The 144,179-nt window shown below is 38.8% G+C and overlaps 3 protein-coding genes and 1 pseudogene across 5 annotated transcripts; 3 read left to right on the top strand and 1 right to left on the bottom strand.

Annotated features, from left to right (window-relative positions):
* Positions 1–53,303: 53,303 nt before the first annotated feature.
* Positions 53,304–55,986, top strand: LOC124076333 (large ribosomal subunit protein eL20-like; annotated as a pseudogene).
* A 42,339-nt stretch (positions 55,987–98,325) lies between these two features.
* Positions 98,326–128,035, top strand: Krbox4 (KRAB box domain containing 4). Of its 3 annotated transcripts, none has more exons than XM_046420202.2 (7): positions 98,326–98,430; positions 99,152–99,261; positions 101,057–101,101; positions 103,819–103,945; positions 104,263–104,358; positions 111,671–111,714; positions 113,292–113,411. In XM_046420202.2, exons 3-6 carry the CDS (start codon positions 101,087–101,089, stop codon positions 111,712–111,714), a joined length of 282 nt encoding a protein of 93 aa, XP_046276158.1. In that variant the 5' UTR covers positions 98,326–98,430; positions 99,152–99,261; positions 101,057–101,086; the 3' UTR covers positions 113,292–113,411. The 3 variants fall into 3 exon arrangements, with proteins under 3 accessions (XP_046276158.1, XP_046276157.1, XP_046276159.1); XM_046420201.2 differs by having other exon boundaries at positions 104,263–104,373; XM_046420203.2 differs by lacking the exons at positions 111,671–111,714; positions 113,292–113,411 and adding an exon at positions 126,152–128,035.
* A 620-nt stretch (positions 128,036–128,655) lies between these two features.
* On the bottom strand, positions 128,656–132,414 carry Znf674 (zinc finger protein 674). Its single transcript, XM_058571465.1, is given in 6 exon segments — positions 128,656–128,980; positions 128,982–129,041; positions 129,043–129,229; positions 129,232–129,252; positions 129,255–129,673; positions 132,401–132,414. Coding segments are annotated over 6 exon segments (1,026 nt in total).
* A 4,759-nt stretch (positions 132,415–137,173) lies between these two features.
* On the top strand, positions 137,174–139,571 carry LOC124076330 (testis-expressed protein 13C-1-like). The gene is made up of 2 exons (XM_046420220.2): positions 137,174–137,250; positions 138,407–139,571. The coding sequence occupies exons 1-2, from the start codon at positions 137,174–137,176 to the stop codon at positions 138,894–138,896; spliced, it is 567 nt and encodes a 188-aa protein (XP_046276176.1). The 3' UTR covers positions 138,897–139,571.
* Positions 139,572–144,179: the final 4,608 nt, after the last annotated feature.

Raw genomic sequence — 144,179 nt, 5'->3', positions numbered from 1 at the left:
AGACCCTGTCTTAAAATAAAATAAAAAGGGCTGGGGACATAGCTCAGTGAGAGAGTGTTTGCCTAGCATGTGAGGCCCTGGGTTCAATCCCCAGTACAAAAAAAAAAAAAACAAAAAAAAAAAACAGCTTGGCAGCAAGTCTCAACAACCAGACACAAAAGGAAAGTGCAAAAGGGGCACAGCCAGCTTTTCTTTGGAGAGTGCCAAGATCCATCAATCTCCATCCCAGCCCAGGGAAAGCTGGAAAAAGTGCCTCAGGCACTCAGGAGGTGGGGGCAGGGGCAGTGGGTAATGAGTCAGAAAGGAATGTGTGCTAACCCAACCCACATACCTGCCGGCCAGTGTGAAGAGAGCCCAGTGAAAATTCCTTTACACATACCAGGGTCTCACATGCACTCTTAAGGGCAGTTTTTCCATGTAAAAATCTACCCTGGGGCTGGGGTTGTGGCTCAGTGGTAGAGCACTTGCCTAGCATATGGAAGGCACTGGGTCTGATCCTCAGCACCACATAGATAAATAAATAAAATAAAGGTATTGTGTCCATCTACAAAATATTAAGAAAAAAAAGAAAAAAGAATCTGCCCTGTACTTTTCAGAACAGTAGGTCACTTATTTGCTCTTGGATGGAACACTGCAGAAGTGTGCTATTGTTGCCGAAAGCTTCGTCCTTGTCCCTGATGCCAATCCAATAATGAGGACATAGTTTTGAGAAAAAGGAAAAAGAAGGTTTATTGCTTTGCTAGCAAAAGAGAAACACGGGACTCCTGTCCCAGAGGCTGTGATCCTGCCCATCAGCAGGAACAGGGGGCTTTTAAAGAGGTGACTCAAAGGCTACATTCCACCTGTTCTCTGTTGGAATTGTAATTCACTTGTTGATTTGGGAGACAGTCATTTCTGAGATCTTCTGGTGCCATCCCCAAAGTCTGGATTACTTCATTCCTATGGTGGGTATTTACAGGGGAAAGATAACTCTGCCTAGGATGGGAAAGAAAGGTAATCCTGTTTCCCCTGAGATTAGGTAGAGGGAGAGATTGGGGAGGATCAGGGAGAGAAGAAGAGAAAGAAATAGGTTCATTTTAAAAATCAGTCGCAGTAACAGAGCAGCAAGGGCTAATTCAAAGCATAAAGTGGGCCACTGCTACATTTCCCCACAGTCAATTTCTACATTCCATTTCTATGGAAAAATGGGTGACAACACCTCCAAACTGATTCCTGCTAAAAGGGGGCAAAGTCGTGGGAAGTAACCCAAAGTCCTTATTCTCTATCAAGTGGGGCATGAGCCTGACCTTATCATCAAAATGCCATCCACTTTTTTTTTTTAACATTTTAAAAAATATTTTTTAGATGTTGATGAACCTTTATTTTATTCATTTATTTATACGTGGTGCTGAGAATCGAACCCAGTGCCTCACACATGCGAGGCAAGCGCTCTGCCACTGAGCCCCAGCCCCGGAAATGCCATCCACTTTAAGTGAGTTCTCCACTGTCAATTGTACCCAGAGGCTCCTTTTGGGCCTTTTTCTTATACTAGGCATAGTTATATGCAACAGAGGAGGTCCTTTCCTTTCTTTTCTTTAGGCTTCCTTGAAGATCTCTTTGCAGAGGCTGCCTATGAAACACAGGTTGGCCTTAGTTTCTTTTCTGGGTGTGGTTATTTATTCTGCCAGTCTCCCCAGGCATTCAGTTTGATGGGACACTGTTATAGCAAGAACTGCTCTGCCCCAGTGATGAATATCCCCTGGCCAAATAGGGTGTCCTGTCAGATCTTAAAAGGGGAGACTATTCCTGTCCCCAGGTCATAAACTAACAACGCTAAAACCTGCTGCCACATCCTTTGTGGCCAGCAGACTCCACCCTCCTTGGGAAAAAGGGGCTGGGAGGTAGAATTCTGCCAAGTTCTCTTTGACCATTTTTTCTACAGCCCAGGCAGCTTTATTTGGGATTTTTTTTCCTTTAGGGTTAGTCCTTTGCCATAGTGAGATGATCTGTGGCTGCCTGGGGCCAGATGAGTAACAGTGCTGGGAGTGCCAGCACTCAACTTAAAAGACTTAAATCTTTTTAACCCTTTCTTCTGGTGCCCTGATATCCCCGGAACCCAGTGGTAGTGCATTTGGCACCTTCAACTTAGTGCCTGACTATTCAGACTCCTCATAATGCAACTGCATAAATGCCTGTACATACAGAATATCTTTCATATATTTTATCCCTGACAGACCAACTTCAATGTCAAGATTGTATGATAATCCAGAAAAACCATTCAAAGTCTAGATTGTGTTATAGTAAACCCTCTTTCTCTTAGACAGGCATATACCTATAGGTGCCCAATTCAGCCAAGATCTCTCTGTTCAAGAGACTACCAGAAAGGTCAACACATCATGGCCCATGTCTTAAATGGCCAGTAACAGATACAAAAAAAAAAATGCAGATGAAAGAGGATCACAAAACCCAAGGTTGACAGACAGGAAACTTTAAAACAGACCTGCATATACAAATTTCTTCCACTTACTTTACTTTTGACAGACCAATTCCAACTGCAAGATTGTGTAATAATTAAGAAAGCTATTCAAAAGTCAGATCATTAAAGTATAACATTATTTTAGACTTACATCATAGGTGGCCCTTTCTTCAACTCACTTTACCTCTGATGGACCAACTCCAATTGCAAGATTGTACAAAAAGAAACAGAGAGAGACAACTAGAGAGGAGCCCCCAAAACCATGGCCAACAGATGGAAACCTTTAAATTGACCAGCCAAGATCTTTCCCAAGAGACTACCTATAGAATCAATGCAATACTGGCCATGTCTTAAAAGGGGCAGCAACAGATACAAACAGACCACCAGAGGGAATTCACAAACCAAGGCTAACAAACGGATGAAAACCTAGAATACATCAGAAGGGAGTAAATATCCCTAGGTTCTCGAGTCCCACTTAACCTTAATGACTCCTACACCAGTAGTACCACAGATGATCCCAGAAACAGGGACCAGATGTGTGGAATTGAGGGCCTCAGTGTGCACACCGGGGTACTTACCCAATGGCCAAAGTTGTCAGAACTTTCCTGAGTTCAGTTTCCTTTTACTCAAAGTGGACCATGATGGAGCAACCTATACAGTTCAGGGAGAGAAGGTATGAGTTCCCTGAAGCAAAAAGGTTTGCAGCAGCTGCTGGAACAGTCCCTCAGTCCCTCCCTCTAATCACAAGAATAGCCTCTCTGGTTCAACAGGAGGCAAACTCACCCATCTCCTAACTCTCCTGCAGTTGGCTCTTAACAAGTTTGCCAGTACTGTGAATCCGCAGCATGGAAGTGGGGTTCCTTGGAGAGCCAGACCTGCCCAAAAAAACTGGAGCAGGGACTGCTCTCAGGTCCCATTGGGGTACCAAATTTGTTGCTGAGAGCTCAGTCCTTGTCCCTAATGCCAATCCAATAATGAGAACACAGTTTTGAGGAAAAAGGAGGTTTATTGCTTTACTAGTAAAGGAGAAACACAGGGGACTCCTGTCCCAAAGGCTGTGATTCTGCCCATCAGCAACAACAGGGGACATTTATTTATTTATTATTTATTATTATTTTTTTGTGTGGTGCTGGGGATTGAACCCAGGGCTTACCTGTGAGGCAAGCACTCTAGCAAATGAACTATATCCGCAGCCCAAGGGGGGGGGGAGCTTTTAAAGAGAAGATTCACAGGCTACATTCCACATGTTCTCTGTTGGAATTGTAATTCACTTGTTAATTTGAAATAGTTATTTCTGAGATCTTCTAGTGACATCCCCAAAGTGTGAATTAATTTCTTCCTATGGTGGGTGTGTACTCAGATAACTGTGTTACAGTAAACCCTCATTCTCACAGATAACTCTGCCTAGGATGGGGAAGAAAGGTAATTCTGTTTCCTCTGAGATTAGGGTGAGGGAGAGATTAGGGAGGAGCAGGGAGAGAGGAAGAGAAGGAAACATGTCCATTTTACAAATAAGTTGCAGTGGCAGAGCAGCAAGGGCTAATTCAAAGCATAAAGTGGGCCACTGTTACACTGTCACTGTGATATCTTTTGCTCTCAGGCTTTCTCAGCATCACCAGGCTTGGCTTTGTTCATGGGATAATAGACTAAAATTCCTGCAGTGGCCCCACAATCACTGCTCCAGAGGAAACTGGGGGAAGGGGGTAGAGGTATGAATAAAGGCCTGAGCTAGTGGGGCCAGCATTTTTGTTTGTCTGTCTTTGAATAAAGGCACCTACCTACAACAGGATTTTTTAAAGAGTAGATTTTTTATGGAACAATTATAAAAATAAGAAATCAAGTCCAGAGATGCAAATCAATCCTTCAACATGATTTTTGTTTTGAATCTCAACCTCTTCACTATGTGTAGGGGGAAGACCTCCATCTAAACAGACAAATTTCCATCTAGTATTATTAGAGTAGTAGTACCATGTATTGAACCCAGGGGCACATACCCACTGAGCCATATCCCCAGCCCTTTTTATTTTATTTTTTTTTATTTAGAGACAGGGTCTCACTGAGTTGCTTAGGGCCTCACTAAATTGCTGAGGCTGCCTTTGAACTCACAATCCTCCTGTGTCAGCCTCCCAAGCTGCTGGGATTACAGGTGTGCACCACCACACCTGGCTCCATCTCTTAATAAATATATTAGTTGTCAATGGACCTTGTTTTTTATTTATTTATATGTGGTGCTGAGAATTGAATCCAGTGCCTCACACCTGCCAGGCAAGTGCTCTGCCACTGAGCCATAACAGCAGCCTACCAGTACTTCAGAAAAGCTCAACAGACCCATTTGAAGCAACAGGAAAGAAAAACAGGCTCTCTAAGCAGAAAAGCTCACGACATCCCTGTTCTTTGTTTTATATGGTACAGCAGCTCACTTTGGGGACTCTCAGCAAAATGAGCCCATGGTGGCTACCCAATTAGAGCACATGCTAGCCAAAACAGAGAAGCAGAGCAAGTGGCTTCTCAATTTCTGGTTCCCATTCTTCTAGTGTTTTCTCTTTAGAGCAGGAGGTCTGCCAAATGTTGAGAGAGAGCACACAAGGTGAGCAAGGCAATGAAGCCTCTCTATAATCCTCTCACCCACCCATGATTATATACTTTATTTATTTATTTGTACTGGGGATTGAACCCAAGAGCACTCTATCACTGAAACCAGAGTTGAAATGAAACTAGATTCTCTGCTTCACCGATTTCTTCCTGGGTTCTTGTCTCACAAATTTGAAGAATAAAATCCACCAACAATAAATAACGGAAGGAAAGGGTAAACGGAGTAGGATTTATTTAAGTGAAAAGAGAAGAGCTATAACTCCCACAGTGCAGGAAGGGACCTGATAGCAGGAAAAGGCATTTTGTTGTGCTGGCCCAGGGGCTTATGTGTTTGGGGGGATGAGCATTGACCAAAATCTGTTTTAAACAGGCATTGAGAAAGTACCAAAGCCATTGTTCAAAAATCTATGTTAAACAGGTTTTGGAAAAGCATTAAGGCTATTGGGTTGGTCCTTTCTCCTTAGAGTTTTAATCCTTCCTGTAACTCCCATCTGGGTTCATCCCCAATTTCCATTTCCCCCACAGCTCTGAGACAAAAAGAGTTAGCTAGAATGTCTCCACAGGTAAATCTCAGGGTCTTTACATATGAAAAAAGGCCCTAATAGGAGTCCATTATCCTAATTGCTGACCATTGACTATTCTTATTCACCACTGGGCTACATCACCGGCCTTTTTATACTTTTTTTTTTTTTTAATTTAGAGTCAGTTTCTTACTAAATTACCCAAACTTGTGATTCTCCCGCCTCAGCTTCCCCAGTCACTGGAATTACAGCCAGGCCCTACCTCGCTTAGTGACTCAATGCATTTTTATATGACAGGGAAATAAAGTGAGGTTAGAACACTGTGGAGGTTTGGGAGTGAAATTTAACCAAAGATTCTCAACTCCACCTCATTCTGTTAAATGATATGAATGGTTATTTTTGCAGGGGTGGGAGATGAAGGGGGTGAACAGGACACTACTTTCCAGGTCATATTTCAAAAGCAAAATTTCTTGCCCCTAAGAGAAAATTTGTACAATAGTGGAAAACTCTTTATTGCCGATGGAACATGTTTCCTAGTGTTATCTGATTCTGATTTTACTGGAGCTGTTTTACCACTCTAAGTTATAGGTAACTGGTAGATATGCAAATTGTGCCCTGTCTGGCTCAAATGACTTCCTTCTTCCTGTGAGAAAAAAAAAAAGTTTGCCTCCATTTGCAATTCATCTCAGCATTCCCACATTCCTTATAATGTGGGCTAATTATTCTTTAAACCAGTTACAACATCTACATGGTTCCCTCAATTATAAGAGTCAAATAAAAATTTTAACACTTGTTCATTTTATATCTCTGAGGGCCATGATATTCCCTTTTCTGGAAATTAATGCCCTTGTAAGATTTCTTTCTTACAAGGTAGCAGGAATTTTTCAGTCTAGAGAAATCAGTACTGGGTCATGTGATCCACAGGGACAGATGTCTCCCATAGAACTGTGCTCCACGAAGGGAATAAAGTGGCCCTTGGAAGGGGACATGCCTCTTCTCCCACCTGCCTCCCTTCCAGCCTCCCAGGTTAACACCACCATCTAAAGCAAGAATTTGGTCACCCCTCAGGAGAAGTCATCTTTCTCATTTTAGAAGGTGTTGTTTCTGGGTCGTGCTCAACTTGCTAGTTTCCCACGCTCTCGATTTGCAGGTTGCTGCGTGGGAGAGCTGAGTTTCACCCAGTGGGCAGGGCTGGGTTTCTGTTAGCCTGACTGCACCCCCCTGCACCCTGCCAGCACACAATGATCAGTGGCATTCCTGGAATTCCTGACATAGCAGAGAAGCCAGGCTTGGCCCTGCAAATGCCCTTGAACCATGGTTCTGACCCCAGTGGGGCATTTTATCTTTTATTCACAGCCAGAGGTTAGGACCTATTTATGTAAATCCTCTGCCAAGGGTCAATTCATCTTGACCCTCTGGTTTTCATTTCTTTAATTGTCTCAGGTATTTTTTAGACCCCTTGGAAACTCTCTCCATTCAGTTAAAAACTTTGGGGTCAGTAAGAATTCAGTAACAAAGGAAAGGGGGTAGGGGGCTGGAAGAGTCGAGGAGGCTTCCTTTGAAGTGTTGTAAGAAGCTTTCAGAGGCCACCCAGTTTACAAAGTGAACCAAGCCATGACCTCATGCACCCCATTTTATTCACGGAAAATAGGCTTTCTTGAAATGGTATCTTCACCTAAGAAGTTTCTTAGAGCACACATTGTCCAGTTCCTAGAGCACATATTGTCCAACCTCGGTGGTAAAAGTTTGAGGAAGGAGCTGTCAGAATTGCAGACCTAGGGGCAGGTGCTGGCTCCTCAGACAATTAATTGTTCCCACTAAAGGGGCCCAGGCACCCTCCCAGATTTGCATGTTAAAAGGGGGCACCCTGCCCCGCTGGGAAGAGTGAGAAAAAGCTTGATTCCTAAGAACCCGCCCAGGTTACAGAAATTTCAGACCGCATGGGAAGCCAGCAGGGGGGGTATTTGGAGGTCAGCAGGGCCTTTGGAAACCCTCAAATCATTCTGGTGCTCTACACTCCAACTCACAGTCATAAAGCCTTTTATTTTAGGGAAGGAAACACTTGGGAACCAGCCCAACTGTGTAATAGCCCGGGCAGCTTTTTTTTCTGTTTTATTTTGTTTTGTTTTTCACCAATCTGAATCTTCATCCTAAGTCTGTTGCATTTTTTTTAATGCTCTATTTTCAACAGGCAAAATCTCCCTAAAAAACAATTTTTTTTCTGCTTGCTGTCAACTTTTTATGGTGGACAATGTGAAGCATACAGAAATACTGAAAGAATAGTACAATGAATGCCCCATATATCTACCATTTAAATTCAACATATGAGAATATTTGGGTATATGCTTTATTCCTGAACACAACTATGTACAAATTGAGCATCTATAATCCAAAATTCGAAATGCTTCAAAATCCAAAAATCTTTGAGGGCCTACATGATGTCACAACTGGAAAATTCCACACTGGCCCTCGGGTCATGGATCACAATCAAACACAGGTCCACTAGATATATTGTATAAAGTTGCTTTAGGCTATGTGTATAAGAGTATATGAAACATGAATGAATTTTATCTTTAGACTTTGGTACCATACCCAAGGTACCTCAACAGTAGGTATATGCAAATATTTCAAAATCCAAAAAAAACCTGAAATCATTAATACTTCTAGCCCCAAGCACTTCTTTCTTTCTTTCTTTCTCTCTTTTTTTGGCAGAACTGGGGATTGAACCCTCTACCAACTGAGCTATATCCCCAACCTCCTCCCCCCAAGCATTTCTGATAGGGATAGTCAACTTATAAGCAAGTTGCTTCTTATGTGTGTGGGAGGGGGTGTGTATTTTGCTGATCTATTTAAAAGTAAATTAGAGGGCTGGGGTGGTAGCTCAGTGGTAGAGCACTTCCTTAGCATGTGTGAGGCACTGGGTTTGATTCTCAGCACTGCATATGTATAAATAAATAAAGGTATGTTGACAACTAAAAAATTTTTTTCCAAAAAGTAAATTGGGGACATTATGACACTTTACCCCAAGTAATTCAGCCTATATCTCCTAATATAGGTTTAGCCCTAAGAAAATTTACCCCTAAGAAAATCACCAATAAATACCTAATATTATTAAATAGAATATCCAGTTCATATTCGACTTTCTGAAAGTTCCACTATGTCTTATAGCAATTTTCTATTTAAACCAGGATCCATTCATAATTCATACATTTGGTTTCTTCAGTGTTTTGAATCATCTATTTCTTTAACTATATTTCCTTTTTGAAGAAACTTTATAGATAGTTCCACATTCTGTATTTGTCTGAATAATTATTTGTGGTAGTGTTCCTCTATCCCCTAGATTTCACGTTATAAATGGAATTGTATCAATCCACCAAAACTCACATATTGAAATTCAAACATCCAATACCCCAGAATGTGGCCTTATTGGGAAAAAGGGCCATTTCATAATTAATTAAGATGACTCACAAGGTGAGTCCCTACTACAATATGTATAGTGTCCTTGTAAAAAGTGGAAATTTGGAGAAAGACATTAACACACACGGAAAATGTCCTGTGATTATGAAGGCAGAGTTCAGAGTAACGCCTCTGTGAGAAATAGAAAGCTTTTTTCTATGGTGATCCATTTTCAGAATATTGCCTTAATTGGATCCAATTGTAGCTCTTTTAATTATAGCCTTTCCTTTTGCCCACCCCAATTTTAAAATTAGCCAGTCATGTAGATGTACTCTAATCAGGTGAAGGATAGTGCTACAGTAGGGATAGGGATATAGGTAGGCAGACTGTTCTGCCCAGGTGCGCTTGCTAGCCAAGTTCCAGCATACCCTTCTGGAAGTAGTAAAAGTTTGGCTTGCCTACCTACCTTTGAGCATGTGTTTGATTTCTTGTGACACCTCTGTATTTCTTTTCTTTTTTTTCTTCTTCTTCTTCTTCTTTTTTTTTTTTTTTTGGTATCAGGGATTGAATCCACTGAGCAACATCCCCAGACCTTTTTATTTTTTTTTTTTTTATTTTGAGACAGGGTCTCTCTAAGTTGCTTAGGGCCTTGCTAAGTTGCTGAGGCTGGCCTTGAATTTGTGATCCTTCTATCTCAGCCTCCCAAATCGCTGGGATTACAGGCATGCATCACCACACCGGGTGCAATTCAATATTTCTAACACTTCTACATGTCAGGGAACATAAAAGATTGCTGATGAGCCATCAGAAAAAAGCTAGAAGCAGAAATAAATAAAAAAAAAGAAAAAAAGAGAAAGAAGCTAGGAGCAGAAATAAATTTTAAAAAAAGAAAAAAAATTAAAAAAAAAAAGAGAAAGAAGCTAGAAGCAAGTGAAGGAGACCAGAATATACCACTTCAAAATATGCCACTTTGACCAGATGAGGTGGCACACTCCTGTAATCCCAGCTATTCAGGAGGCTGAGGCAGGAGGATTAGGGTTAGGGTTAGCCCAGCCTCAGCAATTTAGTGAGACCTTGTTTCAAAATATTTTTTTAAAAGGTCTGGTGATGTAACTCAGAGATAAAGCACCCCTGGGTTCAATTTCCAGTATGACAAAAGAAGATAAAATGAGCTCTCTGTTGGCCCTCTTTCTGTCTAAAAGCAGGGTATACATTTGCCTTCATAAGGTGTCTCTCTCCTGTTCCAGGAAGACACTTAGCACCTGAGATGTCTCTTATGTGTATAACAAGACCACACTTATTTACCATATATTTCCTTCCCTCCTCTTCCCATAATATTATCCCCACAACATACCCCAAATACTTTTCCCTTGTCTAGCCTGAGATGCTAGACCACCTTCTTGGGTCACATTTCTTTGTGAACTCTCATGTGTAAGTATATGTGTAATTTTTTTTTTCCCACTTGGCCATCTGTTTTGGTTAGTTCAATTCACAGAACCCCCAGCCACTGGGGGACTCCCCTACTAGAGATCTGAAAGGAATCCTTCCCTTTCACCCTTTAGAAGGAATCACCCTGCCATCACCTTACTCCAGACTTCCAGCCTCCAGAACAGTGAGACAATCAATTTCTGTTGTTTATTCCACTTGCTTTGTAGTACCTAGTTTCAATAGCCCTATAAAACCAAGACAGTCATAAACAGGATTACAGGAGTAATTAGATTCATTTTTGGCAAGAACACAATATGGCTTATGTCAGGTTCTTTATTTTGCATCACTCAGGAGGCACATAACCCTTGGCTGTCACACTATAAGTGATACTAAGTATTATTATCACTGGGTTAAGGTCATGACAACCAAGCTAAGCTTTCCCTTTGCAATTAAAAAGTACCTTGAGAAGTGATACTTTGGCACCACATAAGAATGTTGCCTCCTTCAGTTGTCACCCACTTTTTAAATTTTTATTTATTTATTTATTTTTGTTGGGCTGGGTCTTGAACTCAGAGCCTCATGCATGCTCAGCAAGAGTTTTATCACTGAGCTACATTCCCAGCCACCCAATTTTTTTAGTAGTCATCGATGAGCCTTGACTTAATTGATTATTTTCTTAGAAGATGGCGAAATGATGATATTGTTAGCTGGCATTGTTAGCTGGCATTCCTCTATAAAAAATGGGGATGATTTCATGTGTTTTCCTCAAAAGTCAGGATAAATGTTAAATCTTTCTTTTAGTTACCAATTTCAGAATCAAATCTTGGTATAATTATCATCACAAATTGCTAATCAGTTTTTCTCTTTTCTGAGTCTAATGATGGACTCATGGTTTTAATTTTGGTGGGGGTAGAGGGGTTAAACCCAGGAGCACTTAATCACTGAGCCCCATCCCCAGCCCTTTTTTGTGTATTTAGAGTTACAGTCTTACTGAGTTGCTTAGGGCCTCACTAAGTTGCTGAAGCTGGCTTTGAACTCATGATCCTTCTGCCTCAGCCTCCAGAGCTGCTGAGACTATAGTCATGCGCCACCACACCCAACTCAGTTTTAATTTTACACAACGATTATAAGCAGTTACTGACATTTTTGTTGATGTTCAATTATCCCAAATTTGACAATGAGAATCCTTTTGAATTGTCACCTGTGTCCTTTTGACACACCTTTTGATGCTTTTATAGGAAGCCCCAGACTCATCTTGTAATTTGGCTATACCAAGCCAGGAATTATTAATTTCTTCAAGAAGCATTGTTTATTTTTACTAGGGAATGATATTTAGAAACCAAGATCTGACTGGGTGCAGTGGTACATACCTATAATCCCAGCAGCTCAGGAGGCTGAGGCAGAAGGATCATGAGTTCAAAGCCAGCCTCAACAAGGGGAGGACACTAAGCAACTCAGTGAGACCCTGCCTCTAAATAAAATACAAAATAAGGCTGGGCATGTGGCTCAGTGGTTGAGTGACCCTGGGTTCAATCCCCAGTACCAGGAAAAAAAACAAAAAACAAGATCTGGTTTCAAGGTATACTTATTGCTAGTAGGATTAGTAGGATGCCATTTCTTCTAAGCCAGAGCACTGCACCACACTAGGAACTATGAAGGGCCAACTTCACAGGCATGTTACCATTAGAGTCACACAGGTGCTTCCACTCAGAGGGGCTTGGGTTTGAGGTTTAATACTCTGTAATCACCGTCTTGAAACTGTTTGCAATTTTATCTTTATAGTTGTGTTTTGCAAGTGGGATCCAATAGGGTAAGGGAACATGTACCAGGCACTTGGAAACTTGGCTCATACATAGCTTTCTGATCTCTTCAGGTGGGCGCTTGCTCGCTATTTCCCCACCTCTTAGCACCTTTGAACCTACCCAGCCTCCCTGTCTCCAGACCTTCCAAACAACCACCATTGCCCCAACACCACTGGGAGCCTGAGTGTGAGTGTGGGGAAAGTAAGATTGCATGTTTGCCCTGTAGATTCTTGGGACAAGGCATGGTGGTAACAACGCCATGCTGAGTGCCATATCAAATTCAGCAAGTGACTAGGCAGGGATAGCCTAATATCCACTATCATTGAGTGCTGGGAGCCATTAGCCAAGTAGGTATGACAATTTCCTTGCCAGCGTACCCCATGTTGCAGTGACATTGAATGTAGGTGACCTTGCTCAAGGACCAAGGCGGATTAGGGCGTTCCCGGTTTAGGTTCCAGGTTTAAGGTTTGATGCAGTCTGGCTGGGCACAAATGCCGCAGTCTGGCTGGGCACACAATCACGAGCCACCACACAGCTTGTAGATTCAAACAGCAACTCTTTATTCCCGAACTCACACCAGCCGTCTACAATCATGTTCTGGGGAAATCCACGTTCTCTTCCCAAATCCACCTCCACTGGGCTTCTATCTCCAAAATATATTGTCTAAATCCCATGAGAACTCAAGGGGAACTCAGGCAGCAGGATACGCCCTATTCCCAGCAGGAATAATCTTAAACCTTAAACCTGGAACCTAAACCTGGAACGCCCTAAACACGATTATCTTAAAACCGGGAACACCCTAATCTGCCTTGGTCCTTGAGCAAGGTCACTTACATTCAATGTCACTGCAACATGTCAGCAACATGGGGTACGCTGGCAAGGAAATTGTCATACCTACTTGGCTAATGGCTCCCAGCAAAGGTTTAAGATTATTCCTGCTGGGAATAGGGTGTATCCTGCTGCCTGAGTTCCCCTTGAGTTCTCACGGGATTCAGACAATATATTTTTGGAGATAGAAGCCCAGTGGAGGTGGATTTGGGCAGAGAACGTGGATTTCCCCAGAACGTGATTGTAGACGGCTGGTGTGAGTTCGGGAATAAAGAGTTGCTGTTTGAATCTACAAGCTGTGTGGTGGCTCGTGATTGTGTGCCCAGCCAGACTGCGGCATTTGTGCCCAGCCAGACTGTGGCATTTGGCGGCCCGTGCGGGGAACTTCTGAAGCTTGGAGGTAAGTGAAATTGCTCGTCCCTGAGGAAGAGCAAAAGAATGGGTGACCATTTCAAAAAAAAACAGTGCGTTCTTGTTTTGATTTATCTTGTTTTTGTTTCAAGCTGCCTATCCCTAGAAATTTCTCAGGCAAACTGGAAAAAATGGTTGACTAAAGGTTTGAAGTTTGTCGGCCCTGAGGAAGAGAAAATTGATACAACGATTTTTTATTCCATTTTTGTTTCATTCAGTTTCGGCTTTGTTTTGTGTTATCTTATTGGGTTGCGTTATCTTTATAGTAGATTAGAAATTAGTAAAAAACAAACCGAAAAGATGTTAAGTAAATTGTTAGAGGTTCAGACCATGGAGAAAGACATTTTAGATCAAGCAAAAGAGAAGGTCTCTCGAGCTAGTCAGACGGAGGAAGAAAATTTAAAGGAAAAGGGGTTGTTAGGAAAAAGGCCACAACAGGAGGCTGTTACTAACTCCGTTTTATCACAAGAGGGCGTAATTCAACCAACAGCCCCACCGATGGAGACAGCTGAGTGGCCCTCAAACCCCGTAGTTGATAAATGGGATCCTGAGACAGGACCTCAAAGATTAGCATGCCCTGTACTTGAACAGGCAGGAGGGCAGCAAATTCACCGTGCTTTAGATTTTAAAACAGTGAAGCAGTTAAAGGAGGCTGTAACAACCTATGGTCCCCAAGCTCCCTTCACGGTAAGCATGGTCGAGTCCATTACTAACTTGGACATGACGCCAGCAGATTGGGCTAGCATGTGTAAATCTGTATTAAATGGAGGACAATATTTGTTATGGAAGGTTGCCAGTGAGGAATTTTGCACGGAGACAGCTAGGCGAAATGCAGCAGCCGGTTACCCTCAAAGAAATCTAGATATGTTGTTAGGAAAAGGACCTTATGAGGGTCAACGGCAACAAATTGAATATGATCCTGCTATATATGCACAAATTGCTGCAGACGCAGTTAGGGCATGGAAGACTTTACAAGGACATGGAGATTTACAAGGTCAGCTATCTAAGGTAATACAGAGAGCTAATGAAACTTACGCTGACTTTGTAGATAGGCTAATTCAAACGGCTGCCAAAATTTTTGGGGATACAGAACAAGCAATGCCATTAATAAAACAACTGGCTTATGACCAAGCAAATTGTTGCTGCAGAGAGGTTATTAGACCATAGAGACATGAAGATTTAAACACATATATTAAATTATGTAGAGATATTAATGAACAAGGGCAAGTCTTGGCAGCTGCAGTACAACAGACTTTAGATGCCAGGCCAAAAACATGCTATGATTGTGAACAAACAGGACATTTTAAAAGGAATTGCCCCATAGGAGGAGGGTTTAACAAAAGTAGGTATCAAAGGAATAGAATACCGGGTATTTGCCCACGATGCCATAGAGGGAGACATTGAGCTAATGAATGCCGTTCTCAAACCACCATAGAAGGTACTCCCTTATCAAAAAACGGACAAAGACCAGGTATTTATCCAAGATATCATGGAGAAAGGCATCAGGCTCCATTGCAAAAAAACGGACAGGGGGGCCCAATGCCCCAGGGCCCACAACCACAAATCTACGGGGCAGTGGAGGAACCCAGCAACACCATCAGGCTAGTGCCCAGGACACATTGTCCATTAAATCCCTCATCAGACAAACCCGAGGGAGCACAGGGTTGGACATCTGCGCCTCTGCCAGAGCAGTATTAACTCCAGAGATGGGAGTTCAAATCATTCCCACAGGAGTAAAAGGACCTCTTCCCCAAGGAACAGTAGGCTTATTACTGGGACGTAGTTCATCTACATTAAAAGGACTTATGATAAGTCCTGGGGTAATTGATCCCGATTATGTAGGTGAAATAAAAATTATAGCTAGTTCTCCAAGAGGTATATCAGTAATTTCACCTAGAGATAGAATAGCACAGTTGTTAATAATACCCAGCCTACATAATAAATTTCCTAGTCATCGTGTAGAAAGAGGTTCCAGGGAATTAGGCTCCACAGGTGTAGATTGGGCTATGTTGTCTTTAAATTTAGATTCTCGCCCAATGCTAAAACTAAATATTCAAGGTCATGAGTTTAATGGGCTACTGGACACAGGAGCTGACCTTAGCATCATATCTTGTCAAGAATGGCCAAAACATTGGCCATTACAACAAGCCACTCAAACGCTTCGAGGCCTAGGAGTGGCGACTAATCCCCATAGAAGTTCTATGATATTAGATTGGAAGGATCCTGAAGGATGTGAAGGAACTATACAGCCATATGTATTGGATCATCTTCCTATAAATTTATGGGGACGAGATGTCCTAGATCAATTAGGTTTGACGTTAACAAATAACATCAATCCTAATGCGCCCACTACTAGGGCTAGACAAGGCTTTAGGAAAGAAAAAAGATTAGGAAAACAAGGGCAAGGTATAGCAGCACCAATACAAATAGATCAAGGAACAGACAGACATGGGTTGGATTTTCAGAAAGGGCCACTGAGACAATCAAAATTACTTGGAAATCAGAAAGACCAGTGTGGGTTCCTCAGTGGCCCCTGACTAAAGAAAAGATACAAGTAGCCCATGATCTGGTCAAACAACAATTAGCGGAAGGACATATACAACCTTCCATATCTCCCCATAATACTCCCATTTTTGTCATCAAAAAGAAATCTGGTAAATGGAGATTATTGCAAGATTTAAGAGCCATTAATAATGAGATGGTTGTTATGGGACCTGCTCAATCAGGGATTCCTCAATTGTCTGCTTTGCCAAAAACCTGGCATGTTTTAGCTATAGATATTAAAGATTGTTTTTTTTTTCAATTCCAATTCATCCCGAGGATAGTCCACGTTTTGCATTTACTATCCCTGCATTAAATCATGAAGGTCCTGATCAGAGATATGAATGGAAAGTACTCCCTCAAGGGATGGCTAACAGTCCAACTATGTGTCAAATATATGTTAACAAAGCAATCCAGCCACTTAGAAATCAAAATCCTGAACTACAAATATTTCACTATATGGATGATGTATTATTGGCACATAAAGATAAAAGCACATTGCTGGAATGTTATGCCACACTTACAAACTTATTAAAAAATTATAATCTAGAGATAGCAATAGATAAAGTACAATTAAATTTTCCAATTAATTATTTAGGAGTTCTATTATCCTCAACCATGGTCCATCCACCAAAAATTCAAATACGAGTAGATCAACTCAAATCACTTAACGACTTTCAAAAGTTATTGGGAGACATAAATTGGATAAGGCCTTATCTAGGCATACCAACAGGAGAGTTGGGACCTTTATTTGATATTCTAAAAAGTCCATCAGATCCAAATTCACCCCGCATGTTAACTCCTAAAGCAAGAAAGGCATTAAAAATTATTGAAACATATATGGAAAATATGCATTTGGATAGAATTGATATAAGTTTGCCTTTATTATTTATTGTACTACCAACAAAAAAATATTCCTACAGGAGTATTTTGGCAAGAAGGTCCATTATTGTGGATACATTTATCTTATTCTCCTAACACTATTCTTACTAGGTATCCTGAGGCTGTAGGACAATTAATACTCAAAGGAATAAAAGCAGCGAAGGGAGTGTTTGGAATTTCTCCCAATAAAATTATTACTCCATATACTATGGATCAAATTGATGAGTTAGCTAATGAGTTAAATACTTGGGCAATAATCATGTGTAAATCTAATGTTACATTTGATAATCATTTACCATCTAATCCTTTGTTGTCTTTTTGGTCTAAACATCCTGTAGTTTTTCCTAAAATGACAAGAAAAACACCTATCATGAATGCTCCAAATATATTCACTGATGGGTCTAATAATGGTACAGCAGCAGTAGTTACCCCAGATTGAACTTTTACATTTTTAGTACCCAAACAATCAGCTCAAAAGGTAGAGCTTAATGCAGTTTTACAAGCTTTTTTGATGTTTAAAGATTCTGTATTTAATTTATTTTCTTATAGTCAGTATGTAGTTAATGCTATAGTATCTCTTGAAGATGCTGGTAGGATTTCCCCTTCTTCTACTGTTTTCTCTTTGCTTTCCACTATACAAAGTCTAATCTGGGACAGAAAAGATCCATTCTTTATAGGACATATTAGGGCACATACAGGATTGCCTGGAGCCCTTAGTTTAGGCAATGATTTAGCAGATAAAACTACACATGACATACATATTTTCTCTACATTTGAAGAAGCTACAAATTTTCATAAAAGGTTTCATGTTAATGCTAATACTTTACAAAAGCGTTTTAAAATAACTAAGGAACAAGCCAGACATATAATAAAACAATGTCAAAATTGTGTGACATTTTTACCACAAGTTAATCTTGGGGTCAATCCTAGAGGACTGATACCTAACCATATTTGGCAGATGGACGTCACACACTTGCCAGAATTTGGAAAATTAAAATATTTACACGTTACAGTTGATACTTCTTCCGGATTTTTGATGGGCTCCCTTCATGCCGGAGAAAAAACTAAAGATGTTATAGCTCATTGCTTACAAAATTTTGCCACTGTGGGCGTTCCTAAACAGTTAAAAACCGATAATGGTCCTGGCTATACCTCTACCTCTTTTAAACAATTTTGCTCATCATTTGGTATTACTCATATAACAGGAATCCCATACAATCCACAGGGACAAGGCATAGTTGAAAGAGCTCATCAAACTATTAAAACATACTTATTAAAGCAAAAAGAAGGAATTGGAAGGGGGTATATATCCCCCAAAGATAAACTTAAAATAACGCTTTTTACTCTAAACTTTTTAAATTTGGATTCATCAGGACTTAGTGCTGCGGAAAGACACATGTATCCAAAAAATGTACATAAGCCTAAAGTACTTTGGAAAGATATTCTAACAGGACAATGGAAAGGTCCTAACCCAGTGATTGTCTGGAGTCGGGGGTCTGTTTGTGTTTTTCCACAGGGAGAACAGCAGCCGATTTGGATTCCAGAGAGATTAACTAAAACAATTTCTGCAGATCGAAAAGAAGATGATTTGACTCAAATCCATAACAGCTGATATCCAGAGCTCCAGCTTGGCCATTCTTACATCTGCGACAGTGATTAACCAGTGATGCAATTTTTATTTCCTTGCCAGCGCACCCCATGTTAATTGTGGTAGTGCTGGCATATCTTTGCTGATGGTGTCACCAGTGATGCAGTTTTTCCCAAGGAGCCGTCAATTGGCTTGGTGTCGTGGCATTTCTGTATCCTCCTCCCTTCTGCTAGTGATGGTCTAAAATTTGGGGGCCAATGGCTTATGCTGGACTGGTAGTCAGTGACGGGTATGATCCAATTGCAGTGGTATCAACCTAAGACAGGAGGCTGACGCCTAAAGGTCAGTTTTCCAATGACTGGTAAGAACCATATGTTGAATTGGACAACCTACCAGGCACGGTCCTTAAGCCACATTGCTTGTTGTTTAATTAATCAGAAGGGGGGAGATGCTGGGAGCCATTAGCCAAGTAGGTATGACAATTTCCTTGCCAGCGTACCCCATGTTGCAGTGACATTGAATGTAGGTGACCTTGCTCAAGGACCAAGGCGGATTAGGGCATTCCCGGTTTAGGTTCCAGGTTTAAGGTTTAAGATTATTCCTGCTGGGAATAGGGCGTATCCTGCTGCCTGAGTTCCCCTTGAGTTCTCACGGGATTCAGACAATATATTTTTGGAGATAGAAGCCCAGTGGAGGTGGATTTGGGCAGAGAACGTGGATTTCCCCAGAACGTGATTGTAGATGGCTGGTGTGAGTTCGGGAATAAAGAGTTGCTGTTTGAATCTACAAGCTGTGTGGTGGCTCGTGATTGTGTGCCCAGCCAGACTGCGGCAATTGAGGAACCTAATCTAGTGTACAGAGGTTACAATCTGCTTAGAAGTCTTCCATTCAGAGTTAGGGTGGGACAGTGGGCGGTGAAAAGAGGAAATGCCTAGCTAACTTCCCTGCTCTCAGCAGGGGCACATCACATCAATCTATCTGCCAGGCAGAAGGGAAACCTGGCAACTATCAGGCTCAAATGAGAGTATGTATGCCATGTGTCACAGGACAGGGCCCCAAGGTGCCTGTGAGCATCTATACTTGTCTCAAAAGTATCTCATACGAAGGGAATGTCCTGTGTCTAGGAAGAAAACTTTTTCCTCCTTCTTTTTCCTGAATCTTCTTTTTGTTAGTCTCTTCTGGCCAACTCCATCCAGTCTCCAGGACAACTCACAAAATACAAATTGTGAAATTTCCATTATTCCACATAGGAATTAAATGCTCTCATATTTGCCTTTAAAACTAAAGTTATACAATATAAGGATGCAAGATAAATTTCATATTAATAAAAAGTTATATATATATATATATATATGTGTGTGTGTGTGTGTGTGTGTGTGTGTGTGTGTGTGTATCAGGGGTATTGGGAATGGAACCTGGGACACTTAACCACTGAGCTATATCCCCAGTTCTTTTCATTTTTTTTTTTTTTTTAATTTTGAGACAGGGTCATGACAAGTTGCTGAGTATCTTGCTAAATTGCTGATGCTGGTCTTGAATTAGCAATTCTCCTGCCTGAGCCTCCCAAGTGGCTGGGTATAGGCATGTGCATACACACACACACACACACACACACATATTTGATACTAGGGATTGAACCCAGGGGTGATTTACCACTGAGCTAAATCTCCAGGCTTTTAATTTGGGGACAGGGTCTTGCTAACTTGCTTAGAGCTGGAACTGGCCATCCTCCTACCTTAGCCTCACTAGTTGCTGTGATTACAGGCATGTACTATCATGCTGAGCATATTTCTTTTTTTTTTTTAACAATGAAAGTTTTGGTTCCTTGTATCATTATTATAGTTGCTTATTTGCTTTATCTCTAACATATACACACATGTCTATACGTTTCAATTTTCTGTGTGTTTGTTGCTGGAGTGGAACCCAGGGCCTCACACATATCAGGTGGGTGAGCACTTTACCACTGAGCCATATCCCCAGTCCAAGTTTTAAAATTTTAATACCAATGTTACCACTAACAATAGAACTACCAAATGGTGTTTAAGATTCATATTTACTTCTTTTTTTACTTAAGTGCAGTCTGACTACTGTGTTAATAAGTTATTTGAAATAATTCTTATCTCTATGTGACTCTGTTACCTTTGATATATAGTTATTTTCATTTGTTTTGGAATTAGGGTTTGGTTTGTCTTTTTAAATTTAGTTTTTTAGATGCTAAACATATTTCATAAATCAAAACTATATAACAACACTGGACATGGTGGCACATGCCTGAAATCTCAGTAGCTCGGGAGGCTAAGGCAGGAGGATCACAAGTTCAAAGCCAGCCTCAGCACTCTAGTGAGGCCCTAAGTAGCTTAGCAATGCCCTGTCTCTAAATAAAAAATTAAAAAGGGCTGGGAATGTAGCTCAGTAATTAAGTCCCATAGGTTCAATCCTCAGTACCAAACAAACAAACAAACAAATAAACAAATAAAACTATTATCAAAAGGCATAGTCAAAAAACTGTCTTATCCTCTCTTCCTTAGCCACCTTGACTCCAAGCCCTCTATAAATACCCATTTCTATTAGTTTCTGATTATTCTTTCAGTATTTGTTGGGTAGAGGAAATTAGCAAATACACACACATATATATATTCTTTTTTTTTTTTTTTTGTATCCAGGGATGCTCTACCACTTAGCAAAATCCCAACCCTTTTTAGTTTTTATTTTGACAAGGGTCTCATTTATTCAGGGCCCCACTCTGAGGCTGGCCTTGAACTCATGATTCTCTTCCTTCATTGTTCCGAATCACTGGGATTACAGGTATGTGCTACCATGCCCAGCCAACACATATATATTATTTTCCTCTTTTCATATACAAAAGATAAAACTATATACATGCTCTGTACCTTTTTCTAAAGGAAAAAAAAAGTAAAATAGCCTCTATGTCAGTACATAGACATCTTCTCATTCTTGTTATACATCTGCAAGAACTTCATTATGAGGCCATATAGGTTATTCAATAAGCCACTTGCAAGTGAACATTTCAGATACTCCAGTCTTCATTATTTCAAGAATGTCACAATAAATAATCTCATGCACTCATTATTTCACAAACATGAAAGCATACTTCTGGAGTGACAGGATTGACTCCATAGGGTTAAATATAGTTTTGGTAGATGTTGCCCACTTACCGTCTCTGAGAATTGTACCATGTTACCCTCCCACTAACAATGTATGAAAAGTACTTGTTTCTCCTCAGAACAGTCAATACAGTCATTTGTCAAATTTTAGGGTTTTGGCCAGTCTGATTTGTATAAAATGGTTAAATGAAGTTTATTAAAATATCTTTTAGTTGTTGATGGACCTTTATTTTATTTATTTGTATGTGGTGCTGAGAATTGAACCCAGTGCTTCACGCATGCTAGGCAAGCACGCTACTATTGAGCCACAACCCCAGCCCCAAAATGCAGTTTTAATTGATATTTATATTATTTAAGCATCTTTCAAACATTCATTTGCATTTATCTATGCGTTGGGACCATTTTTTCTATCATGGCCTTGGTCTTTTTCTCCCCTGCCCCCAGCCAGTGGGAATCAAACTCAGGAGCACTCTATCAATCACTAAGCTACATCCCCAGACCTTTTTGTTTTAGAGATTTTTTATTTGTTCTTTTTAGTTATACATGACAGTAGAATGTATTTTGATATATTATACATACATGGGGTATGACTTCCAATTCTTGTGGTTGTAGAGGAAGTGGAGTTTCACTGGTCGTGTATTCATATATGAACATAGGAAAGTTATGTCTGAGTCATTCTACTGTCTTTCCCATTCACATTCCCTGTTTCCCTTCATTCCCCTTTGTTTAATCCAGTGAATTTCTGTTCTTCCCTACCCCTGCCCTTGCTCTGTGATATGTGTTAGCATCCACATATCACAGAACATTCCTCCTTTGTTTTTTTGGAATTGGCTTATTTCACTTAGCATGATAGTCTCCAGTTCCATCCATTTGCCAGCAAATCCCAGCCCTTTATATTTTTCTTATTTTGAGACAGGATCTTGCTGAGTTGCTTAGGGCCTTGCTAAGTTACTGAGTCTGGCTTTGAACTTGTGATCCTCCTGCCTCAGCCTCCCCAGCCACTAGGATTACAGGTGTGCATCATTGTGCCCAGCCAGTCTTTTTTCCTATTTCTTAAGATCTCCTTATTGACTAGGGAGATTAACCTTTTATCTGTCAAACATTTTGTGCAGGCTTTTCATTTCACATTTGATTATTTTCATGTGTGTTTTTTTTTTGTATTTGTTTTGTTTTGTTTTTTGGTATCAGGAATTGAACCCAGGGGTGCTTTACCACTGAGCCACATCCCCAGCCTCCTTTTTTAAATTTTGAGACAGGATCTCACTAAGTTGTTTAGGGCCTCACTAAATTGCTGAAGCTAACCTTGAACTTAGAATGCTCCTGCCTCAGCCTCCCAAGTACCTGGAATTATGGGTATGTACCACCATGCCTGGCATGATTATGTGTTTTTAATGTAAATAAGCTTATTAATATTTTATTTATTAATTCTGAATTCTGAGACAGAGTTTGAAAAGTTTTCCCTATACTCATGTTAAAACGAAATATGGGGAATTTGGAGTTCAGGCCAAAATGAGGCACTCATTTTTTTCCCAGGGTTTTCCCCAATGAAACCCTGAACATAGCAGAGCAAATAATTATAAGAAGGCTCTGAAACATTGAAAGAAGAGGGCAGATTTCACAGGGACCTTGGATTTGAGGGAAAACACATCAGTGAATCCCTTTGGTTTCTTTGCTGCCTCTCTGATATCCCAGACTGGTCGCTAACTGAAGCCTCTAACTCAGAATGGTCAACAAGCATAGATTTAAAAAACGAAATTGCCAAGAAAAGTCTGACAGCTGTAGTCAAAGGACCAGGAAAACGACAGCAGCATAACAGGAAACTTTTTGGCAATACCCACCCTACTCCAAACAAGCACCAGTAGAAAATATGTACCCCTTCCCTCAACCCCATGGGATTTTCCAATGCTCACCCAGAGCAGATGGTTCTCTGATTTTCTTGCCAAAGTGCCAGTAAGGCTAAGCAGAGAGCTGATTTTCTATTCCTTCCCAAATGGGAGCAGACAGTTCTCTGATTCCCCCACAGAGTAGTGTCAGTGAGGTCCAATAGTGAGCTACATCCCCACCAGGCAGTAATGAGACTTAAATAGAGAGAAATGGGACTAGTCCACACTATTGCCTCCTCCTATTCCAAGGGTGAGCAGGCTTAGCAGTGGGGAGACCTTGTTTCAAAATAAAAATAAAATAAAATAAAAAGGGCTGGGAATATAGCTCAGTGGTAGAGGAAGGCAATATCCACTTCCAAAATCAAATATATAGGATGAACTATTGTATGGATACCAGTCAGTCTCCTTTCCCAACCACCCCCATATTTTATTTGTGCAGAGTGCATCAATAAGACTGAGCAAGGCCATGCCCATTAAATCTAGTTAGCATTTTACTACCAACTCTTCCCCAGCCCCTGTAGTTAACAGAGCGCTGTAGGGAGCTGAACCTCCATGCTGACCCAACAAGACTGAATAAGTTGATGTGAAATAAGAGACTCTTGTTCCCACTTTCCCCTGGTATTATCAGGTCCCAGTAGAGAGCTAAGCCACCACCTCCTGCCAACATTAAGGAGGCTGAATAAGCTGGTGTGAGGTAGGTTGATCCTTGCTTCTTCCCCTAGTATCAGTGGGGCCTAGTTGAGAGATGAACCTCCATCCCCACTAGGCATCAGCAGGGCAGAAAGAGCTGGCAAGAGATGGGGTTTTCCTTTCCTTGCTGTCTGCAAGACCCAGCACAAAGCTGAGCTATTGCCTCCCCTCTGTCCCAAAAAAGCAGAATGCATCAACCCTTGGCTTCCTTCCTCATTGGTCTCAGTGAAGACCAAGGGGGAGCTGAACTCACATTTCCACTAGAGGTAGCATGATGGCACTGCCTCATTTTTTAAATTTTTTAAAAAAATATTTATTTTTTTTTAGTTTTACTGCCTAATTTTTGTTGGAAAGATATTGATGGGGACAACATCTTGCACTCTGCACAAATAAAATATGGGGGTGGTTGGGAAAGGAGACTGACTGGTATCCATACAATAGTTCATCCTATATACTTGATTTGGGAAGTGGATATTGCCTTCCTCTACCACTGAGCTATATTCCCAGCCCTTTTTATTTTATTTTATTTTTATTTTGAAACAAGGTCTGGCTAAATTGCTCAGGCTGTCCTTGAACTTGCAATCATCCTGCCTCAGTCTCCCGAGTCACTGGGATTATAAGTGTGTATCACGGTTACCCCACTTTTGTTATTATTTTAGTAAAATATAGATAATGTTAATTTTAGAATCATGACCATTTTAAGGATACAGTTCAGTGGTGTTAAATATATTCACAATGCTAAGCATCACCACCTCCTATTTCTAAAACTTTTCTATGACTCAAAACAAAAATCCTACAATTAAGTAAAACTCCCCCAACCCCTAGTATCTCTATGAATTTGCCTATTTGTACAATAGTTTTGCAAGATGTTATAATTGGGTAAAACTACATGAAGTTTGGTACACAGGATCTCCCTATATTATTTATTTTCTTTTTTCTTTTTGGTACCGGGGATTGAACATGGGGCACTCTACCAGTGAGCCACATTCCCAGCCCTTTATATTTTTATTTTGAGATGACCTCATTAAGTTACTGAGGCTGGCTTTGAACTTGCACCTCCTGCCTGAGCTTCCTAAATCGCTGAGATTACAGGGATGTGCCACTATGCCCAGGTTCTGTGTTATTTCTTAAAGCTGCATGAGAACCTCCAATTATTTCAAAATTTAAAATAGAAAATTCATTCAGATTTTCTTTTATTTTTATTATTATTATTTTTATTATGATTCAAATTTCTAATGCATCTACTAATCAACCTCTTTATCTCTCTCTATATATAACTAAGGTTTGAACCCCGGGGGTGCTTAACCACTGAGCCATATCCCCAGCCCTTTTTATTTTTTTATTTTGAGACAGGGTCTCACTAAATTGCTTAGGGCCTCACTAAGTTGCTGAGGCTGGCTTTGAGCTTGAGATCCTCCTGCCTCAGCCTCCTGAAACACTGGGATTACAGGCATGTGTCACCATGCCCAGCTTGGCTCAAATAATTTTGGTTTTTCAGCTTCTCTCATTCATGCTTTCTACCCCTTAACCATTTTACTTGATGCTACCAGAAGATCATATACTTTAAAGGAAAGACAAAAATTATAACAGCTACGAAATAAATAAACATTACATTAATACGTATCAATAAAAATGACAACAGGAATTGCTATAATGATTTATTGCCTGCTAAGAGTTCTATGTGATTATGTCATTTATTCTTTACATCAGTATTGCAGGAAAGATGTTAGTCCAAATTTATAAATTAGGAAATTTAATCTTAGGTTAAATAAGTTAAAACCACACCTTTATTCAAATGATGGAGCAGCTCTAAGAATGCAGGTGCATTTGGCATACAAGTTTATATGCTTTCCTTCATGAAGATCTGAATTGAATCTAGGAACTCTCAGAAAGTGGCAGGATTATTCAATTAGTCCAGATCCTTTCTTGCTGTAGGTTCCAGAAATAGATCAGTAGATTTGACCTGTATTAGTCAGTTTGGGCTGCTATAACAAAATACCACAGACTGAATTAAAAGATGGAAATGATTGGCTTTATGACAGAAATTGTCTCACAGTTGTGGAAGCTGAAAGTTACAAGTCAAAGAGTCAGCAGGGTTGGTTTCTCCTGAGGCCCCCTCTCCTTGGCTTGCAGATGGCCACCTGATTACATAGTCCTTTCTCTATTACATACATCCCCAGTGTATATTTTTGTGTCTAAATGTCCTCTAATATCAGATTGGATTAAGGCCCAACCTAATGTCTTTCTTTGAATTCATCTCCTCTTTCAAGGTCCTCTCTCCAAATACAATCACATACCCAGGTACTAGGAGTAGAGCTTCAACATATGAATTTTTTAAATATTTTTTTAGTTGTAGCTGGACACAATACATTTATTTAATTAATCTATTTATTTTATGTGGTGCTGAGGATCAAACCCAGTGCCTCACACGTGCTAGGCAAGTGTTCTACCACTGAGCTACAGCCCCAGACCTCAACATATGAATTTTAAGAAGACAATTCAACTCCTAACAGGCCCTGAGACTGAAAAAGAAAGGAAAAAAAAGTTTATAACCAAGATAAACACCTCCAGAAAAATCAGGTACATGTGATTCAAGCATATGTGATCATTCTCATGCTTCTTACAGCCCAATGTCTTTCAAAACTTTTTTTTTACGATGTGGGTAAATTAAAGTTTAATTTTCCAAGCATTCATATTCTACCTATTTACATGTGTTATCAAATAATTACAAAAATACTTTGTCTAATAGTCTCACTTCTTTATTATTTTTTAAAACCTTGTTATTGCATATATGGGAAAGAAAACAAATTGTTAAGAGGGATGTGAATCTGGCTACAGAGCTCAGATAAAATAAATTTAGTTTTTGTTTCCCCATATCGCTTCTCGGCCTTTTGGCTAAGATCAAGTTTTTGTTTCCCCCACCCACTCCCTGTAAGTCCCCCCACCCCACTTCCTTGGGGTTGTTGGCTTGAGAGCACAGGTTGAGGAGAGAGAATGGGCTTGTGTTGCAAAACCTTTTTTTTTTAATCATGATAAAAAACTTTAGAACACATACATTTTGACTTGTGGCTCAATATATACATACATGTATTTTTTAAATATAGCCAAATAAATTTTACCAATTCATTCTTATCTGACAATTTTCTCTTCCATTCTATTCTATTTTATTCTATTGTCTTTTAACCAAAAGCTTGCTGTTGGTTGCTCCTCACCAAATTGATGTTAGGAACTACTCTTGTTTACCATCTGCAGTTTGGAAAAGCAACATTCTAATTTGCACTGTCAGCTGTGATTGTCAACTTTTTTTATGTGTTCTATCCCTTCATCATTTTCAGGGATATGTCCAAGCCTCTGTAGATGCCTGAAATCGCAGGCATGATACTGAACCTTATATATGCTATGCTGTTTCCTATACTTGCATACATCTCTATGATGAAGTTATGAATAATTATAATAAGAGATTAACAGCAATAACTTGCTATAGATTTTAGCAATCTCAGCATAGGTTTTATCTCCTTTCCTTCTTAAGTTGAGAACTTTCACCTTTTCACTTAATAGAAGTACTTTATGGCTTCTCTTGTGTATGTCTGAATTGCCAACATCATTAAGGGCCATTATTATGTAAAATAAGGGTTATTTGAACATAAGTATTATGATCCTAGGACAGTGGATATAGTCCATCTGATAACTGAGACTGGTACTGAGTGACTAGCAAGTGAGTAGTGGTTAAGGTATGGATGTGAATATGCTGGACAAAGGGGAGGAAACCCGACAGCTCAAGATTTTGTCACACTACTCAAAATGGCAGGCACTTTAAAAACTTATCAATTGTTTATTTCTGGAATTTTCCATGTAATATTGTCATATCAGAGTTGGCTTCAAGTAACTGAAACCACAGAAAATGAACACACTACTGTGGACTACAATATTCTCAAAGCCATGATTACCCTCTCCCACCACCCCACACAAGTATTGAATCTGCATTTTGTTATTTTCAAATCCTCGATCCACTCATTAGTTTTATGCATTTGTATTATCAACTGCCCAGGAAACCCTGGTGCCATTTCCTCTATAACAAATAGGAAATTGCCATCTCATGGTAGAAGGGAGACAATACAGGCCTACAGTTAGCATCTTCCCTTCCAACCAATTATTTCTCTCCACAGTTCTCCTTTCCTTCTTTCTTTTCTTTTTGCTTATTTTGGTACAAGGGATTGAACCCACAGTGTTTAACCAGTGAGCCACATCCCCAGCCCTTTTTAAAAAATATTTTATTTAGAGACAAGGTCTTGCTTAGGTCCTCACTACATTGCTAAAGCTGGCCTCAAATTTGCAATCTTCCTGCCTCAGCTTCCCTAGTTTCTGGGATTATAGGCATGCACCACCACACCTAGCACCAAGCCTCCCTTGTGATGCAATTTTATTTTTTTTTAATTTTTTTTACTTTTTTATTTATATATGAGAGCAGAATACATTACAATTCATATTACACGCATGGAGCACATTTTTTCATATCTCTAGTGTATACAAAGTATATTCACACCAATTTGTGTCCTCATACATACACTTTGAATAATAATGTCCATCACATTCCACTATCATTGCTAACCCCATGCCCCCTCTCTTCCCCTCCCACCCTTCTGCCCTATCTAGAGTACCTCTATTCCTCCCATGTTCCCCCTCCCTACCCGACTACGAATCAGCCTCCTTATATCAGAGAAAACATTTGGCATTTGGTTTTTTGGGATTGGCTAACTTCACTTAGCATTAGCTTCTCCAATGCCATCCATTTACCTGCAAATGCCATGATTTTATTCTCTTTTATTGCTGAGTAAAATTCCATTGTGTGTGTGTGTATATATATATATATATATATATATATATATATATATATACCACATTTTTTATCCATTCATCTATTGAAGGGCATCTAGGTTGGTTTTATAATTTAGCTATTGTGAATTGTGCTGCTATAAACATTGATATGGCTGTGTCCCTGTAGTATGCTGTTTTTACGTCATTTGGGTATCGAGTGAGGAGAGGGATAGCTGGGTCAAATGGGGGTTCCATTCCCAGATTTCCAAGGAATCTCCATACTGCTTTCCATATTGGCTGCACCAATTTGCAGTCCCACCAGCAATGTATGAGTGTACCTTTCTCCCCACATCCTCACCAACACTTATTGTTGTTTGTCTTCACAATAGCCACCATTCTGACAGGAGTGAGATGAAATCTTAGAGTAGTTTTGATTTGCATTTCTCTAATTGCTAACAATGATGAACATTTTTCATATATTTATTGATTGTTATTACATTGTGTAAATTGTGTAAATTTGGCTACTCCTTTCCTTTCAAAGAAGTTTGAAGATTTAGGTGTTAGATGCATGTTTTAGTTACCTTTTGTGATGCTGTAACCAAAATACCTGGCAGGAACAACTTAGAGGAGGAAAGTCTATTTGGGGCTCACAGTTTCAGAGACCTCAGTCTGTACAGGCCCAACTCCATTGCTCTGAGCCCAAGATAAAGCAGCATATTATGCGGGGAGTACCCACAGGAGGAAAGCTACTCAACTCATGGTGGGGACAGGAAGCAGAGAGAGGAAGAATAGAAGGGGCCAAAGGGAACATGCACCCTTCCAAGGCATGCCCCAAATGATCTATTGACTCCACTCATGCCCCACCTGCTTATAGTCACTACTCAGTCAGTCCATTTAAACAAAGACAGAAGGCCAGGCATGATAGCACACATCTGTAATCCCAGCAATTTGGAAGGATGAAGCAGGAGGATTGAAAGTTTGAGGTCAGGGCTGGGGTTGTGGCTCAGTGGTAGAGTGCTCACCTAGCATGTGTGAGGCACTGGGTTTGATCCTCAGCACCACATATAAATAAGTAAAATTAAAAAAATAACTCATAAATATTAAAAAAAGAAAGAAAGAAAAGAACGAAAGTTTGAGGCCAACCTCAGCAATTTAGGAGGCCCTAAGCAACTTAGTGAGACTCTGACTCAAATTTTTTTTAAAAAAAAAGGACTGGAGAGATATAATTCAGAAGTAAAGCATCCCTGTTCTCAATCCCCAGTGCCAAAAAACAAAAACCCCTGCAAACTAGCATTGACTGATTACAGTATGGGTCTCATTTTACATCCAATATTCCTGCATTAACAGGAGTTTTGGGAGGATGTCTCATATCCAAACCATAACAATGCAGTTCTGTCCTATACTGGCTGTGTGACCTTATACATCCTACTTGCCTTTCTGAGTCACAGTTGTTTTAACTACAGTGAACGTAATACAATATGTCCTGACAGCTTCTTTAGATTGCCTTGAGGTTCGACAAAGAAAACACAGCTTAGTTCTGTACCTTTCTCCTTCTGTCTGTTTTCAACTCATCAGCTGTTAAAATTAAATCAGACCAGTCAGGCACAGAGGCGTATGCCTGTAATCCCAGCAGTTTGGAGGCTAAGACAAGAGGATCGTAAGTTCAAAGCCAGCCTCAGCAACGGTGAGGCACTAAGCAACTTAGTGAGACCCTATTTCTAAATAAAATACAAAATAGGGCTGGGGATGTGGCTTAGTGGTTGAGTGCCCCTAAGTTCAATCAGCAGTACCCCTCAAAAAAATTAAGTCAGATCATGCCATTTCCTGCTCCAAATACTCCATTGGTTTCTTCAGAGTAACTGTTTGATTGCCTTGTTGGCCCCATCAGTAGTATCTCCTGCCTTGGCTCACTGTTGCAGATATCTGTTCTTGTTTATGTCTCAGTACCTTTGCACAAGCTATTGCTTCTGTTTGATATATATACTGAGGATTGAACCCAGGGGCACTTATCCACTGAGCCACATCCCCAGCCCTTTTAAAATATTTTATTTAATGACAGAGTCTTGCTAAGTTACTTAGGGCCTCACTAAGTTGCTGAGGCTGGCCTCAAACTTGCAATCCTCCTGCCTCAGCCTCCAAGCTGCTGGGATTACAGGTGTATGCTACCACACCTGGCTTATGTTTGGTATACTCTTGCCTCTAGATATCCAATGGCTCACTCTTTCTTCTTCAGGTCCTTATTCAAATATCATGTATCTCGGAGGCCTTTTCTGACACTATATTTCTAAGTACACCCCCAGGACTCCCTAGAGCATTTCTTGCTTTATTTATCTTCATAATATTTTTTGGCATCTCACATATGATCAGGACACATAATTGTGATCTGGTTTATTTGCTGTTGTATCCTTTAGCCTAGGATAGTGCCTGTCATGTATTTGCATACTTGACAAATATTTGTTGAATAAATGAATGATTGGGTGAATGAGTGCATTTGGTTCAATAAGCATGTTTTGAGTAGCAGCTAGGTACCAACACTCTGATCAGAACGCAAGAGATAGAGGTTACTAATAAAGATAGTTTTTGACAGACGAACCTTATGTTTTAATGAAGGGCAGCAAGACGAAAAGATACCATTGTCATATAATAGAAATAACTGGGGTCTGTGAGGCCCAATATGGTGTTAGTGCTTTGGAGGTATGAGGGGATTCAGGAATCCCTCTGAAGAAGATGAAAATGAGTCTTGAAAAGATGTGAAAAAGTTAGCCAGAGTGAGAAGGGAAATGTGCTGCAGGCAAATTAACATTAATGCTATGGTGATAGTGTTTAAGAATGAAAGGTTCCATAAAAATTGGGTGCTTGCAATTTAGAAACAATTGTAACTAGTACCTCTGGACAGTTGAAACAGGCTTTTAAGTTTTCATGTCTAGAGAATTTTAAGAGCTAAATGTTAGTTGAATTATATAAAAAAGACTCTATAACCATCTTTCCCAGATATGAGCAAGAAATCACTATATGTGATACTATAACTTACTCCTATATTCTTACAAAGCTTATGTCTCTATTTCAGTTAAATAGCCATTTGCAAGACATTTATGTGGAAAGTATTAATGTCACAAGACTGTCAACATACAGTTAGGCGAGTTGTGTGCTGTATAGTCACAGAGGGCACATTCACTGACTAGGACATACAACCTATACCACCATTAGATAGAGACCCTGTTATGGGACAAAATGAGGAATAAGAATCCTGAACACAGGGGACTGGGGTTGTGGCGCAACGGTAAAGTGTTTGCCTGGCATATGTGAGGCCCCACACTGCAAAAAAAAAAAAAAAAAAGAAAGAAAGAAAGAAAAGAAAAAGAAAATTCCCTGTGCAATCCATTTTTACTTAACCACTCCTTTACCCCAACCTCTGACAACTGCTAATTACTAATCAATTTTCCATTCTATAGTTTTACATTTTATAAAGTGTCATATAAATGGAATCTTTTAATTAGTAGCCTTCTGGATCTGGCTTCTTTTTTTAGTTGTAGGTGGATACAACACCTGTATTTTATTTATTTATATGTGGTGCTAAGGATCAAACCCAGGGCCTCACACATGCTAGGCAAGCCCTCTACCACTGAGCCACAACCCCAGCCCCTGGATCTGGCTTCTTTTATTTACCAAAATGCATTTATGATTCATTCATGTTGTTGCATGAGTCAAGTATGTTCCTTTTTTATTGCTGAATAGTATTCTATCATACAGATATACCATCCTCCCATCACCTGTTGACAGACACCTTAATTATTACCAGTATTGGGTGATTATGAACAAAGCTGCTCTAACATATAGGTTTTTAAAATTTTTTTAAGTTGTAGATGAACACAATACCTTTCTTTAAAATTTATTTTTATGTGATGCTGAGGATTGAACCCAGTGCCTCACACATGATAGGAAAGTGCTCTACCACTGAGCCACAATCCCAGCTCTAACATATAGATTTTTTACATGAACATAATCTTTCATTTCACTTGAGTAAATGCCTAGCGGCAGGATTGTTGAACCACATTATAAAACTGTTTCACTTTATAAGAAACTGCCAAATAATCTTCCAAAGTGGTTGTAGCATTTTGCTTTTGCACCAGCAATAAATAAGATTCCTATTACTTTGTATCCTTGACAGTGTTTGCTATTATTATTGGGAGAAGACTCCCAAGACTATCTCTAGGTTCAATAATTCATTATAAGGATTCATAGAAACTGAGAAAATCTGTTTAACTCATGGTTATAGTTTACTATAGCGAAGGGATACCCATTTAAAGTCAACTAAGGGTTCAGCAGAGTTCTAAGTTGAGAACATTCCAGTTGTTCACTCTCAGTGGAGGCACCAATGGTGTGCAACAATGCACACAGAATATTGCTAGCCAGGGAAGTTCATCTGAGTCTTGCGTTCAGAGTTTTTATTGGACTTGCTCATATAGACATAGTTGATGACTTGTGTGGTTGACCCGTTTCCAGCCAGCCCTCCAGAGGGGAGCTGATTTTACATGACCCAAAGTGTCCACATAAATTACCTTGTTAGCGTATCTGTAATGGGCAGCAGTACCCTAGTAGGAGAGTCAGAACAGTCACTGCTCTGCCAGCTGATGATGAAATTAATCAGGAAGCGAATTCTCTGTCCCTCCCCCCGTAGAATCAGGAAGTGCTCCCATTCCCCTGCTAGAAGATGAGTCTCTGCCCCCACTTAGGAGATACAAAATATAATGATGCTATGTCCCCACTATGCTTGATATTCATCCATTGTGTGAGCAGATTTGAGTCAAGAGCTGAGCCTCCAACCACAACCAGTATCAACAATGCAGAATAAAGTGATGGGAGATGGGGCCAGTTGGCACTCCACTCTCCCCTAGCTGAGCAGGTGAGGGATCTCTGAACAGTTGATCTACCTCACGCAGAGGCAATGAGGTAGCATCAGTCAGTGCCACACATTTGCAGGGCAGGTGTCAGTGAGCCTAAGAGGAGAAATGAACTTTCACACTACACATCTGCCATGAAGTCATATGAGTCAGTAACCCACATTTTTTGGGATGGGAGATCAACTTTCCAATAAATCCCACCTTCAAGGCACATCCCAACAGTGGAACTGCCCGCTGAAAAGAAAAACTAAATAGAATCTAGAGTATCACGATATAATATTACACATTGTTCAGGATACCATAGAAAACCACTCGTCATATCAAGAACCAAGAAACTGGGGTGGGGTGGCTCAGTGGTAGAGGGCTTGCCTAGCACTTGCGAGGCCCTGGGTTTGATCCTCAGCACCACATTAAAAATAAATAAAATAAATGTATTGTGTCTGACTACAACTAAAAAAAAAAAAAAAAAAAAAAAAAAAAACCAAGAAATTCACCACATGAACAAGAAAAGACAGTCAACAGCTGCCAACATCAATATGATACAGATGATGGAATTGTCTGACAAGGATTGTAAAGCAGTCATAATAACCATATTTCAATGAGAAATTTTAAAGTCTCTTGAAACAAATGAGAGAAATATACAAAATTTCAGCAAAAGTTGTGGAAAATATCAAAATGGAAATGATAAAACTAGAAATATCAACATCTGAAGTGAAAATCTTGTTGGATGGGTCTGATAGTTGACTGGAGATGAGTGGATAGAATCCGCGGAGTATAAATCAATGGAATTCATGCACTCTGAACAAAAGAGTGAAAAATCAGTGAAGAGTTGCAGGGACATCAGGACAAGAACAAAAATACCTCCTATTCACATCATCAGATATTGGGAAAAGAGGAGAAAGAGAGGGACTTAAAAAGTATTCAAAAAAGTCAGGTGTGGTGGCACACAATTAGGAGGCTTCGTCAGAAGGATCACAAATTCAAGGCCAATCTCAGCAGTTTAGAAAAACCCTATCTCAAACCAAAATACAAAAGTTGCGGATGTAGCTCAGCGGTAGAGTGCCCCTGGGCTCAATCCTCAGTACCACAGAAAAAAGTATTCAAAGAAATAAGGGCTGAATACTTCTCAAATAATCTTGAAAACATCTAGAGAGATGATGCATTATTGGCAGAAGCAAACCAATTCAATGATAACAGATTTTTCATTTGAATTCATTGAGGCCAGAAGATAGTGGCACAATAATTTTCAAATGTTAAAAGACAAAAATGCCAACCAAAACTTCCAAATTGATTAAAAAGTATCCTTAAGGAAGTGAAGAAGAAATAAAAGCAATCTTAGACAAAGAGCAAGTAAGAGAATTTGTCATGAACAAACCTAACTTCAAAGAATGGCTACAGGAAATTCTGTAAACATAACGAAAATGATCACAGAAGATAGTTCAGCAATTCAGAACAGATAGAATGTCAGGATGGGTAAAATAGGGGTAAATATAATAAACCACCTCCATGATAATTTTAAAACATAATTGATGGTTGAAGCTAAATTTATAATATCATCTGACATAGTGCTCAGTTTATGTGGAAGAAACACTAAATGCAACTGTTTTTAAAAGTGGAGAGGTGAAGCTGCATGCAGTGGTGATTCCTACAATCCCAGCTACTCGGGAGGCTGAGGAAAGAGGATTCCTTAAGCCCAGCAGTTCCAGGGATTGAAAAACAATAATAAATTCCCAAAAGTCAATACCATACTGGCCTAGTACTTCACAACATGCAGTGAAACTAGACATTTAACAACAAAAGCGGGCTAGGGATGTGTGAGAGATAGAAAATCTGTGGTCCATTTTTAGAATATAGTATTTAGCCTTCATTGGGATATAAGATCCAATTGTAGCCTTTGGAGCTCCTCAACCTGCATCCAATTGTAGCCATTTTAAATATAGCCCTTCCCTTTGCCCGCCCCAATTTTAAAATTAGCCAATCATGTACATGGTAACCCTGAGCTCCTCCTATCAGAGTAACAGACAGTGCTGTGCTCTGGATAAAAATAGGCGGGCTGCCCACCCAAGTGTACTACTTGCTTGTCAGACTTTGTTCTGTAGCACATCATTCTGCAGAAGTTAGTTTGCCTTGCCTCGCTACTTCCAAGCACGTTTTATTCCTTGTGGCACCTTGGTATTTCTAACAGGGTGTACCTCAGTTGTGGAGCATTCACTTAGCATGCAAGAAGACATGGGTTCCATCCTTAGTACCATAAAAAAGAAAAGAAAGAAAAACAACAAAAAAAGAAAAGAAAGAGTAACAAAAGAACAGCCAAAAAAAGAGCTATGCACTTAGAAACTATAAATAATTAAAAACAAATATAGGTGGCTGGGGTTGTGGCTCAGCAGTAGAGCGCTCCCCTAGCATGTGTGAGGCCCTGGGTTCCATCCTCAACAGCACATAAAAATAAATAAATAAACAAAATAAAGTTATGGTGTCTAACCAAAAAATAAATATTTAAGAAAAAACAAAAACAAATATAGGGCTGGGGTTGTAGCTCAGTGGCAGAGCGATTGCCTCGCATGTGTGAGGCACTGGGTTCAATCCTCAGCACCACATATAAATTAAAAAAAATAAGATATTATGTCCACATACAACTTAAAAATATTTTAAAAAAACCAAATGTACTTTTGGCATTTGTTTTAGGGGGATTGGCTTATTTCACTTAGCATGATAGTCTCCAGTTTTATCCATTTACCAGCAAATTCCATAATTTCACTCTTGTTTATGGCTGAGTAATATTCCACTCTGTACATATACCATATTTTCTTTATTCATTCATCTGTTGAAGGGCATCTAGGTTGATTCAATGTTGACACACAATGGGAGGAGGGGAGAATAAAAGTTCATTGGATTAGACAAAGGGGAGGGAAGGGAAGGGAGGGGAGATGAGAATAAGAAAGTAGAATGAATAAGACATATTTTCCTATGTGCATATATGAATACACAACCAGTGTAACCCCACATCATGTACAATCACATGAATGAGATCCTAATTAGAATAAGTTATATTCCATGTATGTATGATATGTCAAAATACACTGCACTGTCATGTAGATCTAAAAGGAACAAATAAAAAAATTAAAAAGAAAAACCAAAATGTATAATTTCACATTAAAGAGGAAATAAAAACTGACACCATAAAATATTTATAAATATCTTGGTATGGTGACACATGACTGTAATTCCAGTGGTTTGGGAGGTTGAATGAGGAGGATCACAAGTTTGAGGCCAGCCTCAGCAACTTAATGAGACCCTGTCTCAAAAGAAAAAAACAAAAAAGGGCTGGAGATGTCGCTCATTGGTAAAGTGCTCCTGGAATCAATCCTGTGCAAAAAAAAGAGAGTGATTTCAATCCTGAGCACCACCAAAAAAAAAAAAGAATAAATAAATAATTAAAAAGAATAATATAGTTGTCTCCCAAGAAACTCCAAGGCAGTCCTACTAAGACAGCTGAATAACTGCTTTATACAAGATAAATATACGAAAATCAATAGTCAATTATAATCAAACAAGAGGCTAGGGATATAGCTCAGTTGGTAGAGTGCTTGCCTTGCATGTACAAGGCCCTGGGTTCAATCCCCAGCACCACAAAAAAATTATAATCAAACAGAAACTATAAAGACTAAATATGCCATTTATAATGGAAGCAAGCTTATTTTGAAACCTAAGAATAATTTGACCAGATGTGAGAATAGTGCCTGGCCAGTAGTAAATACTCAGTAAATATTTGTTGGATGAGTGACTAAATAAAGGGCGACATATTACTTTCATGTAATTAGCTATATTAACAAAGTGTTGAGTAGGAAAAGTCTTTAGGGGATCTGCTTTGAGGAAAAGTTAAGGTACATTTGTAATTTGCACAATTCTAATGAGAGGCAATTGAAAGTATTTGATATTTTTATTTCTTTACTATTTCACATACCATTCTTAAGTATTATAAAACTATTACTGGTAGTGTCCAACTGAATATAATGGTACTGTACATGGATGAAATCCATAATTATTTGCTTTTGGATGTTTTCCAATTGAATGAATTCATAGCTCAATTCATGTTGCCAAATCTATGCCATAATTTCCTTAGTGGAAAACTATTGATTCACAGTTCCTTAATTTCTCAAATCCCATAATTTCTTCTAATCCTGCCTAACCTGATTGCCAACTCCCTATTCGAACAGCCTATAAGCTTTCTTCATTATGATGCTCAAAGCAAGGGGCAAGTAAAACATCATGTTCTTCTTTCACATTAATAAAACCCTCATCTCCCCAGTAGGAATGGATGTGAGAGCTTGTTTACTGGTCAATAACCATTTCTATGATCTGTATGCTTCCTTCAAGGGCTCAGTACCTCTTCTAGGAAATGTTAGTCAAAGGATGCTTTCATCTTATGAAAGGATCATTTCCAGTTGATTCTGTGATGAAATAAGAGACTTTTGAATCCCTTGCCTGATAGTTTAAGTAAATAATCCTTTAAGTCTGAGTGGAAAAAAAGAAGGGAAGATAAAGGAATATACTAGAAAAAGTATATACAGCAGAGTCTGTCTTATAGGATGAAAAGCAGCCAATAAGAAAAAAAAAAAAAAAAAAAAAAACGGGTGCTTGCCTTGCATGCACAAAGCCCTGGGTTCAATCCCCAGCACAGAAAGAAAGAAAGAAAGAAAGAAAGAAAGAAAGAAAGAAAGAAAGAAAGAAAGAACATGGAGCATCACTTGTTTTGTACCACTTTCTGAATCAAATGCTGAGGCCTAACACACCAGCCTTTCCCCATGAGCCGTCAATCTTCTTGGCAGGCTTTAAAAGCGAGAGAGTATTCATTTCTGTTTGATGCACTCAAAAATATGAGTCCTTTATCTCCTACTAGTCTTCCACTCAACCTCCCTTTGAAATACAATCTCTATCTTCTCTCCTTACCTAAATTGTACCTGTCCTTCTAGTTACAGATCAAGTCTCATCTCCTTGAACCCTTCTCTGACCTTACCCATGGCATCCCCCTGTCTTCTCTGAATTCCCAAATCACTCCTCAGAGTCAATGTACAGCAAGGAAGTCACTGTGAAGAATTCAAATAAATATACCATGCCTGCTCCTCACTGCCTGAGGGTTTTCCTACCTATTAGGCAAATAAAGCAAAAATATAACACAGTGAAAGAAATGTCTCTGGCAATTAATTGCATGAAAGTTTAGAGAAGGGAGAAATCACTGAATCCTAAAGTGCTTTAGAAAGGATTTGCCACAGAGACACTTGACCTAAGGGAATGAGTAGGGTTTAGGTAGAAAGAGAGGAAGCCATTACAGCTGAACAGAACAGAAACAAATGAAAAATTAAGATGTTTTTAAAAAAAGAAGAACAGAGCATGTTCCAGGAATAGGAAACAGGAAAAACTCAACCCTATATTTTTTGTTGTTGTTACTGAGGATTGAACCCAGGGGTACTAACCACTGAGCAACATTCCCAGCCCTTTTTATTTTTTTATTTTGAGACAGGATCCTTAGGTTGCCTTGAACTTGGAATCCTCCTGCCCCAGCCTCCCAACTCACTGAGATTATAGGTATGTGCTACCACACCCAGCTTCAACTGTATTTTTAAATGTTCCTGGTCCTGTACTTCACCATAGTAGGTGTTCAGAATCTATCATTGATTGTATGCATTGAGAAAGACAATGATTTTTTTTTCTGGTAATAATCTGTCATTCAGTTAATAGATGATCAGAAGTACCTTCATTTAAAAAAATTTTTTTTTAATTATAGGTGGACACAATGTCTTTATTTTACTTTATGTGGTACTGAGCATCAAACCCAGTGCCTCATGCATGCTAGGGGAGTGCTCTACTGCTGAGTCACAACCCAGCCCAAGGTACCTTCATTTTAAGGAAGCATAAGAGCATTAACATCCCACATAATATCAAAAAGGAGCTTGTTATCATATTTTATTTATAGACAGCATTAATAAGATAAACTGAAGTACCTCATCTTTTTAAATGATTTGAAATTAATAATAGAGAAATAAATATGATATCAATCAATATTATTGATAATGGTTGTTCTCTATTTATGTTTATATTCAGTGGTCCAAAAGGTCAGTATTTAAGTCAATTATCTACATAAATATATGCAGTGGATTTTAGCATAGTTCCCTTTTATTAAAAGTGTTGACAGGCAGGGGTTATGGCTCAGCGGTAGAGCTCTCGCCTAGCATATACTAGGCCCTGGGTTCGATTCTCAGCACCACATAAAAATAAATAAATAAACTAAGGTATCATGTCCAACTACAACTTAAAAAAATAAATATTTAAAGAAAAAAGTGTTGACTCTTTTTCTTTTTGAAAATGCCTCTTTTGAGATAATGCTTTACAATGCCTTCTATAAATAAAGACTTTTGCACCCAGTAAACCACTGTATATGCTGTTTCTATGAGAACAAGCAGTGATTACAAGAAGAACATTTCTCCTTTTGGTTCTCAGAACCACTGTTCCACAATTGCTTGAGGCAATATCACAGCATCCTTGAGTCAGGCTCTTCTGCCGAAATCTGCAACATGTACCAGCAGAAGTCAGGATAGCTGCTGTGGACTTGTGTGACCTGTTCCCTCATGCCTGCCTTGGATCACCAAACTGATCACGAATCAGCCTTTGTCCTCCTAAGGATCACACAACCTGTATCAACTTTGAGAAACCTAACTGTGCCGTTGCTTAATTTCATTAATCAAGTGAACTGGTTCATGTTATGTGGATGTGTTTGTACATGTGGCATGTATACATAAGCGGAGAGGGATATTTACAGACTGTAAAAACACAAACTTGAAAAGAAAACTAGGTCTCAGGGAATAGAAACCAACATGCCCAAACCATGAGTGACTGTGGGGAAGTTGTCACATTTTCCTCCATATAAGGCAGCTCTGACAAGATCAGTTTCTTTACTTCTGTGAATAACTCTTGGTGGGTCATTTAATTAGGCCTTTACAAAATAACAAAGAAATTAATAAGAAAGTTGGGTATTAAATTAAAGAGATGGAAAAAGAATTATCTCTCATTAAGAAAGAGCAAAGCTATTTTCATACTGCTAAACAAATGAACTGAAGTGTTTTGTTGAGTTAAATACAGGTTTAGTTAATTCACACAAAAGTACCTTGGAAAAATAAGGATTTTTTTTTAGTAGAAGTGTTATTCTCGAAGAATATTCACGAAGAAGAAAAAATGTAAATGAAATCAAATTGGAAGGGAAAATTAATACATACAATTGCTACAATAGGCCAGCTAATATTCATCTCAAAACTCAGTTATGAGAACTATATGAAAGCCAAACATACTTTTATTAATACAAGAGAGAGTGAACAGAGTCACTTTCTCTTCATACTTGGGCCAAGATCCCCTAGTGAAGAACATGCTCAAAATAGTACAGAAAAAAGAGATGGGCAGAGAAAAAAGGTTTGCCAATTTTCTACCCATTCTCGAACATACCAGCTTCTGAACCTAAGGTAGGAATGGGACATGAAAATCCTTCCAGATCATGTCTAGAGACACTTCTTTTTCCTTTTTTTCCCTCTTTTTTTTTTTTTTTTGGCATTGGGAATTGAGCCCAGAAGTGCTCTACCACATCCCTAGCCCTCTTCATTTTTTTTTTGTTTTTATACAGGGTCTTGCTAAGTTACCCAGGTTAGCCTTGAACTTACTATCCTCCTGCCTTAACCTTTTGAGGTGCTAGGATTACAGACGTGTGGCACTACACCTGGCCAGCCTCCTTGCCTTCTTCTATTTTTTTTTTGTCTCAGAGCAGAGTTAGCTAGTTTTCAAAATGACATGGCTTTCAGGTACACAGATCTTTCTCTGCCCTCCCACACTCCTCATAGCACAGTGTCAAGAGTATAATTACCTGCCCATGGCAGATAGCCCCAGCTTGCTTGCTTATGAATTCCCAAACCCCATGGAAACCAGGCCAAAAGGACCTAAAAAACTAGAAGGGAGTGCATTTCCAAAACAACCTAACCAAACAAGATTATCTTTGTATATATTTTGCAAGCACTATGTCTGTGCTCAGGAGATGATGAAAAGCCTTATTATCTGGGTTAGCTCTTACTTAAAGGAATTTCTTCCCCCATAAAACACACAATTGAAACTAAAAATCCTTCAACTAGGTGGCCATATTTTTGTAGAATGTGAAAAAAAAAATGTCATGTTATATCACCTGGTAGGTATACCCTCAAACTTCCAAGGTACAAAGTAACTATGGGAGAGGATGATTCATATTGTTCAAATACGCTTAGAGAAGATTTATAAACCCACCATAGACTTTGATAAAGCATCAGTCATTAGATACCTCATCCTGACCCCAGCCTCAGATTCATCTTCTGAATCCTAAGTTTCAGTAAGAGTGATCTTCAAGCCATACTTGGAGATATGGAACAGAACTCTACTGAGAAGTGAAAAATCAAATTTGTCAAGGAAAAAAAACCTTTTAGCTGGGTTTGGTGGAAAATACCTGTAATCCCAGTGACTTGGGAGGCTGAGATGGGATAATCTCAAATTTGAGGCTAGCTTCAGCAACTTACCAAAACCCTGTCTCAAATTTTAAAAAATAAAACAGAAACTAAGGCTGGGGATGTACCTCAATGGTAGAACGTGTCCCTGAGTTCAATTCCTGATACCACAAAGAAAAAAATCAAAACAAAAGAAGAAAGATCTCTTTCCTGTATTAAACAATTTCCCTCCAAAGAGACAAAAGAGCTAACACAGTATCCTTGAAGGAGAAAAATGAGGACCCAAAAGGTAACATCTTTAAAAAGAACTTCAGTTTTCACACCAAGATTCCGCATCACTACATTGATGACGTGCAGAAAACAATTTCCTGTGGGTTGACTGAGCAAAGGTACACAGTGCCTCACACGTGGAGGAAGAGCCTGCGTCAGCAACAGCCCTGCTCATGGAGCAATGGCTGAGCACACCAACAGAAATAAAACGATCACTGGTGTTGACTACACACCAGGCCCTATGCCAGCTACTTGACCTGCACTTTATCACTTAGCTCTCATAGCAACCATCTGAAATAGGCATTTTTATTTTCCAGCTTAAAGACAAGGGGACAGAAGCATCCAGAGGCTAAGTAACTTGTCAAGCTGATCATGTGGAGGCTAACACAACTAGCAATAGGCAGAGTCAGGAGCCTAGAGCTTTCTGCCTCTTCCCCTTAAGCAACATTGCCTCCCTGTGTTCAGAGATGACTGACAGTTCCCTCACAGGTCTTCACAGCCATTTCATACACAGACACCCAAAGAAGAAAGCCATGGTTAATTCAAACCACATGGAAAAACACCATTATAAGAATCTATCACACTGAAGGCAGAATATCAGTGTGAAAAATAAAGTCCATAGTAAATCGTGTGTCAATTCTTCATGTCTTAAGGATTGAGTGCTGGGTTTTTGTTGTTGTTGTTGTTTTCTTTGTTTTTTAGTCTGGGGATTGAACTCGGGGGCACTCAACCACTGAGCCACATCCCCAGCCCATTTTGTATTTTATTTAGAGACAGGGTCCCACTGAGTGGCTTAGAGCCTTGCTAAGTTGCTGAGGCTGGCCTTGAACTTGCAATCTTCCTGCCTCAGCCTCCCAAGCCACTGGGAATACAAGTGTGCACCACCGCACCCAGCAAGTACTGGTTTTTTGTTTGCCAATATATTTGTTATTCAGCTTTCTCAAAAACCTGAGATAATCAACATATAAAGAGAAAATGTTCAGGCTGGGGGTGTGGCTCAGGCGTAGAGTGTTTGCTTTAGCATGTGTGAGGCATTGGGTTCAATCCTCAGCACCACATAAAAATAAATAAATAAAATGAAGGTATTGTGTTCCTCTATAACTTAGAAAGTATTTTTTTTTTAATATTTATTTTTTAGTTTTCGGTGGACACAACATCTTTGTTTGTTTGTATGTGGTGCTGAGGATCGAACCCGGGCTGCATGCATACCAGGCGAGCACGCTACCGCTTGAGCCACATCCCCAGCCCTAGAAAGTATTTTTTAAAAAATAGAAAAGATATAGGCTTTAAAACTGTTAAGGATATCATGACAGGACTCAAATTTGTTTTTTGACAAAACCAGAGCTGAGAATAGCTTGTTTGAATCACTAAAAATAATTAGCCTTGTAAACTTATCCAGTTGAAGCTCACATCTTGGCACCATGAAGTTCTGAAGGACACTTTGACAGAAGGAAGGAGGGAGATATCTGTTATAATCCACACCTCAACTTTCTCCTCCCATCCTCTGATCTCTTCAATAGCAATAACTTTTCTCTTAGGCTTAAAACTTCTGAAACAGCTCTGTGCTCTGTCAATTGCTAACTACTTTAATTCTATCTCTGCAATTTTTTCTCTCTTCCTTTTGTTGCAACTGCCTACATCCCAATTCAGCTCCTTCTTAACTCTTGCCTCTGAAGTGGCTTCTTTCCCTGCCCCCAGTTCTTCCTGCTCTATCATATTAAGCCAGAGTTTATCTTCTAAAGCACATCAGTCTGTTAACATAAAGCACAGATCATCTTCAAAACCTCCAGTAGTTTCCTATCACCATGCCAGAAACAAGAAAAACAATACAAACCAAAATGAAAAGCAAAACACACTTGTCAGTTTGGCCTTAAAGGTCCTTCCCAATCTGACTTCTGTTTACTTTTCCAGACAACATGGTTTCCCAATATCCCAGCTCCCACCCCCACATTCTCTTCTGCAGCCACAGAAGACAATGTAGCATCTCCCTCAATGCCTTATGTTCTTATTCCCGACAATTCTCTGCTTCCAGGCCCTTATTGTAATCTGACATGTAAGTCCCACAAAGACAGAAACTTTGATGCACCAAAAGTATCCCCAGTATCTCAGCATGCCATAAACATTTGTTAAATGAATGAGTGAATAAATGATGTTCTTCCCGCAGAATGTCCTTTTCTCCTATTCTTACCTGTCTAGGGACTATCATTTCGTCTGTACATGGTTTTGTAAGGGTCCGGCGAATGACGGAGGAAGAGACCACCAAGAGACCGACTCATGCAACCGCAGAAGGGGGTTTATTGAGAATCCAGCGCGCTGGGGCTCCATGCTCACTCAACAAGGGAGAGCGGCCCAGAGCCCCGAGCAGGGGTTGAGCAGTGCTTAAGTACACTTTTTGGGGAGGGCGGGGACTTTACATACATCACAGTTTCCTTTAACAAATCACCATACACCGCGGGAAAATCAAACAACAACTCTCGAACATGATTAGTACATTCATTGGCGGGAACAGGTCGGGCGGGGGTGATAGGTCAGTTCTAAAGTGGGGTACACATTCAAACTGATTGGTTTAGGCCCTGAGATGCCTACGTGCCAAGCTGCACAGGGTCCTAGGTTATTAAACAACTAAATGGTCAGGGGGAATATCTACTGGGCAGTCCCAGGAATTGTCCTAACAGCTACAGGAATTTCAGGTTTTGGGTGTAGCATAGGAACTTAACAATACCTGGTCCTTTACATTTTGACTCAGGCTTTGCAGCTTAGAAACTTTACAATACCCGGTCTTTTACACTTTAACTTCAATTTCTTTTACTCTTACAGTTTAAACCATTCCTTCTCCACAGTGCTTCCCCGCTGATCCTTACCTGTCAGTTTCTTGCCTGTCTGCTGCTGTGTTCCAGCATATTTATTGGCTGTCTCACATCACACGCCCCCTCTGGTCCTCCAGATAGAAAAGCCTCTGGATGGGAGAGGGTGTGTCCAAAGCATGGACTCTGGCACTTAGTAGGATCTTATACAAAGCATCATGTATCTAATTGAGCTTTATTAACAATAGCCAGGCCATCCAATACATTCCTGTATACCAGGGTTTTATCTATATGAGATTTTATCTGAAGGGACAAAATGGGGAGAATATATATAATATATGTAATAAAATCAGGGATCAGTAAACATTTTTTCCAAAAAGGGCTAGATATTAAATTCTTTAGGCTTTGGGGGCCATAATGTTTCTGGAAGGCCTAAAAAATACGTAAACCAATTGGCATGGCTGTATTCCAATAAAACTTTATTTATAAATGCAGGCAGTGGGCCGGATTTGGCTCATGGGCCATAGTTTGTAGATGTTGTATTAAATCTTAACATCAAATTAACAAGAACAATGGCTGCTATGTTATTTAGCTTCTCCTTTCACTAAGGTAGGCAAAATGCTGTTTCCAATTAGGATCAGAACACAGTTGTTCATGAACTTCAATAAAGGGCTTCTCAATGTTCACATCTATATTCCTGTTGGGGGGATACAAAAATAAATATGTGAAAAGTCACTTGTGAGGGTCTAGTACATAAATATTTGGTATTTTCTAGTATCATTTCCTTCCTATTTCCCAACTGATATCTTGTTGAGTTTTAAACTTCATTTGCTAATTTTCTGGCATTAAAAATAGATCATTTCCAGAGCAATTATATATAAATTCATCACTTTCCCCTTCTATAGAATTCCTTTCTAATTGAGAGGGGAAAGCACACAAAAATTAGAATGCTGAATTGAATATTCATTATAGCCTTAAATATATGACAAATGTTTATAACTTGCTAAGTGAATATTCTTTTAGTATTGTAGAGAAAAAGTTTGTTTCAATAGAAAACTCTGGATCATTTTCTGGATTATCAGATTCCAGTCCTATTTATTATCTTTGAAGTATAATGCATCTCTGTAAATTTCAGGAAACTATAGATATGAAAACTCTGATATATGATGGAGATTTAATTGACTCCCACTTCCTCTGAGAAAACCAGTTAGGGTTCCTAACTGTAAAATTGGACTGATTCTGTGAACTTACTCAGAGTGTCAATTTGTACCAAATTTTCAGTCATTCTAGTTTTCTTCAATATCTCTGTACAATTCTCCAAACTAACATTCCCAATTTTTCTCCCTCATGTTTTACTCAGCACATCACCAAGAACTAAAACCTGACTGTCCTTATCCCTATTGTAACATTGGTCCTCTTTATACTTTTGAATGTAGCCCTTGCTACTCTGCGGTTGTGACTTCTTTCTTTAAATGGACATGTTTCTTTTTCTTCCTCTCTCCTTGCTCCTCCCCATTCTCCCCTCCCTAATCTTAGAAAACAGTATTACCTTTCTTCTCCATCCCAGGCAGAATTATCTGTCCTTGAGCACACACCCACCACAGTAACAAAGTAATTTAGACTTTGGGGATGGCGCCAGAAGATCTAAGAAATCTTGACTATCTCCCAAATTAACAAGTGAATTACAACCCTAGACAGGGAACACCTGGAATGTAGCCTTTGAATCACCTCTATAAAAACCCTGTTCCCCTTGATGGGGAGAATCACAGACGCTGCCACAGGAGTACCCTATGTTTCTCCTTTGCTGGCAAAGAAATAAAACTTCTTTTTCCTTTTCCACAAAATCTTGTCTTCATTATTGGATTGGCATCAGGGAAGAGGACTGGGCATTTGGTAACACTATGGAGACTCTAGGATCCCTTATAGCTGGCCTTTTCCCCAGAGCCCGAAAAAAAACCTTGAAAGTTAAATACTGAATGTGAGAAACATGCTCACCTGTCCAAACCCAAAGAATGGACTAAGAGACACAAAGTATAGCAAAAAAGCAAGGCTTTACTTTAATGATTGTCTTGGAAGACTGGATGTGTGGGAGAAGTGGGCTTACACAGATTGGGTACAGTCAGCACTTTATCCTCTAGAGTACAAGATCCCTCCTCATTGGCTGAGTACTATGGGGTGTACAGTCTTTCTAAAAAATACCTTGGCTTAACTGTCTCTATTGGGTTATTTAAAGGAATATAACTTTAGTCATTCCTACCTCCCTTTGTTCTTTAGTGGTGGGAAAGCTTTCTTGGGGTGAGTGCATTCTGACACAGACACAGCTCTTACTTCTTTTTGGGGGATGGATACCAGAAATTGTACTCAGGGGCACTCAACCAGGGGCACTCAACCACTGAGCCCCATCCCCAGCCCTATTTTGCATTTTATTTAGAGACAGGGTCTCACTGAGTTGCTTAGGGCCTCGCTTTTGCTGATGCTGGCTTTGAACTCGTGATCCTACTGCCTCATCCTCCAGAGCCACTGGAATTACAGGCATGCACCACTATACCCAGCTACACAGCTCTTACTTTTTTTTTACCTAAGTTACTACTTCTCTTTCTTAAAATATTTTTAGTTGTAGATAGACACAATACCTTTATTTTATTTATTTATTTTTAAATGTGGTGCTGAGGATCCAAACCACTGCCTCACATGTGCCTGGCAAGTGCTATAACACTGAGCTACAACCCCAGCCCTCCTAAATTACTGTTTCTTAACAGAGATATTTCTGTCTCTGTTGGTTAGGCCAACTCCTTCTCCCACCTTTTATTTATCAGGGAGCTATTCAGGTGCATGGACTTTGGATCTTCCACATCCATAGGCTATGGTGTTATTGTGTGAGTTAACTGCTTGCAACTTTTCATTATGCTCTATTTCCTCTCTAGCCGTCTTCCTTACATCCCAATTTTAGGTTTAAGGCTAAATATTGTATTCTGAAAATGGACCACTGGAATTTATATTTCTCACACTGAAGACTTGGTTAAAAAAAAAAAAAAAAAAACTTCAAAAGATTCAGTATCATGGCAAACCATGCATGAATGCATGGGCCAGAATCCTGACTTAACAAGACATTGTCTGGAACACTAATTAGTCTGAAGAAATACATGTCCAATAACCAAGACTGTAGACATCACTAAACATGGACAACCTAGCTGGAGAGCTTCAAGAAAGTCAACGAGCTGTGCTGCCTAACCAACCGGTGCTCACATAATTTTGGCCTCCAGAGGGGGTGCCTGCAACAGTATTCAAAAGTAACTGCTATGTATTTTATTTCTCCAAACTTCTCTGACATCTTAATTTCTTTCAAGATGCCAATGAAGAAACTTCCTGAATATCTACCATTCTCTTGATCCCTGAGCTAAATATTTTTCTCCATCCACTTCTTGGAATTCAGGGAACTAGTTACCGTTGGGGTTCACATCTTAGCTTTTTAGGTTAGTATAACGTTTATTTTTATATCAATGCTTTTCTCTTTTCACTTTAGGCAACACTCTTAAAAATATCTGATCACTAGAACCCTAAAACAACTTACCTTTACCACCACCTCTCAACAGATGGATCCACAGGTTTTACAGGGACAGGGCTGTAGAGGAAAACATAATTTTCTCTCTACCTTTCATTGTTCTTAAGTGGGACTCCCTGTAACAAAAGACGGATTAACGAAAGCAAAACAGGAGTTTATTATCATGTAAGTCTTTTGTGTAGAGGAGAGAAAACCCAGAGAAATGAGTAACTCTTTAGAGTGGAGCTCAGAATTTCGACTTCAGGCTTCAGTGCCATCATTTTCTGAAACAAAGAAAGGGTGTTAAGGAAAGGCCCTGCTAAGACGAAATAGCCAGCAAGTCTTGGCCTTAAACAAAGGTAAGGTTTGTTGTGCAGATTAAGTCATGCCTTCTCCATTGTTTAGGAGTCTGTGGTGATTTAATCATCACACAGCAAGGGAGAGACCCTTACAAATGGAGATCTCCTTTATAGATGTAAATTTCTCTCACAAAAGGGTCATTTTCCAGAGCTTCTCCTATGGCTGCACTTGCTCTAAATAACCAGCTCCAAACAATCAATATGCCAAAGAGGCATATTTTGAGGTGGAATATTCTGGTGTGCCACAGTCATACAAGGGAGGAGTGTGTCCTGAGCTACAATAATTCCAACAAGAGTCCTGGAAAGATTATTTCTTAGATCCAGCCTCCCCTACTCCATTGGTTTACGAGAACTGATTTGTGAAGCAATTTATGATGCTCATTCTGAACAAAAAGGTGAGGCTGACTGCACTGAATTTTGTCTGAGCTTCATGCTTCTAGATTGTAGCAACATTTAATCAATTCTCCACCTTTTTATATTTTAGGAAATAGTAAATGTGAAGGACCACACTGATATTGGTCTTGAGAGATTATACCCACCTCTACCTTTTCCCTGAGGTCCTCATGACTTCCATAAGACTCTCTGCCCATCTTTCGCATGATTCCTTTGCTTACTTGCCTCTGTAAAACCTCAGGTGTTCTCCTTCTCCATTGATGAAGAATTAATTAATGAACATTCTCCCTGTTGCAATAGCCTGAATAAAATCATCTCCTTGATTGTTCAGTGCACTTTGTCTTTGACAGTATTTTTTAAATTTCTACAGTGAGCATTTATTATTCTTATAGCAATAAAGAATTTAAATAGCACAAGAGATCTTTTTTTGTGTGAGTTCCTTTTAGAGGGTGTTTGGGGCTTTCTTTGATCAAATGATATTTTTCCAGTGGAAGAAAAAGAGCAAATAATTGTGGAGCTTTGTATCAGTTACAACTATGGTTTGTTTCCCAAAGGTTCATGGTCTTCAATGTACTCAATGTCACAGCATTGAGAGGTGGTAGGACCTTTAAGAGGTGGGGCCTAGTGGGAGGTGATTAGGTCATGGGGGCTCTGCACTAATGTCCTTTTCTACAGACTACGTTAGTTTTGTCAAGACTGAATTAGGGTTTAGAGGAGTGAGTTAGATCTCACTGAACTGGATTAGTTACTATAAATATGGGTTGTTATAAAGCAGGTCAGCTTCTCTTCTATCTCTGTCTCATACACATGCCTCTCTTCCATAGGCACTTGCTTGTTCTTTTGCTTTTCCACCATTCATGGAACGACATGAGGCCCTCGCCAGGAGCTGACCAGTTGCTGGTGCCATGCTCTTAGACTCTAAGACTGTGAACTACAACAAACCTCTTTTCTTTGTAAACTATCCAACCTATGGTCTTTTATTACAGCAATACAAAACAGATGAACATGTTAACTTTGCATACTTTGTTTTGGTGACAGCTATGGTTGTAGATATTATGATCTCTATTTTTCTGATGAGGACACAAGTTCAGGAACATAATGCTTTGCTGTGCTGGACATAAGCTGAATTGGTACTAGCATTATTTGTACCTCCTTCTATGTTCTCCTGCTTTTCAGGGATTAGATGTCTAGGAACCACATTTTCCAGACTTCCTCATCAGAAGGATTCTAGATTCTGGATTCATTTTGGATTCCCTAATGAAAAACATTTCACAAGATTTGGAAGATATCATCAGACAGACCTATATGCTTCCAGGCATTTCTCTGCTACTTATTCTCCCTGATATTGCTGCCAGTGGTGACCATTATCACCTGCAATTTTTCCTTTAGAAACAAATTTCTGAGTCTCTCAAAACTAGCAGTGAGTATAACAGCTAGCAACCTTCCCTGACCTTCACTCCTCTAGCCTTCCCAATAAGCGCATAAGCACCTAAATCTGTTATCACTTTTTTTGTACTGAGGCTTGAACCAGGAACTCTCAGAAGCTGGGCAAGCACTCTACCACTGAGCTACATTACCAGGTCTTTAAAAAAAATATTTTGAGAAAAGTTTTCACGAAATTACTGAGGCTGGTATGGAACTTGCAATCCTCCTGCCTCAGCCTCCTTAGTAGCTGGGGTATAGGCGTGTACCACCACTCTCAGCTGTCACCCCTTCTGATTGAAATACTGAGAATAATTTCTGTTTTGTTATCCTAACTCTTACTGGTATAAGGTACGTGATATTATACACTTTGTGAACACAGAGCTAAACTTGGTCCAACTCTGTTTAAGTCCATAGCCCAAGTTCTTTGTCTATGAAGGATACGAGAATATGCCACCCCAAAATATGCCTCTTTGGCACATGGATTATTTTGAGCTAAAGGGTACTGAGAATCAGCAGATGCAGGAATAGCTGTCTACCTCCCCCCACCTACCTAAAATAGAGTATAGATTTCCCCCTTTTAAAGGAAGTTTGCATTTTAAAGAAAAATTCCAATAAAAAATATCTTACACCAGGAAAAGAATCACTCAAGGAAGTAACTGTATCATCAGGACTTTATCTGCATAACAAAGAACCTTTATTTATCATGCATTTCCTCCTCACCCCTTTCCATAATTTGCTTCACCCTCTCCTCCTCCAGAAGCATAAAACCCCTTTTCTTTTGTTTAATCTAAAATAAGCCTCAACTAAGCAACTCTTTGGGTCTCATTGCTCTGTGAGACTCACTCTTTTATTTTTCAGTACTCCCATATGTATGTAATTAATTTTTTTTTCCTTCTGGTTAATCTAACTTTTACCAGTTTGATTTACAAGCCTCAGCCCATTAAACCTAGCAGGGTAGAAAGAAAAGGCTATTTCTTCCCCTTCGTCTACTACCTCTCTGGCTCACCTCCATTTACCTGCATTGCAGATTTTCCACCCTGGAATGACTTCATGAAGGTTCCTCAGTTCTAAGGGTCAGCTCAGTGAAGTCTTGAGAGCAGGAAGGAAGATGAGAGAAAGCAGGAGGAGAACTCAAAATGTAACCCAACAGAGTGAAAAAACACGTTCTGTAGCTATTGGAAACATGAGAAGTGTCAGAACAGAATTGGTAAATGGTTATTCTATGTGATATAAAACAAACATAAAAAGTTTCATCAAGTGATGCCACAATAGAGCCAGTATCTAGTTTATGTAACCTGAATCTTACCCAAACCCTCTTCCACCATCATGCAGGGCCTGCTGTGTCTGCAGGGAAGGAGAGGGCTCCAGGCCAATTTGGAAGTGGTCAAAGTCGGCCCTTTGGCTCCAGTCCACCAGTTCTGACATCAGCTCCCCCTTTTCCCTCCTCAGTTCCCACCCCACCCATTCTTGATGTCAATCTCATTAATCCCTGTTAACTGATCAGTATTTAAAATGTGACAGGCTCCCAGGATATTTGAATTTCAATACCCAAGCAAAGCCTTCTCCAGCTCACTCCCCCCACCCTGCTCTTCCATTTTATATATATATATCTCAAAACCCTGATTTAGCCCACACCCACAAAACTTAACATAGACACTATTCCTGTTAAGATAGGAATCTACTCTTTCCTTGGAAATCTTCAAAGAGAGTCCCTCTGCTATCAGGTTCTAGTTTGAAATATTTTAGACATAAAACATGGGAGTTACGACTAAGTTCTTATCACATCAAGGTAGAAAAGGATTTCCTAAATGCACAACTATAAGGTCGTTGGTCTCTCTGTTCCTGTAAATGCATAAGGACTGGTGTCAGGGAATTTAAGAAAGCAGAAATGCTTTAAATTCCCTCCCCTGTTTGCAACTTCTCCAAGATCAAGTAGGTTTCAGACTGGTATCAGACTGCAAAAGGGAGTATATTGTATACATGTGAAAACACACACACACACCCTCTTTTCCACCTCCAGTCTTTCTCAATTTTGTTATCTAAAATTACATAAATATTGAATCTTCCCATACACATATCACAATGCTCAAATATATTTAGGTTAAATTTCTAGCTGCTATCAGCATTAGGGGTGCAGTTAAAGATGGCCCCTAAGGTGAACCTCACCAAACCCTCTCCCCTGATGTATGAAATCTTTGGTAGTTTGAATCATTTCCACTTCAAAAGGGTTTTAAGAGATGCTTGCTGGTCTCCTCTGACAAAAGCCTTTTGAGCCTTTAACAGAGTGTTTTATTTCTTCAAAGATCAAAGTCACACAACCCCATGAATAAGTGAATTCAAGATTAAGGCATTCAAGTTCACTCTAAAAATCTAACCTCTGGCCCAAATTGGGCTCTCGATTTAACAATTTTTTTTTAACTTACACCGAATTTTTAAAAAAAAACATGCCTGCCTGCAACTCTCCCCGCCTCTTCTTTCTCCTTTGTTGTGTCTTTTACCACATCCCACAACTACATTTATGATTTCCTTTGTTTGCACCCCAGAAGTGTAATCTTTGTTAGCAATCGTAAGACTAAATTCTCCCAATTCTAGCCCATATATGAGATCATTTAACACCCTGTGAATTTTTTACATATGATGTTTAATATTCAAGTAGAAAATTGAAGCTCAGTGACATCAAAGGTTTCATTCAAAAAGTAGCAACATCACCAGGTGTGGTGGCATGTGGCTGTAATCCTAGCTACTCAGGAGGCTGAGGAAGGAGGATTGCAAGTTCAAGGCCAGCCTCAGCATCTTAGTGAGACTCTGTCTCAAAATGAATGATAAAAAGGGCTATGGATGTAGTTCAGTGTTAGAGCACACCTGGGTTCAATTCCCAGTATCCAGTACTGAAAGAGAAAAAATTTTCAAAGGAGGATAAGAATCAGTACATCTGATTCCAATATCAGCATTTATTTAAGGAGTTTTTCAACAAATATTAATAAATGACTCTAAGTCAGGTATTATACTAGACACTGGAAATACTATAAGGAAATTGGCAGTTAACTCATGGACTCACTACCAACATTTACTCTAGTTGTCCCCCACTCATTTCACATTTCCTTTATTTTAAGGCAAAGTAAATGTTCAATACATACTTGCTGAGTCAAATTGAAAATGCACTATTGCACACATGAAAGATGAATCAGATGGCCAGTGGTTAGATTCTTGACTGAGTAGACTGGATTTTTGTAGGGTATATCTATTGAGGGATGAGTTTAAAGCTTAGGGTTTATTTATCAAGCAGAGAGTGACAGAGTCTTTCCTTGACCAAAGCTTAGTCAGGCTCCTCTGAATCTTCTTCCAAACTAAGCCTCAACCTTTGGGCTTCAATGTGCTTCTCTGTGTCACCCAACCTTAGCAAGGATACTGTTAAGTCAGCTTATCCAGAACTCTCATTCCTCATGTGAATCCCTCAATATCTGATGGGGTTCCTCATCTCTCAGTATTCCCCAATTGGTATCTGATAATTCTGGCCTGTTTTCAATAAGAATGTTGGTTTAGACAGAGTCCTCCTGATGGTTCCTCTTAGTAATTTGCCATCCACTGGCCCTACCCTACTGCTTAACCATAAATTCTCACTATTCTTTGTTATATTTGGAATTGAGTCCAGTCCTATACTGAGGTTTCTTTTCTGCTAAGAGCCATAGCTGAGTAGGAATGACGCATGGCATTTTTGGTTGAAAGGTGACACCAGCAAGGCATTGAGATGATAATGATTATGTTAAGATGTGCATTCAATTGGATATTAGACCCCTGCTGTCCGATTAGGCCTGCTACTTTGGAGCTCTCTCGGGACTCCTGGAGAGTTCCCATTGGTTGGGGAAGTGCGGGAGGAGGGATTTCCGGAGGAGGGATTTCCTGGTTGGGGTGGTGTGGCTGGAGAGAAGGCCGCGTGTGTAGCATTCGAGGAAGTTTTGGAAATAAAGTTTTCTTCTATTGCAATAGTGGTTGCCACTTTAACTATGACCAGTTCTGGTTTGTCTTTAACAATAACAGAAAGAAATCTTACATTCATTCCCAGAAGTTCATCCTAGACTAAAGATTATGGTCTCTGCTGTCTTTACTACTAGAAGTCTGGTTTCCAAACAGAAACCAAAGGAACCTTGTAATCATACAAACTGTGATAGTCCATTTTCCATTGCTATAACAAAATACCAGAAGCTAAATACCCTTTTTCATTTCATTTTGCTTTCTTCCCTAAGCTAAATACTTCATAAAGAAAAGATTGGTTGTCTTTTGTGGGTGTCAGAAGGCACAGAGAGAGTACCATGCAGGCTTTAGGATTCTTCATGAGCACAAATTAGTGGAGCACTGCCTGCCCACCTCCAAATGCTCACCACCTCCCTACCAAATGCAAATTTTGCACCCAATTACACTGTTGCTAATTTCTGCTTCTAGTATTTTGTATCTCAGCTAAAGAAGATGAAGAAGTCTACTGTCTACTGTGGGCAGGTGTTGGAGAAGTCCTCACTATAGGAGAGAAATTTTGGCATCTGGCTGGGCTACAACTCCCACAGCAGCACCCACAACATGTCCTGGGAGTACTGTGACCTGACTACCACAGAAGCCATCATCACTGCTACTGAGATATGGGTGCATGGCACTGGTCCCCGGGCCACTCCATCCAGATCACAAAGGTAGAGGAGATTGTGGCCAGAAAGTGCCATCAGCCAACAATCAAGTAATTCCACAACTCCAAGATCAAGTTCCCACTGTCCCATCAGGTCCTCTATCACCAGCACAAGCCACACTTCAGCACCAAGAGGCCCAACCCCTTCTTCTAGGTGCAGAGCCTCTCCCCAGGTCTGCCCAAATAAACTCCATGGGAATGCCCTGGTTAAAAAAGAGATTTATTTAATAGCTTTATTTAGATTAGGTGGCACCACTGATTTGATTCTGGTGAGGGCCTCCTTGGCTACATTACATCATGGTAGATGCCATCATGGTTGGCAAGCAGGCGGGCATGCCAGAGGGAACAATCACAGAGCAGGAAGACAGGAAGCCAGGGAGTGGGGAAGGGTCAGGCTCACTCTTTTATAATAAGCCCTCTTGTAGGAACTAGCAGGTGTCTCACAAGAACTAATTAATCAGACTCAAGAGCAGCACCCCCAATGACCTAATTACCTTGATGTATGCTTCACCTCCTAAAGGTTTTGTCAGCTCTCACATTGCCACACTGGAGATAAAGATTTTAACATATGAACCCTTGACCCACACTTAAATCATATCCAAGCTAAAGCACAAACTGAAGGCAAAAAATAATGCTTTCCTTCTAGCCTTCTGGGTTCTTTGACTAGTCTACAAGTTAAATTGAATAAAACAGATGAACAGGAGAAAAACTATTTTTGTTATATAAGTTTACATGGGATTCCCACCAAAATATAAGACTTGAGTAAGTGGTCAGATTATTAAGGCTTATATGTCATCCCAAACTATAGAAAGAAATAGAGATTTAGGGGTTCTAGGGTGCTGCAGTATGGATATGGTTTGAATGTGTCCTCCAAAGGCTCATATGTCAGAAGCTTTGTCTCCAGGGTGATGACTTTGAAAGGTGGTACACCCTTTAATAGGTGAGGCCTAGTGGAAGGTAATGAAGTCATGGGGCCACACCCTTAGAAGGGATTAACACAGGTCTCATGGAACTGGATTGTTTCCAGAGAAAATGGGTTTTTATAAAGCCAGTGAGCTGTCTCAATTCACTCTCTGTTTTCCTGTCTCACCATGTGATTTTTTTTCATGCTTTCTCCCACCACTGTGATACCATTTGCCATGACTCTACCAGCATCAAGTAAATGCCAGCATCATGTTATTGAATTTCCCAAACTATGAGCTAAATAGAACTCTTTTCTTTATACATTACCCAGCATCAGGCATTTTGTTATAGCTACAGAAAAATGGACTAAGCCATGGGGGATGTTACAAATGGATTTCAGAAAGGGGTTTAGAGGAAATATATGGTGAATAAAAATCACCTTGTTATACAGATAAAAGTCCCACAGGTGATAAAAATTGTCTCAGCAGTAGATCTCTTCTAGAACAGATACATTTACTAATGAAGATTTCTCTTGTTTTTAATATTTATTCTTAAGTTTTAGGTGGACACAATATCTTTATTTTACATTTATGTGGTGCTGAGAATCGAACCCAGTGCCTCATGCATGCTAGGTGAGCACTCTACCACTGAGCCACAACCCCAGCCCCATGAAGATTTCTTTTATAAACGTAAATTTCCTTTACAAAAGAGAAAATTGTACTTTATTTTAGGCAGTTGAGAAAAGACATATAGAACTTTTCCTGCATTAGCTGGTTATCTTTTTTTAACCTCAAAATAATCAATATGATAAAATGGCATATTTTGGGATGACATGTTCCAAACCCCTTTAAAATCAAGTATTAAACCTGCTTAAAATCCTGCTTGAAATATCTTCAATAGTTTCCCATTATTATTGAAATAAAATCAAAACACCTTCCTTTGACCTAGCAATAATTGTTATAAAAAGCAGTCCTTGAACCACTAGCAGTAGCAACATCACTAGCAAACTTGCTAGAAATGCAAATTCTCAGACTCACCCAAGGTTACCAGAATAAGAATCTCTAGGGATGAGGCCCCAAAACATGTGCTTTAACAAACCCTCCAGGTGATTCACTTGCTTTCTCAAATTTGGGAACCATTGGCCTACAGGCTACACAGTCTAGTTCTTAACAACATTTCTGACCTCATCTGGTTCAACTCCATCCTTGGCCCACTCCATTCAAGCCACTCTGGCCTTCTTTCAAGCCTTTTGAATACTCCAGGTACAGGAGTTCCTGAGATCTTGGTATGACCTATGTCTTTTCACTTACTATGAAGTAAGCTGTCATCTCATCAGAGGAGCCTTCTATAACTACCTTATCTAAAGCCACTGCTATAATTTGGATCTGGAATGTCTCCTCAAGATTAAAAGAAGAGGGGCTGGGGTTGTGGCTCAGAGGTAGAGCACTCGCCTAGCCTGTGTGAGGCACTGGGTTTGATCCTCAGCACCACATAAAAATAAAATAAAGATATTATGTCCACCTATAACTAAAAAATAAAAGATAAAAAAAAAAGATTGAAAGGAGAGTTGGTCCCCTGGGCAGCAATGTTCAGAGATGGGGCTTTTGAGAAGTGATTGGATCATGAGGTCTTTGAGTTCATCAATGGGTCAATCCACTGATGGGTTCACAGCTGAATGGAATATTGGGAGGGGGTGGAAAATATAGGAGGTTGGACCAATTAAAAGGAGTGGGTCCTTGGGGTTGTGTCCTTTGGCTGTGTCCTTTTATCTTGAACCCATTCCTCCTACTTCCCAGCTACCATGAGGTAAGCACTATCCTCACACCATGCCCTCTCCACCATGATGTTCTGCCTCACCACAGACCCATAGCCATGGAGCCAGACAGCCATGAACTGACACCTCTGGAACCATGAGTCAAAATAAATCTTTCCTCCTTTATTTTGCTCAAGTGTTTTGTCATGGCAGAGAAAACCTGACTGATACAGACACCTTCTTCAATCCACTATCTCATTACTTCCTTTTATTTTTGTCATAAGTTATCACCACCACAAAGGAGGGAAAAAAATTTCCTGTACCTTCATATGTTCAGTAGCTGGAGCCTGTGAATTAAACTGACAAAAGACAATACCATGTGAAAAGGCATACACGCTTAATTGATGATTGAATTTTTTTATGCATGGGTGGGGCTACACAGGAAACATGTGAAAGCCCAAAGAGGTTGTTAGATCCAGGGCCTTATATACCAGTTTGACATAAGTGTGATAAATTAAGGGAAGTGATTACACAAAGGAAAGGGGATTTGGGGGCAGTAAATTGTGGAAAGGTAAATTATGAGGAAACTAATGGTAAAGAAGGGATGTTTAATAGGTTTGTCATGTAGACTCAAGTTAGTGTTGTCTCCAGTGTGAACAGTTGTTCTCTTCTTGGTTCAAGAGAAGGGGAAAAAAAAAACTTTACAAATGGAAATTTATTCGCTGCTTTTAGCAGAAGGAGGAGAGCAAATAGTTCCTCTTGTGTCTGCTGTTTCTTAATTGCTTTCAGCTCAAAATAATCCTTATGCCTATGTGGCATATTTGGAGATGGCATTTTCTGATCACCTTCACCACCCTAAATTCTTATTTAATTAAGCTTTACTTCTTTTTTTGTTGTGGGGAGGGTGGCCCTGGGGGTTAAACTTAGGGGCACTTGGCCACTGAGCCACATCCTTAGCCCTATTTTGTGTTTTATTTAGAGACAGGATCTCACTGAGTTGCTTAGGGCCTCGCTATTGCTGAGGCTGGCTTTGAACTCTCAATCCTCCTGCCTCAGCCTCTGGAGCCACTGGATTACAGGAGTGCACCACCATGCCTGGTTTAAGATTTACTTCTTAAATCTCTATCTACCACTCTCTCCCACCACACACACACTAGAATATAAACTCCTTCAAGACAGGGAACTTATCTGTACAGCTGACTCAGTAATTTGTCAAATGAACTGACCTGGATCACCTCTGTCCCTGCCTAAGTATTCCTCTAGGTGTGTTTCACCTCAAGTAATGCATAAAGGAATATTGCCTGAAATCATTTGGAGGGGATTTTCCTTAAACTTAAAAAGGCAAAAATATGTGCAAAAACTGCAAAATCGATGACGTTGACAAAGCTACTTTTCAAGAGAAATTGATAAAAATATTTTTGTAAGGAATACTTTGAATTAATAATACTTATTTCCCTCTTTGAATTTATCAATCTGGAGAAAACCTTTCTTCTCAGCCCACACTAGAAGTTGCTCAAAATGAAAAACACAAACTTCTAAATCAAGATCCATATTACATATCCAGCAAGGTCTTTCTCATTCCAACCCTCTTCCAAAATCATCATCATGCCCCTCCTTGTCACTGTTACCCTGTGCTCTTCTGGATTTCTCCTCTTATTCACATATTGAGTTTTGGATATTTGACCAGGTCTATTTTTTTCTCAATGGGAAGTTATTGATCTGCACTGTTTGTGCGAAATGGGGATAATAACTCCTTTCAATTCATCCATGCACATGCTGTTTCAAAGAGCGACAGTGCTATATAAATGAAAGGTATTATCATCATATTATTTCAAGGACATCTGCGTGGGAGAAGGAGCAGATGCTTCTATTCCTTTAAAGATTTGGTACAAGTCATTCCCCCATCATCTATATCACCCAAATGCATTGATTTTACATACAATCAAGTAAGATTGATTTCTTTTGTAGAGGTTCAACCTTAACTAAAAGATAGAAGCTAGGTGGCACAAAATCCAAGTCAGAAGTCTTCTTTATGAGGGATCTGAAGGAAATGGACATCCAAGAATGAACTCCAAGTGCAACTATGAGCCACCCATCATCAGAGCAGGCTTTGTAGTCATTACATCAATACCTAAAAAGTAAAGAAAGACACATTAGAAATTCTCTCTCTCTCTCTCTCTCTCTCTCTCTCTCTCTCTCTCTCTCTCTCTCTCTCTCTCTCTTTATCTATCTATTTCAGCACTAGATATTGAACCCAGGGACTATCTATCACTGAAATACATCCCCAACCCTTTTTGTTTTTTATTTTAAGACAGTCAGTTACCAAGGCTGGCCTTGAACTTGGAATCCGCCTTCCTCAGCCTCCCAAGTAGCTGGGATTATAGCGTATGCCACCCACTTGGCTTTACAAATTCTTTTTAAAAATATTTTCACACAAAGGCCACACTACTTCCATTTCACAGATAAGAAACCTCTAAAAAACATGGCAATTCTTTTCGTCACTAGGATTCTGTTGTGCAAGCTGCTGCTTAGGTGTAGCAAGAAGTCTGAATCTTATCCAAGGCCCCACATCCTCCACAGCATGTATCGAACCTGCAAAGAGAGAACAGCTATGTTTCAAGGGAGTATCTTGGATTCTGAAAGAACACAGTGCAGTGTCTCATGTGGTTTCCTTCTCCATGGTAAGGATTTGCACTGGTGACTGCAAGGCCCACAGTACTTTGCCTCTACCTCAGAGCAAAGCCTGTCCAAGGAAGGGGGCGTGACCCTTGTCCTTGGAAAGACCCACAGAGCACTCCTAGGCACATACCCACCCTGCTGAGTTGTTTATCTACAAATAACAGGAGAGATCTGCTGTGCCAGGTGTCCCTGACTCAGTCAGGCTACAGGACCCATAGCAACCCCCTAGCAGCCACCAATCAGCATGAGACAGAGAAATACCTGGGATGTCAGATGACCCTCCCAGTAGTTTATGGTGGTTAATAACATGTTGGGAAACCATGTAGTTCAGCACATACACCCCTCATGGCTTAAACCAATCAGTTCAAACGAATCTCCCTCTTGTACTGACCAATCACCCCTACCCAACTTGTTCCCGCCAGTGACTATGCTAATCAATGCTAAGAGTTGTTGTTTGATTTCCCCGCAGTATGTGATGATTTGCTAAGAGATGCTATGATGTATGTGAATTCCCTGCCTTCCACACATGGCTGTGCAGAGGGGCCTGAGCCTGTACCAAATGGAATCATTTTCCTCAGACCACTTCCTGGGAGGTCACATTACAAAGCAAGTGCAACAATTTACTTTCAGACTTCAGCAAAGATCAGAAGTACCTCAGTTACTGTTGAGAAGTATAGCTTCCTGGCTTCCAACCCATGAGTTTGATTCAGTGGGTCAGAATAAGGCTTGGAAATCTCTTTAACAAGACCCTCCCTCATCCCTTAGTATCCTGATGCAGGTAGGTGGCCTGAGGGAAAAATATTACCATGTAAGCAAGGCCTAGATGTCAGATCTCTGGTGAACTCAGTCCCTGGACATCCACCGGCCTCTCTGGAGGTCAGAGTATGCAGTGCATCCCTAACGGTGCCAAACTCAGAGTGAGGAGCCAGTGGTGAGTGGCCTCTCCTGTGCTTACCTATCCCCCATGTGTGGGTGAGGGCAATTACAGGAAGCTCCTTCAGGAGAGTAGATGCAAGTTCCACCTTCCAGGCAGGGTGTAGAAGTGCAGTTCTCCCTTCCACGTTCACAGTTCTTTCCAGAGAATGGCGGGGGGCACTTGCAGATGTAGTCTGGAAGAAAAGAAAGGCAAGAGAGTGACTGACTTAGCACTTAGGGGAGACAGTGGCATGTTTGCAGACCCATGTGCTCATGCTACCGTTCAATAACCATTAGTGATGTCATTGAGTTCCCTCCTCTATGCAAAACACCACACTGGGCATTGGTGTCCTGCTGACTAAGAACACTTAGGCCCTGCCCTCAAACTACTTAACAGTCCAGGAGAGAGAGCAGACATCTAAAGAACAGCAATGAACGTCGTCGTTGTCATCATCATCATCATCATCATCATCGTCATCATCAATTTATTCTGAACCAGTACCTTGCTGTTTTGGTTACCATAGCTCTATAGTATAATTTAAGTTCTGATATTGTGATGCCTCCTGCTTCATTTTTCTCACAAAGGATTGCTTTGGCTATTCTGGGCCTCTTATTTTTCCAAATGAATTTCAGGACTGCTTTTTTCTATTTCTATGAAGAACTTCATTGGAATTTAAATAAGAATTGCATGAAGTCTATACAGCACGTTTGGTAGGATGGCCATTTTGACAATATTAATTCTGCCTGTATAAGAACATGGGAGATCTTCCCGTCTTCTAAGGTGGTCTTCAATTTCTTTAGTGGGTGGCAACACACAACAAGGGGGAGAGAGAATAGAAGCTTAGTAGATTAGACAAAAGGGAATGGAGTGAAGGGAATGAAGACAGGAATAGAAAAGACAGTGGAATGTTCTGACGTAATTTTCCTGTGTACATATATGAATACGCCACAGGGAATCCACATCACATACCACCACAGGGCTGGGATCCTAATTAGAATCAGTTGTACTCCTTATTTGTATAAATGTCAAAATAGACTCCACTGTCATGTAAAACTTAAAAAGAGCAAATAAAAAAATTACTCAGAAAAAAAAAAAAGTCCCTGCCTTCCCCAAAAAGTGTATAAAACTGCTACAAACCCTGGGCTGGGGGCCTCTCAGCGTCACCAGTTGCTAACACCTCTTTGCTGCTTACATTGATCTTGGTCTCTGGTGGTCTTTTGGGTGTCCCAAATTCGAGCATAACACATGCTCCTTATATATCATATAGCACCACCACAGAAGAATTGGCCCAGAAAGCCATCAATGTGATAGTAACTCACAGGACAGAGGTAAAGTCATAATCATAGGTAATATTGTGGCTCCTGCCACCAAAGGTGCCTCTGGTGCTTCACAGGCATCTCTTTGTGCTCACCTCCTGCTCTGCTAACCAGCACAGAGATCGCTTCACCTCACCTCAGCAGAGAAAGCAAAAGAAATCATGTCCTTACTGTTCCTGAGCTGGCTCTTCAGAACAGAGGCCCCTGCATTCGTTTTTTATTGTTGGACAAGAGATTGTCACAAATGCAGCAGCTTAAAACAACTGTAATTTATTGGCTCACAGTGTCTGGAGGTCAGAAGTCGACCACAGCACAGCTGATTCTCTGCTTCGGGTATAACATGGTTGAAATCAAGGAGTTGACCTGCTTGTGTTCCTTACTAGAGACTTGGGAAAAATCCACCTCTGGTTTTATTCTGATTGTCAGCAGAATTCAGTTTCCTGCAGCTGTAGGACCAAGCCCCCATTTCCTTGCTGGTTCTCAACTGGGAGCTATGCTTTACTCTTAGAAATGCACCCACACTCTTTTTCACACTGCCCCCTTCATTGTCATGCCAGCTAGGGTGCATGGAATCCTTTTTTGTACTGTAAATCTTTGACTTCCTCTTCTGCAACTCACCAGAGGACATTCTTTGCCTAATTAGGCAAGCCCACCCAGGGTAATCTTCCTTTTGCTATCAAACATAAATAACATCAGCCAAAGAATACTATCACATTGACAGGTTCCAACCACACTCACAGGAGAAAGGATTATACAACATCCAGGCTCACTGGGAGCCACCTTAGAATTCTGCCTACCACAGCCTAAAGAGATAAAGGTGATAGAAACAGTGAATGAGGCAGACATGATTATATAACAAGCTTCTAAGGTCATTTCAAAGGAGCCCATCATTCCTCCAAGCCTGCTTACCACTCCTTGTAGACAGTGATATTGAACTTGGAGCACAGTACCAGGGAGCAATACTATCTCCAAAATGTATGATTCCTGGGGTACTTTCCCAACCCCTCCTAATTCAAGAGGCCCTCTGGTGTTTACTTTGTCATATAGTTTATCACAAGGGACACTGACAGGCCTTTGTGTTTTCTCCACCAGAGCCCATCTTAAGGGTAAGATTTTGTCTTTGTTGCTGTATCCCCACAGTGCCTGTAAACAGTTAGTTTGAAGTACATATGTGTTAAAACAATAGCATATGATAATGATAGAAATGTCTTCAGCTTCACCAGGTATGAAGGTACACACCTATGATTACAGCAACTTGGGAAGCTGAGGCAGGAAGATCGCAAGTTCAAAGCCAGCTTGGGAAACATAATGTGAACCTGTCTCAAAATAAAAAATATAAAATGCTGGGGGTGTAGCTCAGTGGTAGAGTGTCCCAAAATAAAAAATAAAAAGTTCTGGGGATGTAGCTCAGTGGTAGAGTGTCCCTGACTCCAATTTCCAGTACCGAAAAAAAAGTAAAGAAAGAAATGTCTTATGATTTCTCCACGACATATTCTGTTTTAATCATATTTGATGGTTTATTAACCATTGTTTTGAAAAATGTACATGGTATTTTTTGGAGGGGGTACTAGGAATTGAACTCAAGGACACTCAACCACTGAGCCACATCCTCAGCCCTATTTTGTATTTTATTTAGACACAGGGCCTCACTGAGTTGCTTAGCATCTTGCCATTGCTGAAGCTGGTTTGAACTCATGATCCTCCTGCCTCAGCCTCCGGAGCCAGGAGGGATTACAGGTATGTGCCACCATGCCCCACTGTGCATGGTATTCACAAAGCCTCATGTAAGTCAACCAGCATTTATTAAATCCCTATTATGTGCAAAATTTCATGGAGGATACAAAGAATGATAAAGATGAAATCCCTCTCAAGGATTTCCTGCCTATTCTCTGGTAGGAAAAAAACTGGTGTATAAATGACTAGAACAATGGCATAACTCTGGCTCTGCCACACTCCTGATTAAAACTTTCATATAGTCCCCAGTTACACATGGGTTAAAATCCAAAATCCTTATTCTGGTCTCCCTCCTGCCACAGTTCTCTAGGATCCAGCCTTTTTGTGTACTCAAGACCTTCGACTTGGCAAATGCTGGTAAATGTTTAACAACTGACTCTTCAAAAGAAAAATACATAAAAATTCAAGGAATATGTCAGTTTCTATGGTGCAAATACTCCTTCCATGATCAATTTCAAATCATCAAAATAAAGTCAACCAGAAAACCAAACTGTTGAAAATGTAGCAATTGGGTCTGCTGTTGTTTTTGTTTGTTCGTTTCATTTTTCTTTTGGAGGGGAGTGAAACATGGTCTCATTATATGACCCACGCTGGCCTCAAACTTCTGGAGTCAAGCAATCCTTCTACCTCAGCCTCCCAAGTAGCTGGGGTTACAGGTGCATGCCATTTTTCTGGGCTTAACAATTGACTTTTTTTTTCCTAGTCCTGAGGAGCAGTTGGCTCTCGAGAATAGGTATGAGTCAGCTGCAGCACACCACTGCTTCAAACTTAAGTATTTCTTTTGTTTATCCTCTTTGGTGAGTTGAGTGGTGTCCCTCCTCCAAACTGATTCCATTCAGAGCTTTAGAATGTGACCTCATTTGGAAATAGCCTTTGCAGATGTAATTAGTTAAGGATCTTGAGAGGAAATCATCCTACACTTAGGGTGGGTCCTAAATCCAATCACTGTGGTCTCCTTATAAGAAGAGAGGACACAGAGATTCACACAGAGTCAGAGTCTGAAATTACACAGTCACAAGGCAAGGAACACCTGAGGCTGCTAGAAACTAGAAGGGGCAAGAAAAGGACTCTTCTCTAGAGCCTTCAGTGAGAGCATGGTTGTGCTGTACCTTAATGTCTCACTTCTAGCTGCCAGAGCTGGGAGAGAATTAATATCTTGTGTAAAGCCACTCAGCTTGTGGAATTTTGTTACAGCAGCTCTAGGAAACTAATACACACCTCAAGTTTGATCTTGGAAGATCCTTTTCTTCCTTTAAGCTACAATTTAAATATTACTTCCTCTGAGAAGCCTTTCCCAACTAAATCAGATCCCCTATAACTTTTTTCATTGTTTCCTTCAAATATTGTACTTCATAATAAGATGTGTGTGAATGTGCATGTGGGTACACATGTATGATTCATTTACACATCTGTCTACTTCACTTGTCATAAGCTCCCTGAGGGCTGGGAGCTAGTTGATCTTTTTCACTGCTGTATTGGTATTCCCAATACCAAGCAGATTTCTTTGTAGGTATCTTTCTTTGTTCTCATTCTTTCCTGGGACTCTTCCTACTTCATCATCTGCTCTTCCTCAATCTCCTCGCTATTTCCTCTTCATTTCTCTAACCATTAAATGTTAAAAGGCCCCACAACTTAGTCCTCAGATGACTTCTCTTTCCACACTCACTTTTTTTTTTTTTGGTACTGGGAATTAAACCCAGGAGTGCTCTACCACTGAGCAACATACTCAGCCCTTTTTATTTTTTATTCTGAGACAGGGTCTTGCTAAATTGTTGAGAGCCTCACTAAGTTGCTGATCTGGCCTCAAACTTGCTATACTCCTGCCTCAGCCTCCTGAGTTGCTGGGATTACAGGCATATGCCACCAAGTCCAGCTTCCACACTCAATTTTGAGGTAATTTCATCTCATTTCATGGCTTTAACTGTTACCTATATGCTGACAAAACTCAGCTTTCTATCTTTCCTAACTATAAACTTGTATGTCCAAAGACCTACTTGAAATCTCTACCTCATTGTTTGTTAGAGTGTCCTGATCTGTTTTCTATTGGTATAACTGGACACCACAAATTGGGAAATTTATAAAGAATAAAGTTTTATTCAGATAACAGTCCTAGAGTCTGGGAGGTCCATGATCAAGAGGCTGTATCTGCTGAAGACCGTCTTTCTGGTGGGGACTCTGCAGAGTCCCAAGGCAGCACAGGACATCGCACCGTTAGAGAGCACACACAAGAGACAAAGCCCAACTGAATTTTATAATAAACCCACTTTAGAGATAATCAATTAATCCACTAGTTCATTAATCCCTGAATGGATTAAGGAGGGCTCTGCCCTCATGACCTAATCTCCTCTTAAACATCCTACCTGGTCATACTTTTAAAAAATTTTTTCTTTTTAGTTGTAGATGGACACAATAACTTTATTTTATTTGTTTATTTTTATGTGGTGCTGAGGATAGAACCCAGTGCTTCATATATGCTAGGCAAGCACTCTGCCCCTGAGCCCTGGTTCCACTTTTTAATACTTCATAATGGAGATTGAATTTCAACATGGATTTTGGTGAGCACATTCAAATCAGAACAGTGTTTTATTTCTGTCTAGATAGGTAATAGGCACAGCCACTTTGTGAACTTTTAATGAGCACTTGTCTGTTAGAATGCTATAGTTTAATTAAGAATGGTTTTTAGAACAAAGCATTTGTGTGTGTGTCTGTGTGTGTGTGTGTGTGTTGCTGGGGATTGAACCCAGGGCCTTGTGCATGCAAGGCAAGCTCTCTACCAACTGAGCTATATCCCCAGCAAGAATCATTTTTAAAGTAAAAAGAAATTAATAAGTCCAAAAAACAAAACTCTTCACCTGCTCTTGGCACCATCTTCTCCACCTTGGTACCCAGCAACTCCATTCTTCCAGCTTCACAGGGTAGAAACATTGGAGTCATACTTGACTTCTGATACATAAACCTATGTCCAATTCTGCTTTACCTTCAAATTATATCCAGAATATAACCACTTCTTCCCACTTCCCAGTGTAAACCACCATTTTCTCCTCCCTTCACCTACTCATAGACTATTCTGCATCCCTGTCACTCCTCTGCTCAACATCTTTCAGTGACTTCACATCCCACTCAGAATAAAAATCCAAGTCCTTTCCATCGCCCAATCTTATCCCCTCTGCTTTCTCCCTCACTTGTTCCACATCACTGTCCTCCTTGCTCAAGCATGCCAAGTATTGGGACTGGGATTTTAGCTCAATGGTTGAGCGCTTACCTTGCATGCGTGAGACACTGGGTTTGATCCTCAGCATCACATAAAAAAATAAATAAAATAAAGATACTGTGTCCATCTACAACTAAAAAAAATATTTATAAAAAAGCATGCCAAGTATCATCCTGCTCTGGGCCTTTGTACTTGTTATTGTCTCTACTTGGAATGTTTTTCCCCCAAATACCTGCCAAGCTCAGTCCCTCTGTTCCTTAAGATTTCTTCTCAAATGTCACTTTTCCGGGGAGGCATTTTTCAACCACATAATATAAAAAAAAATAGCAACTTAGCCAGGTGCAGTGGTGCATGCCTGTAATCTCAGAAGCTCTGGAGGCTGAAGCACGAGGATCACAACTTCAAAACCAGCTTCAGCAACTTAGTGAGACACTGTCTCAAATAAGAAATAAAAAGGGCTGGGGATGTGGCTTAGTGATTAAACATCCCTGGATTCAATCCTTAGTACCAAAAAATGAAATTTACAAAAACAGTAATTTACCTTTTCCTGGTACCCTATAACTCCTTTACCTTGCTTTGCCCCCTCCCAATATTTATTTGTTGTCTGATATACATCCACTTCAGTCCACAAGACTGAAGACTTTGTCTATTTTTTTTTGGGGGGGTGGGTATCAGGGATTGAATTCAGGGGCACTCAACCACTGAACCCTATCCCCAGCCCTATTTTGTCTTTTATTTAGAGACAGGGTCTCACTGAGTTGCTTAGTGCCTCGCTGTTGCTGAGGCTGGCTTTGAACTCTGGATCTTCCTGCCTCAACCTCCCCAGCTGCTGGGGTTACAGGCGTGTGCCACCAGCTGACTTTGTCTATTTTGTTTACTGTTCTATCCCAAGGCCTAGACAATGCCTGGCACATAGTAGGTGAACAACAAAGAAATTAACATAGAAGGCACATTTAACCAGTTGCTAGGAAAGCTGTATAACAAAATAACTTTCAGAATACTGTAAAAGAAGGAATTTATTCTGGTATCTATGGAGAGATCAAAATCAATAATACAGTAAAAAAGAACTAGTAGGGCTGGGGCTGTAGCTCAGTGGCAAAGCACTTGCCTAGCATGCATGAGGCACTGGGTTTGATCCTTAGCACCATATGAAAATTAACAAATAAAGGCATTCTGTCCATCTACAACTACAAAATTTTTTTTTAAAAAGGAACTAGTATTTGAAAATAGTCATAGAAAATGAGTAGGATTTCTATTCTATAAGAAAGGATAGAAGCTATTCCATAATTTCTATATAAGCAAAAATATCACATTATGACTAGAAATTAAAATATGAAAGTAAATGAAATGACTAAAAGGAATTGTCACATATTATAAAACAGGATCTTTCCCTATCAATTGTGAGACTAAGGTAGTTTAGGGGCATCAAGATGGCAAAGGCAGGGTACAAATAAAATGCTGACTGGAGAACAAGATGGATGAGTCATCATGTTCCTGTTTACAATAAGTCCTATTACCATGACAACTTCTGCCACTGAGTGCTTATCATCCATGGCAACTCCTGCCACAGGTTCTGTATTCTAATTAGACAGAAATAAAGTACCTAATGGGAATAAATGAAGCAAGATATTCAATCAGGTCCATGCAGAGAGGGGACAAGTGGCTCAGCTCAGCATGTAAGACCAGACTCACCCAGACAGCAGGGCCTGGAGCCACTCCTTCGCTCAGCCCACTCTGCTCTACTTTACAGAATGTTATTCTCACTTTCATTTTCAATAAATCTATGCTCTGCCGGCTTCTTCTTTGTGTCTTGCTCAATTCTTTGTTCAGGAAAATCTGGACCCCAGCTGGATACCCCACTAGTATTAGGACTAGTTGAAGATAAAGGGCAAAAATTATGCTGGATTAAACAGTCTTAAGAAATGATTTTTTTTACTACTGGAGATTGAACCCAGGGGCGTGTTTTATCACAGAGATATAGCCATTATTCTTTTTATTTTTTATTTTGAGATAGGTTTTGGTGCTAGGGATTGAACCCAGGGCCTTGTGCATGCAAGGTAAGCACTCTACCAAGTAAGCTATACCCCAATCCCCAATTGAGATAGGTTTTGGTAAGTTGTTAAGGGTCTCCCTAAATTGATAGGCTGGCCTCAAACTTGTGATTCTCCTGCTTCAGTCTCCCATGTCACTGGGATTACAGGCATGTGTCACCAGGCTGGGAAGTATCATTCTTGTTTCTCCTTTTCTTTCTTTCTTTCTTTTTTTTTTTCTGTATCAGGAATTGAACCCAGAGGTGTTTAACCACTGAGCCACATCCCAGCCCTATTTTGTATTTTATTAGAGACAGGGTCTCACTGAGTTGCTTAGCACTTCACCATTGCTTAGGCTGGCTTTGAATTTGTGATCCTCCTGTCTCAGCCTCCTCAGCCACTGGGATTATAGGCATTTTGCCATTATGCCCAACGGAAATGTGTCATTCTTAATGGAATCTGTTTAAAGGTAAATGATTCACTAACTTAACTGTTCTTCAGAACAGAAATGTGTTAAGATTACATCATCAATGCCTCTTGAACTTGAGTTCATAAGTATGCCTCAATCTGGTTTCAGTTTATTCTAAGACCATGCTATAGGAAAGCAAGCTTTTTTGACTACTGGCTTGAATAGTAGTTTCTTATAATAAAACTAGATTAACTAAAAAAAAACATGAACATTTATAAACATGTCTATTCTTCTAAGATTTCTAAACCTACCAATGTAAAAGCCACATAAAAGCAACTTCTTTAATTTCATATGTGCTTCATGTAAATAACAGGGCAGAAAATGGAATTGCAACATTTCTTTGTTATACCAGTGTTGGGAAGAAAAGGAGAAAAACATAAAACCAAATGACTCTAACATAGAACTCATTTGATAAATATATCACCTCAAAATTTAACACTGTTTGTGTGGCCAAAGTGGGTAAAACTTGCTCAGAAGACAAAGACCCACATTCCAATAGTCTAGTCTTGGGTTTGCCACTTATTCGTTTGGACAAGTCTCTGGGCCTCATTTGACCGACACTATTTACAAAGTCAATTCCTGCTCTTGCGTTTTATCTGTAGGAGGTAATGCATTTGGAATTAAATCAAGCAGTCATTACAGAAGCTTAAATGTTTTGAAATGCTGGTGCAGAAAATCATATACTTTCCCAAGGTAATCTGAGATTCAAGAGGAAGTTATTTTAATTGGTACAGATTCTGATGTTGACGTGCCTATGGCCTTACACCATGGGTCATTGTTTTCACTTCTATATTCTTCCCACAATGAACCATGGAATGTTTCCATCCATCACTGAAGTCTTAAAATAATCAATTCATATACCTGGTAACTGGATTGTGAATCTGAGAACCCCTATATGATCAAGATAAATTAAAAGATGCCAGGCTACATTCAGTGAAGTTAAAGTAAAATCACATGCTTTCTGTTTCCCCTCTAATTCATTTTCATGTGACAGCAGGTGTGTGGGGGGGCACCTCTTCTTTATGTTATGTCCCTACAGATCCGCTTCCTAACTGGTGTGGAAACAAGCGTAAGGGCATTGTTCAAGTTGACACTTACTGCTTCTCTTGCCTTCTGCTTAGAAGACAGTACATGCAACAGCCTGAAACCCGACCTCAGACATGGTCTCTATGTGACCCATGAGCCTACCCTGGGATGGTTTAGTTACACACATTTATGAATCATGCAGCTATCAGTTTCCCCTGTCACAGCTAGTTAACCTCAGGGAATTACCATGGGAATGCTCTTGCCCCATCAAACACTCCCAAGATCTAGTGTAGATACTGTGTACCTGCCCCAGTTGAGCTCCTGGGAAAATGCTGCTCTTCTCCAAGCCTGTGTCTCAATAAGAGGAGAGCTTTGGGGCTGGGGCTATGGCTCAGTGGTAGAGCTCTTGCCTCATACGTGTGAGGCACTGAGTTCAATCCTCTAAAAATAAATAAGTAAATAAATCGTGTCCTTCTACAACTAAAAAGTATTTTTAGAAAAAGAAGGCAGGCTGGGATTGTGGCTCAGTGGTAGAGCATTTGCCTAGCACATGCAAGGCCCTGGGTTTGATCCTCAGCAACATATAAAAATAAATCAAATAAAGGTATTGTGTCCAACTGCAACTAAAAAATAAATATTAAAAAAGAAGAGAGCTTTGTGAGCCACCTATGCTCCCCAAGACTTGCACATCTGTAATGAATTCTGAATCCCCAAGACTTACTTCCAAGTTTTCCTACTGTTTAGATTTGAACTGGGATCTTTGAAACCTAGAAGTTTTCTCATTATTATATTAGCTTAGGAATTTCAAATATATTTTGAAAGATTTTTAATATATATTAGTTGTCGATGGACCTTTATTGTATTTATTTTTTATATGTCATGCTGAGTATCGAATCCAGTGCCTCACACATGCCAGGCAAGTGCTCTACCACTGAGCCTCATCTCCAGCCCAGGAATTTCAAATATTTTAATCCAGGTGCATCACAGGGATAACTTCAATCCAGAGAGAGGGTCCTTCCTGGGTACTGAAGCCAGGATCATGCCAGTGGCTTCAGCATGCTGAGAACTTACCATAGAATTTCCAATGGCGCATCTACAGGGGTACAGTGCAAAAGAAGATCCTGAAGACCTATAGTCCCCTGATATTGCCTGGGTCTGGAAATAACTTGAAGTCTTTTGTTGCTTGAGTTAAGAATATGCTTAGAAAAGTGTATCATTCAGCTCTCAAACAGAATGATGTAGGTGCTAAATAGCTCCCATGACAATCTGTCTCAGAAAAGAATGCATTTCACAGAAATATTCAGGGATTCCATTTTAAAGAGTTCTTATAAGCCAGCAAGAACTGCACAATAAGATATTAGGAAAAAAACCATGGAGAAAACTCCTTTAAAAGGCATTTCTGGGGCTGTGGTTGTGGCTCAGTGATAGAGCACTTGCCTAGCATGTGTGAGGCCCTGGGTTCAATTCTCAGCACCGCACATAAATAAATAAAGGTCTATTGATAACTAAAAAATTTAAAAAGTGGAGGAAACTTCTGAGAAATTCAATTTAGAATCTTTAAAAAATTACCACCATTCACCACAACCAGAGATTTTTTAGAGAAGAGAAGGTCCAGTTTGGGGAGAATTTCAATTCACTTTAGGAATATAACGCAAAAATCAATATTGGTGGCATAGGTATTTACTTAAGATCATGGCCATCAATTGTTATAACCTTTACTGAGTATTAAGTGCCCACAACAAATACTTAATGGCAACTTTCTCAGCAAGTGGGACCAAATAGCTCCTCAAGTCATCAAGGCGGTTCTGGAAGGCTCTGCCAAAGAACACATTGTCAAGCCACTTCTAAATTCATAGACTTTCACTACTACCTGGTTCAACAAGGCTTTTTGGAGATCAGAGACACAAATCCAAGTTAGAAGGAGAGTTCTTTGTCTACAGATAAGCATCCAACAACTGTGAGTCACCAAGGATGAAGGATGATGGACTGTGAACTTTTATGTTTACAGAGAAGACAGCAAACAAAATAATTTTCTTTCCCCATGATGCAGACTTTAAACACTCTGTTGCCACTCATTCTTAAAAACGTCAGAGAAGATGTGATGAAGATAGTTCATGGGTAAACATAGGTTTGAGGGCAGAAAGAAAATATATTGGTAGAGATAGAAAAAAATGACTAAATAAAAAAAGCATTATTCATTCCAGAAACCATCTTCACTTATGTCAGGTTTCTTTATTCCAAAATCAGGCATGTGAGAATTCATTTAAAAGTAGAAAACCACCTATTCCCCACTAGATCATAAATTCCAGGAAATGCCAGGTGCTTTGATTATTATGGACCATATGCCATGAATTCATTAAAACACAGACCTGTTTAAGTTACAGGAAGTACAACTTTGTGGAATGAGCACCAGGCTGATTCCTGGCTTGACTGTTCTTTTTAAGTGATACAAGGCAATTCACTTAAACTTTCTCTGTGTTCTGTCTCTCCAACTGTAAGAAGAATAGTGGGAGGGGGAGAAAAAGTGAGAGGGGAAGAAGGAAGGAGGGATAAGAGAGGAGAAAGAAGAGAAGGTAAGGAAAGAAATTCTCCATTTCTCCTCCTTGTCATTCAGGGATCCTGTGGGAATTGAATAGCATCCTTACCACACTGAGAAGCTTCTGGAAGCTATTCACCTTTATGCCACAACATTGGCTGTTGATGATGTAGGGTCTCTCAGAGCTGCATGCCTGGAGCTGGACCATATCCCCATTGGACCCCACAGTGCCTAAAATTTTGACAGAGATTCACACTACAAACTTCCTCCCTCAGCAAGTCTCACTTGTAAATGATGGTTCATTGGTATTCTATGATGTTCCTTGTGTAGGAGGTAGAAGCTGACTGCTTATTTTTAAAATAATTTCCTAAGAAGAGTTTGAAAAAATATATCAAAGCGTTTTAACTGGGGAAAGAAAGGGAAGGGAAATATCTCATTCAGTGATAAATGGATTAATCCATTTACTCATTCCACAAACATTTATGCTACAGCTCTAATGTACCAGAAACTCCTAGACTCTAGGGATGCAAAATCAAGTGAGGCAGGGCTCTGACCTCAGGGAGTTTATGATCTCAAAGGAGAAAATGAACAAGACTCTGATCCTAGTACTGTGTTGAGGATTAAGACTGGCTGCTATAGGAGTCCATTGGAGCTTTGTCTACATTGTACTGGGGCTTCCAGAACAGGTCATGTTTTTTTTTTTTCATTCGTTCTGTTTAGATATATATGACTCTAGAGTCATGTATATGACATATTATACATACATGGAATATAACTTATTCTAATTAGGATCCCATTCTTGTGGTTGTATATGATGTAGAGATTTACTGTGGTATATTCAAAGGCCATGTCTTGAGCTGGATTGTAAAGACAAATAGGAACTATATTAGGGGGAATTAGATGGAAAAGAATAAAAGAGTATTTCAGGCAGAGGGACAAGCATATGAAAACAAATGAAGGAAACAGCTTTGCTACACAGCAAAACATTAAATGAGATCATGTATGGGGTACACCCAAGGAAGAGTAGGTATTTAAAATACATTGAGGGGCTGTGGCTGGGGCTCAGTGGTAGCGCACTTGCTTATCATGTGTAAGGCACTGGGTTCGATTCTCAGCACCACATATAAATAAAAAATAAATAAATAAAGGTCTATCAACAACTAAAAAATTAAAATAAAGAAATAAAAATACATTGAGACAGAGTTGCGAGTGTTACCACAGAGTTCAGTGGTAGTGTGCTTCTTTGCAGGCTTTGGGTTCCATTCCCAGTACAACACCAAAACAAAGCAAAACAAAACCCCACTGAAAGAAATGGGGGATGTTAATTAAAGGGCCAGGCAGCAGCCAGTGCTGACACAAGTGTCTCATCTCATCCCTGAGGCCCTGAACTTGGACTACTGGGGAGTGTTATCCATAGGATGCCAACCCTGCCCCTGACACCTCATCTTTCACTCCCAACCATCCAACTGGAGTCCTGCCCCAGCATCATGTAGGGGGGAAAATGACTGTGAGCCAGGCTCAGCGCTGCACATCTATAATCCCAGCTACTGGGGAGGCTGAGGCAGGAATATCATGATTTTGAGGCCAACCTGGGAATCTTAGAGAGACCCTATCTCAAAATAAAAAATAAAAAGGGCTGGGGATGTGGCTCAGTGGAAGAGCACCCTGGATTCAATCTCCAGTACCATCCACCCCCGCCACCCGTCACACACAGTGTGTATCAAATATGCTTTTTCCAGAATTATCAAATCACAAGGCACTGTGAAATGCTGGGTACTGAATCATATTTAGATTCATGAGGGTAGAACTGTAGAAAATGTGCAGTTCTGCTGGACAGTGTGAGCACCCTTAGTTAAAGAGATGCAGCCCCCACTGGATGAGGTGATCTATATAAGAGATTGTGCTTTAGTGATTTGGAGCAGCTGCGTTTTGAGAACACCAAGGACAATTCACATTTATTGAGCTTTCACTAAATGAGGTGTGATAACTAAGAAACAGTTCTGGACCCTCAATGACCTCTGAGAAGCTAGCCATCAGAAGGGTAAAAAGCAAGGATTTGAGGGCTGGGAGTATTGCTCAGTGGTAGAGCACTTGCCTAGCATGCAGGAATCCCTGGGTTCCATCCCCAGCACCAAAAAAAAAAAAAAAAGCAGCAAGATCTTACCAACCACTGATGAGCATGTGAAATTTCTGGTGCTGATATTTTAAGGATAGTCATTTCTCCCAGTTGGGCAGTCTGGAAGACATTTAAATCAAAGAGAATCATGTGGAAGGTCTCCATTTAGTATAGTTTAGACAGTTTAGGAAAATCAGGTATCTGCTGCCCCCAAGTGGCCATAGACATCAATTGCTTTCTGCTGTTACATGGAAGTACACCATCAGAAGCGTGAAATTAAGAATTTTGATGAATAAAGCTACAGCCTTCTCTAAGAGGTTTTTCCTTTTCCGTGTCCCTAGGGAAATCCTATAATAAAAATAGAAAAAAATCTTTCCAATACAGCCTAGAAGATCCCAGTGGTAAATTCTGGTTTATTCTTTTTGAATTGAAGACCTTATTCTGGCTCTTTAACATTTTCTGTAATGTCCAAACTATTAAAGCAGTTCATTTTCATGAACTCAGTAAACAAATTCTGGAAGCAATTTCAGTCTCTGTGAAAACTGAAAAGAATTTCAACCAAATTTCAATTTGGGTATTTTTTAGGTCTTCAACTCTCCTCTCCATCCTACACACACCCCTTAAAAATCTGTCACAGAATAAACTTAGCCAGACAAATACATTTGTCTTTTTCCATGCATAGGTTATCAACTACCAAATCAAATTTCCCCCCACACTTGTTTCCTTTTTTCTTGAAATATTTATTTGTTTTACCACACCATTTCCTTCTATTCTAGGAAATATCTACCTGGCAATTAATCTGACCGACCCAGAAATTGTGCCAGACTTCACCTAGAAACTTTTAGTCAAGCCAATGACTTCAGCATATTCCACCTCAAAGTAAAAAACTAGGGACAGAGAAAGAGATTTTAAAAAAAGAAAGAATGATAGGAAGTTTTGTTATTAATATACCTGCATATAAAATACTCAAAAGCAAGAACTACTTCTAGTCTTTCCAACTTTATCTTTTCTTACACTATTTTACACACACACACACACACACACACACAAACACACACACACAGACTTTTTCCTTATTTTTTTTTTGGTGCATTATGGTTGTACATAAATGGTAGGATTTATTGTTATATATTCATACATGCATCCAATATAGCAATATAATTTGGCCAATTATCATCCCTCAATAGTTCCTCTTTTCCTCCCCTCTCTCCTGCCTTGGGTCCCTTTACTCTACTGATCTCCCTTTGATTTTCATGAGATCCCCCATCACACCTTGCTTTTTCTTTTCTTCTCTAGCTTCCTTTCATGTGAGAGAAAATATAGGACCCATGACCTTCTGAGTTTGGCTTATTCCACTTAACATAAAATGGTCTCCCCTTCATGCATTTTCCTGCAAATGGCACAATCTCATTCTTCTTTATGGCTAAATAAAACTCTGTTGTGTATATATACCACATTCTCTTTATCCATTCATCCACTGACAGACACCTACACTCCTTCCATGGTTTGGCTATTGTGAATTGTGCTGCTAATAAACATGGGTGTACATGTATCACTATAGTATGATGACTTTAATTCTTTAGAATGAGTGGTACAGCTGGGAGAAAGGAAGATTTCATGAGAGCATAGTAGTTCAGGATGCCACCTTTTCTAAGAATTTTGGATTTTGAGATCAGGAATGAAATGTAATGAGGAAGAAAAAATAATAGCACTTTGAATATACACATACAAATAAAATTAGTTCAAAATATTACATTTGTTTGCAGGTATGTCTTCCTCCTCTGTTAAATACTAGGCACCTTGCACCAAGTAAGAACCATGCTTCCTCTTTTTAAAAACAGATTTGTTGATGAATAATTTATATGCTGCAAAATTTAAGCATTCTGAGTGTACAATTTCATAATTTTTCATAAATTTATAGAGTTGGGACCTAATCAATACAATCCAGTTTAAGAATATCATTTTAAGAATTTCCATCATTCCAAAAGGATCCTGTATGACATTTTCAATTGATACTTCTACCACTTAGGCAGCCATTAAATTGCTCTCTGTCCCTATAGATTTCCCTATTTTGGCTATTATGTCATATAAATGGATTCATACAATATGTGGTCCTTCGCTTCTGACTTCTTTCCCTTCATATAACATTTTTGAAGCTCTTCATTTCTTTATTACTGAATAATTTTCTATTGAGTGATATTCCATTGTATGGATATAACATATTTTGTTTCTCCATTATCAGTTGATGGACATTTGGATTCTTTCCACTTTTGGGCGATTACTTAAAATATTTCCATGAATGTTGGTGTACATATTTTTGCATATTATGATTTCATTTCTCTTGAGGAGATATCTACAAAATTGCAAGATTTTAAAGTGAATTCTTAAAAAGAAATTGCCAAGGAGTTTTTCCAAAGTGGCTATTACATTTTACATTCTCACCCAAAATGTGCGAAGAATCCAGTTTCTCTACATCCTTGCCTACATTCTAATAGGTATGAAATAGTGTCTCATTGTGGTTTTTATTTGCCTTTCCCCAAAGATTAATGATGTCAGGGCTGGAGTTGTGGCTCAGTGGTAGAGTACCCTCCTAGCATGTGCGAGGCCCTGGGTTCGATCCTCAGCACCACATAAAAATAAATAAATAAAATAAAGATATTTTATTGTGTCCGATAACAACTAAAAAATAAATATTTTTAAAAAGATCAATGATGTCAAGCAATTTTCCATGTGCTTGATGTTCATTCATACATCTTTTTTGGGGAAATATGTAAACTTCTGCCCATTATTTGAGTTGCTTGTCTTCTTATTATTGAGTTATAAGACTTTTTTGTACATTCTAGACAGAGATCCTTTACTAGCAATATAATTTGCAAATATTTTTTCTGGTCTGTGGATTATATTTTCATTTTCTTTCTCTCTCTTTTTTTCTTTTTTGAGGTATTAGAGATTGAACACAGGGCCTCGCCCATGCTAGGCAAGCACTCTACCACTGAGCTATATCCCCAGCTCTTTTTAAATTGTTAAAAATTTTGAGACAGAGTTATGTTAAATTGCCAAATTACCAAGGCTGACCTGGAGTTTGTGAACCTCCTGACTCAGCCTCCTGAGTAGATGGGATTATAGGTGCATACCACTGCAACTGACCTTATTTTCTTGAGAGTCCTTTGAGACACAAAGTTTTATAATTTTTATGTTCTACTTATCAATTTGTTCTTTTTTTTAAAGAGAGAGAGAGAGAGAATTTTTTAATATTTATTTTTTAGTTTTCGGTGGACACAACATCTTTATTTTATTTTCATGTGGTGCCGAGGATCCAACCCAGTGCCCCACGCATGCCAGACGAGTGCGCTACCGCTTAAGCCACATCCCCAGCCCTCAATTTGTTCTTTCATGTATTGTGTGTTTGGCAATATATTTAACAGATTTTTGCCTCACCCAAGGTCACCAAGATTCTCTCCTGTTTTTCTTTAAAAATGTAGCAACTTTTGAGTGAAATATGTGTATGTTGTAAAGTTAAAGCATAAATTCATCCTTTTGCATGTGGATATCCAATTGACCCAGTACCATTATTAAAAAGACTATCCATTTCCCATTAGATTGTCTTAGCACTTTTGTCAAAAATCAGGTGACCATAAACTTGACAATTTATTTCTGAACTATACCGTCTCAGTTCTATACCATCATCTATCCCCATGATAATATCATATTGTCTGGTTTTTTTTAGAGAGAGAGAGAGAGAGAAGTTTTTAATATTTATTTATTTATTTATTAGTTTTCGGCGGACATAACATCTTTATTTTTATGTGGTGCTAAGGATAGAACCCAGCGCCACACGCATGCCAGGTGAGTGTTCTACCGCTTGAGCCACATCCCCAGCCCTATCATATTGTCTTTTTGTTGGAGTTTTTAAAACTTTTTAAAGTTTACTTTTTTTTTGACAAATAAAAATTATATGTATTCATGGTGCACAACATGTCATCTTGAAGTATATATACAGTGTGGAATGGTTAAATCAAGCTAATTAACATATGTATTACCTTATATACCTATCATTTATTTGTGGTTAGAACATTTAAAAATCTAATTTCTGAGCAATTTTCAAATATACTATATATTATTATTAACTATCATCACTATGCTATACAATAAATCTCTATTCCTCTTATCCAATTGAAATTTTGTATCCTTTGAATAATGCTCTTTTTTTAAATTTTTGGTACCAGGGATTGAACTCAGGGGCACTTGACCACTGAGCCACATCCCCAGCCCTATTTTGTATTTTATTTAGAGACAGGCTCTCACTGAGTTGCTTAGCACCTTGCCATTCCTGAGGCTGGCTTTGAACTCTTGATCCTCCTGTCTCAGCCTCCAGAGCCGCTGGGATTACAGGTGTGCACCACCATGCCGGGCTCTCTTGATTACTGTAGCTTTATAGTAATTTTTGAAATCAGGAAATAAAAGTCCATCAACTTTGTTTTTTTCATCTAGGCTATTTTATTATATGTCCCTTTAGATTCTCTATTTCTACTTGAATTGGTTTCGGTAATTTGTGATTTCTAGCAATGTGTCCATTTTTATCTACATTGTCTTTAAAATCCATTGTTTGAATTGTTTTAATATATTTTAAAAATGTATTTTCATAGTTGTTGCTTTAGAGATTATACTGTCTCTAAATTTACTTGTCACTATTTCATATTAATACTAACTTATCTGGTAAAATATAAAAAAAATTGCACTAATATGTATTTATTCCCCCCTCATGGTAATATTTTCACATATATTACAAATTTATATGCTATTAGCATAAAAGAGCTATAAAATTTTCATTTTATGCAATCATGTATTTTAAATCTGTTAAGAACACATTTTTAAATGTTCTGATACAGCCAGGTAGGGTGGCATATACTGTAACCCCAGCTACTCAGGACACTGAGGATCACAAGTTTGAGGCTAGCCTAGAAAACTTAGCAAGACTCTGCTTCAAAATAAAAATAAAATGGATTGAGACATAGCTTGGTGGTAAAGTACTTGCCAAGCATTTGGGAAGACCTGGGTTCAATCCCTAGCACTGCCAAAAACGTGTTTATTTTGCATATTTACCTTTTCTGAAGCTTTTTGTTTCTTTGAGTGAATCAGAGTTACCATCTAGTGTCATTTCCTTTTAGTATGAGGAACTTTAATAATTCCTAGAAAAATATATTTGTCTACAAAGAATGAGATTACTTTGTTTTTACAAACTACTGGCAACCCAATCCCAAGGCAAGTACAAGGCTAAAACAGGAGAAGTACCAATATTACATTTGTATTCCCATTTACTCTAGGCACTTTCATGTCCTCATGTAGTATCATTACATATTCTGGAAAATGTAACTCTGAACTTGCCAACAAGTCCTTGGATTATTAGCCCATCATCCAATGTGAGACTGGATTGGACATTCTTTTTTTTTTAACAAAGTATTTTTTGAAAGAAAAATTTGCGCTAAAGAATCCTTTTGTGGGCTGGGGTTGTAGCTCAGTGGTAGAGCTCTTGCCTAGCACATGTGAGGCACTGGGTTCAATCCTCAGCATCACATAAAAATAAATAAATAAAATAAAGACATTGTGTCCATCTACAACTAAAAAAATATTTTTTTTTTTTTATAAAAGAATACTTTGTGGGCTGGGTTGTAGCTCAGTGGTAGAGCACTTGTCTAGCATATGTGAGGCACCTCAACACCACATAAAAATAAATAAATAAAATAAAGATATTGTGTCCATCTACTAAACAATATTAAAAAAAATACTTTCCTATAGACCTTACCACTACTACCTGAAGCTACGAGATAGCTTAGCTTGATAACTTAGAATAATGGATGTGGCTTTTCACATGGGGAGATTGACATCTGCTGAGCTGTAGAAGCACAAACTACTCAATCCTGTCTCTGGGATACAACTTGAGATAGTTCTGATAAAACCTGACATGTATCTCAGGGTTTTAGGATGTAGGTAAGGAGAAAGACTGATGACTACTCTTACCTGGATGAACCTGTAGAGAGGACACTGGTATAGTAACCTCACATGGCAGGGTGAGGAAAGAAAGCAGCATTCTAGACAGAACACATCCAAAGTTTGGTGGGGTGAGTGTGTGTGGGTTTTCCCAGGGGCCAGGGAAATGCCACAGAAGTCAGCCTGTTGGAAAGATTGTGAAGGATCTTTACCCAAGTGGATAGCCTTTCAGGTGGAAGATTGGAGCTGGGGGTAACTCCTATAGTAGAATCTGAAGTGATAAGTAATTAAACTAAGGAGTGTTTGTAACATGCAGTGTTGTTGAGCTCTTAGGACCATGAGAATTCTTCTATATTTCCTCTAGTACTCTTTTGGTTTTTTAAATTATTTTTTTATTTTTTAACTTTTTAAATTTTTTTCTAATTTTTTTCTAATTTTTCTAATTCTGACAGCAGAATGCATTTCATGTAATTGGACACAAATGTAGCACAACTTTTCATTTCTCTGGTTGTACACAATGTAGAACTGCACAATTTGTACAATCACACATGTACCTAGGGTAATGATGTCAGTCTCATTCCACCATCTTTCCTGCCCCCATGTCCCTTCTCCACTCCTCTTCCCTTTGGATTGCCCTCTCCCCCCATTATGGATCCGCATCCGCTCATTAGAGAGAACATTAGGCCTTTGGTTTTGGGGGATTGGTTTACTTCACTTAGCATGATATTCTCCAACTCCATCCATTTACCTGCAAATACCATAATTTTATTCTCTTATTCCTAGTCCTTTTCAGGTTTTATTTTGATGCTGAGTAATATTCCATTGTGTATATATACCACAGTTTCTTTATCCATTCATCTGTTGAAGGGCATCTAGTTTGTTTCCACAATTTAGCTATTGTGAAATGTTCTTGGATAGGAAGAATTAATATTGTCAAAATGGCCATACTACCAAAAGTGTTATACAGATTTAATGCAATTCCAATTAAAATCCCAACAATATTCATTATAGAAATAGAAAAGGCAGTCATGAAATTCATCTGGAAAACTAAGAGACCCAGAATAGCCAAGGCAATTCTCAGCAAGAAGAGTGAAGCAGGAGGCATCACACTACCACACCCTAAATATACTACAGAGCTATACCCTCTTGTATTGCTGCTCAACCTGCATAGGATTCACAAAGGTCTTGCAGTTATTAATGGTTTGGTTGCATGCTGGGGTTCCTGGGGATGCTTATCACCTCCTTTTGTTCAAACTGCAGTCTGTTATTTTTTAATTTTCATTTCCTGTTCTCTTTATTTCCTTTTGTTTCTGTTTTTAAGATATTCTTTAGGGAAATGAAAGACTATGCTGCCATCATTACCTCGCCCCAACCTGTCAGTCCAATTTTGTTAAGAGTTGGCTTATAGAATGCCTCACATTCTGTATAATTTGATTGTTTCTTCATAATGTCATCTAATTTTTCATTTATATACTGTATTTTCTGTAGACTTTAAATTAAGTCAAGGGGTTTGATTAGTTTTAGGTTAAGCATTTTTTTGGGGGGGGGGACCAGGGTTTGAACTCAGGGGCACTTAACCACTGAGCCATATTCCTAGTCCTTTTCAGGTTTTATTTTGAGACAGAGTTTCACTGAGTTGCTTAGGGCTTCACTAAGTTGCTGAGGCTGGCTTTGAACTTGTGATCTTCCTGCCTCAGCCTCCTAAGCCATTGGGATTACAGGATTGCGCTACTAGCCTGGCTGAGGTTAAGGATTTTTAACAAGAATACTTGGGGCTAGAGATGTAACTCAGTGGATAGCACTTGCCTGGCATGTAAAAGGCTCTGGATTCAACCTCTAGCAACACACACACACACACACACACACACACACCCTTAATAATGGCCAAGAATGCTTCAAAGGTAATAATCTACTTTAATGATGTTAAATTTTCTAATTAGCAAGTAATCTGTGGAATGACATTTTGGTTCTATGTTAGTGTTCTATTCAAAAACAACTTTTCATTGAATGCTTTTAACATCACCTAAGGTCCCTGCCTGAATCAATTATTATACTGAGTCTTGCAAAAATAGTGATTTACTAATTATGTCATTCTTTCTATGCTTATTAGGTGGCATTCTTCTATAAATAATTGCTACAGCAAATACTGTGGTTCTTAGCTCAGATCTCCTACTCAGGATCAACACACCATCACCAGGCTTCTAGAAAAATCAGATACTGGTCTTACAGCTATGCCCTTCATTGGGACTTGCCCTCAGCTACATGGAACTGCCTCTTCAAGGTTGCCTATCCCTCCCACCTCTCAGAGAACAAAAGTCAATGAGTATCCGATGTAGGAAGCCAAGGATACAATCTTCTGTCCTCAATTTGAGACTACTGTGAAGGGCCATCTCAGCTCCAGAACTCCCTGTAGGAGTATCTCAGGCCAGAGTTGTAGCTGTGCCATGGGCAAGCTTCTCCCTCTGTACAATCCTGTCTTCCTCACACTCGTATAGATGTCTTTTTTTTTTTTTCATAGATCTTTCCCCAAATAAACCCTCTCTCTGTATGCAACTCTCCATCTTAGGGTCTGTTAACTTGGAACCCATTCTAAAACAATAAGACAAAGAACTTGCTCCTTTTTCCCTTTCAATTTTTCCTCCTTTCTGTTCTTGTGGTTTTTGAAGTATCATTTTGAATTAATGAACTTTTATTTATCTGACATGTTACAATAAATTGCAGACATTATTGTTTGGCATCCAGATGATCTCAAATGTGGCCAGTGAAGGCCTTTAATGATGCCTCCTACATCCTTTAGACAGACCTCATTAGTCTTTAAGTGTTTCCTTGCTTTTTAGCACCATAATATAGGCCATGATCATCATGTATTCTTCCACTCCCTAGACTCAGAATCAGACATTTCCCTAAAAACCTCTGGTTCCATTTTAGTGGGAATGGTGGTTAGAGATCAAGATCGAGGCACTAAGTGTAAACTATTCTAATTTCATTTTTTTAAATGTCTTTTTGCTGGTATACAGAAATACAGTATACATCTGTACAGGTCACATTAGAATTAGGGTCAAGTTCTGATGAATCTCAATCTATATAAGGAATATTTTCAGCTGCAAATAATAGGAAGCTAACTCACAAAGGCCTAAGGAAACAAGATGTTTAGTTAACTCACCTAATAAGGAGATCCAGATTGTTACTATTTAGCCACTTAGTTTACTGTTTGTCCTCATGTTTCTTGACTTGTTACAAGAAAACTGGCCTGCTAACATGTATTGTCTACTTGCTGGGCAAGAATAAGGAAGGATAAAGGAGATAGTGGTTAAAAGGGAAATAATGGAGAATGATATTGGCCTAATTATATTGTTATACCATGTGCATGTACACATATGTAACAATGTCACTCTTATGTCTAATTGTAATGAAACAATAAAAATATGGAAAAATAAGATAAAAAAGAAATAAGAAAATGAATATTTTCTATGTGTATATGACATTGCCAGCAGTAGCATGTACTTTTCTTGATTGACATTTTATTAGTAACTGCTGCTTCCATCACCTTTTTGTAAACCTGAAAGTGGCTAAAATCAGTATCTTCTAAAGTATTATATATGCATCCCCCTTTGTATAATTTGTAAATTGTTTTTCAAAAAGTTGTTCCTGAGGCTGGGGTTGTAGCTCAGTGGTACAGTACTCATCTCCCATGTGGAAGGCACTGGGTTGGATCCTCAGCACCGCATAAAAATAAAATAACGGCAGTGTGTCTATCTACAACTAAAAAAAATATTTTTTTAAAAAAGTTGCTCCTGTTTTTTAAAAGTTGATGTCCAAAAGAAAGGAGCTTTTAACTGTTTTCAATATGTTAAATATATTTGATATGACATTTTAAAGGAAAATATCATTTAAGCATGTTAAAATATAAGAACATGTTAAAATTTAAATCTGTGATTTCAAAAGTTATTGAGGGCAGCTGCTGCCATGCTGCCATCATTCTCTAAGCCAGCACTGCCTCTAGCTTGCAGAGCTCCAGCCAAAGGAGAAGAGGGGTGAGTAAGGATGTCTTTCTACCATGGCTTGTACAAAGCAAACTGCCTGCAAAGCAGACTGGTGGTAAAGCACCCAGGAAACAATTGGCTACAAAAGCCACTTGCAAGAGTGCACCCTCTACTGAAGGGGTGAGGAAAACTCATCATTATGGCCCTGGTACTGTGGCACTCTGTGAAATTAGATGTTATCAGAAGTCCACTGAACTTCTGATATGCAAACTACCCTTCCAGCATCTGGTGCAAGAAATTGCTCAGGACTTCAAAAACACATCTGCACTTCCAGAGTGCAGCTATTGGTGCTTTGCAGGAGGCAAGTGAGGCCTATCTGGTTGGTCTTTTGAAGGCTATCCATGTCAAAGGTATAACAATTATGCCAAAGACATCCAACTAGCACACCACATATGTGGAGAACATGCTTAAGAATTCACAATGATGGAGGCTGGGGATGTGGCTCAAGCAGTAGCGCGCTCACCTGGCATGCGTGCGGCCTGGATTCAATCCTCAGCACCACATACGAACAAAGATGTTGTGTCTGCCGAAAAAACTAAAAAATAAATATTAAAATTCTAAAAAAAAAAAAGAATTCACAATGATGGAAAACATTTCATTCTCAAAAAACATTTTTTTCTCTTCTTCCTGTTATCAGTAGTTCTGAATATTAGATATTTTTTCCATGGGGTCAAAAGGTACCTAAATATATGATTGCAAATGGAAAAATAGGGGACAGAAATCAGGTATTGGCCATTTTTCCATTTTCATTAGTGTGTGGGTTTTTAATATAAATGTGGGGATGTAAAGCATTAATGCAAGTCAGAACATTTCAGTGAAGAAGTTTCAACAGTTCAACTTTATAACATTTATAAATAAAACTTAAATTTTCCTGGACAATGCCAGCATTTGGATTTTTTTAAACAAGTAAATTTCTTATTGATGGCAACTAAATGGTGTTTGTAGCATTTTTATCATACAGTAGATTCCATCCATTCGCTATACTTTTCTGGGTCGTCCTACATGCAAGTACATGTTTTTAATGTTCTCTGTCTTCTGTGCTGTTCCTGTAAATTTGCTATTAAAATACATTAAACTATAAAAAATGTTATTGAAGATGTCAAGGAATAGGAACTGCTATGCTGTTAATCTATACAGTTGTGTAAAACTATACAGCTTTATTAAAAGCAGTCAGGAGAAAATTTGTTTGGAGATTGAACCCAAGACCAGGAAACATGGGGTCTGCAGGTGATGTAGGAGACTAAGAATTAGTTCCCCACCACAGAAGTGGAACCCAGAGCAGATCCCTGGGGTAAAGTCTTCCAGCATGGACCAGCAAGTACTGGGCCCTGGAGGTATGCTGATTTAAAATCTCTAGACCAATCGGCATTCAGAGAAGAGCCTGGAGCCCACATAAACCTAAACACTGCCTCCAGGAATTCCAAGTACGGGATTACCTCTCACTCCAGCAATCCAGAGGGTGGAGCATCACTCTCCAGAAGACCCCACCTAAAACTGCTGACAAGAGAAGCTGAGAATATTTTGAATTCCAATGGAAATAATTCTTTAACTTTTCATCAACATTTTTTTTTCTTTTCATTTTTTTTTTACTCTTTTTCTCTGTTTAATTGTGATATTGAAGGTCATGGAAATTTGTACATTTTCATATTTTTTCTCAATTCTAGCATTTTTAAGCCAGCTTTTTTTCATAGATTACTTTTTTGTGAACTCAGATGTTTGATTAGTGTATATTTGTTTTGTTTTTTATTTTTATTTTTAATTTTTACTTCATATATTTTTTCCTACCTGTTTCCCTTGATTCTCTTTTCTTCCACTAACAGCAAATCTCTATTTTTCTCACTTTCTCTCTTCCTTTAATCTTTTACTTCTGTCCTCTCTCCTCCTCCTCATAATCATCATATCCTATATCATTTCTGTTCTCTCCCTGTCCACCATTTGAAATTGTAAACACTTTTGTGAATTTTCTGTTTTTATTATAGGCAACAACTGATCTTATCATTTCTGTTTATTGTGATAATTAACATTGTAGACATCATAGTAGGAACTATTTGGTTTAATGCTATATATTGCTTTCTTTGGTTATTGTTATTATTTGTCTCCCCCTAAACAATGAGGTACTGGAAACTTTCAGGGACACTTTAAGTCCACAGGGTAGAAACTCTACTGCCTCAGATCCATACTGTTAGATGGGTAGACACACAAACAATATGAAAAAGCAAGGGAAAAATTACCCCAAGCAAACTAACATACTCCAGTAACAGAATTAATCAATACCAAGGTAGAAGAAATGTCAGAGAAGGAGTTTAGAATGTTCATAGTTAAACTGATCTGCAAAGTAAAGGATGGTATAAGTAATGAAATCAGAGATAAAATACAGGAAATGAAAGATTATTTTAATAAAGAGGCAGAGATAATGAAAAAAAAAAACAAGCAGAAATCCTCAAAATGAAGTAAATAATAAACTAAATTAAGAATTCAATAGAAAGCATCACCAACAGACTAGACCACTTGGAAGACAGAACTATAGGCAATGAATACAAAATATAGAATTCTGAAAATAGACTTGACCATGGAGAGAAGATGTTAAGAAAATGCTAAGAGCCATAGCCAAGTAGTAATGATGCATGACATTTTTGGTTGAAAGGTGACGCCAGCAAGCCATTGAGATGATATGATTATGTTAATATCTGAATTCAAATGGATATTAGACCCCTGCTGTCCACCTTGGCCTGCTAAGGGACTCCTGGAGAGTTCCCATTGGTTGGGGAAGTGCGGTAGGAGGGAATTCCGGAGGAGGGATTTCCTGTTGGTGTGGGTCCAGGAGAACGCCACGTGTGTGGGTCGGCAGATTTCCCGGGAGCAGACAGGGCATTGGTGGGAGTTTCAAAATAAAGTTTGTTCCTGTTTGAGTGGCTCGTGATTTTGTGCCCAGCCAGACTGAGGCAAGAAAACATGAACAGAACTTCCAAGAATTATGGGATAACATGAAAAGACCAAATTTAAGATTTATTGGGAAAGATGAAGGTGCAGACATACAAACCAAAGGAATGCACAATATTTTCAGTGAAATAATATCAGAAAATTTCCCAAATCTAAAGAATGAAGTGGAAAATCAAATACAAGAGGTTTATAGGACACCAAATGTACAAAATTACAAGAGGCCCACACAAAGGCACATTATAATGAAAATGCCTAGCATACAGAATAAGGATAGAATTTTAAAGCCTGTGAGAGAAAAGTATCAGATTACACATAGGGGGAAACCAGTTTAGATCTCAGCTGATTTCTCAACCCAGATACTCAAAGCTAGGAGGTCCTAGGACAACATATACAACTTCTTAAAGAAAATGGATGCCAACTAAGAATCCTATATCCAGCAAAATTAAGCTTCAGATAAAGACAAAATAAAAACATTCCATGATGAACAAAGTTAAAAATAATTTGTAACTAGAAAGCCTGCATTATAGAATATTTTCAATAAAATACTCCATGAAGATGAAATTTTTAAAAAGTAAAGACCAGTGAAGGGAGGAACTACACTAAAGGAATTGTCAATCAAAGGAGAAATTAATTCAAATTAAAAACTAGAAATTAGCCAAAATGACCAGGAATACAAATCATATCTCAATAGTAACTTTGAATATTAATGGCCTAAATCCATCCATCAAAAGACATAGACTGGCAAACATTCTGTCTCCAAGAAATTTATCTCATAGACAAAGACATCCACAGCCTGAAGTGAAAGGATGGGGAAAAACATATCACTCATAAAGATTGCATAAACAAGCAGGGGTTTCTATCCTCATATCAGATAAAGAGGACTTCAAGCCAAAGCTAATCAGAATGGACAAAGAAGGACATTTTGTACTGCTTAAGGGAATTAGACATCTATAAGTTGTAATAATAATAAATATGCCCCAAACAATGAAGCATCTACATACATCAAACAAACCCTTCTCAATTTCAAGAATCAAATAGACCACACACAATAACACTGGGTGACTTTAACATACCTCTCTCACCACTGAGTAGATCCTCCAAATAAAAACTAAACAAAGAAGCTATAGAACTAAATAATACAATCAATAATGTACACTTAACAGACATATATAGAATATTTCATCCATCAACAAGTGAATACACTTTTTTCTCTGTAGGACATGGATCCTTCTGTAAAGGAACTCTTAGCAAATACAAAAAAACAATACTCTGTATTCTATCAGTCCATAATGGAATGAAATTAGAAATAATGATAAAACAAAAAGTAGAAGCTACTGGAAACTAAATAATACACTATTGAATGACAAATGAATAGCAGAAGAAATCAGGGATGAAATAAAAAATATTTACTGGTAAATGAGAATAGTGATAAAACATATCAAAATCTTTGGAACACTATGAAGGCAATGCTAAGAGGAAAGTTCATTGCATTGGGATCATTCATTAAAAGAATAGAAAGTCAATGAATAAATGACCTAACATTACATCTCAAAGCCCTAGAAAAAGAAGAACAAATCACCACCAAAAGTTGTAGAAAACAGGAAATAATTAAAATCAGAGTGGAAATCAATGAGATCGAAACAAAAGAAACAATTCAAAAAATTGATCAAAAAAGTTGGTTCTTTGAAAAAATAAATAAAATTGATAAACCCTTAACCATGCTAATGATGAGAGAGAGAAAACTCAAATTACTAAAATTTATAATAAAAAAGGAAATATCACAATGGTCACAGAAACACTACTACTGAAATATAGAAGATAATTAGAAGCTATTTTGAAAATTTATACTCCAATAAAATAAAAAATCTTGAAGACATCAACTACCCAAACTGAATCAGGAGGACATACACAATTCAAACAATGAAATAGAAGATGCCATCACAAACCTATCAACCAAGAAAAGCTCAGAAACAGATTCTTAGCCAAGTTTTACAAGACATTCAAACAAGAATTAACACCAATATTCCTCAAATTATTCCATGAAAACGAAAAGGAGGGAACCCTTCCAAATTCATTCTATGAAGCTAAACCAGATAAAGATACATCAAGGAAAGAAAACTTCAGACCAATATCCCTGATAAACATAGATGTAAAAATTCTCAATGGAATTTTGGCAACTAGCGTACAAAAACATATTAAAAAGATAATGCTGGCTTGGGAGGCTGAGGCAGGAGGATTGCAAGTTCAAAGCCAGCCTCAGGGGGCAAGGTTGTAGCTCAGGGGTAGAGTGCTTGCCTAGCACCTGTAAGGTGCTGGGTTCAAACCTTAGCAACACATAAAAATAAATAAATAAAAATAAAGGTTTGTGTCCAACTACAACTAAAAAGTATATTAAAAAAAAAAGCCAGCCTCAGGAAAAGTGAGGTATTAAGCAACTCAGTGAGACCCTGTCTCTAAATAAAATACAAAATAGGGCTGGGGATGTGGCTCAGTGGTTGAGTGCCCCTGAGTTCAATCCCGAGAAGGAGGAGGAGGAGGAGGAGGAGGAGGAGGAGGAGGAAGAGGAGGAGGAGGAGGAGACAGAGATGAGAAGAAACCATGTGAAAACATAAGCAGAGACTGGAATTATATACTATGAACCAAGGAGTGCCTGGAGCCACCAGAAGCCAGAAGAAAAGGAAGGAAACTTTGGAGGGAATATGACACTGCTAACACCTTGATTTTGGACTTCTGCCCTCCAGAACTGGGAGAATCAATTCTACTTTTTTTTTTATTAGTTACACATGACAGAACAACGATCTTGACATTTCATACATTTGAATTAAATGGGGTATCATTTCTAATTTTTCTGATTGTACAGGTTGCAGAATCACATTGGTCATACAGTCACGTATATACATACAGCAAATTCTACTTTTTAAGCTACTAATTTTGTAGCAATTTGTTATGGCAGCCCTAGGACACTAATACAGATTTTTGTACCAGGAAATAGGGTACTCATGTAACATATATCTAAAAATGCAAAAGCTGTGGAAATGGGTGATAGAGGCTGGAAGAACTTTGAGAAGCATAATAGAAAGATCACAGACTTATTTGAAGTGACTGTGGAATATGGACTATGATTCTGGTAAGGGCTTAGAAGTAAATAAGAAGTATTAGTAGTAATTCATAGTATTATTAGTAGTATAGTAATCTTTTATCATCATGGAGAATTACATATATTGTCATAAATAGAATATTGGTAGACATAGGAATATTAAAGGCACTTCTACTAAGAATGCAAAAGGAAATGAGGGACATGTTATTGAAAATGGAGGAAAGGGGATCCTTGTTAAATAGTGGCAGAATATTTGGCTGAGTTGTATTCTACTGTTGTATGGTAAGCAGAACTTCTAAGTGATGAACTTAGATATTGATCAAGGAGATTTCCAAGCAAAGTGTTAAAGGTGTATCCTAGTCTCTCCTTGTTGCTTAAAATAAAATGCAAGAGGAAAAAGACAAATTGAGAAAGTAATTGTTAAACAAAAAGGAAGGAGCATTTGATGATTTGGAAATTCTTTTTAATATTCAGTTTGTAAATGATGCTAAAATTAAGAAATTCACTGTTCAGAGAACATGCTCTGCAGAGAAGGAAAAGGGTATAGCTAGATAAGCTTTTGCTGAAGAGATTCAGTGTGCAACACATGAATCTACTCAACTATTTCAGCAAAAGCCAGGAATCAAAGGGCAGAATCCAGCACCTGTAGTGACCCACCAGTAAAAGTTTTGTTTCCCATCCCTGTGACCTTATACTTTACTGGCATAGAGTTCTTAATTTCAAAGGGAGGAAAGCTTCCACCAGGAATACACAACAATGATTGCATTATACTGGAAGCTACAACTACCACCCAGCTGGTTTGGCTCCTCATGCTTCTAAATCAACAGGCAAAGAAGGAAGTTGCAATACTGGCTGGGATGACTGTCTTGATTACCAAGGAAAAATTGGGCTGCTACAAGACAATGGAGGTAAGGAAGATTGTGTCTCCACTGTGACACCAGGGTATTTGCTGTCTGAAATATGAGTCTGTGAGTGCAAGATTCCTTAGGGCATCTCAGTACTACTACACCCTGTGATCAAAGTCAATAGAAAACTACAGCAACCCAATTCAGGCAGGATTGCTAATGAGTCAGACATTTAAGAGATGGTTTTGGATATCAACACCAGGCAAATAACTAAAACCAGCTGAGCTGTTTGCTGAGGGTAATGGGAACATGAAATGGTAATGAAAGAAGTTAGTTATAAGTAGGTACCTAATTATGACCACATGACCCATTTCAAGAATGAAGACTGTAATTGTTACAAGTATTTCTTCTCTCTTTTGATATGAATATGTGATATATATGTATATGTATGTGTATATATACATATATATGTGTGTATAATATTTTTGTCTTCTGATTTCTTATCATCTTATCATCTAACATAAGGCCAGGTGTGGTGGTACACATCTGTAATCCTAGTGATTCTGGAGGCTGAGGCAAAAAGATTGCAAATTCCAGGCCAGCCTGGGCAAGTTGGCTAGATCCTGTCTCAAAATTAAATAATAGAACTGGATATGCAGCTCAGTGGTAGATTGTCCCTGGGTTCATTACCCAGTACCAAAAAGATCATCTAGCATATTAACAAGAGTTAATTTTTACATCACAGTAACATCACCACTCCAGTGCTTTGAGGCTATTATTAAGTTATAGGATATCAAGAAAAGTGAGCATCATCCAGAGAAAAAGTTTGCATCTTCCTCCAGAGAAAAGATTGGTGTATTTTTTATTGTATGCAGGAGAGTTAGATCATGTTAGGTAGAAGTATGACTTTGTTCTTGTGCTTATTTGGAGATTAAGTATAGTTCAAGGAATTGTAATATGTTGCCAAGGTGCCAAGGAGTGAACTGTGATGGTTAGTTTTATATGTCAGCTTATCTGGGCTATAGTATCCATTTTTCAAACAAATACAAATCTAAGTATTGCAGAAATGTGATTAACATCTAAAATCAGATGATTTTAAGTAAAGATTATCCTCAGTAGTTTGAATGGAGTACAATTACAGTAGTCTCCCCTTATCCACAGGGGAAATGTTCTAAAATCTCCAAGTAGATGCCTTAAGCCTCAGAGAGTACCAAACCCTACACAAATGCATACAAATCGAATGCCTTTTCTATCTTAATCAAGGACTCATTATGCACTGTGGATATAACTCTTACAGTTTGAGGTGTGATAAGTACAACTAGCACAAATTGGATAGAAGATTCATTTTTACCATAAATCTTACCAAATTCAGCATACATTTTTTCTTTCTTTATTAATTCAAGAACTTTCACCTTTTCACTTAAAGGAAGTACTTTACAGTTTCTCTTTTGCCAGCATCACTACACTTGTGTTTTGGGGACATTACTAAGTAACATAAGGGTTACTTAAACATAAGCATTTGCAATACTACAACTGTTGATCTGATAACCAAGATAGCTACTAAGTGACTAACAGGCAGGTAGCATATACACTGTAGATATGCTGGACAAATGGAATGATTCACATCCTGGGCAGAATAGAGCCAGACAGTAGAAGATTTCAAGCATGCTACTCAGAACAGCATGTAATTTAAAACTTGTAAACTGTTTATTTCTGGAATTTTTCCAATTGATATTTTTGAATCACAGTTGACCACAGTTAACTGAAACTACAGAATGTGAAACCACAGATAAAGGGAGACTAATATATTGACAAATGATAGCTGCCGTGGATGTAGAAGACTGTAATGGTGGCTCAAGGGCAATAGGTTACCCTTCTCAATCCAGGTTCTTTAGCTTCATTTCTCTGGAAAGAGATTTCTCTAGGTCAGAATCAGTGACTCAAGAATTCCTTAAACAGGAACCCAACTCATGAAATGGGAGTCTTATTTCTTTATAGTTTGCTTAGGTTTGCTGAATATTCACTGGGTAAATGGGGCCCTCAGGAGGGCAAACAGTTTCTCTCCATTGATGGGTATACTCTTGACAGTGCCATACAAAATAAACCCTGGACTCTTTTTCCAAGCTCAGCATGCTCCATGCCTGATGTTTCTATGACTGCAAACTCAGCCTCTGACCTCCATGGCATTTGGGAAGAATCTAGGAAGTTCTCCCAATTCATCTGAAGCATCTTAGGTCCTATCCCCAATGAATTAGTTTAGGGCTTCACCATGACACCCGGGGATTTGCTGTCTGAAATGTGAATCTGTGAGTGCAAATACATGCTCATCTACAAGGACAAATGTGTACAAGTGTATATCAGAAGAATGGGGAGCACAAATTAGGACTCAATATCTAAGGGGACTAGGGTCTGGAGAAAAAGACAATGACACAAACCAGTTTTGCTTGCCTCAGCAGCTGATGCCTCCATTTGCGGAGTGACACTGAAGATTTCTGCTGGCCTTGAACTCAATCTGGAAGAAGGAAGAAGGAGTCAAATATTTCAATTTTAACAGGATTCTCAAATTTGTACCAAATATTATCTGTTGGCATTCCACAACATTCCCACTGCCATCTTCTTCTCTGGATTATAGGAGCTGAAAATCTTGAGACACTTCTCATACTCCCTTGTCAATGCAATCTCTCTGTACAAAATTTGGTAAAGGGAGGTAGAAGCCATACTTTTGCTCTAACAGGAAGAGCAAATAAGTGTTTTTCAGTAGATGTGAATTTCCTTGGCATCCTGCTGAACTCCTTTCATGCTATCAGCAATAGTTTTCTGCAGTTTTCTGACCTCTGGGTGGCAGAAACAACTTCCTGACTTTCTGAACTGTGGTGATTCTGAAAGCTGGTGGTGATTCCTGATCTATGTTCCTCCATACGCTTTCTCACTTCCTGGACTGGTGATGAGCAGAGTGCCTCAGAAGTCTTGTTGAGGAAGGCAGAGTTCACAACAGCCTCTTTAGTGTGGTTTAGAACACTAAAATCTATTCCTCCTATTTAACAGCCTTTTTCTACTCCTATCCATACTCCCTTTATCCTCCCTGTTTAAGCTTAACTTTTGCATAAAAATGTTTGCAGCTGGATGTAAGTGGTGATCCAGGGCAACAATGGTGCCAGGCACAGACACAATTGTGCAGGGAGAGGGCAATTTCCCACAGCATAGAAAAGTCCCGCCAAAGTACCAGCATGTTTCATATTGCGGGGGAGAGGATAGCAAAAACTAGCCCCATGTACCAGGTATCTGCCAAGAGCTATTCTTGGGGTTGGAGTTCTAGAGATGTTTAAAGGAACATCAGCAGGCTGTCTAGGGCAGGTGGTACTTGGCTGAGGCAGAAAAGAGGCCCAGTAAACACTGGATCCACGCCATCTCTTCCAATAGATTAGTAGATCCCAACAGCCCAAACAGTGTTTCTTCATGTGTTTAATTCCTGAATGCTATGCCCTATCCAAAGCATTAACCCTTCTCTTTGTGTAAGCACCTGTTCCTGCAGAATCAGGATATGGGGACAATCTGGCTAGAGCCACAGACCAGATGCTTCTGCAGCTTGGGGTTTCTCCACTGTCCTCAGGACACTGTCATAATAACATAAGTATTTTCTGCCTAGTGGAAGTGATGTATGAAAAGACAGTTATTTGGACACCTCTCCTCTAGAAATAAATAGGTTGGTATCTCTAAACCTGGCCATCCTTGACATATGCACAGAAAATAGAGTGAGAAATAATTCATTGCTCACATGTCCTAGTGAAAACATGCTCTTTTCCTATGACTTCTACACATGGCTTAGACAGAACTAGTTCCCAGGAGATTTCTGTACTGAGTATTCAGAACTGGGCTCTAATTCATCCAAAACACCCGGAGAATGTGAGGGAAATTGCTGAGGGTAAAGAGAATGAGGAGGAAGATACATATGTAAATAGAAATTAAATATCTGATTGATTCCATGATCATCTTTGACACATCTATGAAAAGTGCCTGGCATGTGTTAGCTCCAGCACAAAAGGTGTACCTCAAGGTGTACCTGGGCTGGGACTCTTTTATTCCTGACCCAAGGAGGCATGTCAGTGACCAGTCAGTTATAACAAGCACAGAGTGCACACTTGGCTTCTTTCTCCCAGAAAGTGACAGGCAACAGAAGACTTTTCTCAAAGCCACTTTGTCACTGGCTAGCACCCCCCAGAGCACACAGTTCTCTGCTACTTACTTTACAATGTATTTTCCCCCCAAAAAGTAAACACCAGATTGTTCCAGGACATCTATGGTGCCAGGAACAGAAGCCCTTCATTTATGTTACAGGAGAATGATTCATCTAGATTTCTTCCCTCATTTCAGAAGGTTCCTGATCCTGCAGCACAACTTCAAAGCCCCTCTTCCCGGGCAACTTCCCGCCAGAGCGGGAAGTTGTGCTGGGGTTGCCAGGACTCAGCCTGATCCAGGGTCTGGCTCCGCACAGCCCCGCACGGTCTGTACGTGGCCTTGCCCTCCTGCTGCTATTGACTCCAGAAGCGTGACTTCTTCCTATTCAAAGGAGCTAAAGGAAGCCGAAAGTGTGGTTTCGGTGATAGAACAGCGCGGGACTACAAATAGAAAACGGGCTTTTGCCCCCGCGCGGGAGGGAACAGGGCCGCTGGGAAGTCCACGCTGGGTCCGCTCCCCTCTCCTCTCTCCAGGCCTTTCCTACAACTCGCTACGGAATACGGTCGCAAGCTCTAGTCGCTCCCTCCGGCCTCAGTGTGAACACTCAGTACCACGTTCCCTAGCAGGCGCCAAGCGCGACATTGGCAGTGTTGCCACGCCCTCGCCTCCCGCCCCCAAGCTATGGCGCATGCCCAGTTCGGCTAACTCGCGTTCCCAGGGGGTGACGGGAAGCGGAAGTACTCGGAGCGCCCGGGAGGGAGGCTCTAGTTCACAGAAGCTGTTGTCATCCGACACTGAGGTTTTGGGACTTGGCGGAGAAGTAAGGGGAGGGGTGATGGTGACGGGCTTGATGGGGAGGAATGGCGGGGCTGTGGGGTCGTGTGCTGGCGCACCTTTGGGGATTGAGTGACCCCGGCAGTGGGGTATGTTGGAGGCTAGGCTCTTGGGTCAGCGAGTCATGGATGGACTGATGGCACTGAGTCATTCAGTGACTACTACTGAGTCCTACTAAAGGCCAGGCTTCCAGACCGGTTCTCACACTAATCTGCACGGGAGCTCTATGCAGTGGTGCTACAATTAACTTTATTTTAGAGACAAAGCAGGACAGTGTGGCTCAGCACCTGTCTGAAGTCACGTGGGTGTTAATCTCTAGAGATCCTTTTTCTTTTCCGGGTAACACTTAGCCCTTTCCAATGTGTCCTGTCCTTTATTTATTATGTTTATCTTTTCCTTTCTCCCCTACTAAAATTAAAAAGCTCCAAAGGAGAATGGAAATCAGATTTTGTTCACTTATATGTCTCCAATACATAAAAGAGGCACGTAGAAGTTACTCAACTCATGCCTTAAATTAATAGAAGTGGCACAGCTGGCCATCAGTTGGTTCTAGAGTCTGGACTCCTAGTACAGCAGTGTTGAACTCAGTGGCAGTACTGGAGCTCATCATGAATGTTAAATCTTGAAACTAGAAAGAGTCACTATGCCTCCATGAAAAATAGCATAGGGGTCGCTAATGGAATCTCCTGTGGTCATTGTGTTTTCAGGGCAGAGTGTACAACTGAGACCACTGCTAACCAATTTAAGACTCTAGATTATCAGCACCCTGGCTTCCTCAGTCAGTCTAAGAAGCCCCAGCCTGAGACCTCTGGAGGAGGTGAGCTCTCTGGGTGGGAGGCAGAAATCTACTGCTGCAATGATGGCCCCAGCCATTTGCATTTGTCTCTGAGTTCCTTGATACTGCCTACTTGGGAACAAGAGAGTTCCTCTTGAGTGAGTTGGAGGAGAAGCCTCAGCCCAGAGTTTGGAGACTCACAGAACAACAGTCCTAGAAGAGTTGGACCTACAGTGGCCTTTGACCTTCCATTCAGCTGAGAGAGCGAGACTGACTTAACTTCCATGTGCCATCAAATTCCATGTGCCAGTAGGTAGTTTGATCCTAACAGGGAGAAAGAGAGATGAATGTCATAGGTGGCTGGAGGCATGGATGGAACAGCTGCCCTGCTACAGTGGCTGCAATGGCAGGATGAGGCTGGGAACAGTTACACCTTTCTCCTCTCCCTAGCACATATAAGTTCACAGCATTATGCTCCCTTCTCTTGTCATTGAGCCTTCTGTATTTGAGTTGGTCCCTTAGCATTAGCATCACACACTCTGAAGTACATGCTGAATCTCCCTCCATCCTGACCAAAATGAAGAAATACATTTTAAATTTTTAGAGTTTGGAATTTCAGAGCAATCTCCAGGCATGCTGTCATCCAGTTCTGTTGCCTCTTTCTGATGTTTTCGAAATGGCCTGAGAAGGTGCCTTTAAGCTCCCCAGGGCTGATCCTGTTGTCCTGATGCTGCCATAGTGACTGTTGCAGTGTAGGATGATTACTTTGCACTGGAGCTCCTTGCTAGAACTTTCTTTGGAAAACTTCCCAACAAGGAAGAGCATGGCAATCCAAATGCCAGTGGTGTGAAAGGAGAAAGTGACAGGGTAGGGATAGATGGTGAAGGGCCAGTGAAGAGTGGAGGGCCAGGAAGGCAAACATAGACGCACAGTAGTTTTCAGCTTCCCAAAGAACTGACAGTGCTGGAATATGACCTGTCCTCAACTGTCCTTTTCCTCAGCCTTCTCAATCCCATTTAGTTTCCTTCCTCTAAACCACATCAAGGGATTCTTCTCATTCACCATCTGCCAAAGGTCTCTTCATCTGAGTGTGATTATAAATGATGTTTAATATTTTAAAATTTTTATAAATAAAAAAAGAAAATTGAAATCATTCAAAGGTAATCAGTGCCATTTCAAAAACTGCTCTTTGGAACCATACATATATATTGCTTAACATAAATGAGATCACATTGTACTTGTTTTTTTGTAACCCGCTTTTAAAATTCTAAGCACAGTAATTTAAAAAGCCTATGTAATGGGGCTGGGGCTGCAGCTCAGTGGCAGAACACTTGCCTTGCATGTGTGAGGCACTGGTTCAATCCTCAGCACCACATATAAATAAACAAATTTTAAAAAGGCATGCTGTTCATCTACAACTACACTTTTTTTTAAAAAGCCTATGTAAATGTGTCTGTTTTTATATTTCTTATTTTTAATAGTATCCTTTGCTGGAAGTTTACTTGCTTCCAAAATTTGGAAATGACTACAGTGAATATCCTTGCAGATTTGTGCACATTTATTATTGTTTAGTTCTGATAAATTTCTTGCAATAAAATTGTGGAGATAGAGGAGTTATCTTTAAACGTAAGTCATACTTCTCTCCAGTAAGGAAAGCAAAAATCCCTGTGTAAAACCCACATGATCTTAGCGTAATCCCAAGGAAACAGACTGGGTCTACCAGGCCATGTTTCTAGATCATTCTCCCCAGGGTTCAAAGATGATTATTATTAGGCTGATAGTGGTGGTGTTACGGCTGTCCCCACTGATATTGACCCTCCTAATTTTGCCCTTTTAGGCCTCCATCCTTTGTCCAGAGCAGAACAGGATGGCCATTTCCCAGGTAAGTCCCTGATTTCTCCCTACTTTGTCTTCTAGTAAAATTGAGCAGCTTTTTGTAATGTGTATAGTAAACTTAAAAAAAAAAAACACCTAATTTTCCCCTCTGTCCCATTTTCTACTGAACCTATCTACCTCAGGGACAGAGAGATGAAGACAGACAGATAGATACAGGGGAAAGGGAAGACAAATTCTCTACTCCTTCCTTTGGCATCTGTACCTCATCTTTCCATATATTTATCAAATATACATTTCCTTAAATCTGTATTTACCTATATAGACTCATCTTGCTTTTTCCATTTCTTCACTTCTAGGTCACTTGTTCTTATTCTTTACATTTAAAATATAAAGGTAAATTTGCCCTTAATGTTTTAATGTACATACACAAAAATCATAGTCAAAACTATCAATTTCTCCTCTCCCAGTCCCACATTCTTCCTCAGAGATGCACACTATTAACATGTTAGTGATATCCTGGTGTAGATGCTTTTATGTCAATTTAATTAAGCAAAAATATATATGTGTATGTGTATATAAATGCACACACGTTATATATGCATATGTAACTGTATGTGAATATCTGTATGTGTATATAAATATACACATGTTATATATGCATATGTAACTATGTATGTGAATACCTATATGTTTACATTACTGCCATCATACTCTCCTATCCATCTTTTACCACCTTATTATTATTAATAGTAGTATTCCTTGTCAATATGTAAAGATTAATTCAATTCCAGTTTTGTAGAATGGATATTATCACTTAATTATTTGTCTATTGATAGATAATTAGGTTTTAAATTTTCTTTTAATATTAAGACAGTGCCTCATAAGCAATGTGCTACATTTCTATTTGTTCTGTAACATGTTTATTGAGGATATACCTGAAAGTTGGATTTTTGAGTCAAAGGTATTCACACTTTAAGTTTGCCCTAAGTCTTTACTAATTACTACTTTCACAGAATGTTAAAAGACCAGATAATTTCTATGTTCAAGGTTTCCAGGCTAATGAAAGATCAAAGGGAATCAAATTTACTTTATGAGTGCATTTAACCTTAAATGTGATGAACATATTACAAAAGAGAAAATTATAGACCAATTTCACTTAGGATATAGATGTCAAAATTCTAAAACCATATGCTGAGTTGAATGTGAATAAGTGTAATTGAGCATGTTTCAAAGTAATTTTTACTCATGGCAAAATTTCAAGCAAAAGCTTTGTTAAACAAAAGAAGAAAAATTAATTCTTTCTGTCACCCATCCCCAAGTCTTTCTCTCCTTCAGTTTTCATACATTCTATCTAGATACATGAATCAGTTTTTCGTTTCTTTTTCCTTTTTTTTTTTTTTTAACTATGGATTGAGCACGGGGGCACTTTACCACTCAGTTACATCCCCAGACCTTTTAATATTTTTCTTTATTTTGAGCCAGGGTGTGGCTAAGTTGCTGAGGCTGACTCCAAACTTCCTGTCCTCTTGCCTCAGCCTCCCTAGAGTAGCCAGGATTGCAAGCATATGCCACCATGTCTATCTTCTTTCTCTTTCATATGTATAAGTGTTGTTATTTTTCCTTTTACTAGACTTAAGCTTCACAAGTTCAGGAGATTTATTTATTTTATTAATCTTGACATCCACAGGACCTAACACTTCAGTGTCTATTCAGTAAATATGCATTGAATGTATAAGATATTTTAACACTCTACTTCCCCTACAAAGTTTAACATAATTTAAGTATATATAATCCTGTGTATACAGTAGTCCCACTTTGCCTATGGCTTTGCTTTCTGTGGTTTCAGTTACATGAAGTTAACTTTGGTCTAAAAATATTAAATGGAAAATTCCAGAAATGAACAGTTTATAAGTTTTAATTTGGATATCATTCTGCATAATGTGATGAAATCTTGTGCTCTCTTGTTTCATCCTTGTCAAGCTTCCATCGTCCCTTTATTCAGTCTATCCACATTGTGTATGCTAGCTACCCATTAGTCTCTTATTAGTCATCTCATTTATCCGATCCACTGACAGAGTATCACAGTACTTGTGTTCATATAACCCTTATGTAGTAACATTATATTAGATGCCTATGTCATTTTCCTCATTTCATCTCATCATATAGACACCATATCTCACATCATCATAAGAAGTATGGTACAGTGAGATATTCTGAAAGAGAAAACACATTCACATAACTTACAGTTTATTGTTATAATTGTTTTGTTTTATTATTGTTGTTAATCTCTCACTATACCTAATTTATCATTAAGTATGTCTGTATTGGAAAAAAAACAGTATGTAAAGGGATTCAGTACTATCCATGATTTCAGGCATTCATTGGAGGTCTTGAAATATATCCCCTGCAGATAAGGGAGGACTACTATAATACTCTGCCATATTGCAACTAGTGAACAACATAAGAACAAATGTATAGAGAAAGACAAAATACTGTAGTGTCTTAAAAGGGGGTGCTGAAGACAGACCACATAGATTTTAATCTCTAGTTCCCAGCTATGATCTGGGATAGTTACTTTATGTTCTGTGCACCTTATATTCCTCATCTGTCAAGTTTCTCCTAGGATGGTGATGAGGATTAGAATCTTTAATACAGGTAAAGGTCTTAGAATGGGCACAGCGTATGCACTCATTGTGCATGAGGTGTCATGTCCCAATTCCCCCAGCTGATCCCTTTGTGTTAAAGAGGAATGTGCTGTTACAGGAATCCCTGACCTTCAGGGACGTGTTTGTGGACTTCACCCTGGAAGAGTGGCAGCAACTGGACCCTGCTCAGAAAAACCTCTACAGGGATGTCATGCTTGAGAACTACAGCCACCTGGTGTCTCTGGGTGAGGGACTGCTGCACAGGGTGACATGGAATGCCCCCAGGAGTATCTCCCTCTCTAAGCTGCTGCAAACTCAGTGGCATTGAAACCCTCAGTGAGTTTGGGCAGGAGGCTCAGTGTCAACAATTCATAGTTCCATTAGGTCACTGGATAGGACATTTGTGCTCTCGCCTTCTAGGTGACTGTTCTGTACAGGGGCAAGTTGCTGCGTGCATGGGGTAGTCACTGGGGCTGCACCATCTTCAGCCTGAAGGGATGGACCTTGGGCTGGAATGCCCGCAGCATTAATGCCACAGTCTTATGTCATTTCCCCTGAACAGGGTATCTACTTGCCCAACCAGATGTGCTCTTCAGGTTGGGACAAGGAGAAGAGGCTTGGAGGGCAGATGGAAGGACTCCGATACAGAGCTGTCCAGGTGAGCAGAATCCAGGTGCGTCAGGCCAGGATAAGGAACCCAGTTGTGTGTAGGAGCTGGGCCCCTGGGCTGCACTTAGGAGCTCTTCTCAGCCCCCAGACTTGTGACATGACTCTGGTCTGAAGAATGAGCTATGGTGATATCCAAACGAGGCCCCTACCTTGTTGGCCTTTTGTGGTCTCTTGTATTCTTCACCTGGCATTCACACAGAGGGTGGTCTTTCTGGTTCTGAGATCCCACCTGTCTTCCAGCCTCCTGGCTTGCTAGGGAGAAGTGCCAAGCCCATTCTCATCCCTTTCCCCCTCCTTTCTGGAAGTTTTTAAGACTTTATTCCCCCTTCTTGGACTTTTGTGGTTTTACTGGAATAATTGTAGGCGAAACACCAATTTCCTGTCTATTGGGCATGCTGTACAGGGGCAAGTTGCTGCGTGCATGGGGTAGTCACCGGGGCTGCACCATCTTCAGCCTGAAGGGATGGACCTTGGTCTGGAATGCCCCCAGCATTCCAAGCCCTTTCAGTCTGAAATTTGGAGTCTTTGTTTTAGCCTCAAGAAAATTATTCTACCTGGTTACTTGCCTTTGGTATGGACGACAAAGCTTTGCTAGCGACCTTTAACTCTTTTAGGCCAGGTACCCACTATGTTCTCATCTGTCTTTGCTTTGAACCCAGGTACCATAAACACTGTTTCTGTTTTCTTATTTCTTCTCAGACTCTTACAAATCTGACTTGATGCCATCCATCCATTTGCTTCTCTCAATAATACTTCCTTCCTTCTCAACTCTTTTTGTATTATTCAAAAAATACATAAACTTGAGAAGCCATTGCTCCAAGGTAGAATATTTCATTGAACCATGTTTCAGTCCTGGATGGATGGAGCTGCCTTTTTCTTTGATTAGTTGGTTGTTTATTTTCACTTTCAGCTGCTTGTGGAGATCCAGAAACTCCAGATCTATTGGTCTCCTTTTCCTCTCCCATTTGTATTAATCCTCTCCATGAGCCCATCCCAGAGAAATTTGATTAGAATGCTCTTACTTACTCTTCATAGTGTGGCCCATGGACCAGCAGCCTGTGAATTTCTGGGACTCTATGGTGTCAGGCCTCACTGAAGATTTACTAAATTAGAATGTATATTTCAGCAAGCTCTTCAGAGAACTTGCAGGCACAGGACAGCTGAGGATACTGCTCTATTTTTCTTTTCTTTATTTTTTGTGGTGCTGATGATAGTATCCAGGGCCTTGTACATGCTAGGCAAGTACTCTACCATTGAGCTACACCCACAATCTGAGAAGCACTGCTTTTTAGAGATTCATTTCAGAGCAACATTCTTGGTCAAATGTAGAGGCACCCTGGACCGGTCTTTGTGGCCCCCACTGCTCTCCTGCTTCTCCTTGTTTTTTTTTTTTTTTTTTTCAGCTATAGTATCATTGTTATAGCTCAGTGCACCACCATATCTGCTGCCTCACAGAGATGCATGAGGATTCCAGTGTACTGATGGCACAATTTCTTAATTTCCAGTGATACCTGGAATTAGAACGAATGTTCTCATTTCACTGGTATCCTGAAAGGGATGAAAACTATATTCAGGATAGTCCACCCTCCTGATTCACAATGCCTGTCTATTTATTTAGTACCAGGGACTGAATTCAAGGGTACTTAACCACTGAATTATATCTCCAGCCATTTATATTTTTTAATTTTGAGACAGGGTCTCTCTAAGTTGCTTAGGGCCTGGATAAATTGCTGAGGCTGGCTTTAAATTTGCAATCTTCCTGCCTCGATTTCCCAAGTCACTGGGATTACAGGTGTGTGCCCCCACACCCAGCACAATGTCCTTATATTAAAACTGCATTCTATTAAAATTTAATATAGACATGCACATGTTCACTCTGAGTGCAGAACATAGGATAAAATGTAATCTTAGATTCATTCCCAGTTACATCTCCCAAGAGCAGCCTTAACTAAAGGTTTCTGTTTTCAGTTCTTCTGTTGAGCACACTTCTTGAATTTTCATTTGTATCTCCTCTCAATGAAAGATAAGAATTAGCTTACTTACCCTTTGGCTTTCTGCTCTCAGCTCTTCATGTTACTTAAATTCTTATCTCCTTTGTTACATTTATAACTTTAAATAACATTTTTTTGCATTCCACATGGTAATTTCAAATGCAGTAGCTCAGGAGGCTGAGGCTAGAGGATTATGGGTTCAAAGCCAGCATAAGCAACTTAGTGCAGCCCTGAGTAACTCAGTGAGGCATTGTCTCTAAATAAAATACAAAAAGGGACTCAGGATGTGGCTCAGTGTTAAGTGCCCCTGAGTTCAAATCCATGGTACCAAAAATAAAATGCCTAGCACACAGAGGAGTGTGCCTGTAATTGCAGCAACTTGGGAGGCTGAGGCAGAAAAATTGAAAGCCTGAGGCCAGCCTCAGCAATTGGTGAGATCCTGTCTCAAAATAAAAAAGAAAAAGGTCTGGGGATGTAGGTCAGTGATAAAGCCCCTTGGTTCAATCTCCAGTACCCGCCCCCCCCCCACACACACATATACCAGAAAAACCCTATAGCTTATTTCTCTACTGAACACACAGAACCCTAGATAGAAGAGTGTGCATCTCGTTCTTATTTACCCAGTGTTGGACTGGTGGAAGACAATGAATAAATATTATATCGTTTTGTACCTGGGCAGAGAAAGGAGACTTGTTATTCATCTACACACAAGTGGCTAAGAGTATGGACTTTGTAGCCACATAGTCTGGGTTCAAAATCTGGCCATTTCTCTCAGTAGCTGTCACTGTGGACAAATGGCTTTGCCTCTCTTCACTCATTGTAGAAGGGGGCTAATGATAAAACTTAGTGATTATCAAAAGTTAATGAATCGATGTATGTAAAGCATCTGAAATGGTACCTGGCATTAAGGAAGCACTCAAAATTTCATCACTGTTTTTACCCATACAGAAGGGGGGTTTTCTGTTTGTTTTGTTTTATGGAGTGATTGTTAACCAGATATACATTTCATAATTACTATGGAACTCTCACAATAGTCATGAGTAGGCCCCACTCTCTAGAAATTTTTTCAGAAACCTGGGGTGGGCCTGGTTATATGGATTTTGAATAACATTCCAGAGAGTTCTAATGTCCATGTTTAGTTAAAGGTATGCTGCTTAAAATATCTGCTAGAGAGATTTCAAGGAAATGGGAGACATAGCAAAGCCAGAATCCAAGAGCATGGGATCAGGATGGGATGGGAATATAGGAGCATGTGGACTTGCTCCTAGACAACCCTCATAATTCCCAAGGGTGGATGCAAAAAGCAACTTGAATTGCTTCCCATTCTTCCATACTTAATCTATTTGGGGACTGTAACCCCCCCCCCCCCATGCCTGGATAGGTCTCTGATAGTTCTCTAGGTTAATTTCAGATAATAAAAGTCTCCTAGGAACTGTTGGTCTCAAGAGTAACCTCATTATAATAATAAAAAACTATCATCAAATCCCATGTAGTAGTAGAACCTCTGAAATTTATGTAACATTTATTGATTTTTTCACGGAATGAATTTTTAGCTTTGTTAATTTCTTTGTGGTTTCCTCTTTGTTTTGTTAATTTTTCTCCTTTTACTTTTATTTCCTCTTTTCTATTTAGGCTGGATTTGCTTTGCTATTCTTTACCCAGATTTTCCCCCCAAAATTTTATTATGAAAATTATCATAAAGAACAAGTAAAAGAGTTACAGATTGAATGCACATATAATATTTCCACCTGGATTCAGTAATTAACATTTTGCTATATTTGATTTATCTCCTGTCTGTCTGCCAATTCCTCTGTCCTTCCATCAGTTTACCTGTATTTTTTGCAGTGCTTTTCAAAGTTGCAGAGACTCGTACACTTCACCCCCTGAATTCCCTATAGGCATATCATTGGTACTTATGAGGTATTTTAATAAAAGGATATGCATTATTGGCATGTGATCTTTGGCTATATGTTGTAATATTCTAACATAATTCTCTGTATATATTTTTTGTATGGTCATTATATATTTATGCTGATGTTACTGTGTTGCTTTGTTTTCAAGTGAGATTTATTGAGCTATAATAATGTCCAGTATGAAGTTCACCTTCCCTAGGAACACAGTTCTATAATTTTGACAAATATAATTATGTGACTATCACCACAATCAAGATATTCAACATTTTCATCTCTCCCCAAACAACCTTTGTTTCCGTTTATAATTAAACTTTCTCTCCACCCCAGGCTTCATCTCTTTCCCTTCTAGTTTGTTTGTTTCTAGAATTTCATATAAATGAGTCATATATGACTTCTCTCACTTACTTTAATGCTTTTTAGGTTCATCCATGTTGTGTATGCATCAGCAGTTTGTTCCTTTTTATAGCTGAGTAGTGTTCCAGTTTATCGATGGACCAGTTAATGCACATTTGACTTGTTCCCAGTTTTTGGCTATTATGAATGAAGCTTGTGAACATTCTTGTACAGGTATTTGTATGATTGACATATGATTTCATATCTCTTGGGAAATATGAGATTTAGAGTGGGATTGCTTGGTCTTATGGTAAGCATATATTTAACTTTGTAAGATATTGCCAAAGTATTTTCCAATGTGGCTGTATCATTTTGTTTTCCCACCAACAACACACCTTTCTAGTGGGTATGTAGGGGATCTCATTGTGATTTAAATTTGCATTTATATAATAATTAATTATATTGGGCACGTTTTCATGTGCTTATTTGCCATCTCTGTACCTTCTGTGGTCAAGTATCTGTTGTAATATTTTGCTATTCTGGTTTATTATTAAATTGTATGGGTTATTTATATATTCTGGCTATAAGTTTTCACCAGCTATGTGTTTTCCAAATATTTATTCCCAGGCTGTGGCTTGTTTTGTTATTAATAATATCTTTCACAAATGTTTTTTTGTTTTTGATAGAGTCTAGTTTATCAAGTTTTTCTTCTGTGATCATACTTTTTTGTGTCCTATTTAGCAACCTCTAACCCAGTAACAAAGATTTTTTTCACATGTTTTATTCTAGGAGATTTATCATTTTAATAGTTATATGTAAGTCTATGACTGATAAGGAGCTAATTTTTGTATCTGGTGTGAGGTAAGGGTTAGCATTCTTTTATATTATTCTTTGCATATGCATTTCCAAATGTTCCTGTAACATTTTTGGAAAGGCCATTCTTTCTTTATTAATTTACTTTGGCATCATTTTTGAAAATTATTTGAACACTTATGTTTCAACCTATATACCAGTGTCACACTGTCTTAATTACTGTAGCCTTATATTAAGTGCTCAAATCAGGTAGTGTGAGTCCTCTAACTTTCTTTCCCTTTTCATAATATTTTGGCTATTCTAGGTCCTTAATATTTTTTTTTACAAATTTTAGAATCATCTTTTCAACTTCTGTCAAAGGCCTGCAAAGGATTTTGTATAAGATTGCATTGAATCTGTGGATCATTGATATGTTAACAATATACAGTCCTCTAATTCATAAATATGGTATATCTCTCCATTTACTTATGTCTTAAATTTGTTCTCTGTAATATTTTGCAGTTTTGAATGAACAGGTCTTGCAATATTTTCTTTAACTTACCCCTATATTTTATGTTCATAGAAGGTAATATAAATGGTGTATTTATGCATATACACATACATATTTGTTTTATATTTCAATTTCTCATTGGTCATTGCCAGTTATAGAAATATAAATGATTTTTTTTATGTGGTTTTGTATCCTGGAACCTTTCTAAGCTCACATATTAGTGCTAGTAGCTCTTTTATATATGGCTTGGCATTTTCTATATAAATTATCATGTTATGAATAAGGACAGTTTCTTTCTTTCCAATCTAGATGCCTTTACTTTTTTTCTTGCTTTATTGTACTGGTTAGGATCCTTGCTATAATATTGACAAGGAATAGGGAGGGCAATATACTTGCCTTGACCCTGATCTTAGGACAAATACATTCACTCTCTCACAATTAGGTATAAGTTTACTTACAGGATTTTTCATAGATGACCTGATAAAAGTTGAGGATATTTCCTTCTAATCCTGCTTTTCTCCAAATTTTTATCATTAATGAATGTTGAACATACTTTTTATGGATCAATTGATACATTGTATTGTTTCTCCCTAAGATAGTTGTATTTTATATTATTATTGATATTATTAGATTTAGGCCTATCATTGTATTATTTCTTTTCTATTTGACCTCCCTCCTTTTGTTTGTTGTTCTACTTCACTGTTCTACTCTTTGGAATATTTGACTATTTTTTTTAATTTAACTTTTTATTTTTATGTAATTGTAGGTTCTCATGCTCTTGTAAGAAATACTACAGAGAGACCACATGTACTCTTTATCCTGTTTCCCCCAATGGTGACAGCTTTAAAAACCCTGATACAAATCACAGCAAGCATATTGATATTGCTAAAATCAAGATACAGAATATATTTCTGTTACCACAAGGATCTCTATATTGCTATTTTATAGCCAGATCTATTTCCTTCCACTCCCAACTCTTCCTTAAATTATTAATTTATTCTCCATTTCTATGATTCTTTCATTTCAAAATTATTATATAAATGGAGTCATGCAGTATGAAACTATATGGGATTGGAGCTTTTCACCCAGCATAATTCTATGGAGATTCACCCTGTTGCGTGTACCAATAGTTTATTTCTTTTAATTACCGAGTAGTAATTCATCAAATGGATGCACCATAGTTTAACATTCCCCCTTTGAAGGATATTCCTATTTTCAACTTTGTTGATTTCTGTTCTAATTTTTACTCTTTTCTTCTGATGATCTTTCTTCATTTCTAACATATACATTCAGAACTGTAAATATCCCTCCAAATTCTGCTTTAGCTATGTCTTACAAATTATATGTTTTTTTTTCATTTTTGTTTCATTCAAAATATTTTAGATGTCCCTTAAGGCTTATTTAGAAGTAAGTATGTCTTTAAATTTCCAAATATATGGGGTTTTCCAAATATCTTTCTCTCATTGATTTCATTGATACTGTTATCGCACATATTATTTCTTATAAATTTGTTATATTTTGTTTTAAGACCCAGAATATGTCTTATCTTGGTGAATGTTTGATATGCACTTGAAAAGAATGTGTATCCTGCTGTTGTTTGATGTAGTGTTTTATGAATGTCAATTAGTGGAGTTGGCTGATAGCGCCATTCACATTATCTATATTCTTGTTGGTTTTCTGTCTACTCGTTCTATCAATTATTGAGACAAAGAGTGTTGAAGTCTCCAACAATAATTGTGGATTTGTCTGTTTCTCTTTCAGATGTATCCATTTTTGCCTCATGTATTTTGAAGTGCTGTTATTAGGTACATATGCTTTTAGGATTGTTATTTCTTCTTGGAGAATTAACCATTTTATCATTTTGTAATGTCCTTCTTTGTCTTAGAAATCTTTCTTGTTCTGAAGTCATTGTCTGAAATTATTGTAGTTACTCCAGCTTTCTCTTAGCTAGGTTTTCATGTTATATATCCATCCCTTTACATATTTTAAATTGAAAGACTTTATTTTTAGTACAGTTTTAGATTTATAGTAAAATAGACCAGCTAGTACCAAAAGTTTCCTTATACCTCTCCCCGACCCCAGTTTTCCCTAATAGTAACATCTTGCATTAGTGGTGTATACTTGTCACAATTTATGTGTGAATGTTAATACATTATTAACTAAAGTCCATATGTTACATTAGGGTTCACTCTTTGTGTTGTACAGTTCTATGGAAATGCTCAAAAATCCACCATTAATGCATTATACAGAATAATCTCAGTGCCATAAAATTTCCCTATGCTTCACTTTTTCATCCTTTTTCTCCTCCCTCCTGGCAAGCACTGATCTTTTTACTGTCTCTGTAGTTTTGTCTTTCCCAGAATGTTATATGTTTGGAATCACACAATATATAGCCTTTTCAGACTGGCTTCTTTCAAATAGCATATGTATTTAAGTTTCCTCTATGTCTGTTCATGGCTTGATAGCTCATTTCTTTTTATTGATGAATAATATTCCATTGTATGGATGTACCAGTTTGTTTATCCATTCAGCTACTAAAGGATATCTTAGTTGCTTCCAGTTTGGGGCCATTATGAGTAGAGCTGCTATAAACATCCATGTACAGACTTCTGTGGACATGTTTTCAACTCATTGTGGATCATTTCCCTTTGAAGTTTATGATTTTTTTTTACTGTGAACTCCTTTTCAGTGAGAGTTCTTTTTTATGAAAGCTATGGAAGCATCACTGTAGAACGGTTTAGAAATGGAGCCCACTAGTTTCACTAATGTAGAACCAATTTAGGTGTATTTTTCAACTTTGGGGGTCTTGTATGATACTTCAAATGTCCATTTGGGATATACTCCCACATGTGGTAGAGGACTAGGGTTCTGATTTCTTATAAGTAACTCCTTATTCTTCTTACCATTTTCATTAACTAGTGGGTGACATCACTCTAATTCCTATTTCACAAACAGAGATAGCTTTCATGATTCCCAGCTTTAAACTGGGAGCTCAATTCTAGTTCTCTGCACATTTATGCCCTGTGGCCTGGAATTCACACTCATGATTAGAGCCTTAATCTCTCAACTGCAAAGCCACACAGATTCAGTTTTTATTCACCCTCTCACTTTAAATTTCTTCTTCATTTTTGTCACCTAGTAAATTTCTTGGCTTTTAGCTTGGCTGCATATTACATTTTTTGGGTTAAATTTGGGCCAGCATTTCTTTGCATTTGTAGTCAGCACAGGTAGGGGTGGTAGAACATGGGGAGGATCCATCCACATCAGCTCAAGTCATGTTGATAGGAGTTCACCACAGGGCATTTAAGGCTTAATGTTTTCCCATAATATTATAGTTTAAAAAGACTTACAAATTGAAGGATTTATCATATTTTTCCCCTAGAAGTCTGGCAAGTTGATGAGCAGATAGATAACTACAAGGAAAGTCAAGACAGACCTCTGTGGCAAGCTGCAATCATAGACAAGGAAACACTGAAGGATGAAAGTAATCAAGATTGCAGGATATGCAGAAAAATCATTTATCTGAGCAAATGCTTTGTTTCTGTAGGACGAAGACTCCCTAAGTATTATTCATGGAAAAGTTGTTCAAACCATAATTTTAATTTTCTTAGTCAAATCAGAAGCTATGTAAAAAAGAAAAATGATGGTGTAAGGTAAATTGGAAATTATGTCTCCATTCTAATCTTGATAAAGCCCAACCTGCAGAGAAATTTTTTGAACCCAGTCAACAAGGAAAAGGCCTCCACCAGAAGCAAGCCCTTAATAAAAGATAATTCAAACTGGGAAGAAATTCTATAAATGTACTGAATTTGATAGTGTTTTTCTAGAAAACCAACCTTGTTGCCCATCAAAGAATTCACACTGGAGAGAAGCCTTATGAATGCTGTGAATTTGCAAAAACCACCAGCCAGAAGATAGCCCTCATAGCACACCTGAGAACTCATTCAGGAGAGAAATTCTATGAATGCAGTGAATGGGAAAACCTTTTTCCAGAAGGCACCCCTCATCAAAAATCAGAGAATTCATATAGGAGAGAGACACTATAAATGCAGTGACTGTGAGAAAGCAGTCAATAGGAAATTCACTCTCATTTAATATCAGAGGATTCATACAGGGGAGAAAAATTATGAATGTAATGAATGTGGAAAACTTTTCAGTGTGAAATCAACTCTCATTGTGTATCATAGAACTCATACAGACGAGAGAGGCCCTATGATGACTGGGAAAGACTTCAGTGGGAAGACACCTCTCACTAAACATCAGAGAAGTCACACAGGACATAAAACCTAAAGTCTACAAATAAACTTTCAGGTGGAATAACTATTCTTTAGTTATACATTATTACACACTGTGCATCAAATAATTCATTGAAAGTAATCATGTAAATCCAGTGAATATCAGAAAGCCTTCAGATATTGCTCAGCCTTTATTTGATTTAAGAAAACTCAATGTTGTAATATTTAAAGAATGTAATAAACATAAATTTCATTTATGAGTTGTAATATATTGTTCATCAAAGAATTTATGAAGGGCCAAAACTATGAATATAGTGAAATTTTGGAAAGAAAATCTCATCTTATATCAGAGCTCTTATGTTCAGGAGATGCTATCAATTTCATAAGTTGAAGAGCCCAGTTTTCCTAGGTACTGTGAGGAAAATCATGTGTCAGATACCTCATTATACACTTTATAGAAAAGACCACAGGTTTATTATTATATAAACACTCAATTATATACATATTCTTTGTGAATATGCTATAAACCTTTTGAAAGTATAAATATTCCAGGAGGACTATAAAAACAATCCTTGCTTGGTTGATCTGACAGATTAATTTGTAATAGAGAATCTCTAAAAGAACCAGGTATGGTGCATGCCTGCAGGAGGATCAGAAGTTCAATGTCAGGAGCTGGGGTTGTAGCTCAATGGTAGAGCACTTGCCTGGCATGCGTGAGACACTGGGTTCAATTCTCAGCACCACATATAAATAAATAAAATAAATAAAGGTCTATCAGCAACTAATATATATATATATATATATATATATATATATATATATATATATGAATATTCATATATATAGTAAGTTCAAGGTCATATATTATATATATATATATATATATATATATATATATATGAAGTTCAAGGTCAGCTTTAGCAATTTAGCCAGACTATCAAAATGAAAAAAGGGCAGGGGATGTGACTCAGTAGTAGAATACTCCTGGGTTCAATCCCCAGTACCAAAAACCAAAAAAGGCAAGAATCTTTAAATAGATTAGTTTGAAAGGGGATGAGCTAGCAGGATCCCCAAACAAAAGGGACTCAAAAAGGAGCAATTACCCATGGATTTTATCTATCATAAGTACAAAAGTATAAATATCTTATGGGGAAAGTTTATAGCCTTCTGGGATGCCTTTCTTAGGAAAAGTCATTATATTCTATTTTAAGTAATTTAATGATGGAGTAATAGGAGGTTCAGGATTTATAGGAAAGATTCTATAAGAGCAATATTTTTTTCTTTTTTTTTTTGCATAGTATTTAGGATTGAACCCAGAGGTGCTCTACCACTGAAATATGTCCTTCTATCCCTTTCATTTTTTTTTTTTTTTTTTTTTTTTTTTTTTTTTTTTAGAGACAGGGTCATACTAAGTTCCCCAGGCTGGCCTCAAACTTGTGATCCTCCTCCCTCAGTCTTCAGAGTAGCTGGGATTACAGGCATGTGCCACCAAAGCCCAGCAGTATTAATTGAAATAAAAATTTTTAGCCAGTTGAATATCCAGTGATAGGTGATTGAGTATTGATACATTTTTAAATTTGAATAATATTCTGCCATTAATGCATTCATATTTTAAGAATTTTAGAAAATGTTCAAGATTACAGAACTGTACTTTATGATCTGTGTTGTAAAATGACATTTGGGAATGATATGCACTATTTGATTTCAGTGTATCTGGGTTGTGTGAATATAGGCAAATTTAAAAATTATATGCATTTATATTGCATTTATGTCTTTTGTGTATGTGTATGTGGAGAGAGGCACAGAAAAATAAGAAGAAAAATGCATTCCAATATTAATAGTGGTTAATTTGGATATTAGAATTGCTGATTTTTAAATAATTATTTTAAATATATTTTGCTTAGTTTTCTGATTTTTCTTTCTCATATGTTTTTCTATCCAGAACTCTTTTTTAATACATGACTATTCTGCTACTTTCTGTTCTGCTCATATCATCTTACTTTGACATATCTGCACATATTTACATATTTATTACTTTCCCATGTGGTCATCTGTTTGATTTCAATGTTAAAAGAATATATCATACACCTTTTAGAATGGATATCTCACAATTTTAACAATAGAGTGATTTTTCCAATGAGAATTATAACATCTTCATACTTTCTTTTACACTTTATCCTCACCAAATCCCGTGACCAAAATCATAAGCCACCGTATTTTATAGATGGGAAGCACTGCAGTGAGTGATTCAAGGTCCTACAGGTAATAAGAACAAACCAATGCAAACCCAAATTCCCATATGAAAAGGCAAAGCCCTTTTCATTCTGCTCTTGGTGATTGCCACTGGATACTCATTTTCTCTTTTCCTCTTTTATCCTACTATTTCTCATTAATTCTCAACGTGCACTGTGGTTAGTATCTCTTAATATTGACTGTTTATGTAAGTAAAGGCTGTTCATTTTATAAAAACTACATTGTGTAATGGTGCTGCCATGAGAATCAGGAATGAATTCCTCTGATTCTCATGGCTACACTATTCAGTAAGGAGGGTAATGACAGACCACACACATCTCCAACCACACACAAATCCTGATATTTTATAGATGAAACAAAATCATAGTATTTCTACTTAAAACTTGATGTAAGCAGTATAACAAGCATTAGCATCTATGATTCACATTCCAATGAAAGTTATTCGTGGTTTTTACAATGTTCATCCCTCTAGACCTCACCCAATAGAAGAAAGGAGGGGACATCCTATCTGGTTATTTAATCTCTTCATTTTTATTTTGAGTTTAAACATTTAAAAAGAAAGTAATGGTCAGGCTGGGATTGTAGGTTAGTGATAGAGTACTTGCCTAGCACATGTGAGGCACAGGGTTCGATCCCTCAGCACCACATAAAAATAAATAAGAAATAAAGGTATGAAATTTGTTTTTTAAAAAAGAAAGTAATGGGGCTGGGGATATAATTCGGTGGTAGAACACATGCTTAGCTTATGTGAGACCCTGAGTTCAATCTTCAGCTCCAAACTAAAAAGTAACAAGCAGACTTTCATTTCCATGTATACTGTAGTTAGTCTTGCCAGGCCAGCAATTATGCTGCAACAATTGGCACAGGGGTGGGGGGAGAAGTAGAAAACATATTTAAAAGTCATAGAGCTGAAGAAACAATGAGGTCTAGATGAAATAAAATCTGAGAAAGTGAAGTGCTTTTACATATGGTACTGGGGATTGAACCCTGGGATGCCATGCCATTGAGCTACATTCCCAGCCGTTTTTTTTTTTTTTTTTTTGAGACAGGGTCTCACTATAAGCTGCCCAGGCTGAAATTGAACTTTTAATCCTCCTGCCTCAGCCTGCAGAGTCACTGGTATTACAGGAGTGTGCCACCATGTCCAGCTGCAGTAGTTTTTCTAGATCAGCTGACAAGTGCTTTCCATTATCTTATCTGGGAGCATTTGCTGATTCTTGGTGTGCTGAGGATAGGCTTTGGCTCAGGCTGATGAACGATACAGGTGGAAAGAAATTCACAAGTGATTCCAGAAAATATATAAGTCTAGAAGATCTCTGAGCACGTCTTTTTTTTTTTTTTTGTCCATAGAACATTTACTGAATTTGTGATGGTATGAGAGGCTTAGAAGCTGAGTCAGAAAGGTAAAGTGAAACCTGCAGTTCCACTGTATTTGGAAACAGTCCAAATAAAAGAAGGGGCCTGCTACAGTCATAGTGAAATAGGATAAGAACTTAGCTCAAAACCAATTATGGGGAGAGCTAAAACTCAAGCAGTCTTCCAGGTCTGAGGAGACAGAACCAACAGGCTCTCAAGAAAAAATTCAGAAGAAAATCCCGAGGAACAGTGATGAACAAGAGAACAAGAGCTGGGTTGTCATTCATATATATATATATATATATATATATATATATATATATATATATGAAGTATGTATGCTACAACTAAAAAATGCAATAGCCAAAATCATACTGTGTGGGTTTTAATACCACATTGGACATAATAGAAAAAAAATATATATATATATATATAAATATATATATATATATATATTTTTTAAATGTAAATGGATACAATACCTTTATTTTATTGGTTTTTATTTTTATGTGGTGCCAGGAATATGAACCCAGTGCCTCATGCATGCTAGGCAAGTGCTCTACCACTGAGCCACAACCCCGGCCCCTGGGTTGTCTTAATACTTCAAATCAGCCCTCATTGGATTGTAGTGATCAGTTCTAACTCTATCTCTTACAGAGGAAAAAGGCAAACAAAACCAACTGCAGCCTCTGTTTTATTTTCAGTATTGGGAATGGAAACCAAGGCCTCACACATGCCAGGAAAAAACTTTGCTACTGAGCTACACCCCAGCCCACCTCTATATTTTTTAAATACACAATGTCTGACAAAAACAGACAAAAGTATTACTAGGTATTAGAAAAGGCAGGGAAATGCAACTAAGAAAATTAACAACAGTTGCAGTAGTTGAAATCATAAGAATGAATGATCTCAAAGGACCCCTCTTTCTTCAATAATCCCCTGCAACCTGTGAATGTAATAAGATATTTCTTCTCTACTTATATTTTATTATAATGGCCAAAGGACAATTATCTGAGTGAGCTTAATCTTTTTACACAAACCTTTTTTTTTAAGCAAAGTTTTCTCCAGCTGGTTGGCAAAAGGAAATCAGAGATTGGAGGGATTCAACACATGGGATATTTTCTGTTATTGAAATGGAGAAATCTCATGGCAAAGAACTGTAGTGGCGCTCCAGGATCTGAGAGCATCTTCTGGCTGAGGCAGCCAGGAAATGAGGACCACAGTCCTACAGCCACAAGGAACAGAATTTAGCTAACAACCTGCATGCACTTAGAGACAGATTCTTCCCCATACACCTTCAGATACCAGCCCAACCCGGCCAACATCTTGATTTTCCCCTTGTGGGACAGAACTCAGCTATACCAATCTGAACTTATGACCTACAAAACATTTGAGTTAATAAATAGATATTGTTTTAGGCCACTAAGTTTGCAATTTGTTTTGGCAGCAACAGAAAACTAATTAAGCAAATTTAGATGGTTTTGATTCTGAAATTACAAAGCACTTTAAATGCCATGCTAAGGGCAAAAATAAAGCAAAATGGGTAAACGATGGAGGATTTAAAAATATTTGGAATATCTAAAAATGCATGAAGTATGTATGCTACAACTAAAAAATACAGTAGCCAAAATCTTACTGTATGGGTTTTTTTTTAAGAGAGAGAGAGAGAGAGAGAGAGAGAGAGAATTTTAATATTTACTTTTTAGTTCTCGGCGGTCACAACATCTTTGTTTGTATGTGGTGCTGAGGATCGAACCCGGGCCGCACGCATGCCAGGCGAGCGCGCTACCACTTGAGCCATATCCCCAGCCCACTGTATGGGTTTTAATACCACATTGGACACAACAGAAAATAGGATTCATGAATTTGAAGACAGATCAATAGATTGATTTCAGAGGAAAATGCAAATACAGACTATGAGAGGCATTTGTGACATAGCTAAAAAGTAAGGCATATATAATTGGGATCCCAGAAGAGAAATATTAAAGACAGAATAATAATTGAGACAATGGTTAAATATTTTTGAAAAGCCAGTGAAAGATATCAAGCTAAGGAATCAAAAAGCTCTGAGAATCCCAAGCATGAATCATAAGACCTCAAATTTAATTTCCATTTATTATGGAGTAATGAGGTCCAAGTTACCCACCTCCTATAAACAACTAGAAATAGTAGATGATAATATTTGAGGTAACTTTCTGTATATCAAACAAAAGCAACACAGTATTATAAAACTGAAAAAAGGAATACAAATGATATGAGTCCCACACTTGCCCTGGTTTTATGCCTAGAGGCTCTTTGTAAAATGAGATGGGTGGGGGAGCACTCCCTAGAAGAGTGTGGTGGTCAGAGTTGAGGAAAAAGATTAGTGTTTGGGAAGGCTGAGACAGCTGGAAATTTCAGGGCACTGTACTGCAAAGAAGGGAGTTGTTGACAAGAAGGAGCAATAGAAAGGTACATGGGAGATCCTTGAATTTGTTGTTGAATATTTAGCTAAGTATGTGAAGAGTGAAACTTCTCAAGGCCAGGAAAAGAGCAATTGAGGAACTATAACTGAACAGTTTCCAGAGGTCACATGGGGTTGGAGTGTGTGCCAGAGTGGAGAATTCTTGTTAATCATCCCAGGCCATCAATTCCTAGAGGGAATCATGTCTTAATAATGGGGATACGTGAGCTCTGGAGTGAAGGCAACCATAAACCTAGCCTAATAATGCTAAAATTAAGGCATGAAGGAATGAAATTGATTCGCAAGTATCATAACTCCTTATTAGAATGAAGTCCAATACTCCTTAAAAATATAAAATTCAATGATGCATTCAACAATGTAAATTTATTATGTCTGTCATTCAGATATTAAAGAATGAAGACATGAGAAAATGTGTTGCATATCTAAGAAGTAAAAACAGATGATAGAAACAGATCAAGAGTTATGTTTTGGATCTTAAGTGTCCCCCAAAGGCCCATATGTTAAAGGCTTGGTCATCAGCCTGTGGCACTATTAAGAGGTGGAGAAATCTTAGGGAGGTGGAACATAGTGAAAGTGAGGTCACTAGGGGAGTAAACTTGAAGAGGCTATTGGGACCCCAGTTCCTATCCTATCTTTCTCTGCTTCCCTGACACCCTGACATAAGCAGGCCTTCTCCACCACACACCATTGCCATGATGTACTATGCCACTACAGACCCAAAGTGATGGGGCCAAGTGACTATGGACTGAAAATGAGCCAAATTAAATCTTTCCTCCTTTAATTTTATTTTCCAAGATATTTTATCACAGCAATGGAAAGCTGACTAACACACCAAGAAATGACAAATATTAGAAATGTTTATTGTCATCAAAAATGGCATAATAAAGAACTCTAAAACACTACCTCTTCATAAAATTAATGAAAAGACTATAATGGAGTCCACTTCATGCTTTGAATATAACCCTGGTTGCTCTACCAGTGGTGGCTTATTTTAAAATTGACATGATTTTTTTCTTCTCTCTCTCCCTGTCCCTAACCGTGGGAGAAGCAAGATTAACCTTCCAATCCTAGGCCTTTGGTTACTGACCATAGGAATGAAGAAATCCAGACTTTGGGGCTGGCACCTGTGAATCTAAGAAATGGCTCTATCTCAAGGATAAAAATGAATTATGATTCCTGACAGGACATAGCCTTTATATTTCCTCCTTAAAAGTCCACGGTCTCCCTCTGGCAGTTAGAACTACAGGCTCTGGGAAAGGAGTCCCCTGTTTTTTTCCTTTGCTAACAAAGCAATAATACTTCTTTTTTTTTCTTTTTCTCCAAACCGTGTCCATGTAATTGGGTTGACCTTGGGAATAGACTGAGCATCTGGTATCAAAACTAGCAACTTTTTTTTTATTCTAGGAATAAAACAAATAGCTTGTAGCAACTGAAGAAGCATGTATTCAAGGAAAAAAAAACTGAATCTCAGTAAAAACAGCAAACTTTGTGACATTTTAACTTACCATAGTCCCATCCCATGCTCCCTGACTCAGAAGTCATTTAGAAAATGATAATCTGAATTCACAGTATCAATAACAGAGGGAGCAAAATAGACATCATTTGTAAAGAATTATCCTTAAGAATCTGTCTACTGGCTTCATGGAAGACTCACTACAAAAGTTTATCTTTACCTATTTCAGAAATTTCCAAATGCAAAAGTCACTTACTACAGTGCAGAGCATTTGTTTAAAATATTTACAGGCAAATATTTTATTCCCTGTTACCTGAGGAAATAGATGACAGTTGAAGAAAACAATATTCTGATAAAATGCTTGGGAAGAAAGCCTTCTGAATTAAACACTTTGGGAAACAGATTTTCAAAAACTCCTAAGTATTGCCAGGAAACTAGAATGCCAAGGACATGCTCAGGGGAGTGTTCATGCTCTGGAAGGCACTAATTTTTTACTTTTGGCTGACCTTGGGGTTCTGCTGACCTTGGAGTTCTGCACAAGCAGGATGTCAAGCCTAGGACAGAGTTGTAAACTGCCTGGGTACATGGTGAAGGTGTGCCCCAAAACACAGAGCCACTCTGCAAAGACAGATTTTTGGTTTCAAGCATTTAAGTAAATCTTTATCCAATAGAACACTGCTAGGCTAACTGAACAGAAATGTCAGCAACTGCACACAACAAAGAAAACCTACATCAAAAATTAGTTCAGAAGCCCAGCATAGTGGCACATGCCTGTAATCCCAGCAATTTGGGAGGCTGAGGCAGGAGGATTGCAAATTCAAAGCCAGCCTCAGCAACTTAGCAAGATTCTAAGCAACTTAGTGAGACCTTGTCTCAAAATTAAAAATAAAAAGGGTTGGGGATGTAGTTCACTGATAAAGTACTCCCGGGTTCAATTCCTAGTACAAAAGAAAATTAGAAAAGTTACTAAACAACCACTATAAAAAAAGCAAGTCCTTAATTAAGGGGAGAATTTAATTTCCAGAGTTGCTACATTATAATAGTGTAAAACTGTTTTAACATTTATATTTCAACTTAATTAAATACATCAGTAGAATAAAGAAAAAAAGCCAGGCATGATGACGCATGCCTGTAAATCCAGCTACCCAGGAGGCTGAGGTAGGAGAATTGCAAGTGCAAGGCCATCCTCAGCAACATAGTAAGCCTCTGTTTAAAATACAAAAAAAAAAAAAAAAATCAGGGCTGGGGGTGTGGCCAGTGGTAGAGTACCCTGGGTTCAATCTCCAGTACTACAAAATAAATGATAGATAGATAGACAGACAGACAGACATGATCTTTTCAATAGTTACAGGAAAATTATTTGGCAAAATTAATGTACATTCATGGGGAAAAAATCCCTTTCAGTAAACTGGGAATAAAAGGGAACTTCCTTAGTCTGTTAAAGGACATTTAGAAAAAGCCACAGCCTATATCATATTAAATGTTGAAAGCTTAAACCCTTTCTCTCGAGCTCATTAATTTTCCTTCACCTGTGTCAATTTTGCTGATAAGCCTGGCATCCCTGGAAATAAAATTGATGGGCATCCAGTAGGATATCTGTTTAATATTACCACTGGAAAAGGTCAAGATTAAAAGAGCAGGAGTCTTAGGGCAATTGCCTCCTTTTAAAAATGAGGGTCCTTTACTTAGTTCCCAGATCCTAGCCAATCTTCAGACCCAGAACCATTTGTAGCAAGATTTGCCCATGTTCTTCAAGGAAGGATTATACAACATTGTAGCAGGCATACATTTATAATGCTTACCCTCATTTTTCCCCAAAGGAAACTATGACATTTATTTGAGTGACTATACACTAGGGAAAATGGAATGCCCAGAAACTTTTAGACACAGCTTTCTGAGTTGGCACCTATAATAAAATGCTCAAAGCATCATTGTGGCCCTCTTGTAAGAGAGGGGGTCTATTGGGTCCAGATAATAAATGGAATACAGTGTAAATCTGACTCATAGTGGCCCATTGCATCTGCAAACCTTCCCAGTGATCATGTCCCCATTCTCCAAGTGCATAATTGAAATTTACATACTTGGAGGTTGGATTCCTCTCTGCCTGGGGTCCTTTATTCTGTGCAGTAAGATCTTTCATAGTAGGGAGAACCAATGGAAATATCTTCCTCCTCCTTCCCCCACCAACCAAGAGTGTAAATTAAAACAACATTTCACCCTAGGGGTGACAGGTATTAGTGCCACCATTAAATATCAAAAGGAAAAAAAAATGAATGGTGGTCCCTATATATTTAATTCACTATTCTGGCCACTTCAGAAACCAGCTAGTTCCTAGAGAATGACTGTAGACTACCACAATTAAGGTAAGCTGCATTGGGATCTAGAGGTAACATATTCCTAGAAATGCTTCTCAGGCCCATATAACAGTTGACACAGAAGGCTGCCAGCTTTGAGTGGATCCTAGAGTAGGAAATGCTCTGTAGCATGCCCAGGCTGTAATTTCTTAGATCATGTGTTCTGGATGGCCCTATGGTGTTCAAGCTGTCAGTGGTGGGAAAAGATGTAGTATGAGGATGCATCTCTGAGATTTTTAGAGCAAGGCCATGGAATCTACAACAGAGAACTATGATACTTTTAAGAAACCACTCTCTGTTAGGTTCCATAAACCTCATTTTACCATGCTTTCCATTCCACTTACTGAATAACACAAATTTGCAAATTTTAATTTTTACTGTGGTCCAGAACAAGAGTCCACTTTTATTTTATTTTTATTATTTTTTTGGTACCAGGGATTGAATCCAAGGGCACTTAACATTGAATCCAAGGGCCCTTTTAAATATTTTATTTAGAGACAGGGTCTTGCTGAATTGCTTTGGGCCTTGCTAAATTGCTGAGGCTAGCTTTGAATCCGTGATCTTCCTGCCTCAGCTTCCTGAGCCACTAGGATTACAGGAGTGTGCTACCATGCCTGGCAGGAATACACTTTTAAATTGGTTTGATCTATCATGCACACTATATCTTTAGCCTTATGACCTAGCATACTATGTGGTGCTTTATGTATCTATGGCAGATAAAAATGATGTATGGAGCCTTTGTAAAATCCCTAAGTGTAAGTCACAGTACACCCCATCAGCATTTTTTTAATTGGTAGCAGGGATTGAACCCAAGGGCACTTAACCACTGAACCACATACCCAGTCCTTTTTAAATTTTTTTGTCTTGAGACAGGATCTAACTAAGTTGCTTGGGATCTCTCTAAGTCTCTGACGCTGGCCTCAAAATTGCAATCCTCCTGCCTCAGCTACCTGAGTCCCTGAGATTATAGGCATGCACCACCATGCCCAGCCCCATTATGATTTTGAAACAAAGCAATATCATATTCTGCAGATAACTATTCTTTAGAAGACATGTTCTTTTTTCATTTTTAAAATTTGTTCTTTTTAGATATACATGACAGTAGAGTGTATTTTGACACACATACATGAAGTATAACTTATTCAAATTAGCATCCCATTCTTGTGGTTGTACATGACGTGGAGTTTCATTGGTTCTGTGTTCATATATGAACATAGAAAAGTTATGTCTGATTCATTCTACTTTCTTATTCTCATCCCCCTCCCTTCCCTTCATTCCCCTTTGTCTAATCCAATGAACTTCTATTCTTTTCTACCCCTCTTATTGTGTGTTAGTATCCATACATCAGAGAGAACATTCAGCCTTTTGTTTTGGGGAAATGGCTTATTTCACTTAACATGATAGTCTCCATTTACTCCGTTTACTGGCAAATGCCATATTTTCATTCTTCCTTATGGCTGAATAATATTCCATTGTGTATATGTACCACACTTTATTTAGCCATTGATCTGTTGAAGGATACCTAGGTTGGTTCCATAGTTTGGCTATCATGAATTGAGCTGCTATAAACATTGATGTAGCTGCATCACTGTAGTACACTGATTTTAAGTCCTTTGAGTATAGACTAGGTCAAAAGGTGGTTTCATTCCAAGTTTTCTGAGGACTCTCCATACTGCTTTCCATAGTGGTTGCGCCAATTTGCAGTCCTACCAGCAATGTACGAGTGAACCTTTTTCCCCACATCCTCAAAAACACTTACGTTAGTTGTATTCTTGATAATTGTCATTCTGACTAGAGTGAAATGGAATCTCAGTATGGTTTATTTTGCATTTATCTAATTGGTAGAGATTTTTATATATTTGTTGACCATTTGTATTTCTTCTTATGTGAAGTACCTGTTCATTTCCTTTGCCCATTTATTGACTGAGTTATTTTTGCGTGTGTATTTTTTGAGTTCTTTATATATGTCCTGAAGATTAATGCTCTATCTGAGGTGCAGGTGGCAAAGATTTTCTCCAATTCTGTAGGCTTTCTCTTCATGTTATCGATTATTTGCTGTGAAGAAACTTTTCAGTTTGATTCCATCCCATTTATTGATTCATTTTTAAAAATATTTACTTTTTCTAGTTATAGTTGGACAAATACCTGCTGCTGTGGGGTGAAGTGCCATTTTGCTCATGGCCTGGGTGAGCTGCCCTAGACTACTCGCCATCCCAAGTAAAAGATGGAACTCGCCACAAATTCTACCTCCAGAGCTGCTTCCCCTACGGCTTAGAGTGAGCCTTCATTCACAACCCCAAAGAGGACCTGGCGGCCCCTGGCCACACCCATGTGCTACGCCAGAGCATCAGCTTCTCTGGCTTGCCCTCTAGCCGCTGAACCTCTCTACCACCACTAGGCCTGGCAGGCCATTCTCTGTCCTCATGTTACTTCCCACCCTACAGCTCCTCACCACCACCTTGGGACCTTCCACTTGCACCTTCTGACATTCTTAAAATGAGGTGTTTCTACTACAGAACCCTAAAGAAAGAAATCAAAGAAGACCTTAGAAGCTGGAAAGATCTACCTTGCTCTTGGATAGATAGAATTAATATTATCAAAATGACCATACTACCAAAAGCACTATATAGATTTAATGCAATTCTGATCAAAATCCCTATGGTATTCCTCATAGAAAGAGAAAAAGCAGTAGTGAAATTCATCTGGAAAAATAAGAGACCCATAATAGCTAAATTAATCCTTAGTAGGAAGAGTGAAACAAGTGGCATCACTATACCAGACCTTAAACTATATTACAGAGCAGTAGTAACAAAAACAGCATGGTATTGGCACGAAAACAGAGTGGTAGACCAATGGTACAGAATAGAGGACACAGAGACTAACCCACAAAATTACAATTATCTTATATTAGACAAAGGCGCCAAAAACATGCATTGGAGAAAAGACAGCCTCTTCAACAAATGGTGCTGGGGAAACTAGAAATCCATATGGAACAAAATGTAATTAAACTCCTTTCTCTCACCATGCACAAAACTCAACTCAAAGTAGATCAAGGACCTAGGAATTAAACCAGAGGCTCTGCATCTAATAGAAGAAAATGTAGGCCCTAATCATGTGGGATTAGGCTCCAACTTCCTTAATAAGACTCCTATAGTACAAGAATTAAAACCAAGAATCAATAAATGGGATGGAATCAAACTAAAAAGTTTCTTCTCAGAAAAAGAAACAATCTTTGAGGTGAACAGAGAGCCTACATCCTTGGAGCAAATTTTTACCCCTCACACATCAGATAGAGCACTACTCTCTAGGGTATATAAAGAACTCAAAAATCTAAGCACCAAAAAAAAAAAAAAAAAAAACTCAATCAACAATTGGGCCAAGGACCTGAAAAGACACTTCTCAGAAGAGGATACACAATCAATCAACAAATATATGAAAAAATGTTCATCATCACTAGCAATTAGAGAAATGCAAATCAAAACCACTCTAAGATATCATCTCATTCCAGTCAGAATGACAGCTATTATGAAGACAAACAACAATAAGTGTTGGCAAGGATGTGGGGAGAAAGGTACACTCATACATTGCTGGTGGGACTCCAAATTGGTGCAGCCAATATGGAAAGCAGTATGGAGATTCCTTGGAAAACTGGGAATGGAACCACCATTTGACCCAACTATCCCTCTCCTCGTTTTATACCCAAAAGACTTAAAAACAGCATACTTCAGGGACACAGCCACATCAATGTTTATAGCAGCACAATTCACAATAGCTAAACTGTGGAGCCAACCTAGATGCCTTTCAATGGATGAATGGATTAAAAATGTGCATATATACACAATGGAATTTTACTCAGCAATAAAAGAGAATAAAATCATGGCACTTGCAGGTAAATGGATGGCATTGGAGAAGATAATGCTAAGTGAAGTTAGCCAATCCCAAGAAAACAAATGCCGAATATTTTCTCTGATATAAGAAGGCTGACTCATAGTGGGGTAGGGAGAGGGAGCTTGGGAGGAATAGATGAATTCTAGATAGGGCAGAGGGGTGGGAGGGAAAGGGAGGGGGCAGAGGATTAGCAAGGATGGTGGAACGTGATAGACATCATCATCCAAAGTACATGTATGAAGACATGAATTAGTGTCAACATACTTTATATACAACCAGAGATATGAAAAAATTGTGCTGTATACATGTAATAACAATTGTAATACATTCTGCTGTCATTTATTTTTTAAAAAAAATAATAAAAAATAAAAATGAGGTGTTTCTGACATTCTTTTTTTTAATTTTAATTTTTATTTTTTTTGTAGTCCTGGGGATTGAACCCAGGGCTTTGTGCATGTGAGGCAGGCACTTCACCAACTGAGCTATATGCCCAGCCCTCATTCTTTTTTTAATGTAGTTAGCTTTTAAATTTTTTTTAGTTGTAGATGGACACAATGCCTTTATTTTATTCATTTATTTAATGTGGTGCTGAGGATTGAACCCTGTGCCTCACATGTGCTAGGCAAGTGCTCTGCCACTGAGCTACAACCCCAGCCCCCTGACATTCATTCTTAATGACTCCCCAGGATGAATTATTTGATGTACAGCATGAGGTACAATTACTAGTGAAATTATCTAACTTTTCAAGAACATTTGTACATTCTCTCTCCTGTATGACTTACCTGATGTTTATTCAGGGTTGACTTCCCACTGAAGGCTTTCCCACAGTCTCTGCATTCAAAAGGTTTTTCTCCCATGTGAGTTCTGTGATATGTAAGGAGAACTGATTTCACATGGAAGGCTTTCCCACATTCCCTACATTTGTAGGGTTTTCCTCCTGTATAAATCCCCTGACATTTAATGACAGTCAACTTCCTACTGATGTCTTTCCCACAGTCACTGCATTCATAGGGTCTCTCTCCCATATGAATTCTCCGTTGTTTAATCAGTGGTGACTTCTCACAGAATATTCCCACATTCATTGCATTTATAGGGTTTCTCTCCTGTATGAATTCTCTGATGGACAATAGGGTTGCCTCTCACTGAAAGCTTTCCCACATCTTCTTCATTTGTAGGGTTTCCCTCCTGTATGATTTCAATGATGGCCAAACAGATGTGATTTTACACTAACAGTCTTCCCACATGTGCTGCATTGATAGGGTTTTTCTTTTGTGTGAATTTTCTGATGAACAGAGAGGTGTGACTTTCTCTTGAAGTTTTTCCACATCTACTGCACTCACAAGGTTCTCTTTTCTGTTAGTTTTCTGATGTTTAATGGTGATGGGTTTCTCATCAAAGGTTTTCCTATACTTACTGCACTTAGGTTTCTCATCTGTGTGAGACATTTGATGTATAATGCTGGACTTAGCATGCTTGATTCTTTTATAAAATGCTTGTCTAATATGTGTTTTTTCGTGTCTAATAAGATGATAAGAACTCTTAAAGGCTTCTGCACATTCACCATATACAAATGGTCTCTTTCCCATGTGAGTTTGCTCATGTTTAATAAAAGTTGCCTTCTGGATAAAGGCTTTCCCACATCCACTGCATTCATAGGATTTCTCTCCTGAATGAGTTCTCGGGTGTGCTGTGAGGGCTATCTTCTGACTGAAGGCTTTTGCAAATTCAAAGCATTCATAAAGTTTCTCTCCAGTGTGAATTCTTTTTTAAAAAAATTTTCTTAGTTATACATGGACACAATGTCTTTATTTTATTTATTTATTTTTATATGGTGCTGAGGATCAAACCCGGTGCCTCACAGGTGCAAGGCAAGCGCTCTGCCACTGAGCCGCAATCCCAACCCCTCCAGTGTGAATTCTTTGATGGAAAACAAGGTTGGTTTTTCTGGATAAACACTCTACTATATTCAGTACATTCATAGAATTTCTCCCCAGTTTGAATTCTCTGACTTTTATTTTATTGCTTCTGGTGGGGGGGCTTTTCCTTGTTGATTGGGTTCAACAGATTTCTCTGCAGGTTAGGATTTATCAAGATAAGAAGGGAGACATAATTTCCAATTTACCTTACATCTATAATCTATCTTTCTTACAAAGCTTCTATTTTTAAATTTATTTTTATTTATTCTTTTTAGATATGCATGACAGTAGAGTATATTTGAACATATTATACACAATTGGAGTATATCTTATTCTAATAAGGATCCCAGTCTTGTGGTTGTACATGATGTGGAATTACAATGGTGGTGTATTTATATATGAACATAGGAAAGCTATGTCAGATTCATTTCACTGTCTCTCTTATTCCCATTTCCCTCCCTTCCTTTCGTTCCCCTTTGTCTAATCCAATGAACTTCTACTCTTCCCCTCCCTCCTTTTTGTGTGTTAGCATCAGAGAGAACATTTGACTAAGACCATTTATATTATTTTTTTTTGGTGGTACTGGGGATTGAACCTTGTGCATGTGAGGCAAGCACTCTATGAACTGAGCTATATATAGGGCTGGGGATCCAGCCCTATATTACGTTTTAAATATCTTCTCCATGAATATTTAGGGTGTCTTTGTCTTATAGAAACAAAGAATTTGCTCAGATAAATGATTTTTCTGTATGTTCTGCATTCTTGAACATTTTCATCTTTCAGTGTTTTCTGGTCTATGAATGCAGCTTGCCACAGAGGTCTGTATTGACTTTCCTTTTAGTTATCTATCTGCTCATCAACTTCCCAGAATTCTAGGAGAAAAATGAGATGAATCATTAAAATTTTACTACAATATATGGGATAACATGGATCTCTAAATGCCCTGTGGTAAATTCTTATCAATATTATGATCATAAGGATGGATCCTCCCCATGTCCACCACCCCATGTTTCCAATTGCAAATGTAAAGAATGCTACCATGAATTCTAAAAAATAATGTAATATGCAGCCAAGCACAAAGCCAAGAAATGTATTATGTGTCAAAAATGAAGTGGTGGGAGTGATGGGAATTTAGCTCAATGGTAGAGCACTTGGCTAGCATACAGAAGGTCCTGGGTACTATCCTTACCACCCATAAAAAATTGAAGTGAGAATGTACAATGATGGGGTAAAGTAAAAGTGAAGCTTGGAGCCTTGCATAGGAATCCAGACCTCAGGGCACAAGTGTTCAAGAAAGGAGAACCTATTTTTTGCTTCAAGCTGGCATAACAAGGGGCCTGCATGTTTATTAAATACAAACTAGAAACACTCCTTGCTGGCCAAAGAAATTGTTAAGAATGGTGTTAGATAAAAGAAATCAGAAGCCTAGTTCTGTGATTCAATCTGCATGATTACGAGTGTAGTACAAGAGCCCATAATGAAAAATTAACATAAAATTGGTCTTGTTATTAGTAGATTCACAGCAATGGAAAACTTTCCAAAAAATATTTCCCATGTTTTTATAGCTTAAGGCTCACAGAACATCTATGGAAAACCAAATCAAACATGTAAAAATAATTTAGACCTTACAAGGAAATGAATCATCAATAAAGAGAATCAACAGATACATTAAAAGATTCTCCCATTTCTAGAACTGTATATAATGTAACAATCTAGATTTTAAAGTAAATATATTCCAAATATCATCAGGTGTGGTAATGCATACCTATAATCCCAGCAACCTAGGATGCTGAACCGGGAGGATTGCAAATTTGAGGCCAACCTCACCCAACTTAGCAAGACCATGTCTCCAAAACAAACAAACAAACAAACAAAACAAAACAAAAATAGGATTGCAACTCAGTGATAAAGCTCCCCTGGCTTCAATCCCCAGCAGCCCCCCAAAATAGATAAAAAATAAATTAAAATATTCTAAATATACAAAGAGTTAAGAACTAGACTATGGGGGAAAACTTGGATACAAGTTAGGATACAAATATGAATATAATTTTTTTTAAAACTCTAAATAGAGAGGTTGAACAGTACACTATAAAGATAAATTGAATAAGTTAAATGACGGATTGTGGGAAACCACCCAGGATATAGCATAAAAGCTTAATGAAATGGAAACATAAGGGAAGTAGAAATAATTAGAAGCTCCAACATAAGCTCATTAAGAGATCCAAGTGGAAAGGAAAAGGAAAAGGGAGTTGGGCTGTAGGCCAAGAAAAAGATTAATACAGCAGCCCTGATACTGTTCTCTTTACAAAGGCCAGCCTGCAAGTTAGCCCTGGGCTGACATCTGGGAATTTGGATTTCAGGAATGTTCTCATAATTTCCTGACTGGTAAGCGTGGTTTTCTATGCCTCCACTGTTTATACAAACACTGTGTTTTATGCTGAATACCTGTTTTCCTTTTGGGAGTCTGGAATTTTGGTATATGCTAAGCAGTTTGTCTGTATGACCAGCCTCCAATAAAAACCAAAGTTTCTGAGTCTCTAATGGTTTCTCCTGAGCATAATAAACATCACACCTATGTTGCTGCATTTTTGATGCTGGGTGAAGAGTGCTCTGTAAGCCCCCTCATGGGAGGGTGACAGTATAAGGGAGCCTGCAAACGGATTCTTCCAGACTCTGCCTGTGCTGTTCCCCATATAATGTGGTTGTATATTCTTGGCATCACTACAATAAACTTATCTGTGAATACAACTATATGCTGTGTCCCATAATTCTTTCTAGAAAATCTCAGAATATGGGAGTAGTCTTGGGGATCGCTGACCCAGGATATATTTGAAGAGACAATGACATAGTTTTCTAGAGTGAAAGGAAGGCATGAATCTTACACCCACAGTCCTCAGTGTGGCAAATAAAAGTAAATCCTCACTCACACAAAGTTGAGTGCAACCACAAGACTTAAAAATCAGAAAGAAAAATTTAAAAGCGTCCATGGAGAAAAATTTAAATCCCTTATAAACAATTATATCAATGTCAGATATTTAAAAATATATATTTTTAGTTGTAGATGGACACAATAACTTTTATTTTACTTATTTATTTTATGTGGTGCTGAGGATTGAACTCAGTGCCTCACACATGCTAGGTGAGTGCTCTACCACTGAGCTCCAGCCCCAGCCCATTATTGTCAGTCTTTTTGAGGAAAAATAAAAAGAAGCCAGAAGTTTAATGAATACTATTTTCAAAGTTCTGACAGAAGCTGTCATCTTAGAACTCTGTACCCAGATAAATTATTGTAAAGAAAGATAACAAAACCAAGACATTTTTGGACAATAAAGCAGATAATTTATCATAAATAAAGCCTGGCTAAAGATAATGCTTAGTACTTGAATCATTCAGAAGGATAATGACTCAAGGGGTAAGAGGCAGAGGGTAAAGAAAATCCATCTAAGGCAAGAAAAAGGGTCATGAAAAAGCTGGCTATATAAATAATACAATAAAATATGAAAATAGTAACATCAGAGTAAATATGTGTGTGTGTCTGTGTGTGTGTGTGTGTGTGTGTGTGTATTCAACTAAAAAGTACAACCTTACTTAAGGTTATACAAAAAGCAAACTAAAACTTTGATAAATTTGATTACATTGCAATTAAAACTTATTTTCAAAACAACTCCATAAACAGCCTAGACTAAGAAAAGGCTGTTGAGGGGCTGGGGTTGTAGCTCAGTGGTAGAGCACTTGCCTAGCATGTGTGAGGCCCTGGGTTCCATCCCCAGCACCACATAAAACTAAATAAGCAAAATAAAGGTATTGTGTCCATCTACAACTAAAAATATTTTTTTAAAAAGGCTATTTACTATACACAAAATTGAAGTCTACAATATACAAAGAATACATACAAAGCAAAAAGAAAAGATAAACAGCCCAACAAAAACATAGATAAAGGATATAAACAGGCAGGCCTTAGAAGAGGAAATCTAACTAGTTAATAACACATGAAATGTTAGATTTCCTAGTAATCAGGGAAATGAAAATTATAAGAAGATACCAATTTATACTAACTAAAGGACCAAAATTTAAAGCATCTACAATTCTCTCCTGTTTCTTGCAGTAAGTTCTAGTTCTATCATGCAGCCCTGGCCTAAATCACATACTTTCTGTGCCATTTGTTTTGCCACCTAAGGCTACAGAGCTTTGCATTTTAACATTGATGCTTCCTATTCAAAAGCTGAAGTTTTAGATTTTTCAGGAAGCTACATCTGCCCACCAGGCTACAACCCATGCTTTAAGGGAGTTGATTTCATATGATGGTAAAATCTACTCTTTTTGCTTCAAAGGCTGGCAATAAATACTAAGTACTTTCCCAGTCCAGAGGCCTTTTGCAGGACTTAAAAGGAGTAGATAAAAACTGCTTAATGTCCTTCAGCTGAAATATACCCCTTAAAAGTATGAGTGTTAAACCAGGCATGGTGGTACATGCTCATAATCCCAGCAGCTCAGGAGGCTGAGGCAGGAGGATCACAAGTCCAAATCAGCCTCAGCAATGTAGCGAGGCCCTAAGCATCTTAGTGAGCCCCTGTCTCCAAATAAAATGTAAAAAGGGATGGGGATGTGGCTCAGTGGTTAAGCACCCCCTGGGTTCAATACATGGTACAAAAAAAGAAAAGTATGTGTATTAAGTAAGGTTGAATAATCTAAGGAAAAAATTTCTTTGAACAATCATTGCAAAGCTGTGATATTTTTCTCTCCCAAAATAAGCGAGATAAATGTATGTTCATCCTACCCTAGTCTAGTAAGAAGGACTTCAGGGAGATTACTTGCTTGATATACGTCCATTAGCATTTGGGGGACACAGGGCACTTGGCACTTAACTTCCACCTACAAAAATTGTACAGTTGACAGATTGTGGCATCATATGGCAGCAACAAGGTTGTATGGAGGTGAACTGCAGGTCTCACTACCACCACAGAACACACACACACACACATACACACACACACACTCATTCTACAAGCCAGATATGCACCCTGGATATGAACAGGTCTGGGTTACATTGGAAAGAGGGCTTTCTGGTAGGATTGAGGTGACTTCAGTAGAATGACATTGAAGGTCACTCATGGAACCAGGGAATATATTAAATAACTGGTTGGAGAAAAGGACCTGCCTAATGGAGGAACACTGGACATTCCAAGGACAGCATAAAAGTGCCAAGGACAGGAAGATTCAGTCTTTGGAATCTGCCACATGCAGAAAGTACCAGTATCAGATTATATTTATATGGATAGTTCAAACTTTATTTTACTCTTTATAGTCTCCCTTCTTTCTTACCCTGCTTCACTCAAAGAGCCAGAGATGGTCTAGTAGTTGAATAGGGGAGTGGGAAGAATAAAGAAAGAAAAGACTAGTCAGGTGTGGGGTGCACACCTGTAATCCCAGTGACTCAGGAGGCTGAGGCAGGAGGATCACAAGTTCAAAGCCAGCCTCAGCAACTTAGTGAGGTCCTAAGCAACTTAGGAGACCCTGTCTAAAAATAAAAAATAAAAGGGCTGGGAATGTGGCTCAGTGGTTAAACACTCGTCATTCAATCACTGGTGCCAAAAAAGAAAAGACAAAACTGAGTGTGCCCATGTTGCCAGTAAAAGGCAGAACTAAGGTGTGGGGAGAGAAAAGTTCCATTTAAATGAAGTCCATAGTTTTAATGATTACCTAGTTTTCATTTTAAAATTTTTAACTGATACTTAAAAACATAAAAATACTACATATTAATGTGATACCATATGATGTTTCAATACATGCACACATTGTATAATGTTTATATCAGTTTAAACATATCTGTCTTCTCAAATATAGCTTTCATTTTCTTAGCTAAAATGAGACAACCACTGATGCTCAGAAATTGAAAACAGAATAAGAGAACATTATGAACAACTTTATGCCAATAAATTTGACAGCTTAGATAAAACAGATTCCTTGAAAGACAAAATTACTGAAGCTCATCTGGAGAAATAAATCATTTGAATAACCCAACATCTATTAAATGAATTGAAATTTTAGTTAAAGACCTTCCCACAGAGAAAACTCCAAGCCCAGAAGAATTCACTTGAGAATCCATCAAACACTTAAAGAAGAATTAATGCCAATATTACACAAATTCTTTCAAAGAATTGAAGGGAGGTGGGAATACTTCCCAACTCCTTGTATGATTTCATTATCTTTATTGTGGTAATGAAATTGTAGATATAAAATTCAAAAGTTATCAAAATATTCACTTTAAAAATGTGTAATCTCTTGTATGCCAATTCACCCGAAATAACTGGTTTGAAACGGCTAAATCAGTACTAAGGTAGTAACGACACTGACAATGCTATATTAGAAAAGAGAGATTTCTCTTTTTTTCCAAAGATAAGAAAATTTCACTGTTTATTACTTTATACCCACTAAACTAGCAAAAATTTAAAACCTGATGATAGTGTGCTTTGGCAGAGATATAAAATAGCAGGAAATCTAATACTGTACTGATAGGGATGTAAGTGAAAGAACTACTATACTCATTACATAGTAAACATTAAAATGAAAACAACTGCTACATCAACAATTCTAAACCCAGGTATATAGGCGAAACTCTTACATAAACACACCAAGGACTGTACAAAAAAGCTCAACACCATTGTTTGTGATGACAAAAAGGTGTAAATAGCTCAAATGTCAATCAACAGAACAGATAAATGGAGCACATTCATACAATAGAATATAGCAAATGAAAGGAACAAACCAGTTGTCTGTATCAATATGCCAAACAGATGAATTCTAGATAGGGAAGAGGGCTGGGAAGGAAAGGGAGGGGCAGGAGATTAGCAATGATAGTGGAATATGATGGACATCATTATCCAAAGTACATGTATGAAGATACGAATTGGTGTTAACATACTTTATATACAACCAGAGATATAAAAAATTGTGCTGTGTATGTGTAATAAGAATTGTAATGCATTCCGCTGTCATTTATTTATTTATTTTTAAATTTTTTTTTTTAATTTTTATTTTTTTTAGTCATACATGACAGCAGAATGTATTTTGACATATAATACATACATGGAATGTACATACATCAATCATATTGTCTATTCTATTCTGCTGCCCTTCCTATCCTCCCTACTCCTCCCCTCCTCTCCCATCCTTAGAAAAGAGAGATTTCAAATCAATGAATTAAGCTTCTACCTTCTGAAACTAAGAGCAAATTAAATTCAAACTAGCAGAAAAAAAGAATCAATAAAGGTTGAGATCAATAAAGTCGAGAATGAATGAAACTGAGGGTCCCATTTCTAGCCACAAAAGAGTAAGGGAGAGTATTATGGCCTCTCCTACTGATTACTGCACCCAAAAATTCCAGACAAAATACATAAAGCAACTACCTGAGGCCTCTGACAAGTAAACAGAATTAGACTATGAAAGGGAATCAAAAAGTAGGGATGCCAACTGGGTGAAGTGGCCCACGCCTGTAACCCCAGTGGCTCAGGAGGCTGAGGCAGGAGGATCGTGAGTTCAAAGCCAGCCTCAGCAACTTAGCAAGGCCCTAAGCAACTTGGCAAGTTCCTGTCTCTAAATAAAGTATGAAAAAGGGCTGGGGATGTGGCTCAAGTGGTAGTGTGCTTGCCTGACATGCGTGAAGCACTGGGTGTGATCCTCCGCATCACATAAAAATAAAGATATTGTGTCCACCTAAAGCTAAAAAATAAATATAAAAAAAGACCCTATCTCTAAATAAAAAATAAAAATGGGCTGGAGGATTTGCAGGTAAATGGATGGCGTTGGAGAAGATAATGCTAAGTGAAGTCAGCGAATCCCCCCAAAAAACAAATGCTGAATGTTTTCTGATATAAGGGGAGTGACTCATAGTGGGGTAGGGAGGGAGAGCATGAGGGGATTAGATTAATTCTAGATAGGGAAGAGGGGTGGGAGGGAAAGGGAGGAGGCAGGGGATTAGCAAGGATGGTGGAATGTGATGGACATCATTATCCAAAGAACATGTATGAAGACTCGAATTGGGTGTAAACATAATTTATATACAGAGATATGAAAAATTGTGGTATATATGTGTAATAAGAATTGTAATGCGAAAAAAAACAAAGTACATGTATAATGACATAAATTGACGTGTAATACGGATTGTAAGGCATTCCACTGTCGTGTATTAAAAAAAATAATAAAATCATTTCAAAAAATGGGCTGGGGGGCTGGGGTTGTGGCTCAGTGGTAGAGTGCTTGCCTAACACATGTGGGGCCCTGGGTTCGATCCTCAGCACCACATAAAAATAAATAAATAAAATGAAGGTGTCGTGTCCAACTACAACTAAAAACTAAATACTAAAAAAAATGGGGTTGCCGCTTTAGAAGCCTAAGGGGTTGATGTGAGAGAGAACTGGTTTTAAGGTTTGGGGCTTTGTGAACAGAAAAGTGGAGGTAGGAGGCGAAGGAAGAGGCTATAGGGCTGGGAAAGGACTGAAACACCACAGAGACAGGAACTGAGGGGCGCCCCAGTTGGTTGCCCAAGGCTACAGTAGAGGGGGGCAGCTCTGCTGACTAGGCCGCGGCGGCCACGGCCTTCGACTTCCGGAAATTCCAGAAGCGGTGTCCGCCACAGCGAAGTGGTGGCGTTTATCAACGAAGAGGTGCTCAGTAATGGTGGCTGCCCAGACCTCTACCTGACCTTCCCTTCACGGCCCTGGAACAAGGTGGAAGACAACCTGCAGTCCTTCATGGCAGACCCTCAGGCGCCGCGCGCCATTAACACGGCGGGTGCCTGGAGCTCCAGGGCCCTCGGGGTGCGAGTGGCCGCGAGGCAGCGGGAGCAGCAGGTGCGTCAGGTCGGGCGGCTGAGGGGGCAGGTGGAGGAGTGCGAAGGAGCCGCCTGGGCTCTGGCCTCCGAACTGCAGCGGCTGCGTGAGGAGAGGGACGACGTGGTTTCTCAGTTGCATAGCGCCAGAGATGACCTGAAGCAAGCGCTGGGGGAGCGTGACGCCCTGCGTGAGAGGCTGATCCAGTTCCAGCTGTACCAGGAAGTCGCTCCTGAATAGCCATATGAGCAGCACAGGATTGGGGCATGGCCTGTGGATGCAGGGGGACAGAGAAAGGTGCTTGCCACAGGGTCGCAGGGTACGCAGGATGTGGAGTCTGAGGCCCAGATGGCATCTCCAACAGCTCCAGGAAATTTGGGTGAAACTGAAGAAGCTTGGGGTCCCAGTGTGTGACTCCTCATGATATACACTTCTGGCTGTCAGCAGCTGCTTCACCTAAGACCTCAACTGGCTGGAGCTAAAAAGAGAACGAAGGCATCAGGGAGAAGGAGACATTCTAGCACACATTTTGGAACAAGACAGAGCAGACCAATTTTGTTAGAACTCAATCCTTCTGTTGGAGAAAAGGGATTGACATTGCAAAGTACAGAAGGGTTGAGAGAAGAAGTAATCTTAGAGATTGTAGCAAATTTGTTTAATTTCATTCATTGGTTTAATAAACAAAAAGTTATTGATGGCCTAGTATGTGTTAGAAACTATAACTCTGTTAATATCTAGTGTACACATTATAATCTGTTGGGTGAGATTGGTTAAATGACAAGAGAGAGCCTAACTTGAGATATGTGGAGTGGGGTGTCTCCTTTGTCTTGCATGAAATGTGACCTTTGGATAAACTCAGTTGAAATAACATCAATGCCTGAGATTGTGGCTCAGCAGTAGAGCGCTTGCCTAGCACGTGGGAGACCCTGGGTTGGATCCTCAACACCATATAAAAATAAATAAACAAAATAAAGATTAAAAAAGAAAGAAATAGCATCAAGATCCAATTTTGGATTTTAAAAAAAAGTTCCACTTTTGTGGTTCTGGGGGGCAATATCAAAGACGCTTTCATGAAAGGGCTTGAGTGACCAATTGCTTGTCACATTAATCCCAAAGAAGATGAATGAGCAGTGGCAAAAAGTCAGGAAAGTATCCTGGCAAAAGGACAGTCAGGGCTTTGCTGATTCCCTTTCTTGAGACACATCTATTTTTCCTGGCTGCCCTGCAGCCTGCCTGAAAGATCACCGGGCTGTCTTGTAAAAAGACAGGGTTGGGGGAGGTATTTTCTACATACTCTAGTCCTCAGCCCCCAGCTGTCCCCATCCCTGGTTCCTTTCCAATGAACAGTGGATGAAGAACAAAATGCATTCCAAAGACAGACTTCAGGGCTGCTGTACTATGTATGTATGGTGCTTCTCTTGGAAGGACTAATTGGGCTATAAATAGAACTGGAGGAGGCAAGAAATCTCCAGAATGCCCCTGGGCCCCTTGCCTTCCACTGAGTATGTTATCTGCAGATTTTTTGCTTCACCAAGACAGCTGCAAACCAAGGAGGAGCCAAGGTAGAGCCCAGGAAGTGGGAGGTGCCATTCTGAACAGGTTTCCCAGAGTTCCCCTGGAGATCCAGCACAGCTCACCAAGATCAACCATTTTGGGGGGTTTTCTGATCCTAACTAGTAATAAAGAGTTTATACTTATAAAAAAAAACAAATGGACTGGTGGTGTGGCTCAGTACTTAAGTGCCCCTGGGTTTAATTCCTGGTACCAAATAAATAAATAAAGTAAACATGCCACCCAGTATACCAGTGGGATCCCCTTTTATCCTTTTTCTTTTCTCTCAAGACTTTGGTCCAAATGTACCAGTGGAATATGAACACTTCTAAGTGATAAACTCATGCAGGGGCTGTGTGTACAAGAGAAAGCAGAAGTGCATACTGAATTTTGAAAACTGAACTAATATTTAAACCACAGCTCAAGTCTGAGACTAACATCTGAGTGAAAAATGTATGAGACAAACCTAAAGCAGTACAGAAAAGGGTTCAAAAACCTCATAGACACAGTCACCACTCAAGTCTCAAACTAATCCCTGAGTGGAATCTGTACAAGTCAGAACCAAAGGAGCATAGAAAACTGAACTTATTAGAACCAACACCCAGAGAAGGCAACACAGAACTAGTGGGCTCAACCCAACCCATTTATTAACTGATAAACAAAGATTAAAAGCAATAACATCATTACCACTATGCAGAATGGAATCCAAAATTATTTAACATGACAAATAACTGGCAAAATGTGATCAATTTTCAAAGGAAAAAGATAATCAGCAGATGCCTAGGTTAAAATCATACACAAACCATGAGACTGATGAAAACAACAGATGATTATGACACATAAACATAGAAGCAATAATATTCAACAGAAAATGAGTGAAAGAACTAACAATATATAAGAGGGATAATAGGTCATGATCAAGCAGAATTTTTATTGGGGATGAAAGCCTGGTTCAATATTTGCAAATAAATGTAATCCACTATATTTTCAAGCATGATCATTCTGACTGATGTAGAAAAAGCATCTGCAACCTTCAACATCTGTTCATGATAAAAACTCAGAAAAATTATACTTAATAGTGAGAAAGTAAATGGTTTTGCTCTAAGATCAGGAATATGGCTAAGATGTCATTATATTTATTCCTATTCAACATTGTACTGAAGATCCTAGCACTATAAAAAGCAAAAAAAAGGAAGTAAAAGACATTTAGATTGAAAAGAAAGAAAATTGTCTTTGTTTACAACTACATGATTATTTACATAGAGAATGCCAAATGATCTACAAAAAAGCTACAAGTATTATACAATGACTGTGCTTAGGAATGTCCCATGATACAGGGTCAATATATTTTTGTCAATTACATTTCTATAAAACAGCATTAACCAATGGGAAATTAAAATCCAAAAAAGTACCATTTATAATGCCTTATTATAATACAAAACACTTAGGGATGAATTAAATAACATGTGCCAGACCTGTGCATTCAAACCTACAAAGCATTACCGAGATAAATTTGAAAAGACCTAAATAAATAGACATACATGTTCATGACTTCAAAGATTTAATATTACCAATCTATTGATGAGCCACAGAGGCAATATAATTCCAAACAAAATCCCTGTGGGCTTTTATATAGAAATTCACAAGCTGACTCAAAATTTATATGAAAATGCCAAGGACCCGGGACAGCCAAAACATTTTTAAAAGGGAAGAAAAAATTGGAAGATTCATACTACCTGATTTGAACACTTTATAAGGTTATCATAATTAAAAGCATTTGTATATACACTGATGCATGTGTGTTCAACTGTTTTCAACAATAGTGCAAAGGTAGCTTAATGGAGAAAAAAAATAGACTTTATAAAAAAAATGCTGGGGGCTGGGGATGTGGCTCAAGCAGTAGCGCGCTTGCGTGGCATGCCTGCTGCCCAGGTTCGATCCTCAGCACCACATACAAACAAAGATGTTTTGTTCGCCGAAAACTAAAAAGTAAATATTAAAGAAAAATTCTCTCTCTCTCTCTCTCTCTCTCTCTCTCTCTCTCTCTCTCTCTCTCTCTCTCTCTCTTTCTCTCTCTTTAAAAAAATGCTGCTGGAATTGGGTGCAGTGGCACATGCCTGTCATGCCAGTTAATAGGAGGCTTGGTTAAGAGGTAGGAGGTTAGCTAGACAACTTAGCAAGAGACCTACTTTGCCTTTCTTTTTTTGGAACCAGGGATTGAACCCAGGGGCACTCTGCTACTGAGTCACATCCCCAGCCCCATTTTGTAATTTTTTTTTTTTTACTTTGAGGCAGGATCTCACTAAGTTGCTGAGAGTCTTACTAAGTTGCTGAGGTTGGCCTTGAACTTATAAGCCTCCTGCCTCAGCCTCCCAAGTCACTGGGATCATAGGCATGCACCACCAAGCCTGGCTGAGACCCTATCTTAAAATAAACAGGTAAAAGGCTTGGGAGGTAGCTTAATGGTAAAACACTCCTGGGTTTAGTCCCCAGTACCATAAAAAAAAATACAAAATGAAACAAAGAAATGACCCTGCCACTGGAGAGCTGGAAATATACAGCTCAGTGGTAGAATGCTTGCCTAGCATGTGTGAGACCCTGGATTCCACACCCAGTAACATACACACACCCTCACACACACATGCATGTGCACATACACACAATGCTCCTGAAACAACTGGAAAAATTGGATACGTGTATGTAAAAAAAAAAACAACCCTGATACCTCACACCAGATTTTAAAACTTATAGGCCTATATGTAAGGGATAAAATTATAAATCATCTAAAAGAAAACATGAGAAATCTTTGGTACCTTGGATTGTAGATTTGTTAGATAGGATACAAAAAGCACGAAATATAAAAGAAGAACTTGGACTTAATCAATTTTAAAAACATCTATTCTTCAAAAGATACTATGAAGAATAAAACAAGTATAACTAAAAGGTACAAATTTAAAAAGAATGAAACAAGTCCCAGCCTGCAAGTAGAAACTAGGACCATACATAGCTGATAAAGAACTTGCATCCAGAATATATAAAAAGAACAGTTACAACATAAGATCAAAGAAAAATGGCAAACATTACAACAAACACTTTACTGAAGAAGATATACAGATGTCAAATAAGAACATGAAAAGATCCTCAACAACATTCATTATTTAATAAATGCAAATTAAAATCACAATGAGATCCCTCAATATACCTACTCAAAAGAAAGATTAACAACATTAGTAATACTTAGTGCTGGCAACAATGTAAAACACCTAGTACTCCTATCCATTGCTGGTGGGAAAATAAAATGGAAGGGCCATGTTGGAAAAATAAAATGGAAGGGCCATGTGGTAGTGTCTTATAAAGTATTCTACCTTGAAAGTAATATCCTCTCAAGTTTGTGGTTTTTTTTTTTTTTTTTTTTTGTTGTTGTTGTTGTTGTTATTTTTTCAGTACCGGGGATTGAATTCAGGGGCACTTGACCACTGAGCCACATCCAAAGCCCTATTTTGTATTTTATTTAGAGACAGGGTCTCTCTGAGTTGCTTAGTGCCTCTCCATTGCTGAGGCTGGCTTTGAACTTGTGATCCTACTGCCTCAGCCTCCCAAGCCACTGGGATAAGTTTGTGTTTTGTTTTTTTTTTTAATTAAAACATAATATTAAAAAAAGAGTTGAGAGAAGGAAACTGATATTCAGTTGCATCAAGTCAAATACATAAGAGTTGGAGAAGAAATTAAAAGAGAATATAAATCAGGTGTGGTGGCACACACCTGTAATCCCAGCAACTCAGGATATTGAGGCAGGAGGATTGTAAGTTGGGGACCAACCTCAGCAACTTAGCAAGGCCCTAAGCAACTTAGGGAGACCATGTCTCTAAATAAAAAATAAAAGATGGCTGGGGATGTGGCTCTGTGGTGAAGCACCCCCGGTCCAATTTTTGGTGCCAAAAAGAAAACAGCAACCATATGAGAGTTTAGTGT

The sequence above is a fragment of the Marmota monax genome, unplaced genomic scaffold (genome assembly GCF_021218885.2).
Source record: "Marmota monax isolate L192 unplaced genomic scaffold, Marmota_monax_Labrador192_F-V1.1 WCK01_AAM20220418_F8-fsc00225, whole genome shotgun sequence".
Taxonomy (NCBI): Eukaryota; Metazoa; Chordata; class Mammalia; order Rodentia; family Sciuridae; genus Marmota; species Marmota monax.
The sequence above is the reverse complement of the archived record's forward strand: the minus strand, read 5'-3'. Positions and strand labels throughout refer to the sequence as shown.

Excerpts from the sequence above, each read along its gene's own strand:
- Krbox4 (XM_046420201.2), top strand. Across the intron at positions 103,946-104,262 it reads CAGCCACCTGGTGTCTCTGG|GGTATCTACTTGCCCAACCA; the intron begins GTGAGGGACTGC and ends TCCCCTGAACAG. Across the intron at positions 104,374-111,670 it reads TCCAGGTGAGCAGAATCCAG|ATGTATCCATTTTTGCCTCA; the intron begins GTGCGTCAGGCC and ends TTTCTCTTTCAG.
- LOC124076330 (XM_046420220.2), top strand. The coding sequence starts at position 137,174 with ATGGCCTCTCCTACTGATTACTGCACCCAAAAATTCCAGACAAAATAC. Across the intron at positions 137,251-138,406 it reads CTACCTGAGGCCTCTGACAA|GCCGCGGCGGCCACGGCCTT; the intron begins GTAAACAGAATT and ends TCTGCTGACTAG.